The 114,988-nt window shown below is 45.6% G+C and overlaps 2 protein-coding genes and 1 pseudogene across 2 annotated transcripts; 2 read left to right on the top strand and 1 right to left on the bottom strand.

Annotated features, from left to right (window-relative positions):
• Positions 1-2,415: 2,415 nt before the first annotated feature.
• OSBPL7 (oxysterol binding protein like 7) lies at positions 2,416-48,868 on the top strand. Its single transcript, XM_066627947.1, has 24 exons — positions 2,416-2,493; positions 18,351-18,418; positions 21,539-21,756; positions 21,963-22,085; positions 22,637-22,690; positions 22,877-22,990; positions 23,132-23,263; positions 24,637-24,763; positions 25,498-25,601; positions 26,688-26,780; positions 26,972-27,101; positions 28,392-28,540; positions 28,921-29,028; positions 30,919-31,050; positions 33,306-33,399; positions 34,543-34,856; positions 36,657-36,794; positions 37,940-38,003; positions 38,494-38,572; positions 38,679-38,823; positions 39,810-39,954; positions 42,831-42,957; positions 43,471-43,593; positions 45,658-48,868. Exons 3-24 carry the CDS (start codon positions 21,604-21,606, stop codon positions 45,764-45,766), a joined length of 2,757 nt encoding a protein of 918 aa, XP_066484044.1. The 5' UTR covers positions 2,416-2,493; positions 18,351-18,418; positions 21,539-21,603; the 3' UTR covers positions 45,767-48,868.
• Positions 48,869-56,772: 7,904 nt separating this feature from the next.
• On the bottom strand, positions 56,773-109,953 carry TBX21 (T-box transcription factor 21). The gene is made up of 6 exons (XM_066628913.1): positions 109,316-109,953; positions 67,565-67,719; positions 63,045-63,166; positions 62,744-62,902; positions 59,604-59,665; positions 56,773-57,439 (listed from the first exon to the last, which is right to left on the bottom strand). Exons 1-6 carry the CDS (start codon positions 109,951-109,953, stop codon positions 56,773-56,775), a joined length of 1,803 nt encoding a protein of 600 aa, XP_066485010.1.
• LOC136654536 (5S ribosomal RNA) lies at positions 64,850-64,966 on the top strand (annotated as a pseudogene).
• Positions 109,954-114,988: the final 5,035 nt, after the last annotated feature.

Here is a 114,988-nt window from a genome sequence, read left to right as displayed (position 1 = left end):
TACGTAGATCAGTGTTTCTCAGTGGTTGTCCTCTGCTGTAGCACTTCACATAGTCCACCTTTTTGAAGTACCACCAGAAGTAACTGGCAATACACTATTACCAGTTACCAGGGGTGGGAGGCTAGATGCAACGCAAACAAGAGGCTTGGGGTAGACGGGAGCGCTCTTTTGAGCACAGAAAAGCATGGGTTGGAGATTCTTACCACCATTTGTTGTGTGATTCCTGGTCTTGCTGCAGGGTGCAGGTCTCCAGGTCCTGCGAGTTCTGCTGGATACCACCTCAACTACCATTGGTGGTACCTGTACCACTGGTTGAGAAACACTAAACTAGATCTTTAAATGAAGTCTAATAAGCTTCAAAGTAGAAATAACTAGCAGAGAAGAAAGCACTGATGAAGAGATTCAAAGGTGATTTTGTTTTCGTCTTAGTGCAACATGGCTAGAGAGAAAGATCATGACCAACTCCTGCACAGATCACTGACTGGATCATCCTCATTCTCTCTGCTTCAGGATATTTTGGACACTCCTGTAGCTACCACTGAGAAGAGGCGGGTGTAAACAAATTATTTTGTGATCTCAATGCATTCTTTATTCTCAAAGGCTAGCTTTTGAGTACATAGCCATTATTTTCTTGATGCATGAGAGGAATTTTAACACTAAGGGGAATAAAATGTTTCAGCTCAATCCTATGTATGTTCAGTTGTATTATCATGTTCAATAGGGCTCACTTCCAGGGAAGAGTGCATAGGATTGTAGCAGCAAATTCGTGCAATTCATCATTTCCTATTTTGCGGGGTGGGTGGATGGATCAATTCTTATACAGCGTGGTGCTGTATAAGAATTGATGATATTAGGACTGCACATTTATCTTACAAACCATGTCTTTGTACAGTGATTTTCAACCACTATACGATGGCACATTGATGTGCTGCAAATGGTCTGCAGGTGTGCCAACTGGGAGTTTGGGAAAGGGTCATTTATTACTAGGGCCATTGGGAGATGAAAGCCCGCTGCCGCCAGCATGGTGTGCCTTGTCAATTGTCAAAAAACTGATGGTGTGCCTTGACCTTGTCAGTGTGCCAAGAGATGAAAAAGGTTGAAAATAACTGCTAGAGACCATGGCCATTAAGCCCAAACAGTACTTACTGCAACATTAAGAGTGCTGGCCATGAAATATTAAGTCCAATCCTATCCAGCTTTCCAGGGCTGATGCAGCTGTGCCAATGGGGTGTGCACTACATCCTGTGGTGGGGCAGCAGTCATGGAGGCCTCCTCTAGGTAAGGGAATATTTGTTCCCTTAAAACTGCACTGCAGCTACCGCGGTGGTGGAAAGTTGAATAGGATTGGGCCCCAAGTCTTCATAATTGTTTGAGAGTTTTATTTTTGGAATACTAGAGCTGGCTGTGAGATTTGCAACAACCTGGAATCAGGTTGACCAGACATCCTATTTTTCCAGGACATGCCCTCTTTTTTTAGCCTTGTGTCCTGGAAAAGAACTTAAATGTCCTCCTTTTCCCTGTGAGCGGGCCCCCTGCAGGCAGCGCACAGCCTTATTGTAATTAATACATTAGATCTAATAAATTAGATGTAATATAGTGTTTAAATTAGCCACATGAAATCAATATACGAGTGGTTTTAGCTTTTATTTTGTCACGCCCTCCATTTTTCTTGGATGTCCTACATTTGGGGGGTGCCTGATCCCAGGGCCTCCGAGAGGAATTTTATCAGGGGGTACACATTTTCTTTTGGGCCCCTTTGCAAAGAGAGAGGGGTGAAACAGAACGGAGGAGGGTGGTGACAGGCAAGCAGAATAGAGGCAGGGAGGGGCAAAACAGGATAAGGGGAGGGTAGAGACAGCTGGAAAAGTCTTTGGAGCCCAGGTCTACTAACCCATATGGCATCAGTAGTGTCCCCAGCATCCTGTGCAGGCAAAAAGTTTGCGTAGATAGGAAAACATAAGATCCCAGGAAATTTCTGGGGCCCCTCCTTTGGCTCCCTGGCCCCCCTTTGGACCCTGGGCCTGGGTACAAATTACCCCCTTTACCCCCCTGTCCTAGGCCCTGCCTGGTCCTCTGATGGTAATGACATGTGGTCACCCTGCCTGGGATTGACAGGCAACTGACACACAGGTAACATATGCTACCAAAGCTGTGGACCTGCTTTATTCATTCATTTGACTCAGCAGTGGTACTGAAAGCATGGACTCTGGCTCTGGTTGAGAGATATGAAAAGGCAACTTCTGCCTCCCTGGGTGCAGGGGAGTCGCCTGGAGCAGTCCTCCAAGATGCAGGGTGGCAGAGGCGAGTCAGGCATGGCAAGCTCTGCAAGGCTGGATTAAGCACAGAGAGCAGCAGCAGCACAGGCTTTTGATTCAGCTTGGCAGCAGCTTCCTAGTTCCGGTTTGCAGCAGCAGTAACAGCCTTTGCTGCTGCTGGTGCAGGAATTGCAAAGGAGAGAGAGAGAGAGAGAGGAACTATGACAGCTGCGTGTAGGTAGGAGGGGAAGGGATTTTTCCTGTGCATGCTGCTCTCCTTTGCTCTGTGCATTTGGGAGGGCTGCTTCTGTGCATCCCCTCCTAGGAAAGGGGGCTGCTTTGGACTTTGCCCCATGAAATTGACCAGTGGGGAATGTAAGGAGAATCTGGGTTGTTTTCTGTTTTGCAAAAGGGCAGATGTTGCATACTGACAAAAGACATGGATGAGATCCAGGGGGTAGTAAAAGGGACTTCCCCCCTCCCCCCATCAATATTCACAGGTATCTATGGGGAACTCCATGGCAAAGAAACTGATTGGGGAATTGGGCCCCCAATGCAAATAAGTAGATGGGGATCAGGGAGGGTTTTGTTGTTGTTGTTGTTGTTTTTTGGACATGAGCTGTAATAGGCTGATGGGGGAATTCTGGAATGCATACCCCATGGGGTGGAGGGGTGGGGTCCGTTGATTTCTGGCAGAGAGAATGAGAGAAGATATTTGGGGTATTCTAGCCCTTGGCAAGGACAGGTGGGGATGCAATGCTTAGAAGACTGGCAGCAGATATTCCCATGGGGGAAAGTTTGCCTCTGTTCAAACACATGGGTGTGTGTGGGGGGGGGGGGAGAAATGTAAGGGGAATTTTGACTTCTGGGAGAGTTAAAGGAAGTGGTTGGATTGTGAGTTTTGATCTCCACTGTATGTCTGATAAAATGTCCAGAATGGAATTTAGACCTCTGGCCTAGAGAGATGGAGAGTTTTTGAAGGGATTTTGCCTCTTCAGAGATACAGGTGACTTTGAAGTTTGGTCTGGAGATGGCTTGGTTAAGTATGTTGTGCTGTTGCACAGAAACAGAATCTGAGGGTTTGGAGATGATTTACTGAGGGGAGTGATTGGTGGGCTGGTCAGGTGAATTTTTTTTGAAATTGGAACATTTATTGGCATTAAAAACAGGTGCATTTTGCCCCACAGCATGCATAGATCATTTGGCATGTGGAGGCAGGAAGAGGACCCTTGATTCAAAGCAGGGGAAGGAAATGGGGCCCCTTTAAGGAAAACTTGACAGCTTCATAAAGGAGAACTATAGGGGCAAGTAAGAGGCATCATCCAAACAAAACAAATTCCCATTAAAGCAGTGTTTTGGCAAATTTACCCATGGATTACTGAACGGCTGGTTCACCCATGTATTTGTACACCTAATCATAGTGTGGTTGGGAGTAGGTTCTCACATACATGTTCATCACTTGGTGCATGCAACATCTGCTTGCATACAGAATGCAGGTTGCTTGCATGTATGAACAGATCTAATGCCACAGACGGAACTTCCAGATCACTTTCAGCACAATGCTTTTTACTGAAGGCTATTCATGTATTTAGTTACCAATCATCAAATCCACAGAAAAGTAGTATAAAGCAGTGGTTTTCACACTTTTAGCACTGGGACCCACTTTTTAGAATGAGAATCTGTCAGGACCCACTGAAAGTTATGTCATGACTGGAAGTGACATCATCAAGCAGGAAAATGTTTCACAAGGTTGAAAGGGAAAAAGAGTCCAATCTCTCCAGAGTGCATGGAGGTTGCTTAAAACAACAGTAAGAGAGGCCCAGCGGAAGTATATACCACAAAGGAAGAAGGGCTCGACTAAGTCTAGGAGGGTGCCGGCATGGCTAACCAGCCAAGTTAGAGAGGCCATAAAGGGCAAGGAAGCTTCCTTCCGTAAATGGAAGTCTTGCCCTAATGAGGAGAATAAAAAGGAACATAAACTGTGGCAAAAGAAATGTAAGAAGGTGATATGGGAGGCCAAGAGGGACTATGGGGAACACATGGCCAGCAGCATTAAGGTGAATAATAAAAGCTTCTTCAAATATTTTAGAAGCAAGAAACCGGCCAGAGAAGCGGTTGGCCCTCTGGATGGTGAGGGAGGGAAAGGGAGATAAAAGGAGACTTAGAGATGGCAGAGAAATTAAATGAGTTATTTGCATCTGTCTTCAGAAGACCTCGGGCAGATACCGCTGCCCCTCCTGATAACGGCCCCTCCTGACCAAGGAATTAAGTCAGATAGAGGTTAAAAGTGGTTTCAGACCTCATTGATAAGTTAAAGATCAATAAGTCACCGGGCCCTGATGGCATCCACCCAAGAGTTATTAAGGAATTGAAGAATGAAGTTTGACTAAAATATGCAACTTGTCCCTCAAAACATCCATGGTGCCAGAGGATTGGAGGATAGCAAATGTTACACCGATCTTTAAAAAAGGAAGGAAGGGGGACCCGAGAAACTATAGGCCGGTCAGCCTAACATCTATACTGGGTAAGATGGTGGAATGCCTCATCAAAGATAGGATCTCAAAACACATAGACGAACAAGCCTTACTGAGGGAGAATCAGCATGGCTTCTGTAAGGGTAAGTCTTGCCTCATGAACCTTATAGAATTCTTTGAAAAGGTCAACAGGCATGTGGACAACCCATGGACATTATATATCTGGAATTTCAGAAGGCATTTGACACGGTCCCTCACCAAAGGCTGCTGAAAAATCTCCACAGTCAGGGAATTAGAGGGCAGGTCCTCTCCTGGATTGAGACCTGGTTGAAGTCCAAAAAACAGAGAGTGGGTGTCAATGGGCAATTTTCACCATGAAGAGATGTGAAAAGCGGTGTGCCCCAAGGATCTGTCCTGGGACCGGTGCTTTTCAACCTCTTCATAAATGACCTGGAGACAGGGTTGAGCAGTGAGGTGGCTAAGTTTGCAGACAACACCAAACATTTCCAAGTGGTGAAAACCAGAAGTGATTATGAAGAGCTCCAGAAGGATCTCTCCAGACTGGCATAATGGGCAGCAAAATGGCAGATGCGTTTCAATGTAAGTAAGTGTAAAGTCATGCACATTGGGGCAAAAATCAAAACTTCACATATAGGCTGATGGATTCTGAGCTGTCTGTGACAGATCAGGAGAGAGATCTTGGGGTGGTGGTGGACAAGTCGATGAAAGTGTCGACCCAATGTGCGGCGGCAGTAAAGAATGCCAATTCTATGCTGGGGATCATTAGAAAAGGTATTGAGAACAAAACAGCTAATATTATAATGCCGTTGTACAAATCTATGGTAAGGCCACACCTGGAGTATTGCGTCCAGTTCTGGTCGCCACATCTCAAAAAGGACATAGTGGAAATGGAAAAGGTGCAAAAGAGAGTGACTAAGGTGATTACTGGGCTGGGACACCTTCCTTATGAGGAAAGGCTATGAGGCATTTGGGCCTCTTCAGCCTAGAAAAGAGGCGCCTGAGGGGGGACGTGATTGAGACATACAAAATTATGCATGGGAAGGATAAAGTGGATAGAGAGATGCTCTTTAAACTCTCACATAACACCAGAAGCAGGGGACATCCACTGAAATTGAGTGTTGGGAGAGTTAGGACAGACAAAAGAAAATATTTCTTTACTCAGAGTGTGGTTGGTCTGTGGAACTCCTTGCCACAGGATGTGGTGATGTCATCTGGCCTGGATGCCTTTAAAAGGGGATTGGATAATTTTCTGGAGGAAAAATCCATTATGGGTTACAAGCCATGATGCATATGTGCAATCTCCTGATTTTAGAAATGGGCTATGTATCAGAATGCCAGATGCAAGGGAGGGCACCAGGATGCAGGTCTCTTGTTATCTGGTGTGCTCCCTGGGGCATTTGGTGGGCCGCTGTGAGATACAGAAAGCTGGACTAGATGGGCCTATGGCCTGATCCAGTGGGGCTGTTCTTATGTTCTTAATCCTAGGCTGCAATCCTACCCACACTTACCCAGAAGTAAGTCCCATTGACTAACATTGTTAAAAGAATATACATAGTAGCTTGTTAAAAGTACAGGTCTGTAGCATTTCCCCAAATGCACTCATATACCATGGTTGGATCAAGTCTAATATAGTAAAAATAAAATATTGAAATGGATGGGGACCCACCTGAAATTGACTTGCGACCCATCTGTTGGGTCCCGAACCACAATTTGAGAAACACTGGTATAGAGAAATCAAGTGAGGTACATGGATGTGTGAACCAGCCCTTGATGGCCTGAAACTAAATGTGTGAACTGGCTCTGTGGAAAAAGCCTTGTGTTTGAGTTGACATAGTGATATGAAAGTTTGATTTGTGGTGTTGGATTTGTCATCGCCCAGTTGCATATGCAAGTCATCAGTTGATCTTGTAGCTATCAAGTGATGAATGTGTATGCCTGAACTAGCTCTTAGTTCTACCTGCTGCCTGACACAGGTTATTTTATATAATGTATCTCCAGATGGGTGCCGTTTCAACTTTTGGAAGAAGATTCCTTGACTCCCTTGACATTCCATTGCTGAAATGGTTTTTACAGTTCAGTCATTCTTCCTAATATTTATTTTATTTTTTCACATTTTATACAGCCTTTCCACTAAGGAGCTCAGGGTGGTGTACAGTACATAGTTTAATCATAATGATCTTCTTGTTTAAACTTATTATGTATTGTCCTATTACTGGTATCCCTTTCCTCATTCTGAGATCTTTATAAATACTTGCAAACCATCATCACTGCTATAATAACAAATAAAACAACCTTCAAGGACCTGTTTTTCTAGGCTAAGTAAACCTGGTTTTTTCATACAATTTGCTTCTTAGATCCCATCTTTTCCTTGTAACTCTCCTCTGGATCCCTTCCAGTGTTACCAATGTCTATGGCACTCAGAACAAAATGTGCTGTAATTCTTGCCAGTTAGGATAGCAATTCTGTTAACTTTCCAAGACTTGAAAACTGTGCTTCTGGTGATTCAATCTAAAATATCACTGGCCCTGTTTGTGACATAAAATCAGTCCAGAGACTGATGACTTCAGGGCTTCTGGGTCCTTCCTTGCTATCCAGAAGCGAAATGGGGTGTTTTCTGGGATTAAGCCATCTCCGCCCAATGTTGCATATATGCAACAGGGACGAAATGTGTACATCTGTACATCAGGCAGAAATGGGTTCAGTTGGATGTGTGCCTGCAGGTCTGGAACAGGAAACTAAGGGCCCAATCCTATCCAATTTTCCAGCACCGGTGCAGACACAATGCAACCCCAAGGTAAGGGAACACATGTTCCCATACCTTAAGGAGACTCTGTGACTGTTGCCCCACCACAAGATGCAGTGCATGCTCCATTGGCACAGTTTCACTGACACTAGATTGGGCCATAACTTGAGTAACAGCAAAGGCTCTGCAAGCAAAATTAGACCTGTTTTGTTTCTTCCACCACCATTTCTACCACTGATTGTCTCCAGAATCTTCAGAAAGTTACTTATTTATATTTAGCTATGGCAGAGTTAACGTGCAACATAATTGAACTGTCCAGAAAGCAGCCTTTGAGAGAAATGCAAAAGGTTATCCAGAATATCATAATTGCAGTTGTTATTTTTGCTACGCTGCAGATCTCGACATTGGAAAAATAGGGGTGTCACCCCATTATCCTTTAATAACCTCCCATCTCTTTCAGTTCCTCTCTCAGTTTCATATCTGTACCACCTGCTTGCTCAAGCTCTGTAATGCTGTCTTAATTAACTACCTGAATTCCTGAGATGCTGCAGTATTTCAAAATTGTCACAGCCTCTCTCTTTATGTAGAACCAGATCTTTAGTGGAGGACAAATGCACCACTGGCTATGTGCTTTACTAGCAAAAAATGGAACCTCCATAGTCCGAAGCAGGCAAAATATCTGATTATAGTGTAGGGGACAATCAACAGGGTGTGGTGACCGCCATAATTTCTGTGAGTTTCCAGAGACTGAATGAGCCTTTGGGCTGGTCTACCAAAGGAATTTTTAGAATCTGTCTCTCATTATTTGCTTATTTCAGGGATTTACAGCCTGCTTTTAAATTTTAAATACAGTGTCCCAAGCAGCGCACAATAAATATTTAAAAGCCAAAGCACATTTTAAAATACCACAATGAATATCAAATCAAAGCAGCAGTCAAAACACATCAATCAAAAACCAATCAAAACAGCTGGTGTTAAAAGTTCTCACGTGATGAAAATAGCACTCCTGTTCATTGGAAGCTTGGACAAATAAAACAGTTTTAACTTGGCGCTTAAAACATCACATGAAAGGTTTCAGGTGGAGCTCACTGGAGAACATGTTTCATAATCAAGTTGCCACCACCAGAAAGGCCCTTCTCCAAGGACACCTAGAAAAGGCCCTCTGACACAAAGCGACTTTATTTAATATTATTAACGTTAATGTAGCACTTTCTGTGCCAACACTTCATTTGTACAGTCTTCATGTTGTCCTTACATCAGCCCGGTAAGGTGATTAATGTGTTAATGCAATATATTAACATATTGCAGCTAGGGAGCTGAGGCTGAGAGAGAGTGACTTGTCTAAGGCTACCTAGAGAAAATTTATGGCAGGGGTGAAATCACACTTATGACTTCCTGATTCACAATTCAGTCATTGAGCTGTATTTGCAGCAAAAACTCAGGGCTAAGCTGAATTTCCTCTCTGGGTGAAACTGAGGCATTTGCACCCTGTCTTTCTAGAATCAATCGTACTCAAGATGGTTTTTGTTCTTTGTAGCAATGCAAGGCTACTTCCCTCCTTGCTGTGTTCTTTGTAGGATGCAAAGGGTGCAGCCTCTCTGTGGCTTTAGTCCCTGGCCAAGGTGTTTGCTGTCCTTCACACCTGCAGCCCCAGGGCAGATTCAGATGAAAGTAATCAGTCCTTCAAATATCCTGGGCTGAAGTCATGGAAGATTGGGAAGTTTTTAAAAAGCAACATGCCACTTGGCGTGTTGACGCACAACTGTGAGCACCGTTTCAGAACGAAAAGTCACCGTGTAATAAAGCCGAGTCCTATTTTTAACACTGGAGGCAGGTGACTTGATGCAGTGTCGACAGATGGCAGGCAGCTTGGCAGCTTTGAAAGCAGCCATCCTCTGAACAGGGGTTTCACAGCCCAGGTGTTCAGTTCCGTTTTCCAAACAACTTCCTGTTCCGTGCAGGTTCTAAACACGTTAGAGTAGCCGCTCGTAGTCAGAGACCTTCTGCTTTTTTTAAAAAAAAAGTGGCTTTAGTGAAAAAAGAGACAGCACAATTTAGCTGGAGGTTTTCTTGCACAAGTCCCATTTACCTGGGTGGGTGTGCAAAAGAGCCACAACTGCGTTGGGTGCAGTTCCCATTCATTTCACTGGGGCTTGTGGAGTCCTTTCTGCTGGATTGTGCTGTCCATTTGCAGCCTTCATAGGGGTAGAAAATATGGTGGCTACGCCTGGCAAAAATTGAATTTCCTCTCAGTGCATTTGCTGTCATTTCCATCTATTTCCCCCACTGTGAATCCAGCAATCTCTATAAGTAATAAATCTTCTTAATTATTACAAATTTAATCACAAATTTTGTGTGTGTGTAGGGGACTGGGGGGGGGGGGTTGGATGTGGTCCACGATGATACAAATTTTAGCCTTAGTGGTCTGCGGGCTCCTAAAGGGTGAGAACCACTGTGCTAAAGCAAGGCCTTGGGTAGTTCAGTGGAAGTATCCTGAGGAACAATGAGAACAACTTGAGCACTAGACAGTTTCTGGTGGCACGGGGGAATGGTGTGTTAGGCACTTCTGTAAGGCTCCTTCCTTCCTAAGTGGGCCTTATTCCTGTACTGTGTGCCATCAGGGAAGCCATGTTTTCCTCCTGACTTTGTTTCTTACTGTGCAAGCAGCCGTACGCTTTGTGCTGGACGTTCATGTAGCTTTGAGACTGAGCACTAGACCAAGATTTTCTTGTGTCTAAGGCCACATGCCAAATGCTGCCCCTGCTTACCTGGTGAGGTCCCAGCCACTCTTCCTTCCACTATCTGGATTGGGCACGTAACAGGGTGACAGAATGAAAGAGAAAGTGTAAAGGAGATGAGAGTGGTGGACTAGAACACCAGTTTCCTCATTTCCTCTTCCTCTCCATCCCCCTCTTTCATTTCCAACCCAGGGAGTGGAAGGAGAAATGGGAGCAATGAAGGTGGGTGGAAAGATGAAGATGGAGGCCACTTGCCAACTGCTGCCTGAGGGCCCAATCCTATCCAACTTTTCAAGCACTGGTGCAGCCGCAATGCAGCCCCAAGGTAAGGGAACAAATGTTCCCATACCTTGAGGAGGCCTCTGTGACTGCCTCCCCACCACAGGACGCAGTGCACCCCCCACTGGTACGGCTGCACCGGCACTGGAAAAATGGGTAGGATTGGGCTGTGAGGCAGCTGTCTCAGTTGGCCTAATGGATGGCCAGCGCTGCTTGCACCTGCTTTGCATGCAGAAGGTCCTGTGATCAATCCTTGTCATCTCCAAGGAGGGATGGGACAGACCCTTTCCTGAAGGGAGGGGGAATTTGGCACAAGCTGGTCCGACAGGATCCACCCCCTTCTTTTCCCTCCCTGCCCTGTTCCTCCTATCGCCTGCCCCCCCATGCAAGTTTACCTGTGCTATTTATTGCCTGTAGCCAGCTGCAGCAATGAGCCTCTGATACTGCTACTGTTTGTGGTGGTGGTCCCAGAATGGCCACCAGCACTGTGTGCACCGCCATCATACGATAATACAGCAGCATAATACGATTTTCAGCAGCATAAATACCATTTACAACTACTGTTCTGCTGTTGTAAAGCCCAATTAGGATTAGGCTTTTAATCAGTTGTGGGAGACTGATGAATTGAAAGAAAAACACAACAGCACCCTCTATTTAGCCTAAAGATCTGGGATCAATTCTCATTCTGTTCTCAAAAAGGCAGAGTAAAAAATATTCATTCAACATCATATCACTAAACATTTTCGTTCAAAGTATTTTAAAAAATCTGCTACATCAGGTTTGCAAACTATTGCCCGATTGTAGATAGGCAAATTTGAGACCTGCAGTCTGTCTGCACTTACCTGGGAATAAGCTGTATGTAAAACAGAACTTATTTTCTGGTGAAAACATGCACAGGATTCAGTGGTAAAGTTGTAAATGTGGAAATGCAGGAGCTCATCATGACACCCCCATATAGCCACACCTCACATTTACCACCAAAAAAAAAGAAAAAGACCAACTTTAAATTTCTTCATTAGATTTCTGTTTCTGCCACTTTCAATTTCTCCCTCTGCCGCTTATTCCTACTCTGAAAATCTATTAGACTTCATTCAAAGTTCTAGTAACAGTTCATTTCATCCCACACTCCTTGACTGGGTCGCAATAGTTTAAAACAGATGTATGAACACGGAAAACCGAATTGAAAAATATCTCAAGAGAAATATAAATGGTATATTTATATCCCAGTTCTAACTCCCTGCGCAATGATGCAGCAGATCAGATCTGGGAAGGGGTGTGCACCTCCTAAGCGTGATCCACCCTCTGCCCCGCCACTTCCCTGTTCCGACCAACCCCTGCCCCCCCATTCCACCCCCAATGTGGGCGTATCTGCTCTGGCGGGTCTCCGCTGTTCTGCTGGCATGTGCAGGAAGGCTCCAACCTTCCTGCTGGTGCTCTGGTAGTGGGTGCTGCCAGAGTGCTGGCAGAGGAAGAGTGCTGCCCAGCTCCAGCAGAACACACATTCCACCTGCGGTGCAGCCCATTGGGATTGGGCTGTTGGAGCATTAGCCTAGGCATATTTACTCAGAAGTCACTCTCACTTGCTTTCAATAAGTGTTCAATTAGAAGCTACTCCCATGTAAATTTGCATAGGATTGTGGCCTTAATGTGACACGAGCTACATACTGTCTCTGTGGCAGCCCTTGGGTAAGTTGCTGTTCTCGATATTAACACAAGCCCTTAGGCGAATTTCTCAATTTCTCAGTGCTCCGGCTGATGACATCATCACTCCTGCCCAGAAGGTCCCAGAAGGAGACCAGAAGGAGAAGGTCCCAGATGAAATACTGTGATGCTGTTTTAGATGGACTCTCCTGAAAAATTCCCCCCCCCTTTGGAATAAGAGCGCACAGGAGGTAACAGAACACCCTGAACAAATACCAAGTGAATTATCATCTGCCTAATGTGCCAGAAGACTGTTGATTTGCTTTACGTGGTTCTACTTGGATCTACTCCTATTTCAATTTGTAACTTAATGCCATTGGACAAGCAGATACAAAGGCATCTGGCAAACTGGAATTAAGAACTGTTCCCCCTTTGGAGATTTTTGGGTGGGGCCTTAAAACATTTTAATTTACAGCACCGTTGGATGACTGACGTGATTCAAGGGCATTTTAAATTAATTTTAAATTTTTAATGGTTGTTTAATTCTTCGGAGCCATTGAGGCATAAGGGCCCCATCCTTGAAGGGGGGTGGTGATGGAAAGACCCATCTCTCTTCCGAAAAATGTTTGGAAAACATTGCAATTCTGCAACGGTTGTTCTGACCAGAGAATTGGGCAGCTCTGTGGAGCAGAATTAAATGTGGAAAAGTGTTGCCACCAAAGTTGTGAGCATGCACTCTCGACGGGAGTGATCCAGAGTGTGCTTCAGAGTGCTTGATTGTGAGGATCTGTACACTCTTTTGATGGCAGCAATGGTGCTTTTCAGAGCATTCCAGAGGGGCAGTTCTGCCTCACCTGCTGCCCCCACACTGCACATCCCTAATTGGGGGCGGGCACATGTTAACTAACTGTGTAATCACCACCCCTGTAAACCTATAGTTTCATGTGAGGTAGGACTGTTTTGTACCAAGAAAATGGAAACATGCTCTTCCAAGCGAGGCGCTTAACATTTCGTCATGCAAACCCCAAAAATGCAAATCGCCAGGAGATGTTTGCAAACTGGCTTTGTTTGCGTCAACTCTGCTCACTTTGTTCAGATCCGGATTGTGGTAGAAGTTTTTTTTTTTTTTGCTTAGTTTAACAGGTTGCAGTGTGGTATAGCGACAGAAGGAAAATGAAAATGGGTGATAGATAGATACTTCATTTACGATCATCCGACCAGCTAATCACAGACAACAAAACAAAATACACAAAATTAAGACCAACACCTCTTTACACATATATAAATTCATAAAATCAGGGATTTACACTCTCAATTTTCTTTCTTACCAACTGTGCAGCATAACAGAAACGGGCTACCCTGAATGATATATCATACATCAGATAGCAGAAAAGCAAGCTGCTCCTCCACCTGCATCCCCATTTCAGTACCGAAAATCAGGGAAATAAATTTAAATCTCAAGTCATCATAATATGGACATTGCAAAACAATGTGGGCAGTTGCCTCCACCACATTATGAGGGCAGGGGCACAGTCTCTCTGAATAGGGATGCCTTGCATAACGTCCCAATAGAACTGCTGATAAAAGTACATTACACCTGGCTTTAGTAAAAGCAATCCTAAATTTAGGAATAATGATATTATAAAAATATCTGGCAGGAGAAAGTACAAGAGGTTGATCCCCAAGAAAAACGTATGCAGAAAGTCTGGCTCTCGCAGATCTCATTTCAAGGTCCACCAACCTCTGACGCAAAATTTATTTTGCAATTCCCAGGCTGATCATCATCAATAAAGACTCTGGGTAGAGATCGCAGAGTTTAAAATGGCCCAAGCACCTTTTTTCCCAGGTGCCTACAAAAGGATCCAAAAAGATCAAATAGGTAAAGTTATCCTGTCTCGAGAGAATCTTCAAAAAAAAAAGTTAGGCATTTAGCCACATCGACATCTCTATACTTGGGGTACCAGATTCCAGCCTAACCACAGTATTCAGCACACATCGGTGAACATACATCAGTTGATGCAAAAATTTGGTCTGGATCACCTCCAGAGACCTGGTATTTAAATATGGGGCGATCTCAGAACCATAAAGCAATTGAACCCTGGTTTTAGCAGTATGCAGCCTTAAAGCCGCAGGGTGAAATTTGGCGCCTTTAGATGAATAAAAACGGTAAATGACACTAGATGTTTTCTGTGCTGATTGACCGACATAGTTTTTATGGGCCAAATGGCCTCCTTGATAGTGAAAAATCACCCCCAGGTATTTTATTACTTTAACCTGCTCAATGGGTTTCCCATTTAGGAGCCATTGAAAGGCCTAATAACGTCTAGCAAAAACCAGCACCTTTGTTTTATCAGAATTAATAGTTAATTTCTCCTGTGAACTGACCAGGGCTAGATGGCTAAGAGCCCTCCTCATGCCGACCTGTGTTCTTGATAATATGAGCACATCATCGGCATATGCCAGAACAGGGACATGACGATCAGCAAGCTTTGGAGGATGTAGGGCCAGATCATCAAAAGAAGTAATCAATGAATTTATATAAAAATTAAATAAAAGGGGGGCAAGAACACAACCCTGTCTGACCCCTTTATTAACCAAAATTGGATTCGTTAAATGACCATTAGATGAACACCTAATCTTTATGCCAGAATTGCTGTACAAGCTAACCATAAGCAGCAATAATTGACGATCAATGGACGAAGCTGCAAACTTATCCCATGGCCTAGATCTAGGGATTAGGTCAAAAGCAGCCTTGAAATCAACAAAGGCTGCAAAAAGTCTAGAACCCCTAGTGGCCAGATGTTTTTCAACAAGAAATTACAGCACCAAAGTCTGATCAAGGTGTGATCTTCCAGGGCAAAAGACTGCCTGAATATCGGCTATAATGTCTTGAGATTCCATCCAGGCCAATAGCTTATCTCTCAGATGTAAAGCGTAGAGTTTGCTAATAACATTAAGCAGGCTAATAGGCCTGTAATTTGAGGGAATTTCATGACCTCCTTTTTTATAAACGGGAACTATAATCGCCCAGCCCCAATCAGAAGGCATATTAGCTGTTTCATCAATATACGAAAATAGGGCAGCCAAAGTTGGAGCCCACCAATCCTGATGTTCTTTAAGCAAATCACTTCTAATGAAATCTTCCCCTGGAGCTTTTCCACTTTTAACTTTCCTAATAAGAGAGACAACCTCCTCACTGGTTACAGGTTCCCAGGATGGGAGATCTTCAGCTAAGAATTTTGATCTTAAATCTGGACAAGGGGGTTCCTCTGATGCATAAATCCCCTGAAAATGTTCCACCCATTCTGATGCTGTAATATGATTTGAGGCTCCCGAGGGAAACACTTTCAATAGTGGATGCCAGAAAAGAGATGTATTTTTCTGATTAGACACACTAATTAAATCTTCCCAATTTCTCTTTATAAAGAATTCCTTCTTAAATTTAATAATTTCCTTGAATTGTTTTTTTAAGTTTTTTAGGTGCACATAATGAGCCTCCAATTGAGATTCTCTCGCCATAATCAAAGCAGCAGTAACCTGCTTCTTCAGGATCTTACATTCAGAATCGTACCAGTCATAAGATCTACTCAGACTAATATTGTTGCGCGTATAACTACTTAAAAAAGGTCTTAAGGCAGCAACAACATTTTTATAATGTAATAAAGGATCACCCTCCTTAGCTATAATCGCATCCCTGAAGCCCATTAACGGCTCACAACTCAAAAGCCCCTGAATTTTAGCACTAACATGACTGGTCCATTTCGCACATCTTGTCACAGGACCTAAATGGTCAGTAGGGTGATGAATCTCTCTAGACTTAAACTGCCCAACTGTTGAAATTTGAGCAGTAAAGGGAGATGATCACTCTCTGATCTACTAAGTACCCTAAAATCCAACAAAACCGGTAGCAATGACCTGGAAATAGCCACATAGTCTAGAAGTGAGGGTTCATGACTAAGGTGTGTGGTGGGGAGCAGTGGGAAGTGGGAATGTTGCTGTTAGCAGCGAGGAAATATGAGGTAGCCATTGGGGACACAAAATCACTGCAAGGCACAAGCTGTGCACAGAAACAGGTTTTTTGCACACAAGTCTGCTGTGGGAGGACAGGGAAAGCTGCAGTCAGTTGTGGCCGGGGATTCTGACGTGCACAATCAGAATGCCCTGGAGACTTATTATAGGCTGTTGTGGAATAGGTCCAAATCCAAGTGAAATTCTTTGGAACGTTGGCACTTATTAACAGAGTATTGAAACAGATGGAACAAGTATGAGAGCATCAGCATGGAGTGTTGAATGTAAATCTTAAGCGTGAATTAATGTTAAAGCACAGGCCTTTTTCTCTGAATTTTATCTTTTTTATAATTGTTTGATTTACATCTTGCATTTCAGTGTTCTGTTTCTACAGAATTTATAGTAAGCACAAACTCACTCACTGTAATCAGCGCTCCAGAAATTGACATTTTACCCTATGGATTACCCCCTAGGAACTCCTTTTGAACAACTCAGGCACCAAGATGTGAACGGAGCTCAACAGATGTGCAACATTTTGATGCATTCCTGGTTTTTGACTCAGCTACATCCTATATGTTTTATCAAATGTTCATCTTCAACCTTGAGGGCTTGGCACTTAAGTACAAAACCAAACCAAATCAGGACATTTTCAGAAATCTAGTTTCTGGGTGATGCTGCTCATGTCTACTCAGGAGTACATCCTACTCAGAAATACATCCTACTGAGTCTAATGGGACTTTCCCAGTTAAGTATGTATCCACTTGCAGCCTTAGGTCGTTAACTTCTGAACAACGGCAAAAAGCAGCTTCGCCCATGGTTTCTGATGACCTGCTAATTGATGCTTGGGGAGGTGTTCATCATGGATCTCCACACCTTTATACCTAGGCAATGAGAGCCGGAATGGTGTATTGCGGTGTTTCTCACACATTTAGCACTAGGACCCACTTTTTAGAATAAGAATCTGTCAGGACCCACCAGAAGTGATGTCATCACCAGAAGTGACATTATCAAGCAGGAAAATTTTTAACAATTCAAGGCTGCTATCCTACCCACATTAACCCAGGAGTAAGTTCCATTTATGATCATTGTTAAAAGAAAATACAAGAGTAGCTTGTTAAAAGTACAGGTCTGTAACATTTCCCCAAATGCAGTCACATACCATGGGAGCATCAAGTCTAATACATTAAAAATAAAACATTGACATGAATGGGGACCCACTGGAAATTGGCTTGCGACCCACCTAGTGGGTCCCGACCCACAGTTTGAGACGCATTGGTGTATTGGTTCTGGTGTTGGCTTTAAACCTGGAAGATCCAGGTTCAAATGCCTGCTCAGCCATGGAACTTCCTGGGTGACCTTGGGCCAGTCACTCTCCTAGCCTAATGTACCTCACGGGGTTGTTTGGAAGGACAAAAGGTGGGGGAAGGAACCATGTACTTGATCCTGACCTCCTTGGAGGAAGGGCAGTATAAAAATTAGATAAATAAAAAACAAACAGCCTGGCCGATTCAAATTTCTGTGGGATAACCCATAGGGTTAAATGTGCATTTTGGGGTTGCACGTTGGATTGCACATTCCATAAGAAATGTGTCCAAGATATGGTAGGTACCTGTAAGCGGAAAAGCACAACTGGACTAAGAAGAGGAAAGATGACGCTGAGTAGCTGCCAGCACCTCAAAACAGAAATCTAGACCACACTTTTGTCCTCACTGCTTCTTGCTCCAGCCTGAACAAGACCCTAAGGCTGCAGTGTTGTGCATGGTTTCTGGAGAGTCACTCCTCTTGAACTTGGCAGGGCTTACTGTTGCGCCCACTTGCAGTCGACAAGGACAGAGCAGTTGACAAGGCAGGGAGTGAGTTGATAACAAGTTGACTTGTTTGCTAAGGGAGGATAAATGCAGAAGAGGTGTGGTAGTAGAGCAGTTTATCCAAAGCAGCGGAAGCAGCTGCTACAACTGTAGCGACCAAACAAGTGCTAGTGAAGCAGTTGTGACTAGTCAAAGGGCCAGAGACAGAGATGGGGGACAGACCCACTTCAGAGGGTATCCATCAGCTGGAGGAAGGAGAAACCAGTCAGGAGTACGGTGCTGTAATTATTCTCTTTCAAGTTTTTCTTTCCCTTCTTGTCTTGCTCTGCTCCTTTTGGAAAGCCTATGACCTGATCTGTTTGCCTGCTGAATTCTAAAACCAGGAAAAAGAAATCCGGGACAGACTGTCAGATTGAAAGACGCAAATGAGGACGGACTGCAGACTTAGATGGTATTGCTTTGTTCTCTTTGTGCAAAATTGGGGTTTTTCTTAGGAGTGGAGGTGGAGAGTAAAATTTAGAAAGAAGTATGGAGGTGAGGGAAATCTGTCAATTGTCTGTGTGCGTGAGAGAAACACACAAATGCACACTTTTTTTTTTAGAATAGCTGTCAGAATGTTTGGTACCAGCCTTGCATAAACGGAGAATACTCAAATCCTTCTGCATCAGTGTCACATTTCTAGGAATCTGGAGGCCCATTAGTTGTCTAGAGCAGTGATTTTCAACCTTTTTCATCTCGCATCACACTGACGAGGCTCTAAATTTGTCAAGGTACACCATCAGCTTTTTTTATTTTAGGAAAAAAAACATAGCACAACAAACATAACACAGCACAATAAGCGAACACTAAACATACACATACATTTGGGGGTGCAGAATATCATATGTCACTAACTGACATATCATTGCATATCTCCTAATCCAATTTCCTTTCTACTACATCAGGAGTCTCTAAATTTTTTGGCTGAAGGGCTGCATCAAATATCTGGAACAGTGTTGAGGGCCAGAAAAAAAAATTAAATATAAAATTTAAATAAACACATTAGAGATGGAACTTAGATGAATGAATAAATGAATGTCCAGGACTTCTCCAAGAACGAACACAGCCCAAGAAATAAAGCGCACACTTAAATGGACCCCGTTACCCCACCCCACAAGCACAACTCTAGTTGTGTTTGGTCAACTGGGCCAGAGGCTCTCAGAGGCTGGCCGCAGGGCGGATAGAGGCTTGCCGTGGGCCGCATCTGGCCCCCGGGCCGGGTTTTGGAGACCCCTGTGTTGCAGGTTTAGGCAAGGATGCAGATGGACACCAAGGAGATTTCAAGGAAAACAAGCTTTTATTCTCAGCTGGCTGCTGGTCACAGAGGAAAAGCTTCCAAAGTCTGTGACACCTGATTTCTCCGGGGCTTTGGGTTGATATACAGAACAAATCCTCATTGTAAAGGATTGGCTAGACTTCTGATTGGCAAACTGCAAACTGCCAGGCATTGGATACATTCTTGATTGGCAAACAGCATATCACGTGAAGCTTGTCTCTGCCCGCATATCCCACTACTCAGTTTCTGCTCATCACGTTTGGCTAAATATGGCATTTTAAAATATGTGAAATCTTTCTAAGCTGCAAAAAGTCCCATCTCTCCCCTCCCTGCATTGGCTAATCACAGGCTTGCAAAAGTCTCTTTTCTCTTCCAACCACCTGTCTGTTGCAGTTAAGCTAGCAGTTTCCTGTTTTCTTTTTAACTGCAAAAGTTCTGCAAAACAACTTCTGGAGGTCAAAGCTTGGTCAGCAACACTCTTTCCCCTGTAGACACAAAAGGCATTCAAGGGGCATCTTCTAAAATATCTTGCTGACCCAAGCAGCTGAATATAGGGTCTACTTTGGCCAAGCACCTTGATTATGCTCACAGCAAGGCCCAAACAGGGCTCTGAGTGGGTTCAAACACTCAAAATTTTAGGGGTTCCCTCACACCTGTACTACACCATCAGCTTTTTGACAACGAACAAGGCACACCATGCTGCTTGTGGAGGGCACACATCCCCCAATGGCCCTACTAATAAATGACCCCCAAATTTCGGCAGCATACCTGTGGACCATTTGTGGCACACCAATGTGCCGCAGCACACTGGTTGAAAATTGCTGGTCAAAGTTACTGGTCACCTGAGAGCAGGTGCTAGGATGTCATTGAGGAAGGGGGCTATGCCCAAGGCCTAAGAATGGAGTCTGATTGGAGGAGGGAAGGAGCCAATGGCAAAATACTGTCAAACCAAGTAGAAAATATCCTAGGTAATGGCTCCTCAACCTGAGATTTCACTTCCTTCACTGGAGACCCTGGGAAGGATGATGCTTGAAACTTCAGGTCTGAAGGTTTGCCGACTTGCCTGTGAGTTTCTCAATATGATTTTCCCCCCTCTTCTGTTTGCGCTTTGTTTTTTGCCAGGGTGAGTTGGGGTGGGGGTATGGAACATATGGATAAATACTGAAAGTTTGTGTAATGATGAGATGCTTGCGCCTAGAAGGAATCATTGTGAATGGGTAGCACAGGCAGGATCTTAAGGTAAGTAGGCATCTGGACCCCCAATTGCTGAAAACTATCCAGGCCTCTCCAGGCCTCTGGTTCCTCTCCTTTGCTAAGTGGCTAGCAAAAATTGCAGATACATTTGAAACTTTTCCTGCAATGAGGATTAGAGAGCTGCTATTTTTTTTTAAAGCAAAAAGGATGGGGTGGAGGAAAAACTAAGATCCTTTGGAATTTGAAGAGCTCAAACAATTACATCTGTGTACTTGAATAAAGAAATGAATTAAGAGACTCCTTGTGCTATTAAAAATGTCATGAGTGAAACTAATCCTACAACAGAAATATAATCCTGAGATCTAGATGCTTCTTTCCAAAATGAAATACAGAGAGCAGCTGGTTGGAAATGCAGAAGCAAGGGTTTTGACAAGGAAGCAAGGCTTTACAATCCTGCTGTTATTCTGCTTTCCAGTTGGTTTCCCAGCACTGTTCAAAGTGCAGGTTATTGCCTTTAAGCCCTCTCAACAGCATTTGCCCAGGGTACCTGAAGGAGTGCCTTCCCCATGTGAATCTGCTGTCTGCCCAGTCAAGTCTTTCAGTCTTTCTCTTGTGGGTTCTTCCCTCTGTCAAAAGTTCAGCAAGTTACCGGGGCCTGCTCAATAGTGGCGCCTGTCTTATGGAAACCGCTTTCCCCTAAAATTCCACTTGATGCCCCCCTGATTTTTTTTTTTTTGCTGCTATTTTTAAAATTGTTTTGTTTTAATTTGTTGGCAGTTCTGTCTCAGTTGTATTGTTTGAGCTGTTCCTTTTTCTTTCTTATCCAGTTGTTTTTAAAGGTTTATTGTCAATTGCCGTAAGTCATTGCTGAGAGGGGCACGATACAAGTCTTGAAGATAAAGACAAATCTCTTCTTTTAGTCTTCCAAATAATGTGATTGTGCTTCCCAACCTCTGTTTAAACTATTCCTCGATGGACAGCTCTGATTGTCTTGGCTTTTCCTTATATTCTGTGGGTGAGACTGTTAGTTAAGTCTTTTTCCCTGTTTTTCTCTCCTCTCAGGCAGCCCTCTAAATGTGATGCTCTGGAGATGAAGACAAGGTCTTAACCTAAAGGTGTTCTTTCTGATGCTTCCTTGGTATCCAAAGGAGGCCTTGGCAAAAGGGACAGACTCACAAGGGATGGGTAGCCACGAGAAATATCCGTCTTCTCCCAAGAGAGCCCCGCCTCCCTCCCGGTCCAACAGCACAGCATCTTCCAAACACAGCATTGCTCGGCAGGTGTGACATTTTGCCTTCCCGCAGAACCAGTCCACAAACCAATCTGGAATTGGGGGTGGTTGGGTTGCAAGCCAGTGGGTGTAGCTTAAGTCACCTCTGTTTAGACATTAATGGATGGATATACTTTTCATGGATTTTTTGGACCACGGCATTCCTACTACCCCAATTTTTCCCACCACTCATCTTTCTCCCATGTTTCTTTTTAGGGTTCAGAAAGCTGGGAGGTGGTGGATGAGCTGCGGATCCCAGGTGGGGTTATCCAGGAGCCTGAAAGGCAGGAGGGCTACCTGCTAAAAAAGAGAAAATGGCCTTTGAAGGGCTGGCACAAGGTGAGGTGTTTGGGGTGTATGCGAAAGATGCGCCCTTTGCCTCTGTGGCATCTCTCTGGATTAAATTTTAGATTTTCAACTTCTTAGGGCAGGGAGATGTCTTCTCGTTTGCTTCTTGCACCATTAACATATATAGAATGATTGTATGTTAGCTGAGCCATGTCCCCTCTCCTTTTGTTATTGTGATATTATATTATATATGCATTACATTAATCAATCAGTCAACCAGTGAGATGGAATGTGATCCAGTAAATTATGAATCATTATAATTAGCTTGCTGGATCATATCTTTTTCCCATTGCCTACCCCATTTTAGCCTTTTAGCCTCTCATCTTTTTGAATCATGCTATTTTTTCCATGGGTTTCCACATATAATAGTGAGTGGTTCTGAGAGCCAGCTCCATCAGGACTTTTGAGTGAATGACATCAGGCTCTGCTTGCTTGAATAAATTCAGTGTGGCCAATTTATTCCTGGGATTTTTTAACTTTCTCTCTCTCTCTCTCTCTCTCCCCCCCCCCTCTTCTCCCACCACCCCCACTCCTCCTTAAAGCGCTATTTTGTTTTGGAAGATGGTATCTTGAAATATGCCACAACATGCCAAGATGTGAGTATGGGAAGGGGATTTTGGAATACCCTGGTTTCAGTGCAGTAGCATTCTGTGGTACCCTGGAACTGGAGACAACTGAGGGTGAAGTTAAGCACTGGTTAATGGGGCGGGGGAGGTCCTAAAAGGATGGTTAAATATAGTATTCCATTTCCCAGTATTACACCATCTATACATCCCTCTCAGGTCCTCAAAGGGAAGCTGCATGGCTCCATCGATGTCCGTCTGTCTGTCATGTCGGTCAACAAGAAGGCCCAGCGTGTGGACTTGGACACGGAGGAGAACATTTATCACCTCAAGGTAGCGCACCTCACTCATGCCACACATGGATGGGATGGGGACAGAATGTAATCAGGCAGATAACCTAGGAAACCTGGTTTAGGATGTATGTTTTTGTGCTTCTGATGTCATGGTGGTGCCTCTTCACCTCCTCCCTTCTAGATAAAATCCCAGGACCAGTTCAATAACTGGGTGACCAAGTTGTGCTCGCACCGCCAAGCAGAAGTGTTGGATGCATCCCAACGACCATTCCTGACAGGAAGCCGTGGAGGGAGAGCCCCTCACCTTGCGCAGGTGAGCTGAGGAAAAAAGAAGTTTCCTTGTACTAGAAGCTGCCATTCGTTAGTATGCGGAACCCCATGTGTGGGGGTGTCTGTGTTGTTGGAGTTGGTGCAACTCCGTCTGCTGTCCAGAGGGGGCAGGATGCTGTTTAAAAAAGGGGTCAAACTATGGTACAGTGACCCTGACATTTCTATCTGTTCTCTCTGAGATCCTTGTGGGGTGTGGCCCTAACCATTTATCCTTCCCTTCTCCTCTGAGCACCTCCTCTTTGTCCTCTGATACCGACTTGTTAAGATGTCCACACCAGGGCTCTGACGCCCACGCCATCTTGAGCACAAGGCATGCAGGGCAAGGCAGCTCTAGGGCCTTGCTATCCCTAAGTATTAGTTGAACCTCTTATCCTAATCAGATACTGTAAATATATACTCAATGAAACTGTAAGTAAATAACTTCTTTGCAACTTTAACAAGCCATTGCCTCTTTGTCTTTTTATTGATTAGCAGTCAGCCAGGTGAGTAAGGTTCCCTGGGGTGATACCCAAAAGGGGGGGTCTGCTGCTTAAGCTACTCTGCTTTCCCCCATCTCCAAAGAGGAAACTATTTTAATTTCCTCCCACATGTGTGTGGGCAGTTAGGTGACCCTATGGACAGCAGAGCCCCTCCTCCATCCTCTTCACTGAGTTATATGCAGGAAGAATGAGGAGACCTCATTTTTCATAACAAAGCATACTGTATTAAACATGGGCAGAAGTGAGAGCCAGTGTACTGTAGTGGTTAGAGCACTGACTGAACTAGAACTGAGTTCAAATCCCCACGCAATCTTGAAGCTCCCTGGGGGTGAGTTGGGCCAGACCTTCTTTCTCAACCAGATCTGCCCTGCAGGGTTGTTGTGAGGATGTAGTGGCAAGGGAAGAGCCTTGCCTGTTTGCCACCCTGAACATTTTGGAGGAAGGGTGTGATAAAAACATCGTCATCATTGTAACATCCAGCATATATACACATTGCACATATAGTAGTCACCGGATAGGTTGTGCTGGTGTAGTGCATAAGTTCACACTCATTCTAAAGAAATGTAAGTTCCCAACCCCTTATGGAGCATTTTATACATAAGTTCATTTTGGGCATAAACATAAGTTTATGGGACATTTTGTAGATAAAGATAGGATGTTAATGACACCTGTCTGGTTCCGCTCAGTGTGGAGTGATTCTAGAGACCCAAATAGCCTTCACTTCTGGTTTACAATCTTTTGCCCTTGTGCCAGGTTCAACTTTAGGGTGAATTACAGGTGAAAATTCACAGCTATGGTGCGTCCAATTGACTGAACTACCAGAATCCTTTGCTTCTACCTTCCAGTTTTCCTATACCTTCTTGCCTGGTTCTTTCAGGCCTGTGGCTCGTGGCACCGTGCTCTGATGTCGGAAAGTGCTCCTGCCTTGTCTTCTCTGACCAGTTCCCAAGACAAGGTGAATTCTTGGCTGAGTGACAGCAAAGGTTTGGACAGGTGCTCTGCAGGTGAGATTCTTACCACTTGCTGGAAAGGACTTTCCTGGACACTCCACCAGCTCCCTCTCCTCCTTTGCATTTTTCTGGCAAACCTGCTTGTTCCCTTCATGGTGTCTGCATTGTCATATCTGGTTAGCAGGTTCCTTCTAGAATCTAGATTATTCTCCCTCTTCTTTACTCAAGTGACAGGACGATTCTTGCCCTGCTGGTACAGAGGCTTTTCCATAGCTGGGGACTGTCACCAGGCAGGGACTGTCTCCTAATTGGGGGGGGGGGGAACTAATGGCCATTTCCAAGCCAGGTTTGGTCTTCTGAGGTAAAAACAAGAGGACTGGATCCATGGCTTCTCTTTTGGGTCTGCACCTTTCATCCTGTATGACCCTACCTATCTGCAAGGTCTGGTGAGAGGCCTTATTTCTTACCCTCTCCCTTCCAGTATCATTAAGCGTCATTAAGAATGAACAGTTCTTTGTGCAGAAATATAGGCTCCATTGCTTTCAATCTGTGCCTGCAGTACACCCCAATTTTCCTATGCTGCTACACAGCTCCCTTTATACAGATTGCATTTTCTTTCAGAGGCTTGAGGTTCTTTGCCTTCGTCCATGGAAAGTCTCACCTTCTGACTTCTGTTGTCTTCAGTTTGCAGACATCACCCATGCAAACTCTGTTAATTGACTGATTGTTTCCTTGCATTGCAAGATTCCTCTGCCTCTCTTGATAATGCTGGATTTCCTCTTCCCCAGAACTCTCAGAATGCCAGGGAAAGCTCCAAGAGCTCAATCAGATGCTCCAGGGTTTGGAGTCTCTCCACCGTATTCCCTCTGCCCCCCTCATCTCTAATAGTCAGGTAGGTAAGGGCTGGTGGCGGTTGAGGGTGCCATTTCCTCTCTGCAAAGCAGCAGTCGACCTCCCCAGCGCCGTGCCCCGGGGCAAAGGTCCGTGATGGCGCCCCTGTGGGCTGTTGCCGCCCCCTCATGTGAAAATCCACCCCCCCCCACTCACTTGAGACTCACAGAGCCTTGCACAACCAAGGGCTGCGTCAAGGAAGCCTCTATGAGGTTCAACTCTATAAACTCAGAGAGGCTTCCGCAGAGTCCTAGAGGCTCGCGCCTGGACATTTGCCCCTTTGGACTTAATGGCAGGTCTGCAACTTCTGCAAAGATTCCTGATGTATAGGTTACTTCAGCCTCTGTGCCACTGCAGCTGTCTTCGTGGTTGCTCTTACTCTACTCTGGTAATATATTAACCACACAATTGACAGGTCATCTAACATGTCTCCAACACATGTCTCAAATTAAATAATATTTGAGAGTGTACAGTACTAGGGTGGTGTAGTGGTTTGGGAGATGGACTTAGACCTGGATGAACCAGGTTCAAATCCCCCCTCAGCCATGAAGATTCCTGGGTGACCCTGGGCCAGTCACTTTCTCTCAGCCTCACCTACCTCACAGGGTTGTTGTGAGGACAAAAAGGAGGGAAGCAGCTGTGTACACCACCCTGAGCTCTTTGGAGGAAGGGTGGTATGAAAATGTGAAAAATAAATAAATAAATACTCTGCTGGCATGAAGTAAACATTTTGTAGTATGGGTTGAGTATCCTTTATCTGAAATACTTGGGCCAGAAGTATTTCAGATTTTGGATTTTTTTTGGATTTTGGAATATTTGTGTGTGGGCATGCTTGCATGGGGGAAATCTGGGTGTGCACGGAAAAATATATTGTAACTGAAGGAGGCTGGGAGGGCCTCTTTTCCCTTGGGGATACTGAATAAATTGTCTATTGTGTGCCTGCGTTTTGACTGTGACTCATCACATGAGGTCAGGTGTGAAATTTTCCGCCTGTGTATCATAGTGGTGCTCAAAAAGTTATTGGATTTTGGATTTTCAGATTAGGGAAGCTCAACCTGTGGTTAGAGAATCTTGCTTGTTTTTGCAGACGTCAGCAGGCACTGAAAGACCCAGAAAAGGGAAGAGATCCACCCGGATCTGGTGCACTCAGAGTTTTGCAAAGGACGACACAATAGGCAGGGTGAGCTGGTGTGGGACTGCTGCATTGAGTCTGGCATGGGGTGGGATAAGTGTTGGTCATGATAAGTGTTGGGGAGTTTCTGGGGCCGAGGAGGGATGTTTTAAGCAGTGAGACACAGTGGAGGAAGAAGGGATGGAAATGAAGAGTTGCTTGCTTGGGTGTCTAAAATCTCAGTTTTTTGCTCCCAGCAGGTGGGACGCCTGCATGGCTCTGTGCCCAATCTGTCCAGATATTTGGAGTCCTGTCAAAATCAGGCCATCTTCAGCCTTCCTCCAGAATACAGCCAGCTGCAGAGAAGTTTCTGGATCTTGGCTCAGAAAGGTGAGCTGGTGTGAATTGGGTATGATACCTGCAATGTGCAGGGATGGCAGTCTCTTTTATCTATATCAAGTAGGGGGTGGGTGGGAAGATTGAGTTCTGTCTGGGAATTGGGCTGGGCTCTGGCCAGGGTTGATGGGGGGGGGGGAGAGAAAGAGAGAAATGAAAGATGGGTTCAAGAACTGTTCTTTTTTTGAGGATATTCCACCATTTCCAGGGCTGTCTGTACTAAATAAAGTTTTGTTGACAGAGTAACCCAGTTTGTGTACCCAGGAAAGCTGCATTTTACAACCTGCATGGATATGTGCATATTTTGCATAACTTATTCTGCTTCTGGAGAGTAAGGAGACCATGTCAGGAGTAGAAGCCTTGCCTCTGTTAATTAGAAATCCTGCCCTTTCCCTCCCTGCCCCATTACGCCCCTTCTTGAGCTCTTAACCGGCATTGCACACATCCTTTTCACTCTGATCTTCACATCCTTAAGGGATTGAATTCGGAAACTGCAATCAGTGCAGAATGCGGCGGCCCGTGTGGTCACTGGAGCTAGGCGGTTTGACTCTGTCAGCCCGCTTCTCCGGGGGCTACATTGGCTGCCCATTCGTTTCCGGGCCCAGTTCAAAGTGCTGGTTTTGACCTTTAAAGCCCTATACTGCTCTGGGCCAGGGTATCTTAGAGACTGCCTACTTCCACACAATCCGGCTCGTCCTCTTAGGTCATCAGAGAAGGCCTTTTTACAAGTGCCGCCGCCTAAGGAGGTACGTGGGGCGGCGGCAAGAAATAGGGCCTTCTCAGTAGTGGCACCAACATTATGGAACGCCCTTCCCCTTGACTTGAGAATGGCTCCCTCTCTTGAGACTTTTCGGCGAGGCCTGAAGACCTTTTTGTTTAAACAAGCCTTCTGAGTTCACGGCCTTTTTAACATCTTTTAGTATTTTTTACAGGCCTGAGTCCTCTATGATCTGCTGCTTTATGCTCTTTTTATCTGACTTTTTATCTGACTAGTGTTTTTATGGTATCTGTTAATGTGTTTTAATATGTTTTTATCTGTTTGTTAAATTATGTTTTAATCTGTTCTTAACATGTTGTAAGCCACCCTGGGTCCCTTTGGGGAGAAGGGCAGGGTATAAATAAAGTTTATTATCATTTATTATTATTGAATTTGGACTATTTTTCTTTTTTAAAAAAGAGAGAGAGAGAACATTGATTTTCTAAGGATTCTGGTGGCTGTGACTAACACCAGGTTCCATGGAATCATAGAGTATACTTTTGCACGTGTTTCTCTCCTCTTGCCAGTTCACGGGTCCCTCAGCAGTGTGCTGGCTGTGCTGACTGCAGAACGGGACCGTCTCCAGGAACTGCAGCGAACATTGGATCTGCAGCGGTCCACCATGCCCTCAGCAGCAGGTGGTCGTGGGGGAAATGCTGGAAGTCCAAAAGCTGTGGTAAGGGGTCACTGTCTCTGGCAGAGTTGCCTGTTCCTTTGCTGGTTTCAGTGCTTGGCATAAGAATCTTGGATTTTTATTGTCATTCCTTGCCAGGCCCCTTGCAACATGGGAAGTAATGAGACAAGAGTGCCTCTGGACATGAGCGGAATGTTCTACCATTGTAAACGCATTGTGTGTACAAAGAAACCAGCCCACACACAGTGCTGGACTTACCTGCTCTCCTGTCCCAACATGATCAGGGAATGTGTCATCCCGATTCACCTGAACTCTTGACCCTCTCATTTTAGAAATTAGCAATGCCTGGTTTTTGACCTCTCAAACCTTAAGCAACTGCATTCTCCCATGTTTCACAGTTACCTCTTTTCTACCCTCTCCAGGCTTCTCTGCAAGCACTGGACAATCCAGACTGTATACGCCGTTTCCATTCACTCTCCATCTCCTCAGACACCACCCTGGACTCCTTTGCTTCCTTCAACCCTGATGAGGTCAGCCATTCTTACAGGGCAGAGGAGAGAAGTATCTTTGGAGCTGACTCCAAACAACGAAGTAGAAAATATAAGGTCCTGAAACATGGTTAAAATACATTGGAAAAATATTGGTGATCACAAACACAGAACATTCAGGCATAGTGTACAGGTCCGTTTCAGGGGGTTACGCTTAGTGGGTTTAAAGTTCATAAGTCACTAAGACCAAGTCTCACCTTGCACGTGGCCAGCTGTGCCAGTTCAGGCTTCTTCCGCTGATGGCAGCCTCTGGTCATGGATCCTGGGTCCAGGGGTCCTCCGTGGGTGGTCTCCACCGTCATCGCTGGTGTGTCTGGCTTCTGGATGGGTTTGTTTTGGGCATGCATTACAGCAATGGGGCACCAATCAGAGCACAAGGTAACATACAAGGCAATAAGTCATGTTGGGGTGAAGGGGAAGAGAATAAAACCGCTGACTCCACCCAAGGAGCACAGTGGGAGAGCCCCTGAGGAGGTTCATCACCTTGTAGGATGTGGTTCTAAATGTTAGTTTGGATGGTGATTTAATGAGGCTTAGGGCCCAATCCTATCCAACTTTCCAGCACTGATGCAGCAGTGCTAATGGGACGTGCACTGCATCCTGCGGTAGAGGGGGCAGTCACAGAGGTCTCCACAAAGTAAGGAAATGTTTGATCCCTTGCCTTGGGGCTGCATTGTGGCTGCATCGATTCTGAAAAGTTGGATAGGATTGGGGCTTTAGCAGGCAAATTCATGGTGGATAGGTAGGGGTATTTTTATTTTTTGGTGATATTTTTTCCAAAATTTATTGGTTAAAATAGCAAATTGTGGTGCTACTTGTTTTTATTCAAAGGGCACATTTTAATAAATTATAATCACTTTAAAAATGTACTAGGAAGGTGAGAAAGTGTTGGCAGATGCAGCCACAGTATTATTTCTAACTGGAAAAGTAATCTGTTTTAATTTCTGGAAAATATATTGACCGCCAGAATGTGGTATTTGTGTTATTAGAATATTGTAGTGGTATTTGTAGAATGTGTAGAATTTGTAATGTAGAATGTGGTATTTGTGGTATTAGAATATTGTAACATCCAAAAAGAATAGAGATTTCAACCTCGTTGCTTTCATTGCATGAAATCATGCACCAAATTATAGATAACATGATGGTATTATTCGAAAATGCCAAGATTTAAAAAATTTTGGTCAGTAGTGGTGTTGCACCTCCATGTGCGTCATCTGGTGCGGCCCGCACCCCCTAGTGAGGCCACTGAGCTAGACCACTCCACCCTTCTGCTGCCACATCGGCTTCTTATTCAATGTCCTTAGAAAACAAGTGAGAGGCGAATGGGGAAGAGGTGGTGATATGGTGCATATGCACTAATGGGGTCAGGGCACATATGCACTAATGTGCACCAAAATAGGTAGAAGGATATGAGTACTGTACTGCTTTGGGCACCCATTTGTTATTGGCTGAGCCTGGGTAGTATCCCTTCAATTACCAGGTGCTTTGGACAAATAGGCAGGCTGTTGCCATCGTACCCAGCTTCTTGACACCCATCGGATTTGCTGCTGACCAGTGCATTCCTTATAGCAGATACAAGTAAGGCACTCAATGTCTGCCAAGTACTTTGATTCAGGGAATAGGCATTCAGTAGCTGAGATCAACTGAGATCTCAGCTGAGATTGCTGTCATTTTGACAGCACGTGCTGTAATTAAAACCGTTCAGTTCAGGACACGGTCACTCAGTGCACCTCAATGCCGTTTCGAGCCCTAGTTATTTGCAAGGAAAATCACAGGGACTGCTGGGCGTCCCGTTACTAAGCAGTCCGTGTTCTTGCCATAAGGACTGTTGCATCCAGATCTCATGGAAATGTCTTCTTCTCTGCCCAGCAGCCAAGCACGCTGTTGGTGAAGGGTCAGGAGCAACAGCTATCCAGTCGCAGTATCGTGTCTCTCTCGGATTCGCACACAGAATTCTTTGATGCCTGCGAGGTGTTCTTGTCTGCCAGCTCATCAGAGAACGAGGTTAGTGGATGCAGCTGTTCAGGGGCTCCATTGAAGGGAGAGTCTTTAAAGGGCTTCTTTTCCAGTCCTTAAATGCTTCTCCCTCCCTCCCCTCCCCCCGCACTGCCCAATTCAGGATGGTCATATTTAAAGCAAGTGGGTGATATAAAGCCTTTGGGGCAGATCTTGATCTGACAGTAGAAGTATAGCTGGCAGCGGTACCATCTTCACAGCTAGAGATTACAGGCCGTTGTGAGTTTCGGTGAAACAGCCATTGGAACACTGGAAAGCATCCTCTGATTAGTTCTTCATATTTAAATTGTCTGAAATATTCCATGTTCCAGAACCTCAATGTCAGCATAAGGGAAGCGCACGAGCAGGTTGATGTGGAGCAGTAGCACCCCCTGCTGACACATGAAGAAATAACCACCATGCGCTCTCATGCACATTAATATTGCGTGCTTGGCCCCTGGCACAGCGGCTTCCATAGATGTTTGTTGTCCAATGTATATATGTAATCCAGTGATACTGCTAGCATCGGTGATTCATTTTTAAAGTCCTTTCAGGGTTGTTTTTAAAAAGGTACACCCGCCTAAAAGAAAAGGGAATGGCAATGAAGACGGAACTGCTTTAATTCAGGGTTCAATAGCATGATCTTACATTATGGGTTCCAAATTGACAGTATTTTATCTTAGCGATAGAACTTCGTTGTCGTTTCTTTGCATTATTTCTTCATTATTTCTGTTTTTGTCTCTCTCATCCTTTGTGAATTAGCCAGCAGCAAAGCCACTCCCCCCTGCCTAGAAGTTGCTCTTCCCCTTTCCCACACCCTCAATGGCCTGTCCTCCACCCCACATGCCACAACCTCACAAATCTTTTCTCTTGCAGACTCCCTCTTTTTGCTTACCCTTATGACTAGAAGGTGAAAGCTTTGCAAGCTGCACATCCTTCCAATAATAGGTTTACTTGGACCTTTGCTTCTCTACACCCCACTCACCTTTTTCCTTTGGATATCACTCTAGTGCCTGCTTCAAATCAGGAGACACTGGGTCACTATTATCCCACAATTCTTTGGGGCACACAACTCTTCCCAGGAGTCTCTGAAGCAACTAAAAACTCAATCCTTCTAAACTTCCCTGCACTGATACAGTGTCACCAGCAAAGGCTATGCTGCAGCAGGTGGAAAGTGTCCTTGGGGTAAGGCTGTATTTTTCCCCTTGCCCCCAGCTGCTGCTATGGGTCAACCTAGACCCTACCTGCTGGCGCAAATTTAAGCTGATCCATGTTGGCGGATCAGACCCAGGAAGGAGGATAGGATATGGCACACCCTGATCATGCCACCCCGGACCTGATCTGCCCATCGCTGTTCTACGCCCCCCCCCCATCCTCTCTCACCCCTGCACTGCACAGTTCTGGACTTACCTGCTCTCCTATACCAGTGCACTGGGGAAGGCTCTGGCCTTCCCACTGGCACACTGCTGCAATGTGTTTTATGACACGTTAGCAAAAGTTTGTGCTGGCGGAGCGCATGCTCCACTGGTGCAAACCATGAATAGGATTGTGCCATAAAAGTATAGATAGGCTAGTCTTTCTGTGTAAAGGCTTTAGATCTTCACTTCCTTTTTGAACACCTCCAAGATCTCTGTATTGCTGCCCTTGCTGTGCTGTGTTCTCAGAGATCCCTGGGAAATCTATGTATCTCTTTGGTTTTCCACCTCCCTGTTTCTGGCCCCCTGTCTTGTCCAGAAGCAGCCTCTGTTTGCCACAAAGCCTTGGGCTTTCATAACCAGTGATTTTGCTGCATATTTGTGGGAGTGAACTTCAAGGCATCATTTCACCCTGCTCCACTCTCTGTACCAGGTTGGGATACACAGGGTCAAGAGCTCCCCAGAAGCTTCTTTTGTTCTCCTTTAAAGCTTGACTGAAACAGAGAATGGAGGTTGCATTGGCTAAATTTATATAGTGGTGGGAGCCACAGGTAGGATAGGAGCTTGCCCCACTCTGAACCACTTTTTAAGCTTCCCTGGAGACTTTTTGCAGAATGGATTCTCTCTCTTTTTTTTTAATCCTTCCTTTCTGAGTGTTGAAGTCTTCCCCCCCCCCCCCACACCCTGCCCATATTGGAAAGATACAATGGATTTCATATCCTTGCTCAATTCCTAGGCTTCTGTTCTGCCTCTAATTGTCTTCACATCAACAGAGCCCCTTCCTTTCCTAGTCTTTCCTGGCAAGTCACCCCTTCCCCTTGGCCTGTGTAACCTCTGTTGCTCCTCCAGGCCACAGATGATGAATCCTGCATCAGTGAGGTGACCAACAGCCTCTTGGAGGAAGCAGCTGATCTGGTGGGAGGCCCTGGGCGCTGTCCCAAAGGTACTTGATCCAGGATGTGGGCAGGTGTGTGTTTCAAAAGGGAGGATCTGTGAAATGGAGACATTGTGGAGGGAAGGGGACAAGACAAGGAGGCTCTAAAGAGATCAGACTTGGGCTGTAGATGAATCCACCCCTAGGTTTTCCTTGGGCATATGTGGTCCTAATTATAGGGTTAGGAAATTGATTGGCAAGTTTAGTAGTTTTCAGTACAGACATAAGGAATAATTTTTTTCATATAATTAGCCAACTTTTGGACTTCTTGACCAGGAGATGTAGTGATGGCCACTAATTTAAATGGCTTTAAAAAATGACTGGACAGAATCATGGAGGATGGCATCTCTTAATGGCTGTGAGCTACTCAACTCAATGCAGCCTTCACGTTCAGAGGCAGTGTTCAGGTATGTGTTGCTTAACGATGGGGTTACGTTTTCTGAAGTGATTTTGTTGTTATGCAAAAATGTATAAAAACTTACCTCCTCCAGATTGCAACAGGCCCCCACAGGCCTCAGAGAGGCCCACAGAAGTGTCTGGAAGCTACTTCTGGTTTTTTGGAAGTAGACCAGAAGTAGTTTTCCAAAAACCAGAAGTAGCTTCTGGACACTTCTGCTGGTCCAGGCTATTCTGTGGCCCATGGAGGTCCAGTGCAACCCAGAGGAGGCCTCTAGGGCATCCTAAGATCACCACCAACACCAAAGTATAGAGGTTCAACTTTTTCAACTGCTTTACAGTAAACCAGTGATGGACCATTGTATATGTTGGTTGGAATGTTGCTAAGCAACATGCACTCTAAGTTCCAGGTGCTGGTGATGAATGAGGGAAGGGTGCTGTTGCCTTCATGTCCTGTTTGTGAACTTCCTGGAAACATCTGGTTGACCACTGTTGAGGACAGGAGATTGGACTAAATGGGTCTGCAAACTGATCCAGCCGGGCTGAACTTGTGCCATTCAAACACATTTCCTTGCTTTATAGGGGCAGAATTTTCCTGACACATAATTTGGAATGTGCATTTTGTAGTGCAGGAGGTCCATGCCTTGAACAAATGGGTCAGAAGGAATGTCAGAAGCTCTTGGATAGAGGGGTTGGATATGCATCTCCCATCCTCAAAGCCCGGCTTAGGATAGCTGTTTGTATGCCTTCCAACAGGACCAAGCGCTATGCACTTCGTTAGAGACACCACTGAGATGAACCTTGATCTGCCGGTCCCTCTTCCCTTGTACCTTCCCGGCCCAGGACCTGGGATCTCACGACGGAACTGCCTCCCAGCCTCCCATGTCCACACTAGCGATGTCAGCGTATGGAACATTCTTCGCAATAACATTGGCAAAGATCTCTCCAAGGTCTCCATGCCGGTTCAGCTGAACGAGCCCCTCAATACACTGCAACGTCTTTGCGAGGAACTAGAGTACAGTGCCCTCCTGGATGCAGCCAGCCGTAACCCGGACCCCTGTGAAAGACTGGTATCTGTCTCACTACCACTGTGCCGGTGCCCTCGGCTTGCTGCGGGGGTTATGGTGGGCAGGCAAGCAAGGGTGTCTTCCATTTGTATCCTTTGGTTTACCAGTTCCTACTACAAGGAACTGTAGTAGGGGCATTTGGGGCATTTGGTGGGCCGCTGTGAGATACAGGAAGCTGGACTAGATGGGCCTATGGCCTGATCCAGTGGGGCTGTTCTTATGTTCTAAGGAGAAACCATGTTTATCCAGCTCTGCCTGTCTACTCTCATTGCAGGCTCTGGGTGTAGTTTGGGCTCTCCCATCTCAGGCCAGTTTCCCACTCCCCCTAGCCCTCGGCTCAAAGTGGCTGTTTCATTCAGCCATATTGCTGGGCTAGGGATTTAGTCCTGGAACCTGTTTGGAATGCTTGGGCTGCACTCTGAAACATGGAAGTAACAAAAACAGAGAGTGTGTCTGAGCATATGAAGAGTACCTTTCCTCACTTCTGTTAATGATAGCCGCCAGCCCATCTATATCTGGGTTTTTTGATCAGGAGGGCTTAATAGCAAAATCATCCCATCCCATCCCATCCCATCCCATCCCATCCCATCCCATCCCATCCATCCATCCATCCATCCATCCCTCCCTCCCTCCCTCCCCCCTCCCCTCCCCTCCCCTTCCGAACTCAGGGTGGTGTCTATGGTTTCCTCTTGTCCTCACAACAACCCTGTGAGGTAGGCGAGGCTGAGACAGGGTAAGGTCATCCAGGAAGCTTCATGGCTGCTCAGGGATTTGAATCTGGATCTTCTAGGCCTAAGTCCAGCATTTGAACCACTACAGCATCCTAAATTTCATAATGTAGTTTCTTGCACTTCCATATTGGCTGGAGGATTTTTTTTTCTCCTCTTCTATGCAAGTAGGATAGTAAGAGAGGGAAAAAAGTGCCTTTTCCTTCCCCAGTGAGTGACTTAAAGTTTCTGGAATAAGAGGAAAGCCCTTCCAGGCAAGCTTTGTCCCCAGCGCTGTTTGTTTTAGGCACCAACCACTGTTTCCAGATCCCTGCATGAGAGGACCTGAAGTTCTGTTTCCCCCTTCTTTTCTGTTACTCTTTGTCTACAAGAAAAGAGCGTGTACTGCAGGGTAGTGTCTTACCAAAATGTCTTGGGAGAATTAGGATATGAAGCTGCCTCACTGATAATATAAATAACCTCACTGAGAGGGAAACCATGGGCCCATCTAAGCTCAGTGGTGTCTTCACTGAGTGGCAGGGCCTCCCCACCTCTTCAGACTTTTCCACCCCTTCCTGGAGATACCAGGAATTGAACCTGGGACCGTCTGCATCCCAAGCAGGTGCGGTGTCACTGAGTTACAGCCCATCTTCTCTCCTTTACTTTCCAGTGGTGTGGTCCCTCCTCCTCTGGAGGCATAGACTTGGCTGGGAAGTTTAACCAATGGCATAGATAGGGGGTTAGGGGGGGTACATTGTCCTGGGAACCATGCCATGAGGCTGAGGCCGGGGGTGGAGTGTATGGGAGGTGCAAAAAACTTACATGCCTTGGGTGCCAGAGACCCTAACTATGCCACTGATTTTAACCCGGGACTTCTCACACCCAAAGTGAGAATTTTGCCATGAAAATTGAGTGTCCAAAGTGTCTTGAGAGGTAGGGTTTATGGTGTGATTGGCTGTATAAGCATCAAGACAGAGCATAACCTTCCTTTCCTTCCTGGTCCCCCCCCCTTGCACTCCTTTACTGTCTCTGCTGGTTAAAACCCTTAGTTTCCTGGCAGCTAGTCCTAATGTTTTCCTCTGTTTTGTTCTTGCAGCTCTGTGTAGCTGCCTTTGCTGTATCTGCCTATGCCTCCACCTACCACCGGGCCGGCAGCAAGCCATTCAATCCTGTGCTGGGGGAAACATACGAATGCGTGCGACCAGACAAGGGCTTTCGTTTCATTAGTGAGCAGGTACTGAATTGACAGTGTGGGGTGTAGAGCAAGGAAGGCAAGAGCATGGATTACTGCCAGGGATTTGCCGTTGATCTAAGGAAGCACCAGGGCAACTAACAACATTACATAAAAAAACAATTTGTCTGTCAACAAACAAACCCCCCAAAACCCACAAGACAGAAAGGCAATAATAAAAAGGCCATGTTGGTGCAGTAGAACTGTCTGGGCTACCTGTCTGGGCTACCTGTCTGGGCTACCTCTGCTTCCTGTCTGAGATACGTGCCTCTGCTTCCTATCTTGGCCATGAAATCTGTCCCTCTGAACCAGTCAAAGTAAAGCTTAGGCTGCAATCTTATGCACACTTTCCTGGGAGTAACTCCCACTGAAGTAAATGATCCGTACTTCTGAGTAGACATGCCTAGGATTGTGCTGTTACTTCAATTTCATGGAAATCGGTTTCTCACCACTGTGCTCTTTTGCTCATTTTTTAGAAGAGGTGTAAAGATGACACTTTTTTACACCTTGATTGAGCAAGCACATTCCCACATGAGGAGACAAGGATAAGACAGATGGATCTGATATGAAAACTGAATCCTACTTTGTAGGGTTGTGAGGATAAAAGGAAGCGGGACCTATATGTAGACTTTGGGTCTTCTGAGAAACAGTAGCGTGAAATAGTTCTATTTGGCTTGCAAATGCTTGCTCTGTAGATGGTGGGTGTCCATAATCAATAATACATTTATGACCTTATAAATGACCACACCCTGTGTGTGCTAGATGCCAACTTTCTGGTTCTCAGGATAGAGGAGTGATAAAGGTGTGCCGGTGGGAAAAGTCACAGAAGTGACTTTTGGGGTTCTTCCTCCATCTTCTCCCATGGAGGGGACAAAGAGAAATTATTTCTTCCTGGGTACAAAAGAAGTTGTCCCCCAAAGGCTGGCACCTTATTGTCTTTCTGATTTCCTGATTTTAGAAATGGGCTATGTCAGAATGCCAGATGCAAGGGAGGGCACCAGAATGAGGTCTCTTGTTATCTGGTGTGCTCCCAGGGGCATTTGGTGGGCTGCTGTGAGATATAGGAAGTTGGACTAGATGGGCCTATGGCCTGATCCAGTGGGGCTGTTCTTATGTTCTTATGTCTTCCTTTTGCCCCCAATCTGCAGGTGTGCCACCATCCTCCCATCTCCGCCTGCCATGCAGAGTCTGATAACTTCGTTTTCTGGCAAGGTGAGGCCTCAAGGTAAACACAAAGATGTGGATGGCGAGGGGAGGGAAGTGGAAGCATTCTTCGGGCGAAGGTTGCCCGCTTTGTCTCCTGTGTTAGGACCCTTTTAGGGTCTTCCCAGAGGGCAATCCCAGCACTGCTTTTCAATGCCGTGGCTGAACTCGAGTGCAAGAAGAAGTAAGAAAAGAGTGTTTCTGAACATGTATGGAGTGTCTTTTCTTCACTGCCAAAGCAAGCACCTACATATCTGACACTAGGGGCCCAGATTTCTTGGTCAAAAGATGCAGGTTCTAGGGAGTTTTGAGCCACAGTAGCTAGTTCAGTTTTTGCCTTTGAAAGAAATCCACCTTGATGCTTTGAGCATGACTCTTGTCACCCCTTTCCTTTTCACAGTTTACAATACCAAAGCGTGGTTAAACCTGAGCATGGGGCTCGTCTCTCTCTCTCTGGACTTCCTCTCTCACTAATTTTTCCCCCTTCTTTTTTCTTTAGACATGAAGTGGAAAAATAAATTCTGGGGCAAATCCCTAGAGATCATCCCTGTGGGTACTGTGAATGTCCTGCTTCCCAGGTGAGTTGCCAATCCTGGTTAATCCCACCCCTCTGATTCTCATGAATTCCACCTGCTTCTGCAAATCCCGGATCCCCACTGTTGCTTTCCTTCTGTCCCCAAAAAGGTTTGGGGACCACTACGAATGGAACAAGGTGACCTCCTGCATTCACAACATCTTGAGCGGCCAGCGTTGGATAGAACATTATGGCGAGGTGCTGATTCGGAACACGCGGGACAGCACCTATCACTGCAAGATCACCTTCTGCAAAGTAAGCTCTGTCCTCGGGCCACATCTGCTGCACTCTTGCCTCACCTCTTGCTTCTTTTTTTGTCTGCTTGCCCCACCATCCAGTGCCTTAATTCTCCTTCCTTTTATGCCAATAGAGGTCTTACTAATTCTCCCTCCTCTTGCTCTGGTACCCACATTCCCCACCTCTTTTTTTTTAACCCAGCCTCTGGTGTCTGGGGACCACTCACCTCCTTCTCTGTCCTACCTGGTAGCACTTTGACACTGCCCTACAATGGCCAGCCCTAGACCAAATGGAACCTTTGGCAAGGGGTCTTCAGTGCCTCCCTTCCTCTCCATCATTAATTCAACTTCTGAATGCCTTGAGGTATTGTATCTTAATTGCATTTGTAGTCACTCACACCACTTTGATGCAGGGTCTGCGTGTATCACTCATCCCTGCCACGCAAGACAATTCAATTTTTCTACGTGCACCTGTGATTCTGTATGTATTCATGCCTTAAATGAGTAAATAAAGACAATTTGATGTCCTCTGATCTCATACAAGGTTTAAAAAAAAAATTTAAGGAGAGATTACTGAAATGCTGAGCGCATCCCCCCCCCCCCCACAAAGGCCTGCACTCCAGGCAGTTTTCTGGGTTGCCAACTCCCATATCCAGTCAATATTGTGTCCTCCTCCTGCGGTGCCTGGATTTCTTCCAGTCCTCTTCTTGCCCCACCCCTTTGAACCTTCATTATGCACCATTCTCTCTCCCCCACTCTGCGCCTTTTTTCTGCAGATTCTTTACTCTGTGTCTCTTGCCATCTTTTAACCATCTCCAAATGTTTCCCATGCCTTTTCCCCCGGATTCCCAAACTGATTTGCTCCCAGATGTCTCCCTCTTCTACCCCTCCTTCTATCTTTCCCATTTCCTCTGTGCCATATTTTTTCCCCATCCCCCTCCTGCATTTCCATCTGACTGTACGGAGCCATCCTCCCTGCCCTAACCCCCCTCCCCTCTCTGGCAGGCACGGTACTGGGGTTCCGGGGTCAACGAGGTGCAGGGCGCCATTCTCAGCCATAGCGGCAAAGTTATCCACCGGCTCTTCGGGAAGTGGCATGATGGGTTGTATCGTGGCGTGGCCCCCGTCGGCAAGTGCATCTGGAGGCCCAGTAAGAACCAACTGCGCCGAGGAGTGGGCAATGGGAACATCAGGGCTTCCTTTCCTTCTGTAGGGGACTGATGAAGTCTTGCTCCACTAGGGCTGAGGCTCTGCTGATACCCTGCAGATACGTGATCTTTGTAGAAACTTGGAGAACCTTGCCTTCTGGCAAGATGTCTTTTTAAAATTAAAATGAACAATCAAATTTCTAGCTCTCATTGCTGAACCTCAAAAAGTGTGTGTACCTTTTTGCTTCTAAACAAAGTCGGAGATATTATTATTGAGTTGGGTCCCAGTGGCCAAGAGAAGAGGATACTGCATAATACAGTAGCAGCAAATTCATTTGGGACACAATAAAAGTTACCTAATGGTTTCCTGCACAAACCGTGTTGAAATGAATGGGAGTTGTGCAAGAGGCCACCCAGTTAGCCAGAATGGAAGGTGTGATGGCAAAGAAACATGTGAATGCTGAACTTCAGGGGAAACCTGACACCGTTAGGGGAATAGCCTGACTAGAGACTGAGCTCTGACCCATGACATCAGTTGGTGGATATAGGAGGCCAGCCATGGGGCTGCAACAATATTGATGTCTAGAAAGGACAGTCCAAACTGTGCAAGGGGACCAGCTCTTAAAAAATGAGCCTCCACTACAAAAAGGGTGTTTGGGTGTAGGTGTGAGAAGAGCCCTAGAGTGCCTGGTAATGGGTGATAAATGGCCATCCGTTCAGAGGAGGGCCAAGAGAGAGATGGGAGAAACCTCCCACTAGGGACAGCTGAGCTGATGCATCTTGAGAACTGGGGCGTTGTGGTTTTCCTATGTTGGCAGGCTTGGCCCAAGGTTGCTGGGGGTCCTATCCCCCCCTCATGGCTCATTGGACATTATTTCAGCTGTGATCCTGGCCCCTGTGCCATCAGGGGCCAGGACCACAAAATGCTGCCCACCCCCAATGGGTTCATCCGGAGGCCTTCTGAGGGCTGGAGAGGCCGCCCACTGCCTCCTTGGGTCCCAGAAGGCCTTCTGAAGCTTCCAGAAGCCCTAAAAATGTCACTTCTGGTTTTTGATGAAAACCAGAAGTGACTTTTTAGGCCTTCCAGAGGCCTCAGAAGGCCTTCTGGGAGCCAGGGAGGCCACAGGCAGTCTCTCCAGCCCTCAGAAGGCCTTTAGGCTTGTAGGGGGGGGGAAGGCAGTGGCGGGAGGGGGTCATGGTAGCGCCCCCAGGTGGCACCCCTGGGCATTTGCCCCCCTAACCCCCCTCAGGTACACCAGTGCACTATTGTGCCACCCGTGGAGTGTTCAGGTGTTGATTCGGCTGGGTGGGTTAACTGATAGCCCATGGCCCAGGTCCAACCTGAACAAACCTTGACAAACACCCCTGCCTCAAGATCCAGCCTATATACCACTACTTGTCTTATTTCGTTTATTTCTTTAAGAGAAGGTGACCTGCTTACCATTGAAATCAGGGTCCCTCTAGCTTTTGTATGACCCTGTAATAAAGCAGGCTGGTGTCCTTCAAGTTATGTTTTAACTAAATCATTGGATTATGCTTCTCTGTTTCTCTATGTGCAGATGCTTATGAAATAATAATAAAAAAACCCTTTATCTCTCCCACTGGCACTAATGGGAGTGTTCCCCCCTCACAGGAAATAGGATCTGTGGGGGACTCTGAACCAGATCAGGACCATAGTCCTGGCAAGGGTTAAATCCTACCTTCCCCTCCTACAAACCAGATCTGGTTTGGGACGCCACACAGCTCCCACTTCGGAAAGAAACAAAACCAAGGACATAAACTGCAATGATGTGCTTCACATAATGCGTCATTTGGCCCATGAGAGTAACTGAATTTTGCCACCTATATAGTATGTATTTGAGTTTTTGACATAATGGATTCTGCTTCTGCAACTCATTAAGAGGGCCACTTCAGCTTGCCCTCTGCCCACTGGAAATCTTACTAATCCTCCATCTCTGGTTTGTAAGTTTTTACCAGGGATTGCCTACATACTTTGAGGTCAACTTTGCAGCTATGAGAACTAGAAACCTGATTTTAAAAATAAAATAAAATAAAGAGGAAATGCTGAGGATGAAAGAGGCTGAATTTTTGACCAGAACTCTGCATTTTTCACATTGCTGTCCTAGAATCTTCCACACATCTCTGAGTCTTTCTCCTAAAACATTCTTGTTGTTAGCAAAAGTGGTGCCACTGAAAAACTGAGAGGAAGGGGGAGGTAATGAACGGTGTTCAGGGAACTTGTAACCTCTCATTTATGAGGGAGTCCCCCCCCCCTTGTTGCTGTCTAAGAGAATAGCACTACTTTGCTTTAGAGAGGCATTAAAGCCTTTGTTACATCCCATTTCCCACCCTCATCTCAATCATATTTGCATACCTAGTAACCAACACCCAGACCATACAAAGGGCAAAATACTGCTGTGATGTATATGGGTAAACACAGGTGAGCCACATCCAGCATAGGTGTTGCAGAGAAACACAACTGAATGATGGTGCAGAACTTGGGGAACCAGGAATACACTGTGTAAAATTTGGAACCAGTAGAAAACCAAAACAAATTGTGCTCGATCCATTTTAGGTCAGAGAGCCTGCGAAGTATTGACCAAGCAATACAGAAAATGGTACTTATTCCTGCAGGGATCAACCCTTCCTTCCCTTGGCAGGCCTTTGTATCCTCATCAATCATGGTTCCAATCCCCACCTTCATTTCATATCTATTTGCATGTCTAGCAACCAACAACATCCCACAAGCTTCTGGGATGAGTTTGAGGGATGTGCATAGGATTGCCCCGTCCCTTTCTTCCAGTGTTTAGGATAGTAGAGTGAATGGGATATAGTGTGGGTGTTCATTGATCTGATATGTCTGTCTGTGTCCCTCCAGACCTCATGCCCCGGGACTATGAGAAGAACTATGGATTCACTCAGTTTGCTTTGGAGCTGAACGAGTTAACCCCAGAGCTCAAGCGCCTCCTGCCATCCACGGACACACGGCTGAGACCTGACCAACGGTGAGGGCAGGGAAGCCATTTTATTTTTAATCTAATATCTTTGTATACCGCCTTTAAAAAATAAAACTCTTCCCAAGGCAGTGCATGAGAAAACAACAATTTTACAAAGAATAAGGGCAAAATTTTAAAAGCACAGATAAAACGGCAAGCAGTGTCTTAAGTAAGCCAGGAGAATGAGTCCATTTAGGTTCAGGAGGAAGAAAAACCTTTTTAAGAGCCAGCTTAAAACTCATTGAAGTAGGGGCCTGACATCTCTCCCCAGAGTGAGAAAGATCTTATTCTGTTTATTATATTCAGCTTTGTTTTGGTCAATAGATTCTCAATCCAGCTTGCAAGCCAACAATTACAGCATGCACATTGTGTCAATAAACAGAGATATCAGAATAACCAAGCATGTCAAGACAGCCCTTTTCCTGGATATCCCTCTGGCTACTGTCAGAGCACCGTGAGATGCAATGTGAATGGAAAATGATCTCACTGACTTGGGTGCCTGCTGTCCTTTTATTTTCCTAGGTACTTAGAAGAGGGGAACGTACAGGCTGCGGAGTCCCAGAAACGGCGGATCGAACAGTTGCAACGTGACCGGCGTCGGGTGATGGAGGATAACAACATCCTTCATCAGGCACGATTCTTTAGGTACATTTTTCCCTGCCTGCTCCTTCTGTGCCCTTTGGGAGTCTTGGCAGGCAATGCATGTCACAGCTTCTACTGATTTAGGGTCCAATCCTATCCAACTATCCAGCGCCGATGCAGCCATGCCAACAAGGTGTGTTGTTGGCAGTGATGGGGCAGTAACAGTGATGGGGCAGTAACAAAGGCCTCCTCAAGGTCAGGGAACATTTGTTCCCTTACCTCGGGCTGCATTGCAGCTGCATTGGTGCGCAATGTTGGTTAGGATTGGGCCGTTAGAGACCAAGACTGAAGGACTTGGTAATGCGGATGGGCCTAGGAAGTTACTGGAGGGGGGGAAGGTGGAGAGGTAGCCATGGGAGTCTGTTACCGCAGGAATGGTAAAGTTTTGTGGCTTTAGACCTTAAAGACGAACAAATTTTGGGCCCAATCCTATCTAGTTTTTCAGTGCTGATGCAGCCATGCCAATGGGGTGTGGCGCTGTATCCTGCAAGGCCTCCTCAAGGTAAAGCGATGCTTGTTCTCTTACTTCTGGGCTGCATTGCAGCTGCATAGGTGCTGGAAAGTTGGATAGAATTGGGCCTTTATTGTGGCAGAAACTTTTGGGGGTCAGATGCTTGATGTGTTCTCTTCATGCGGCCGAGAGAGCGTGCATGGGTGGGAGGGGGGAGGATGGAGCCAAATGGCAATGAAATGCAAGAGGCAGAGTAAGTCTGAGACATCTCCAAGCAAAACTCAAATGCGAGATAAGAACTGTGACCTGTCACAAGAGCTGTAACAGGGTGATATATATTAAGATAGGAAGAAAAATTGTGTTATCATCCCTAGTGGAGTGGGGAGGAGAGCTCCTTGGTTTTGATTAAGGCCCGAATGGTTGGCGTCACATTTGCAGTTGAGTAGGGAGGTTATTTAAAGAGGTAGACTTTTGGTATGGAGAGATTTGCATGAGGTTCGCTTTAGGAAGAAAATGACCCAGACAGGCAGGATAAGGTGATATTTGAAGCTTCTACAGTTTGGGAAGAGACAAACTGAAGGCAGACTGTGTGTATTCTACCGTGGACAGTGTTAACCCTGAGTTTGTGTTCTGGACACAAAAGTTCAGCATCCTGAAAAACCTCAGCTTTGTTCTTTATTTTTTTTTTAAGGGTTCTCATGGCTGTCAGCTTTAAAATGTATTTATTTATCCAGCTAACTAGACATTTGTGTCTTGCCTTTCCACCTCCTAAGAAACCCTCAAGGCAGCTTACCTTTGATTGAATAAACAGGACACAGTTGCTTTCTTTAGCCTTCCTTCTCCCCACAGAGGTGGTTGGTGGATCCCCATGAGGGGAGAGAGGCACAGTTCAGCTCCTAAAGGCATAGAAGGCAGAAACATATGAGATCTTAGAAGCCGGTGGGATTGCAAAGTAGGGCTTTCTGTTGCCAGGCAGTGGGGGCTTCAGTGCATCTCATCTTGCTATTTTGCACGATTTGTAGAAACTGAATAGATTTTGGAAGGCACAATGTAAAAATGCTTGATTTGGATCCTCTAGACCAGGGGTGCCCAAACCCCGGCCCTGGGGCCACATGTGGCCCTCGAGGCCTCTCAATGTGGCCCTCAGGGAGCCCCCAGTTTCCAATGAGCCTCTGGCTCTCTGGAGATTTATTGGAGCCCTCACTGGCCTGATGCAACTGCTTTCAGCGTGAGCTGTTTGCAAGACCTTCAATCACTCATATAAGTTCATCTTTAATATATTCATTTATGTAAGCTTATGTAAATTTATTCAAATTTTAAATGTAAATTAATTCCCCCCCCGGCCCCCAACACAGTGTCAGAGAGATAATGTGGCCCTCCTGCCAAAAACTTTGGACACCTCTGCTCTAGACCAGGGGCATAAGACCCCTTTGCTTTTGTTAGCATGCAGATTTAATGTATTGATTTTTAAGCAGAAGCAATACACTCTGTAGGCTGTAACCGATTGATGTTCCAGCTTCCCAATCCTGGGCAGTGAATTGTGTTTGACTTGCATGAATTTTTCCCTTTCCAAGTTGTTCCTTTTGGCTGTTAATGGAATCTCTTCTTCCTGGCAGGCGGCAAGTGGATGCCAATGGCAAGGAATCCTGGCTAAGCAACAGCACGTACTGGAAGCTGAGAATGGAGCCTGGCTTCAGCCATATGGACAGTGCGGTCTTGTGGTAGCCACGAGCATCTGCAGGAGTGACTGTGCCTTCCTGCCATCCCTCCATTGTGGGGGAGTAGACAATAAGGGTCCCCTGATGGATAAGCACAAGGTGATCAAGGCATGCAATCCTGGAATACCAGCACTGCAAGGAGGGGGAGAAATGAGTTTTTTTAACGCCATGCACTTCCAAAGCAACCCTCCCATGCGTGCACCTGAGATAACACACCTGGTCCACCTCCCTATTCTCGCACTGCTGCCTGCTGGCTAGGCAGCCCTCGGTGGAGCCCTGGACTGTTGCGGGTGCCAAGGGGAAGCACTTTAGCATTGCCTGGATCAAAATGGACTGAGGCAGAAGCGAGGTGACGAGTGGCATTGAAGGCCCCCCTCAATTGACTCACAAGTGGGAGAAACTCTGATCGCAATGCCTGCCTTTTGCTCCAGCCATAGCAGCAAATCAGGAAAGAACAACAGGGCAACAGAGTGAGCTGTTTGCACACAGGAGCCTGGATATGGGAAAAGCTGGGTCCTTCTGTGGTGGCTGCTGGCTTCTCTCCCCCCCCCTCTTTTTTTGCTTCACATTCCTTTCAGGGGAGTTAAACTCTCTCAAGCAGCTCTGAGATTGTTATAGGGCAAGGCCTGGCCCAGGTTAGGGATTCTCCCTCTAGGAGCAGATTGTTTGTGGAGGTGTGGCTGGTAGCTCTTGGAGCGATACCCTCTTTTTTTCTCTCTTGAGGTGACTGTAGCAATTGGATGAAGGTTCTTGGCCTCAGGGATGCCGAAGTGTTGGTGCCCGCGTGGTACCTCAGGCCCAGCCAAACCAGGACCTTTTCTCTAGCAGAGCGCCTTAAGGAAGCACTCCTGGAGCTGCCCCATTGTAGGGGCCAAGAGCATGGAACTGGGCCAAGGCGCATATGTTTATCTGTTCTGTCTGTTTGTATCTCCTTTTTGTTCTTTGGGAGCATATGTGTAGGCCCCTCTCATTTTGTCCAGCATTGAAGCAATAATTCAAACAACAAAGGAACCAACTACTAGTGTTTCCCACAGTCCAGTGCAGGAAAGTGGGGTCAGCCATGACAGCAATTTATACCTCAGCATCACACTAGGGTGTCTCAGTGTTTGAGTGAGAAGGCTTGGACAGGAATGGCAAGTCCAGGGATGATACCTGATGCCACCCCAGGACTGTCAGGACTGCCACAGTATGCCAAAAACAAAAGCCCCTTTTGTCGCACGGTTTTTACAAACCAGGAAATGCAGGACTTCCGGTTTTATTTAAAGGGACGACGCAAATGAAGGAGCTCCATGTTAGTGGTTCCTTTACATACAACCCCAAATCCCGCACATTCTTATTTGGAAAAACTGTACGATGGAGCATGGTAAGGAAGTGGATAATGTGCTTCCTGCTTGTTTTTAGTGAGCAGGAAGTGGACCAATGCAGTTCATGTTTGCAGCAGGCTGAAGGGAGGCGGCAGCAAGCTTGGAGTGAATTCCCCAAATCCACCACTCTCTCACCACTTGACACACCACCCCTCCGCCACTTGACGCAAGCCTCATCAGCCTGCTTTATGGCTGGGCCAGCACTGGCCTTGGGTGTCTTTCTGGGAGAAGAACAAAATAGCAGAATGAGTAGTTGGTAAAGTTCTTGAGGGAGGGGAAGAGAAAGTCTTTCTATATCTGTTCCCTGAAGGCCTGTCATATAAGGGTTTTTTTTTCCTCATCTATGGCGAGAAGATTGCAGAATAGTGTGAGGCTTGGGTCCTGTTTCTGAGGTGGGGGAAAGGGAGGAGGAAAGGAAGTGAGTTCTGGCTGAGTTTGCAACAGGCATGCACAATGTGTGACTCACCAGGCTGAATCCAGCCCACCAAGCCATATATTGCTGCCTGCCAAGTCCCTGGCAGTGCCCATTCTTTATGCAGTTTCAAGCAGGCAGCCAAACTGGAGATTTATTCAGCCCTACAGTGGGCTATCATACGTGGATAGCATTTGGCTTGGTGAGCTACAAGGTCTGCAGACCTAGCCTACAATCTATTTTCACAGTTTGGTGCTCAATTTGTGGATTTTTGTGTTCTGTTTTGTTAGTTGGTAGGTTGCTTCATTCCACCCCCCGCCCCCCATCATTACAGGCAGGAAGTGACTGGAAAATCTCTGTGTCTTTGCGGTCTTGCAAAATTCAGGCACAAGAATCATGCTGAGCTTTCAGGTCCATTTTTTGAGTCCCTGATTCTTGGCGCACTTGTCTGATTTTTCCCAAAATTATTAAAGTGTCCATCTACTGCCGTTTCCCAGCTGCTGCTTTGCAAAATCAGGGGGAAGTGAAAGGCTGATGCAGCCCTTGTCTTCCTGGATTCCAGCTATGGAACCAGGGCAGTCTAGTGGTTGCACCACATTTTTTTAAAAACCATTCTGGCTTGGGGGATCTTTTTTTGAGAGGTCACTGGGAAGGAGGTGAGGCTGAGGCAGGCCTTTTCACTGCCTGGATTCCAAGGTAACAAAAGATTACCACTGTGCCACTCAACTATCCCATTCACCTTTCATTGGGCAAGCATGTTTCTCAGCTATTCTTGTTTACTGAGCCTGCCTAATGTTTTATGTGGGGTTGGTTGGGGTGGGCAGCGCATAATTAACAATCTCTAGTAAAACACTCTAGTTTCCTTTCTTGCCGAGGGGCAGGATGATGGGACATTTCTTCACAGGCCAGTATTGGTAGGTCTCCAGTCTGATTTGGGGCTCAGGGGAAGAGGAGGCCGGAAATGTGTTTCTTTCTGTGAGGTTTCCACACTGTGCAAGGGATTGAGGCACCCCTTTGGCTCATGGAACTGAGTTGTGATCCCTGTTTTATGGGCTACTTGTGGAAAGGGGTGTGGTCATAGCTATGTGGGTGGGTGGGAAAGTTCCGCTTCCTCCTGTTTTGCCCCCTTCTGAAGATTCTAGGCCTACCCACTCCAGTAAGTCTCCTGTCTGTCTCTCCATCCTTCTCCATATGCTGGGTGTCTTTAGTGTTTTGTCTGTCCGTCCCTTGAAGCAGGTCAGCCTGCGCTTGTCCTCGTCACCCGGCTGGTCCGGTGCCGAGTTGCTGCTCCCTCTATTGTGTCCACGTCGATTGGCCTCTGTTCTGTCCTCGTGTTGTGGCTTGGAACATTCCACGGCGTGTCCAATAAAAATATTTCAGGACATTTCAATGAGGTGGTAGCCTTTTTTCTGTTCATCCTCTCAACCGGCGCTCTCAGCGTTCAGTTGCATGTATCCAGTACAAGCCACAATTCAATAATGACAACAACAACAGTACATATACCACCATCAGTGTACAGCAGTGGTTCCCAGACTGTAACCGTTGCTCCCCAGCAAGCTGCGGAAACCAGCCAGAGGAGTCGCAGAATCCTCACAAAAAGCCTGCCACTCTATATAATGCACACAATAGTAGCCCTGCTACCAATGGCCCAGTAGGTCAAGGAAGCCAACAAAAAAAAAGTTTGGGAACCACTACTATAAAGTATATGGCATTTTACACAGAATGAAAGACAGATCCCTGCCCCAAGGAGCTTTCAATCTATATAGCTGTAAGAGAAGCAGCAGAGGCAGGAAAGAGAATTGGAGATGGGGTAAGTAGGAGACTAATATGTTATTGTTTAGTTATATATTCCTAAACTTAAGTTGTGGAAGTCAGGAAAGACATCTAAGGCCTTGGGCCAAAAGCTTCATAGAAAAGATGGCTTTAAGGAAGGATTTGAAGGAAGTAAGGAAGGAGATACAGTATTGTTCAGATGCTCTGGGAATGCTTCAGGAGCATTCAAAAGCAATCAACAGGCATCACCTCAGTCTTATGTAGGGCACCTGTGGTAAGGTAGGTTAATTGCATTATGCCCATGGGGATGGAGGCTGAGGCTTGCCTAAAGCAATATCTTGAATTCATGGCTGTGGAAAGATTTAAGGCAAGGGGTTTCTGGCCCCCTGTGCCTTACAACCTGCATGGGGATTGACACTATCAAAGCTCAGTTTGGCAGTGGAGTGCTGTTCTGCTAGATTCCAAGGCCAAGCTCTGCCTGGAGAATTATGCCCACATTTAGCTAATTAGCACCCCTTTTTCACCCAAGAAGGACCCTGGTTCTGCCCTGCAGTCCTATTGAACCCCACCTCCAGGGTAGCTCACCTGTTCAACCTGCAGAGGTCCTCACTCCTGCCAGCAGCCTTTGGCCACTACAGCAGACTCTTGGTCCTCAGCAGGTCTTGGGCACAGCACCCACACACCAAACTGTGTCTCCAGCAGTCTGTTCCAGCAGTCCATTAGTCACAAAGTCAGTCAGAGTATCCAGGGCAAAGTCCAAAGTCAATAAGCCGTCACAGTCTGAGGTCAGATTCCAAAGTCACTAAGCCCAGTCAGCCTCCTCTCCAACCTGCACTCCTTCTACAACCCACCAACCCTTCCTGCCTCAGGTGCTCCTTATATCCCTGAGGGCCCTTTTGCCTTCAAGTGGCTGCAGCTGTGCAGCACACTCTGCTGGATGCCCAAGCCTTACCCTTAAAGGAGCCACTGCTGACACCACATCTACTTTCTCGCCAGATCTTCTGCAATTCCAATACAAGTGCATCAACTCCACTTCCTGGAATCTTTGCAGGGTAAAAGGTTGCAAGGGGAAGCTGTGTTTTTCCCTTGCAGGACTTCAGATTGGCCATAGCTTATCATTTGGTGATCTCCCCATTATATTTAGAGTTTCTAAATATTGAGAACCATTGCACCATTGGTTCACCATTGCACCAATATTGAGAATATTGCACCATTGAGTTTCTGCACAGAAGAGCTAAACACTTGGGATCCTGGAATGAATCCACTGGGGTAGCAGCAGGCTTTGGTTTGAGCGTGAGCCTCAGCAAGGATAAATGAGCTAGGAAAGACACTACCACCCAAACAGTTGAAGCAAGACTGTTGGAAAATCCTGTGGAACCGCCTGGGACTAATAGCATGCTTGTTACAACCCTGCAAGGTAGGTCAGTATTATAATCTCCATATTGCAGTCTGGGAGTGAAGCTGAGTGAGTTCCAGCTTCACCCCCAGTTTACCAGATTGCTGAAGTCATCCAATGAGTTCCATGGTAGAGACAGGATATGAACCAGGGGCTTCTCAATTCAGCTTCCAAGTTCAGCCTCTTAATCGCTATGCTAGGTCTCTAACAAGGAGGTGATTTTCTTGATATACTCTCATCCTTATAGGCCAAAAAGGATGAGACCACATCCATACTTTGGGGCTGGTGGAAGCCCAAAGAAACCTCTCTTAGAAAGTTCCGTCTCCTCTTTGCAGCTGGCAGCAAGGAGAGAAGCAAAGCCAAATAGCATCTTTGGAACAACTGTATATAGTGACAATACCTTTGACAGAACACATGACCCTTCTTCCCAGTGTTTCTGTCAACCTCTGGTTGACAGTCTCAAGCCGCAAGACAATTTATCTGTTCTCACAGATTTCCACTTTGCAGGCAGTCAGAGAGGAAATATGCACATTTTCAACTTACAAAATCCATAGCATGTGTGAAATGTTCTTTCAGGTTCGAGTCTAGCCTCCACTCTGATAGGCTAGTTTTCTATGTGTAGGATCTGGGGTGCAGTGGGGTTCCTATTGAGCCCCCCCCCTCCAGTCTCAAGTGGTAGAGCCCAGATACAGGTATAGCACCTTCAAGAGCAGTAGGCCCCTGTGGAAGTACTGACTGCTGAAAGTGGGGTGGGGTAAAGCAAATGGTTGGCACAACATACCTTGTCTCACTGGCTGAAAAAATTCAATAGAAGTGAATAGGTGATTTTTTTTGGGCTGTCTTGTGAAAGGCACAGAAACGCTGCATTAAACAATGTCAGCTATGTATAAATTCTGCCTACTGAGTCAGATGGTTGGTTCATCTAACTCAGTGTTTCTCAAATGGTGTCAAGCCCATTTCAGGTGCCATTGTGTAGCACCTAGTTCAGCTGCCATTAAACCTATTTTTGCCCAGCTCACAGGTGTACACATTTGATCCCTGTTGCGTACATGCAAAGTTGGGCAAAAATGGTTTAAAAATACAGGGTACAGAGCTGCTGGGCAGGGCAGCTCCGGATGGGAGAGAGGTGTGGTGCTTTGCCCTGAATAGAGAAGGGATGTTGGAAGGGGGGGGGGGGCTGTGTGGTTGGAGAAGGATCCAAGTCTGTGTTCTGCTTTGACTTCCAAGCTGAAATGTTTGAATTCTGGTTGGCAACCTTCAGTCTCAAAAGACTATGGTATAAGCCTACAGCACCCGGTATTCCCAGGCAGTCTCCCATCCAAGTACTAACCAGGCCTGACCCTGCTTAGCTTCCGAGATCAGACAAGATCAGGGATCTGCAGGGTAACTGAGCTATGCAAAACAACAGCATGAGTGTACTGTGTAATCGGACCTTTGGCTATTTGCGGCTTAGGTTTGAAGCCTAATTTGATGATGTCCCTTCCAGCCATGACGTCATTTCCAGGTTAATGACATCACTTCCGGTAGGTCCTGACAGATTGGCATTCTACAAAGCGGGTCCCTGTACTAAAAGGTTGAGAACCACTGATCTAGCTTATTCAGCACTGACTGGCAGTGTCTCTCCAGCATTTCAGACAGATATGTTTCCCAGCTGGAAATTTCAGGGAGGGAGCCTGGGTCTTTCTTCATGCAAAGCAAGGACTCTGCCACCATGATACAGTCCCTCCTCTGTCCCTCCAAGTATGTAAGGCCTTGGCAGACCACTGGATACCGATTGCCCTCCATCTGCTTGAGTAGCCCCCCCTGTAAGTCATGTAGGACCAGGGTCAAAACTGAGATCCTTCCAAATCCAAGAAACACACGGCCCATAACCAAAGGGCTACACAGTGAAACACACACAGACACCCACAGCTTTACAGTTTATTTAAAGAAATTCTTAAGCCAAAACAAACCCCCACAGAGAAACCTGTACATTGCTTTCAATAAATATTTGCATGGTGTGATTTTTGTTCAACCTGAAAAATAACAATACAAACAAAGAAAAAAAGAGGATTCCCCCCCCCCAAAAAACCACAAAGACCATTGTGTCTTTACATCTACTTTTTTTTGTTCTGTTTTTTAAGAGTGTAAACAATTAGAGAGAGCTTCACAAACTCCCACCAGCACCTCCCCCAACCCCCCAAAAGAGGCTCAGAAGGAATTGCCAAGCCACGAAGAGCGCTTAGTAGGGGACCGTGACCCCCCCCTTTTGATTGTCTAGCATCATAAATTCACTTCAATGAGTCACCATCAAGTCTTTTCAGGATCAGAGCTTTTAAAATATCACTGAGGCTGGGGGGGGGGCCTAAAGGAAGTGGTTGAAGGATTAAAAACACATCCTGTATCCTCTTGCCATTCCATAAGAGAATTTATTTTGAGGGGAGACCCTTCATAGCTACCTGCTTTGGGATGGGCACACTGTGATGTGCTTGCTCCATTTGAAGTAGCACAAGACCATGTTCTGGCAGATTGCCCCTCTCTCCTCCCCCCCCCAAAGAAAAAGGTTGAGAATGTGTACCATTGTACAGGTGGCTAAAGTGTGACTAGTGCTGCAGTCCTTGCCACAAAAGGTTTTTTCCCATGGGTGATTCCTCCCATTGTGCATGTATTAAGAAGTTGCTTTCCCGCTTCTCTGCAATCTCTTGGTTCACTTTTGCACACCTGCTGGGGCAGATCTGCCCAGCTGTGTCTGCATAGCTTGCAATTGCTAGGTTGGGGCACTGAACTTTTGACTAGCATTCTAGCCTGCTGATCGGCATGCAGAAAGCAAAGGAGATGGAGCAAGTCTTTGTACAGTAATGTGGCACCAAGAGCCCATTTTATTCAGTTTAATGGCCAAGGAGCTGCTGCATCAGCATCACTCAGTTCAGAAGCCACAGTGGTGTGGTTTCTGTCCCAGAAGGAAAGAGAAGCATCACAAGGACAATCCTTCCTAAGCCATAGGTTTTTGGAGATGCCTCCCACCTGCCCTTGGAGATATTATTGAGTGGGAAGGAGCCCACTGCCAGCAGCTCCCACATATCCCCAAAGGCAATTCTGGAAGAGGGCTACGCAGTGGCGTATCTAGGGTGTGGCAGATGGAGACATCTATCCTGGGTGCCACTTGAAAGGGGCGCACCAGGTGCTGAATTACCCATATTCTCCCAATGGTGCGTTTCTGCACCAATGGTGCAATTTTGCACCAGCTTCAGGGAATCTCCGAAAAGAGGTAAATGCCTGCAGAAAGAATTGAAGGTGTTTTTGTAGACCTGAAACAGAGGTGTTGCATATGTGCAACACTGGTAGGAAAAGGAATCATTTTTTGGCAGTACTATCCAGGGTGCTGACATATAGATCCTTATCTAAATCCAAGTCAGATGCTGATATCACCCAAGAAAGTATTAAAAAAAACACACACACATGGATTTACTGAGCACACAAATTCACTTGGTGGGCCAAGGCTGGCTTCCCACCCAATGATCTCCCCCTCTCTGTGTAGTCTGCTGAATAAATTCACTTTGTGGGATGAATAGGGCTGGCTTCCCAACCCATGATCTCCTCTGTCTGGACAGGGGCACAATTTCAGTGCTTGCCAAGGACAACATTTTCTTTAGCTATGCCACTGGGGCCATGCTTGGGACAAGGTTTTGAACTTGATTGTGTAGCAGAAATGGTAGGACACAGGTATAAGTATGCATACCTGGCATGTTTACACAACTCATTATGCTGCAGTAAGAACCTCCAGCCCTTATTTTCACCTCTGGTTTGTCTACATATTCAAGGGGTGATTCAGCAGCTGAATGGGTAAGAAGACAGACAACCCTGCCTAGTACGGTCACAGCTCTTGTGTCATTGCCGTCACAACACAGCAGATAGATGGTGGTGATCTCTGGCACTTGCTTGAAAAAACAGCAACCCATTTCAGGAAGAAATAAGGAAATGCAGCCATCATCCCTTAGTGTTTCCTGTTTAAGCACACAACAGTTGTTACATAAGAACAGCCCTGCTGGATCAAACCAAGAGCCTATCTAGTCCAGCTTCATGAATCTCACAGTTGCTCACCAGCTGCCTCAGGGAGCACACAAAACAAGGTTCCTGCATCCTGTTGCCACTCGCATGCAGAGATAGGCTATCTCTTAAACCCAAAGGTTGCATATAGTCCTCATGGCTTGTAACATATGATGGACTTGTGCTCCATAAATCTGTCCAAGCCCACTTTAAAGATATCTAGGCCAAGTGCTGTCACAACATCTTGTGGTAAGTAGTTCCACAGATTAATTACTCACTGGGTAAAGAAATATTCTGTTTCTCCCCCCCCCCCCCAACAATCCAAATTATGATTGCTGTTCGATTTAAGTGGGGGGAACAACGTAGTCCTGATCCAGTTCTAACTGTGCATAAACAAGATGGTAAAGTGTGACTAGTTAGCAAGGAAGGGCCTGGGGGGATGCAGGTGCAAATGCGCATTCCACTAAGGGCCATGCAAAGCAGCTAGGCTGCAACCTTCATCCAATCCACATCTCATTTATGCCACGTATCAAGTTTATGTTACAGCAAATACAAGCTTTGTTGTTGTTGTTTTGGGGAGGCTGAAATTGCCACAGGGAGGGCTTCAAAATTTTGCTCTGGCTGCATTTCTGACCCCGATCATGGTCTGTCTGCCTGTCCCCGTGTACTATGAAAAGTAGTGAAAGCTTTCATTGGCTACCATACCCCTGGCCAGGAAGCCCTGCTTCTTAATTCTCAATGTGCTGGCCATGCTTGCTTAGTGCAATTTGGCTTGTGCTCACAGGCACTCTGAACTTGTCATATATTGTCAGTGGCAGCTTCCCCCCCCTACTGTAAATAGTGGGTGGGGGCACAAACGAGATTGGAAGTGCAGCGAGTGGGGGGAGTTCTAAAGCTCCCCCCCCCCACTGTTTGCCCATTTTTGCATGCCCTTTGTATGCTATTCAACAACAACAAGAGGGGTGGGTGGGAAGCCAGACCAACTTACACGCTGTCAGAACATGTCATTGGCTGTAAATTTGACAAGCTGACACCTCACATTACTGCCTTTACAGTCATCAAGAAAATGTAAGGTTCATTATTACTTCTTTTTTAAAGCTTTTCCTCCAAGTTGAATTTCAAAGGCAAAACCAGAAAGTCTTCAAAAATTACGGTGAATAACACAGGCCTGCAAAATTGAGGGTCAAAAAAATTTTTTTGTACAAATTTATGGTGGTTTTATATGAATCTAGGGTGCTGATTCAAACAATGGCATCCATTTTGCCCGACTGCGTCTAGTTTCAGAGGTACGGCAGCGCCTCATTAGAGAATGGTTCAAGCCACTTTCTTGGGAGGAAGCCATGGTGTAGGTTTCCACATGAGGAAGCTGCTTGACCCATTCACTAACAAGGCTATGCTGTATCTCCAAAACTGGACATGCCATTTTTGGAATCAGCACCCCAAATATACCAAGGAATCGGTCTAATTTTTAAGAGAGCAAAATGTGTGTGTTGACCTGCGGAATCTCGTTTGAATTTGGGCTACGTTTTAGAACAGTAAGGAACGGCATTGTGATTCTCCCTTCAAGTGCAGCCTCAACAGCAGAGCCCAAAGGCAGAGACCTGGGGATGGAAGCAGAGCTGTGTACGTACCAAGGCCAATGGCGCGGTTGTGTCTATGGTATACGTTTCGAGTTAAGTGCGCACACACGCTCGAGGTGCATGCTTGTTTCTCGTGGCACACAGGAGCCAATGCACAGACATAAAAAGAGAATTCCAGAGCCCAGAATGACACATGTCCTTCAGTGTGGGCTTGCATATGTATATTCAGTGTGACTTCACATTTCACACAAGAAGACTAGCACCTAGAAGTTGCTGGATGGGGATGGGTCTGACTAGAGAGGACTTGTTGCTAAGCCCAAGAGATGCTTTTGGCAGTGCCATGAAAGAGAGAACTCCCCAAAACAAGTAGGCATCCCTTATTGCTGGGTACCCTGATATGACTGGGAGGGAATTAAATGCCTAGGACTGCCCTCTCCTTTCCCCTCATGTCTCTGTCTTTTGTCAGTTTCCATAGAACCCAAAATAGCCACTGTCACCTCCTTCTTTGTCAAAGAGGTCGCCGTTGCGGATGGGTGGTGAGCTTTCGGCGCTGGAGACATAAGGAGACACCCGGCGACGTTTGCACTCGGCTTCGTACAACCCCGAGTCCGAGGAATCCGCAGATTTCACTGAGCCCGGCTCAGCCCAGCCCTCACTGTCCTTCCCTTTCTCATCACCCACTGGCACCGCCTGCAAGTCTCTCATGGGCCGGAACCAGCTCAAGCCTCCCGGGGTGGGCTTGGGATGGTGATACTGAGCTGGAGAACTCCAAGTGGCGGGGGGACCGAAAGGGTGCTCCTGGTAGTAGGGCAACGGGGGATGTGGAGAAGCCTGCAGAGCAAAGGGCTTCACCCCGTAGGGCATAAATTTGTTCCCTCTATAGTCGCCCTCGTAGGTGCCGTATTCCAGGGGGGCTGTTGGCGGCTGCTGCGAGGCAAAATACCAGTGGTGGGTATCCTTGGGCTGCAGGGGGAGTGGGGCCCGCTCCCTGTTGTAGAAACGGCTCTGGGGTAGCGCGTACTGATCGTGCAAGAAGGGCTGGAAACGGCTGCCTGTCAAGAGCTGCTGGCAGCTGGCTGCACTGGGCGGAGACGGGGTTGTGCGGTCTCCCTCTGTTGCTGTGTACATCCTGGAGGGGCAGCAGGAAGGAGAGAAAGAGAGAGGATGTGAAACGGGATGAGCCAAACAGGACTACAGCTCAGGAGATCATAGATAAGGGGACCTATCCCAGGAATATGTGAAGTAATAAGAGAAACTTTGATGTGCAGATTCTTTCCTTCAAGGCATGGCCATCATTGGGAAGAAGGCCAAGAGCTGTGGCATCCAGGCAGACTTGAGTTCCGGCAGATCTCAAGTTAGAAATTAAATGTTTCATGCACCTTGGAAATGGGACAACCTGCTTGGGGGGGGGGGGAACATTTAAGTCAACGCTTAGCTGTTAGGGTTAAGCCCTGGGACTTGAAAAGGAACAGAGTGTGCCTCTGAACATACACAGACTGCATTTGCTGCCCCACCACATTGTCACAATCAGATTAAAAGCCTCCAGAGTGGATGGCTTCCAACTCAGTGGTTGTAGTTTCCAGCCTCTTTCAATTTTTCTGAGAGCAAGCTTTCTTGGCATTCAGGAGAGAGAGGTACTAGAGGGCAACGCTGGATCAGCATCCTCAGACTTGGAAAGTGCTTCCCCTGATTTCAAATGTGTGAGGTTAATTATAATTAGTCATAGCAACAAAAAGTTCTCTGCACATACTCAGTCTCATGTAGCTTGCCATTTCATCACCTCAAAATATGAGCTGTAGCGGTCAAAACAGGTAAAGCCCTATTTCAAAATTAAATGCCGCTGGGTGCTTGGGTGTAGAAGGCATCGATGGAATCCCGTTGCGGCCTTCGAACTTCTGAATACACGCAGCTTATCCTTCAACTAAATGGTGCCTTTCAAACCACAGCAGCTCCAATAAATACTTGTTTCTAAACAAAGAGGTACTGGGATTCACACTTATTGACAAGTTGTTTTTCCTGATCTGGATGCCCATTCTCCCAGTTCCAAATGTTTGTTGAAGTGTGTCAGGGGCTGGGGGAGAAAAGGCATGATACACACCCTAACAAAATTAATGTTACATGTGTTAACATCCTTTTCACATATTACATGGCAGCAAACCTGTGTGCATACTTGACAAGTGCTGATGCTAATCTTGGTTGTCTGGTAAGTGAACCTGTATATGTTTCCAAATATGTATCTGTCATATTCACACATTATATTTTTAGGTTTACAGCTACCAAACAGTAGATCCGTTGCCAGTAGATCTGTTTCTCAGTCTGGACAAACTAAACCATGGTTTGTACTAACTATAGCTTAAAGCGCGATCCTATCCTGTGCTGGAATAGGCAAGCCAGGAGGCTTGCGTTGTATCCAGTGCAGGATAGAGCCTCCATTTTGGGCGACCAGCCTCACACAGAGGCTCTGGATCCGGTGGAGCAAAGTCTCAGGGAGATTACCGTATTTATCGGCGTATAACACGCACAGGCGTATAACACGCATCTTCATTTTAAGAGGGAAATTTCAGGAAAAAAATAAGGGTAGCTGCATTCTGTACAACGCCAATCATAAGTAGTGAGGCATTTCCCAAACGTCAGTATTTCTTTGCCCCCACCCCACCTCACCTCCATCTCTTCCCCCACCCCACCTCACCTCACCTCAATCCCTCCCCCTCCCCTCCCCAAAGAAAGGGTCTCCACTTACCATATTCATCAGCTGCCAGCGGCTGTGATAATATGCGGCGGGCGCAGCGCTGACATCACGTCACGACGCTGCGCCGCCGCTAGGCACTATTGGGAACGGGATCCCTTAAAGAGGATTCCGTTCCCTGGACATCGGCGTATAACACGCATACATCATTTGCCCCCTATTTTCAGGGGGAAAAAGTGCGTGTTATACGCCGATAAATACGGTACCTCTTACCACACACAGGTTAGCATTCCAGCTAACAAATTTCTTCTACAAATCGGGTAAGAGTGCTTGCAAAGTTTTTAAAAAAATGTTTCAAAACCCTTTTGTGACACACCAGAACTCGGCTCCCAACCCACTGATGGGTCCTGACCCACGGTTTGGGAAACGCTTAGTGTTTTGCAGGGGTAGAGGAATGCAAGCTTTCAAGTTTCAGAATTCTGAAGAGAGTTAGGAAGTTGAAGTATGGAAACTGACACACTCCTCCCACCTTTGGACCAATGTGGCAGCCACTAGTTACTAAACTATCTATCAGATCAGATGGCATTCAAGTGGAACAGGCACTTACGAATCAAAGTTGTCTCGGAAGCCTTTGGCAAAGGGATTGTGGTCTATCTTCAGCTGGGTGATCTGGGGGGAAACAAAGAAAGGAAAATGACAAAGTACTGATTTGTAAGGCTCACCCTCCACACACACACAAGATACATACATCATAGCACCCTATGCACTGCCTTATCTTTATGCCTTGCCCAGTGGTTTCCAAACTTACCAGGGTCACAGTGCCCCCACAGCCTCCCTGGTCAGCTGGGCACCGCCATCTTGGACTGCACGAAACGTTGTGTGATCCAAGATGATAGTGCCCAAATCTCATGAGATCTCTTGCAATCCAAGATGGTGGTACCCGGGAAAGCTGGCAGGAGGGGCCCTGAGGCACCAGAGTGCCCAGTTTTGGAACCACTGCAAAGCTTTCATATACTCATCACCACTTCAAAATGCCATCATGGGATTAGAAAATATATTCAGACCAATCCAGTCAACATCAACAAGTTTGGGTGCATAGATTTGTTGTACTGGTTGCACAACACTCACAAGCATCTACTGGTTAGTACCTGTGTGTCACTAGCAACAAGTAATACAGCTTCCCTTTCTCCATGCTTGTGCAATTTTCTAATTTTTTAATGATTTGCTCCAAGTTCAGGGCCAACACTAAATGCAACTTTTCCCATTGTCTGGAAGGCTTTATTATTTCATGACTGATCAGATATATTCCACTCACTCATACAATTGGTTCATTTAAATGTTTTGCTAGGTGTGTGGGAAGGATTCACAAAAAAGTTTAAACATCATGGTAATGTATGAACATGATATTTAATAGACCAGTGGTTCTCACACATTTAGCACCGGGACCCACTTTGTAGAATGAGAATCTGTCAGGACCCACTGGAAGTGACGTCACGACCAGGGGTGACATCATCAAGCAGGAACATTTTTAACAATCCTAGGCTGCAATCCTACCCAGACTTACCCAGGAGTAAGTCCCATTGACTGTTCTTGTTGAAAGAACATACATAGTAGCTTGTTAAAAGTACAGGTCTGTAACATTTCTCCAAATGCAGTCACATACCATGGTAGCGTCAAGTCTAATATATTAAAAATAAAATACTGAAATGAGTGGGGACCCACCTGAAATTGGCTCGCGACCCACTTAGTGGGTCCTGACACACAGTTTGAGAAACACTGTCATAGAGAATAGTGCAGTGGGAGGCCAGTTAACAATAATGAACAATAAACTCAGTGGGAGATTGTGGCTACAATCTAATTAAAACAACAAAAATGTTGCCGATAATTGACTGTATTTGTACATCTCTGTTTTCTGGGTTGTTGAGCCACCTTAACTGATTTTTTTTCCTGGATAATTCAATGATTAGGAGTTGTTGAAAACATTTTATTTTACTCATTTTTCACATTTTTATACCACCTTTCCTCCAAGGAGCTCAGGGTGGTGTCCATACTTCCTTCCTTTTGTCCTCACAACAGTTGTGAGGCTGAGGCTGTGAGATAGGTGAAGCTGAGAGAGAGTGACTGGCTCAAGGTCACCCAGGAAGCTTCATGGCTAAGCAGGATTTGAACTTAGCTCTTCCAGGTCTAACTCTAGAACCACCGCACCATCTGGTTCTGATATGATAATCATGATAATTATGCGATAAGCATGATAAACGTGATACAGTAATCATATTTCACACAGGTTGCAGTGCAGTCTTCAGTAAGCACCTTCTTTTAATGTCAGATGAGTAGGTAAGTACACCTGGAGACTTATATATAGACTGTCCTTGTTAAAAGAATATACATAGTAGCTTGTTAAAAGTACAGGTCTGTAACATTTCCCCAATGCAGTCACATACCATGGTAGCATCAAGTCTAACATATTAAAAATAAAAGACTAAATGAATGGGGACCCACCTGAAATTGGCTTGCGACCCACAGTTTGAGAAACACTGCTAAAGATGGTTTACTGTTTATTAATATTTTTTATTAATAAAAAAATAAAAAAAATTCTGTATTTTACTAATATTATGCATTTTTTCTCTTTGTTGTTTTATGTTTCTATGGACACAATCCAGGGGCACCCTTGGGCCAGCACAAGTCCCTTGTGCCAGCCCAGGATGGCCGCAAACTAAACATGCCTTACGGCATGTTTGCGCATCCTCAGGAGTCGGCAAAGCTGGTGTGCAGAGCCATGCCAGCCTGCGGAGGCTGATAAAAGCCAACGGAGGCACTGAGCCTTGCATCAGCCCAGCTTGCCTGGATAGGATATCCTTCCAGCGCAGGATAGGATTGTACCCTATGTTATTTATTTGTTTATTTCCAATAAAGAGAGAAAAATAAATGCTGGGGTGAAGAGGGACAGTCGCTCTGCTTCTCCTCACTAAATAGAAGAGGATACTCCTGTAGAAGGCACTTCTGTGCCCAGTAAGCAGGGGTATGTAGACTTGGTCTTCCAGGAAGATTTGAGCTCCAATACCTTTCTATTAATAAACCAAGCACTGCGATTAATTATGACTGTTTAAAAGAGGAATTCGGCCCTCCACATCACACCCCTTGCCAAGTATGCTCTGCCTCTTAATTCCAGGTGTACTGGGCTACAAACACTTAGCAGACAAGGAAATGCACTCTTACCTATCTTGCTCACAGGCACTCTCAACTTCTAAAATAATTTCCCAGGCAGACTCTTGGCAATGACAATAGGTTGGAATGGGGGGTCTGAGATTACTGATTCCACAGTTAGAGCACAGCCAGTGGCATAGCATGGGCAGGGCAAGAGATACATTGTCCTGGGTACCATGCTTAGGAATGGTGACAAGACCTCCCAGACGCAACCGGAAGTGCCTTACAGTCACATCCAGGTTTTTGGAGGCACAGGGAGGCCTCAGAAGGCCTCCTGGAAGCCATAGAAAGACACTTCTGGTTTTCTGTGAAAACTACAGGTGCATTTCTTATGGGCCAGGGGGGAGTGTTAAAAATTTTTTTGGTCCAGGTGTCAGATGCCCTAAGCTATGCCACTGAGCGCAGCTCTATTCCCAGTCCCAATACAGATCAATGGTAGCCTGGTTCCCAGAAACTGATCACCTTCCCACCCTTCTATAAACCAAAACGTAACTGTTGTGATCTTAAGATACGACATGTCTGCCTTCCCCTCTGCAAACTCACATCTGCGTTCTGGTATGCTGTAACGGCGATGAACTGAGTCTCAGGAAAGGTGAAGGTCTGGGTGCAAAGGGAGGGGTGTACCTCATCCACTTCACCCTCCTTGGCCTCGGTGACATGTAGCCGTGGCTGATACTTGTGCAGGGACTGTAGCACGATCATCTGTTAGACAAAACACGACAGGATTCACTCACATGCGATTCAACTGTTGTGCATCCTCTGTGATGCTGCCATTGCCCTGGTTTTGCAGCACAAAACTTGGCCCAACCAAATTACTTACACCAATCCTGAGAGCTGTCATTACCTGTGTGACATTGTTGGACGCGCCTTTGTTATTGGTGAGCTTCAGCTTCCCAAAGGAGATCTCCTGTCGCATCCAGTGGGCTCCAGTGTTGGGAGAATCTGGATGCATGTATGTCCGATTCCCTGTCAGAAAGATGGCATTTCTGATTAGCATCTCTCAGATTTCCTGCCTAAGTCCAGATCAAAGTGCAAGGGCAGAGCATGTGTGTGCATGCCTAGTGCCAGACCACAGAATCATAGGGCACATCTATACTACATACATTTAAATTGGCACGAAACAACATTAACCTGACTTCCTATACAAGTCACTGGTAGGCATTGGTAGACTGTGAAGCTACTAAGAATTCTCTGTTCGATCTACTCACAGAACTACAGTTCCCAGGGTCCTTGGTTAAAAGTCATGACAGCTAAGTAGGGCTAAAACAGATTTTAAAAACTGCAGTGTAATCATAGTTATGGATTTGCAAGAGAGTCAGTGGATGATATCATCCAAAGGTCCTATCCTCAAATAACCTGCATTATATCTTGGAAATATCATTCCACAAGGGGAAGGATGGGGTAAGACTCACAGGAAGCTTTCTGTTGGATGTATTCAAGATTAAACTGAAATTTTTATGCAGAGTCTAGAGCAGGGGTGCCCAAACCCCAGCCCTGGGGCCACTTGCGGCCCTCAAGGAATTCTAATCCAGTCCTCAGGGAGCTCCCAATCTCCAATGAGCCTTTGGCCCTCCAGAGACTTTCTGGAGCCCGCGCTGGCCTGATGCAACTGCTCTCAGTGTGACAGCCAACTGTTCAACCTCTTGCGTGAGCTGTGGGATGAGGGTTCCCTCCACTGCTTGCTGTTTCACATCTGTGATGCAGAAGTGGCAGCAAAGGAAAGGCTGGCCTTGCTTTGTGCAAGGCCTTTTATAGGCCTTGAGCTATTGCAAAACCTTCATTCATTCATATAAGTCCCATCTCTAATATATTCATTTATGTACATTTATTCAAATTTGAAATGTAATTTAATTCTTTTTTTCCTGGCCCCCAACACAGTGTCAGAGAGATGATGTGGCCCTCCTGCCAAAAAGTTTGGACACCTCTGGCCTAGAGAATGAACAAACCCCTTAAATACTAATCAACAATTATTCTTCTTGCTATCCCCCTTTGCTTAAATAGGTAATTTGTATATTGAAGAGGATACTGTGAAAAGAACAGGAAGAGTATTATCCAACTGTAAATCTTTTTCCTTCCTTTTTCTTTTTGACGGACTGGGGAGTCCGTCGGAGTATGGCAAGTATGCCTTGGAGTATGGCAAGTATGCCTACTTGCGAGTAAACGCACAATATGGCTCACTTTCACTTTCCATAGGGCTCCATGCATTTTTTCCTTCCGGTTTTTTGGCCATAACTTTTGAACGAAAGGAGTGATTTCAATTCTGGTTTTTGCATTGCATTCCGCTGGCCATTTCGCATCCATCGGTGTATGGCATGATGTGGTAGCTCCTAACCCCACAATGTTAGCGCATCCTCCCCCCAGGGTACGTCACCCCCCCGGCGTGTCACCTGGTGCAGCCCACACCCCCCTAGCGATGCCAGTGCCCCATGCGCTCAGGTATTTTGAGGTGTTTCAAAGACTTTAATACTACATATCGAATTGATTTTTCATCAGATTATAGTAACATAAATAGCTTTATCATTCTTTCATTGTAAATACCCATCATTTGCACAGCCTGTATTTATTTATTTGCCTTGATTTGCAATGTTAGTGATGAGAGATAAAGGAAGAAAAGGATTAAAATGAAAGACTGTCTCCCCCCACCCCCCTGGCAGCAACTGTTACCCTGCACATGCCCAATCTCGTCTGATCTCGGAAGCTAAGCAGGGTCAGGCTTGGTTAGTACTTGGATGGGAGACTGCCTGGGAATACCAGGTGCTGTAGGCTTATACCACAGTCTTTCGAGACTGAAGGTTGCCAACCAACCACCCCTCCCCCAATCCAGGTCAGCACAATCTTTCTATCTCATACACTGATGACAAAGTCCCCATCTGGAGTCCACCGAGCCTTTCCTTCCTTCCTTCCTTCCTGTGTACCTTGTGCCAGATGAACTAAGTCTATTACTGTGAATGTGAGACTTTTCTGAGAAACCCTGCAGAGGTCTAGCAACTCCATCTACACTTAAGGAGCCACACAAGCAGAGGTGTAACACACTGCCCGAGCACGCGGGGAAGTGACATCATGACATTACATGACATCATGTCATGTGACATCACTTCTGGGTTCTCCCGGGAGGAGGGGAACTTGCTGCAGTAGCTTCGCACCCCCTTTCCTTCTTCTGTGGAGGTTCCCCTCATGGAAGAAGCCTCCACAAGATAAGGAAAGGGGGCCCAAAGCAGCCGGCACCTCATCCATGAGGAGCCTGAGGCAGTCATGCGCCCCTTGGCATAGCACCCCACGCAGATGCCTCTCGGGCTCTGCCTGAGTTATGCCTCTGCATGCCAGTATCAGCAATCTATACAGTCAAGTCGAATACTCTGGACTGTTTTTGTAACTGCACCCCTGATCTGCTGGAAGCCACAGTACCACCCCATGGCACATACATCAGAATGGAGCCAGCAGTTCCCTGACTGTTATTAAAAAAGGCCTCAAGTAAATTCCAGGTCTGAGTCTAGGAATATGTGTATTTTTCAGAATTCTTTATTGTTATGACCAGCATAAAATATCCATACAATCCGACAAGGAATATGTGAAGTATTAACACAAGTACATCTGAACATGTACAGAGTGTTTCCTCTTATCTTGGGAGCAGTGGCGTCCCCAGGATTTGTGTCACCTGATGCAGGACAGCAAGTCACCCCCCATTATGAACCTCCTCCCATGCAGTGGGCAGTGCAATGCGCCAGGCAGTGAGCATGTTGATGCAGCATTGCCCCGTCCCACCAGTTTTCGGTTATTACTTTTGCTAGAACAGAGATATTTCAACGTGGTTTATTTCACTGTATTCTGCATGAAATTCTGCTTGAGACTAAGCTCCTCTCGGAAAATACTGTAATGCAAATCCCATTTCAAACTGAAGGAGATTTGCTAGAAGAAGAAATAATCGAAAAGGCTAGCACCAAGGTGTTGTTCACTGTACCACGCTGTTCAGATGGTAAGACAGTGACATTTCTTACCTGAGCCACTAGAGGGAGCCATAGCTCCTGAGAATAGGATAACATTTGGAAGGGTAAAGGTGAGGGGACGAATGGACTGTGGAAAAGGTCTTTTCCTTTCCAAATCTTTTCAATAAAATTTTGAGAAACTTGAAAAAAAAGGAGATAAACTAGTGTGGTGATCTTATTAATAAGTTTTATGTAGATGTTGTACACTGCCCTGAGTACAATGGAAGGCTATAACCTACATAAATAAAGCCAAATGAATTGATGGAAATAATTGAAGGGCTGCAATAATAACACAGGCCAACACACATTTTGCTTCCTTAAACGTTACACCAATTCCTGGTATATTTGGGGGGCCGATTCCAAAAATGGCATCCGTTTTGCCCTGTCACATCTAGTTTAGGAAGCTTCATGAGGAAGCTGCTTGAACCATTCACTAATGAGGCTATACTATATTTCTAAAACTGGACGTGATAGGGCAAAACGGATGCCGTTTTTGGAATCGGCGCCCCAAATTCATATCCAATCACCATAAAGTTTGGGAAAAACTTTTCTGACCCTCAATTTTGTAGGCCTGCAAGAGGGATCTGAAGGCCTTAGGAATAGACCTCAACAAGTGGGAAACCCTGGCCTCTGAGCAGCCCGCTTGGAGGCAGGCTGTGCAGCATGGCCTTTCCCAGTTTGAAGAGACACTTGGCCAACAGTCTGAGGCAAAGAAGCAAAGAAGGAAGGCCCATAGCCAGGGAGACAGACCAGGGACAGACTGCACTTGCTCCCAGTGTGGAAGGGATTGTCACTCCCAAATCAGCCTTTTCAGCCACACTAGACGCTGTGCCAGAACCACCTTTCAGAGCGCGATACCATAGTCTTTCGAGACTGAAGGTTGCCAATACACATAGTGCTGAATCCAAAAATGGCATCAATTTTGAACAGTTAACTCTGGTTTGGGGGGCATGGCATAGCCACTTTATATGCCAATTCAAGCAGCTTCCTTGTGAGAAAGCCATGGTGTCAGCTTCCTGACAAGGAAGTTGCTTGAATCAGTATATAAGGTGGCTATGCTGTAACCCCAAAACTAGAGCCAATCAGGCAAAACCAATGCCATTTTTGGATTCAGCTCTCCAAAAATATCCTAATTTTGTTCAAACATCCTTGGCAACTAAAAAAAAGTGTGGTTTGGGGTTTTTTTTGTTTGTAGGCCTATGTAATCATATAGCTTGAAAATTTTGTATTTGCTTTTTATATTAATTGTGATGCAAACAGCAGCTCAGCCAACATATATCTGCAAGCCACATGTATGTCAAAGAGCTGCATGTGGTTCATGAGCTGCAGTTTGGCCACCCCTGGTCTATAGGAAGAGGGAAGAACGAAGTCCTGATCATACCTGGCATATTTCCCTCTGCTTTGCCGCACTGAACCCATTTCCCGCCTTGGTACCGCCAGTGATGCTGATCCACTAAGACAATGTCCGCGTAGATGCTGTAGTGAGCCACAGGGTCCAGCCCAGAGATATTGAAACTCAGAAACGGGAACATCCTCCTGGTTGGTGGGGCAAATCGAGGGATGGGAGAGAAGAGAAACACAAAGAAGGTCATCGCATAGCCAGTTTACTCCAGAGCTAACATATTCTCCACTCAGAACTCCTGTAAAAATTCCTGTATTCAGAACTCAGGTTTGTGTCAAAGAAACACCAGGACACAGCAGCTTGGTCACCACACGTTGGCTTGGCACATCCAAGCAGAGCAGCAGCAAAGACAAATTACAGCGAGGGATTGGAAAATGAGGACCCATTTCATATATCATGGTTTGAACAAGAAGCTGGCATTCCTAGATGTGGCACCGCAAAAAGGAAACCAGCTTCTATACAGGGTTATGTTTCATTCATTCACAGCCCAATCCTGAGCTGCCCGGGGCACACAGTTGCAGCGGCGCCGAGAACAGCTGCTGCCACATCCTTCGCACCTCAGCCTGCCACAGTGGCACTTCGGGACAAGGGAACTTTTGTCCCCTTCTCCCGGGTTAGGGAAGCAGCCCTGCAATGGGCCAACCAAAATGTAAAGGCGGTAAAGTAAAGGTGTTCATGTAGGGCACTGAGCCCTACATAAATGGACAGGATCCAGTGGAGCTGAGCTCCACCAGACCCGCCTCCTGCCTCCCCGCTCCCTCCCCCTGGCACGCCTTCCATTCACCCCCTCTCTGCCCTCTCCATACCTCCCCACTCCCTGGAACGCCTCCTCCAAACACCCCTCCCCGCCCCCACTTACCGTGCGGCAGCTCAGCTGCCCATGAGACCGCCCAGCAGCAGAGAATGAGCACCTGCCCGGTGCTAGACCGCAACCAGCCAGCACTGGGCTAGCGCGGGCGCTGGCCTGGTGGTAAGCCTCGCAGATGTGCCTTACGGCACGTTTCCGACAGTGCGCTCTGGCAGAAAGCCGGAGTGCTGAGCTCAGGATTGGGCTCTCAGTCTGCAATTCTATCTGCATTTTTCTGGGAATAAGCGTCACTGAACACAATGGGACTTACTTTTAAATAGGCAGGCATGGGATTGCACTGTTAGTGCTTCAGTAGCGGTGGGGATTTACACATCTCCACAGCCACTGCAACTAGTTCACACGCTATTTTTCTTTCAACACTCCATGCATTTGAAAACTCTCTTTTTAAAAGCCATTTCAGATACTAGCCATCACACCAGCATGCAGCCTTTACATAAATTGAAACTAAACTTTTGGTGCTATGCTAAAAAGAGCAGAATTTTTGAAATCTTCACACCAAAATTAAGAAATGTCAAAATATTCAGATAAACTCCAAATTTTGTTACACAGTAGATGATGATGATGATGATGATGATGATGATGATGATGATGATGATGTCCTTACCTTCCAATTTGTTCACATGAGTTCTAGAACTGTGACCGAGAGAATAAGAACACAACACTCTCTTGCCATTGACCAATTTATAAAGTTTCCACTGGATTCCCTTCCCAGTTACTTTTTTTTTAAAATTGGGGCCTCATTCTCCCTCCAAAGAGCTCTGGAGGGGCAAACATGAAGGTTATCTCATTTTATTTCCTGGACCAGCTTGTCAGGCAACAGGCTGTCCATTCAAGGGACAACATCATGGAAGGGGGGTTGAATCTAGGCCTCCCTAAGCCAAGCTTGATGCTTTTACCACTATACCACACTGCTTGCAATTTTTCTAAAACTACGGTTTTTGTATTCAAAGCTGCCATATAGGGAAGGAACCAGGTTCTGATTATACACAATATTGCAAATCAGCTGGGTCTTTCCCTCTTGCAGTGCACTATCTTCACCAAAGAGAAGAGAAAGAGGATTAATTCCCAAGCTTTCTATCCCAAGGCATCCCATGAGGCCGTGCGGCACACACTCCAATTAGTTTCATCAATCACTGCTTCCAACTCTAATAGTTTCATTCATGATCTACTTTCCAGTGGTCAATATTTTTCCAGGCCATTCCCCCACTACTCACTGCATGCCCTCCCTCCATTCTAACAGGACAGCTCCAACAGAATGACATCTGCCGCATCTTTTTCTTGAGAGCCGCTACTGGGAACGGATAGCAACAGGTGTGAAAACAGCTCTGTTTCTTTCTTACCCACAGTGACCTTACAAAATGCTCCATCTCACCGCTTCCCTCTGGCTCCCCCCTCCCCCAGACCTCTCCTGCCACATTTCCGGTTCAGAAATAGATACCACTGCTATTTTCAGAGAAAGCGAGAAGGGGAGAAAGAAATTGAGAAAGAGTAGGATGGATGGGCAAAAAAGTGGATGGCTTGAATTAGCTTATTCCCAGGGCTCACCAAAGACATTTTGGTGCCTGAGCTGGAAAAGTGAAATTAGTGTCTCCCTCTGCTTCCACTCCAATAGACACATAAGATCATCAGACAAGCCCTGATGGATCAGAACAAAGACCCATCTAGTCCGGCTTCCTGTATCTCACAGTCACTCATCAGATGGCTCTGGGAGTGCATAGGACAACAAGATACCTGCATCCTGTTGCCATTCCCTTGCATCTAGCCTTCTGAGGTAGCCTACTTCTAAAACCAAGAGGTTGCACTTGAATTAATACAGGGCACAAGGCTTGGGCAGGACAAACGAACAGAAGTGCTTCCATGTGCAGCTCCTTTCAATGCAATGGGACTCAGGCAGGAAAACTTCCCCATAAATCAGCATTTCTCAGCATTTGTCCCCCGCTGTACCACTTTGCATGGCCCACCTATTTGCAGTACCACTAGAAGTAACTGGCAATGATGTCATCACCAGTTTCTTCCAGACTGGGAGGCCAGGCGCGATGCAACAAACACTGGTATGAGTCTCAGGGTGGATGGGAAGGCTTTTTTGAGCTCATGAAAAGTGCATGTTGTAGCTCTGCCTGCCAAGTTGAGCCCCCTACCATTATTTGTCACACTGCATTGCTGGTCTCAATGCCAGGTGGCAGGGGTCTGGGGGGTTCCCACATACAACCAGACACCACCTCAAGTACCGCCAGTGGTACAAGTTGAGAAATGCTGCCACAGATGATGCCTGGCACAAGAGGGGCTTGTTTGTCCCCCGCCTTTCTATCCTTGCCTGTACCCAGATCTGCCCCCGAATCAGTTGGCCTCATGCTTAATATTTTCTTATTATATTTTATCCTAGGTCTCTTCGATTGTGGAACTTGTGTGGCAGCATACAGGAATATCTCAGGCAGTCACTAATCCAGGTCCTGACCAGACTTGGTCCTGCTTAGGGCCAAACTAGAAGTGCATCAAACCCAGCGTTAAAAGATGGGCTTTATACGGAACCAAAAGTGATCCTTTTACCTCTAAGCATTTGCCCGATGGGGGACAATTCGACCTGAGAGTGGGGTGTGCAGCCAAAGGAGAGTTTACATTCCCCCCATGACATTTTCATGCAGCTGTTCCCCCCTTCACTGCACACCATCCCTGCAGGTGGTGCCGCATCGGGGACAAGAAACTGCACCAAGCGACACATGGGGACTGATTCCTAACCACATGTTGCAAACTTGCAAGTCTCTGTGAAAGTCGGTCAAAACTGAATCTCTCAAATATCAAACTTCACTTTTGGAAATTCAAATGAGGAGTATTTCAGAGGATAAAAAACACAACCACATTTCTAAGTCTTGTTGATGAACTGTCAATTTACCAAATTCAATATTTTTGCGCCTTTTTTGACTGGAAAAAAAAAATTCCACCTATATCCAACTGCATCCTGAGTGGGAAACATTGCAGGGATCTGGGGTGGGAAAGCTGCAGGAGAAAAAATAACATAAATGTAAATTTTTTCAAGTCAGGAGGACTTCTGCCGCTTCTGAATTTTTCAGGATGGGGGTGAAGCACAGGAAAGCTTTCCCCCTTCTAGCATATGCTAAATCAAAATGTATTAATTGTTCCTGTTTGTTACATTTTTATCCCACCCTTTCTCCAAGAAGATCAGGGTGATGTGCATGGTACAAATTCCCCTGTGTCCTCACCCAAAAAAAACACACACACAAGAGTTTATCCTCACAACAACCCTGTGAGGTAGACTGAGAGACTATGTAACTTGCCCAAATGACTGAGTGGCAATTTTTAACCCAGGCCTCCCTGGTCCTTGTCTGCCACTCCAAGCACTATGCCGCAGGTATAGAATGTGCAAGACACATTAAAGATTTATGTTGCTGTTGTTCAGTTGTTAAGTCATGTCCGACTCTTCGTGACCCCATGGACCACAGCACTCCAGGCCCCCCTGTCTTCCACTAACTTCCAGAGTTTGTCCAAACTCATGTTCATTGCCTCCGTGACACTATCTAACCATCTCATCCTCTACCGTTCCCTTCTCCTTTTGCCCTCAATTTTTCCCAGCATCAGTGTCCCAAAGGATCTCCTCTATGGAGAACTTGTGCAAGGAAAGCGCCCTACAGGTAGACCACAGCTGCGATACAAGGACATCTGCAAGAGGGATCTGAAGGCCTTAGGAGTAGACCTCAACAAGTGGGAAACCCTGGCCTCTGAGCGGCCCGCTTGGAGGCAGGCTGTGCAGCATGGCCTTTCCCAGTTTGAAGAGACACTTGGCCAACAGTCTGAGGCAAAGAGGCAAAGAAGGAAGGCCCATAGCCAGGGAGACAGACCAGAGACAGACTGCACTTGCTCCCAGTGTGGAAGGGATTGTCACTCCCGAATTGGCCTTTTCCAGACACTAGACTAGATGCTGTTCCAGAACCACCATTCAGAGCGCGATACCATAGTCTTCCGAGGCTGAAGGTTGCCAACATAAACAGGGTCTTTTCTAAAGAGTCCTCCCTTCTTATGAGATGACCAAAGTATTTAAGCTTCAGCATCTGTCCTTCCAATGAACAGTCAGGGTAGATTTATAACATGACTTAAATATAAAACAATTACTGTAGACATTTTCCGTAATATTTATAGTCATCCCATATGAAGGCACTGGGGCCTGCATGGCATGTATGAATAACTCTTAAAGCCAAACCCAAAAACCTTACTCTCGCCTCCAGAAAAGGCCTCAAAAACCAGAACGAAATAGGTTAGATCATTTCAAGCATCCTCTCATATGGATTAGTGACTGGCGGACAAGTTAATTTTTTCCCTAATAGCCCCCTCTCCGCCCACCCAAGTATACAAATAGAATTTGCCATTTTACTGGTTATCTGAGTGGAATTTTCCACCTACCAAGTGAAGGCAAAAGTGTAGGACCCTCCTGGAACCAAAGATGGAAGAAGAAGATCTGATTCATCCCATATTTAGTAAGCACCTAGCACCCTCCTAAACAGGGCTGGTTCCAGGATTGGGCAAACTGCCCTCCATGGGCTCTGTCCCACCTGCTTGGATCTGAGAAAGTTGCTCTGCCGCCACCACGTGAAAGCTGTGAACAGGGAGGTGGTCTCAGGCATCAGCAGTGGGGTCTTCTGAGGGACCTGGCAGCTGCCAAGCAATGCCCACTCCTGACACTAGTCCAGCTTCAAAAATACCAAATTACTATAATGGCAGCGAAGAAACCCCATGGAAATCCCCTGGTCCAGTTCAGTGCTTTGGTATCAAGCCAAAAGCTCAGAATAAGTTCCCTGGAAAAGGTGGCATGAAGTGATACTGACTGCCCACACTGACTGCCCGTGTCTGCTGAGCAGACAAGAAAGACGCCATTGCTTCAGGATGCTGACTTGTGTATACATAGATTGTGGGAAGCAGATGAAGATGAGAGAAGGAGCAGCCCAAATCCTCCTGGTGTCTGAGGGGGTGTGCCAAATGCTGTCCCCCCCCCCATGACCCGGTGGTATACCAGCCTTTGCTCCTCATACTTCATGGATGGTAAATCAATTAATATCATTCTACTTAAATGCTTCTGCTTCCTTGTTTTAAAGAGCTCTAATTGATGGATTAAGACCAGCCCAGCCCCAGACGCTTAACTCCCCCCCCCAAAAAAAATGGTTGCACTGTACAATTAGGCCTGAAGAAGAGTATGGTGTTACTCAAAAGCTTGTGATAACTTCCAGCATTGGAAACATGATTCAAATAAGGGTATCATCTCATTTCAGGTTTTTCCCCGGGAGGCCACCATAGCTTAACAACGGTGTTTTCACAAGAGATCCTAGGAATGCCTTGTAGCTTGGGACATGCCAGTTTTGCCTGCGGTTTAAAGTTTCCCAACATTTGCCCCCCGCTGTACCACTTCACACAGTCCACCTAGTGTAAGTGCCACTAGAAGCAACTGGCGATTATGTCATCACCAGTTACTTCCAGATTGGGAGGCCAGACACAGTTGCACTGGTAAGAGGCTCAGGGCACAAAGGAGGGCTGTTTCAAGTGTGCGAAAAACACAGGCTGGAGCTCCACCTGGCAAGCCAAGCTTCCTACCACACTGTTTGTCACACTGCATTGCTGGCCTCACTGCCAGGCGGTGGAGTCTGGGGGTTCCATGAATACCACTGGACACCGCCTCAAATACCACTGGTGGTACAAATACCACTGATTGAGAAACGCTGGTTTAAAGAGATACAAAAAATGAAAGAAAACATTTCTAACTATTCAATGTATAAGCAATTGTAGCTAATTTATCCAATTTAGGCTTAGGGCCAAGTAATCTGACGGACCATTTTCTTCCAAATGAGTCTACCCATGTTCACTTTGCAGGGTGGTGGTGGTTGGTGGTTCCTCTTGCATAGCCTGCCACCTTCTGAGGTGTGGCACATGTCCTGATTTCTTCCTTGTGGAACTAACTTCCCTCTTGACTGGCCCCCTCCCTCTCATTGATCTGCAGGAGGCTAAAAAAAAATAAATCTTTTTGAGTTGGCCTTCTCTGATTCTATTTACTATAGGCAGACCTTAGTATCCGTGGGTTTGGTACTTGTGGATTTGAATATCCGCAGGTTCCAAACCTGTGGGGTGGGCCAACTGTAGCCTTTCAAATCTGACTGGAACACAATTCCAGGCAGGTCCAAAGGGCCTTCTTAGGGTCAGGGAGGCCTCTGTGAACCTCAGAAGGCCTTGTAAGGCCACCAGAAAGTCAAAAAGCACAACTTTCTGGAGCACAGCCTTCTGGAGGCCTTCAGAGGGCAGGGCAGGGCCTCCAGAAGACCGAAAAGCACAACTTCTGGTTTTTGGCCAAATACTGAAAGTAATGCTTTTTGGCCATCAAAAGGCCCTCCGGACCTGACCAGAGCACAGCTCCAGCTCTGCGGATTTGAACATCCACGGATTGTAACATTCGTGGATTTTGGTATCTGCAGGGGTTCAGGGAACAGAACCCCTGTGGATTGCGAGGGCCACCCTATATGCTGGTTTTCTGTGTTTGCTTATTATTTGGCTTTGATTATTTTTATTTACATGATTTTGGGTGCAATCCTATCCAGCGCATCCTATCCTTTCCAGCACAGGTTTGGATTGGGTTGTTAAAGATACACAGGTACTGCTTAACTTCGGTGCTAATTTCTAAAATGAGAAAACCTAATTGTGCCTGGAAGCCTTATCCTCTACCCTAGTAATCTTTCCCCCTAATCCAGATATGCAGATAGACCTAATTTGAGGCAGGGCTCAGGCTAGGCTGGAAACCTTGTTTTCAGTGCCACAGCTTATACCTTGTTGGTATGTAAAGAGTGTGGCCCTCAACATGTGCAGACTGGAAAGTTTGTTTAGGAGATTAGCCATTTGCCTTTACGGCCCTGCAAATAAAACTGCTACCAAGGCTGCAAGCACCACACTGATTAAACCAATTAAAGTTTTAATTTCATATTGAAATTCCCCTTGCACTGATTATTTGGGGGGGGGGGATGGATGACTAACTGAACAAAAACACTGGGATACTATCATTTGCAGAAGCCCACCTTAAATGATGGCCTCACAGAAGCACCAGCTGTCATTCCTTGTGCTTAATTTGAGGAGAAAAAAATTGAAAATTTTTATTTACTCTTGATTCAGATCCAAAAGTATAGGAAAGTTTGGAAATAGTTATTGCAAATTAAAGCACCTGTCTTAAACCTGCAAGTAAAAGAGTACCTTATCTGAGATCCCATGTAGCCTGCAGTTTAGTGCGTTGGATTAGCGCTGGAAAGAGCTGGGTTCAAATTCTTCTCTCAGCCATGACCTTGAACCAGTCTCTGCCCTCATAATGTAATGAAGAGGGCAGAAGGAGATTCAACCAACGGGAGGGAGAGAGAAGAATCAAGTACCCTGCCTTGACTTCCTTAATGCAGCGGTTCCCAAACTTTTTAGTACCAGGACCCACTTTTTAACATGACACTCTGTTGGGACCCACCCAGGTTTACCAGCTTTTAAAAAAGGAGATCCAGAAAGAAATAATATTTTATTTATATATAAGTAATAATAACCAGAAAAAAGACACTCAGACATTTATCTCCCTGCGTTTACACATGCTTGCAAACTGCAGGAGCTGAGCTTTTTGCAGGGTAACTAGCAGCTCCAGTATCTGATTTTTGAATAGCCTCAGGGCTAAAGGCAATTAGTTATCTGATCTTTCCATCACCCATTGGCGACCCATTAAAAATCAGGGCACAACCCACCAGTGGGTCCCAACGCACAGTTTGGGAACCACTGCCTTAGAGGAAGGGTAGTATAAAAACATAATAATTAAACTGAGTTGCTATAAAATGAATATTTATAGAACTAGACTGGTTCTCAGCAATGGTTGGTTGGTTGGCAACCTTCAGTCTCGAAAGACTATGGTATAAGCCTACAGCACCCGGTATTCCCAGGCAGTCTCCCATCCAAGTACTAACCAGGCCTGACCCTGCTTAGCTTCCAAGATCAGGGATGTGCAGGGTAACAGTTGCTGCCATTATTGGTCTACAGTAATAGGTCTGGCAACAGTGCCATAATAATGTACATTGATAAAGGTGTGATTAATATAAATGGCTATTTAAAAAACTTCATAAATGGATACTTACGCAAATTCAGCAAGGCAGACGCAGCCTGTGCAACCAAAAGGACGGTGCAGTCGGTTTAAAAACAAAAAAATACCCTTTAGTTGATTCTCCTTTCATTTTTACTTTCATCAAAAAGTTTTCATTTTTAAAATTTGCAATATGTCTACATATTTTTACTAGGCACATTCACACAGAAATAAGTGACACTGAACTTGGTGGGTCCTGCTCCCCCAAAGTGTGCATAAGATTATACGCTTAGGGCCACATCCTATTCATTTTTCCAGCACTGGTGCAGCCATGACATCAGGGCATGCACTGCATCCTGCAGGAGGAGGGCTGGCACAGAGGCCTCCTCCAGGTATGGGAATATTTGTTCCCTTTCCTCAGGGATTCATTGTGGCTGCACCGGCACTGGAAAGTTGGATAGGATTGGGCCCTTAAAGGAAGTAATGTTTTAAAAGACATCCAGCACCCAGAGCTGCACACAGGAGGATCCTAACTGGAAGAGGTCCAAATATGAATCCTTTCAAGGGTGGTTGGTCACGACTGCTTTGGCAGTGCTTATCTCGCATGCCAAGGGTGCAGGAGGGCCAGAATCCAGATTCTTTTGCTCCTTCCTGCCACCACTGGGTTATTTGTTCTGTTTGGAATACACATAGGGATATTCACACATGCAGCAACAGGCATGCAGAATGGGCTTTATGGTTGGCAACCTTCAGTCTTGAAAGACTATGGTATAAGCCTACAGCACCCAGTATTCCCAGGCAGTCTCCCATCCAAGTACTAACCAGGCCTGACCCTGCTTAGCTTCCATGGGCTTACAAGTCAGCGAATCAGGACTCCAAACAATGTATTCTAAAAGGAAAATCATGCACTGAAATGAAAGCCAGGATGGTGTAGTGGTTTAGGAGTTTGATTTGGACCTGGCAGATCCAGGTTCAAATCCCCACTCAGCCATGAAGGTTCCTGGGTGACCCTTGGGACAGTTTCTCTCAGTCTCATCTACCCCACAGGGTTGTTGTGAGGACAACAGAAGAGGAAGAAACCATGTACATCACCTTGAGCTCCTTGGAGTAAGGGTGGTATAAAAATGTGTAAACAAACAAAAAACTTCTTATTGTAATGCTTGACTAGTAAGAATTAAGTTCCGACAAGTTAATTGCGACTTTATTCACGGATCTCCTGCTGGGGATCCATGCAGGACCCACCAAGTTCAGTGGCACTTATATGGATATCATCTAGTTGGCCGTGTGCATAGGATCAACACTGTGGGTTCGTTTGACCGGATATTTTTGCAAATCAGTTCTCCATCCAACCCCTCCCCCCAAGTCTTTTCCAAAATTTCTTAGCAAAATGCAGAAAAGCACTGAGTCTTTGCCTCATAGCAAAGTTAGAAACTGAACTCAGCATAGACACACACAACAATAACATCCGGGAAGAGATCATTGCCTTTGTTCCCTTCTTGCTTTCAAATGTATAAGACAAGACATTCCCCCAGTCTAATTTAGCCTCACAAGAACTTGGTACAAGTGATTTGGCTTGGAAGAAGCAAGGGACTTGTTCAATCCAGACCACTCAAGCAAGACTGACGTGATAGCTGAGATTGGAACCAGCCTGTCCTGGCAACCCAAATTTCATATTACCCTTCTCCCTCTTCCCAGTTCTTAATTTATTAAAGATGGAGATCTTTATCAGGTTTCTGAGAATACTACTCCCTTGAGCCTTGAGTGTTCCTTTTTTCAACAGAAACACTAAATGTGAGTATAAGTTTTAAAAGCAAATCAATCAGCAAAAGAAAATGTGTCATTTCGTTTCCTCGAAAGAGACAACACCAGGTCTACTTGTCCAAAACTTTTACAAAATAAACCAATTTTGTTTCATTCAGCAGTGTGAGTTCACAGGTTGCCCTGAACTCATTTCACCCAACAAATTCTGTGCAACATGAAGCTTGTTTGTCCATATACCAACAGAAGTTTGCCTACTACCAATGGATCAACTGCCCAATTTTTAGTCTATTTTGCGGTCACTATATACCATGACAATGTAGGAACAATTGATTCTGCATTCACAGCTCACACTAGAAACCACAGCAATGGATTCTGAGGTTCCATATTTGAAATGGCAAGGGATCAGACATTTAAACCAAACTAATTCCATAGAACCAAATTAAACTTTTCTCTTCCACTTCCTTTCCAGTTGATACAAAAAGCCTCTGCTTCCTCTCTTCCACTGCAGTCACACACACCCCTGCCGGGAATATCTCTATAGAGAGAGAAGCAATCTATCCCCCAGTGGCCTGATCCCCAGGAAAGGCTTGGTCAATATTTTAATCCCATTAGATGATAACATTTAAATCCCAAGAGGAAACAGCCCATCCACAGGAGCATTCTGGATCCTGCTGGGATGGAAAGCAGGAGAGGTGGTGGCTGCTTCACCCCTCATTAAAACATGTCTTGCATCTGTTCCTGGTCTCTCACGCACTCCCTTTTCCACCTCAAAAGACATAAAAAGGTAGCAGAAAGTTATCCAGTCCATTAAGGTTTACATTTGAAAGAGTGTCTGCTGTAACTGAGAAAAGCATCTCTGAGCATGTGCAGAGCACATCCTCATTAAGAAACTGGAACATATAGTATCTGGATATATAAGATCAGGAAAGGGGGCTTCTATATTCAGTGGATGCAATGAGAAGGCCTGTTTGAGTCCCGGGACCGATCTGTTTTAAAATTAAGCAAATAGCAGATGTGAAGGATCTCTCATCTCCTGCTCTTCCTGTGGTGTTTGCAAAGGGCTCATTTTGTGTGGGTACCTGCTGAATTTTTAAAGCGAGAGGTACTGGGGTTCAGCCGATAGGCAGACATTTTGTGGGAGAAGGGGAGCTAAGAATATATCGCAGAAGGAGCCGTCAGAAATCGCGTGACACAGCAAAAATGTTCCGATATTTCTCTATGAAAGTTAAGAGATCGATTTTAACAAAACAAAATTAAATTTGAATTTAATTCAAGCACTTGAATTTAATTCAGGTCAAGTCAATTGGACAAGTACTGTCCAATCATCTCTATACCTTAGTACTCATTGGCCAGAACACTCGGCCAGAATAATTGGCCTTATTATTATTATTATTATTATTATTATTATTATTATTATTATTATTATTATACTGCTTTTCAATAGGAGTACTTCATAAAGTGGATATTGACTGGGCGATTCTGAGCCAATCGCATTCTGTCCACCTAACCTACTTCACAGGGTTGCTGTGAGGATAAAATGGGGAAGAGCTACGTATGGTACCCAGAGCTCTCTCCAAGGAGCTCTGGGTATCATAGGGTATCCTGGGTACCAAGAATAAATAGTGTGAGCCACAGCTTCCCTGAATTGTGATGATGACAGCCAAGAGAAGGTACTGGGGACGGGAGAGGTTCTGCAGAGTCCACCCAGTGTTCCTTTGTGGAAGGAGAATGTGGCACGAGCAGGCCCACACATGTATCTGAGCACATTAATGGCTGGCTAGAAAGTTGTTTCCATTCAGACTCTCTCTCTCTCTCTCTCTCTCTCCTCTCTGGCACTCCTGAGAAATACTAGAAAATATCTGGATTGGTCTTCAGAAGTCTGAAGTGCTGTATTATCAAATAACCATCAACACAAATTCTAACTATGAAGGAAATAATGGGGAAGTGCAAGTCTGCCCCCCCTTTAGCACGGTGTCCTGATTTATCCTTAGGGATGGATTGCTGGAGAGGGAGGAATTAACACAGGGTCAAGAATCGAGTATTCTCTCTCTGCCGAGTCATATTTTCCATTCAAACTCTCACGGGGTCAGAGTGCTCCTGCTCAGCCAGCCTTCCAACAGCAGGGATGTTTTACTGTGCAGGCTGCAGTTTTTTGCAGGTGCAGAAAATTAGAGGAATTAATGTCCACATATATCCTTTTTATTTGGCTCAGAAGGGAAAGGATGCTTAATAAAAGTTTTTGGCACAGAAGTCTTGGCCTCTCCTCCCAAAAGAGCAGAACATCTTAAGACAAATTAATAGATCATAATAGATGGACAAGCAGAAAGAATTAAGAACTTGGTATGTTGGTTAAAGAATTAGATTGGTGGAGCAAACAGTGAGATTCAGGTGAGCTGGTTGATGCACAACTACAAATTCATTAGGCAAACAGCTCTAATTTCACTCCCCCCCCCCCCCACAAGCAGATATTGACCATAGTTTTTTGTACAGTAAGCATGGCTGAAATAACACATATGATATACTCTGAATGCTGAGATGTGCTCCACAAGCAGCCACAGTCAGCCATGCACAAAGAACATCCAGTTCAGACTAGGTAACTAATGTGTTGGGCATGGGGTTGCCTTTGAAAAGCATTCAGGAACTTCAACTGGTGCAGAACAGGGCAGCCAGATGGTCATGTGGCACTGGCAGTGTTCAAAATCTTGATTGGCTCTCTGTTTCTTAATTTAAGTCAAATAAATTTTTCAAGTCTTAAATGGAACATCTAAATGACCACATCCTGCCACATGAACCTGCCCCAAAACAGATCTTCTCCAGAAGATCTCTTTATACCCCCCAAACTCCTCTTTAGAAGTTATCAGGCATAAGGTCTTTTTTGTGGTGGCACCCAAACTTTCATTGTTATCCTTTAAGCGACATGCAAAGCCCAACCTGTCCTCTTATGCTATAGTCCTTAAGCTATAAACCAATGAAGCTGCCTTATCACAGTCGGAGCATCTAGCTCAACATTGTCTTCAGTGATTGGCAGTAACTCTCTAGGGCTTCAGACATGGGTCTTTCCCAGCCCTACCTGGAGATGCCAAGAATTGAAACTGGAATCTATTGTATGCAAAATAGGGGCTCTACTACAGAGCTACACTCTCGTACCCAAGGGAGGATGGCAACTGAGATCTTTGCCTTAGTTTTAACTGCTAATTTTGTCCTACTGCCATTTGGTTGTGTGTTTTTTTTTTAAGTGCTGTGTTTTATGATGTTTTTGCAATCTGCTTTGAGGGGTTTAAGCTAAAAAAAATTAAAAAACAGACCAGAAATTGCCAAATTGTCCCAAATCTCTAAATTACCAGGTTGGTAGAGGATAAAAATGCCTTTTTTATGTGTTGAAAATGTGAATTTTGAACACACCTATGTACGGGAGGCAGAGTCCTCTCCCATGTGTGTTTATATTTTGAAAGAAAGAAAGAAAGAAAGAAAGAAAGAAAGAAAGAAAGAAAGAAAGAAAGAAAGAAAGAAAGAAAGAAAGAAAGAGGCCTGTGAAATTATGGGTCAGAAAGTTGTTTGTTTTTTTTAATTTATGGTGGTTTTATATGAATTTGGGGTTCTGATTCAAAAAATGGCATCAGTTTTGCCCTATCATGTTTAGTTTTCCCAAAGGATCTCCTCTATGGAGAACTCGTGCAAGGAAAGCACCCTACAGGTAGACCACAGCTGCGATACAAGGACATCTGCAAGAGGAATCTGAAGGCCTTAGAAGTGGACCTCAACAGGTGGGAAACCCTGGCTTCTGAGCGGCCCGCTTGGAGGCAGGCTGTGCAACATGGCCTTTCCCAGTTTGAAGAGACACTTGGCCAACAGTCTGAGGCAAAGAGGCAAAGAAGGAAGGCCCATAGCCAGGGAGACAGACCAGGGACAGACTGCACTTGCTCCCGGTGTGGAAGGGATTGTCACTTCCGAATCGGCCTTTTCAGCCACACTAGATGCTGTTCCAGAATCACCATTCAGAGCGCGATACCATAGTCTTTTGAGACTGAAGGTTGCTAACGTGTGTGTTTAGTTTTGGAGATTCAGCATAGCTTCATTAGTCACAAGGAAGCTACTTGAACCATTCGCTAACAGACCTATGCCATATCTTTGAAAATAGATGTAATAGCGATGCCATTTTTTGAATCAGCACCCCAAATATACCCAGGAATAGGTTTCAGTGGTATAGCTATGCCATCTGGTACCCAGGGGCACATACCCACGCCCCCTCAAGGAACTTCCAAGTTTTAGAGAAAAATCAGACATGCTCCAGCAGGCCTTCTGAGGCTTGGGAAAGCCACACCCAGACTCCCCGGGCCTCAGAAAGGTACACTCCTAGGCATGGCACCCAGGGCAATTGACCCCCCCAGCCCCCTTAGCTATGCCATTGATAGGTCTAACTTTTAAGACAACAAAATGTGTGTTGGCCTGTGTAATTTCATATTGGATATTTCTCAACCCCCCCCCCCTTTTAGACTTTGAGATTTCTGTTTCCTTCCCTGGGTATGCATTAGGATAGCTCCAACAAAAGTGTCCACCTCAGATATATGAATAATCACTGAACAAACAAATTGGCAGGAGGCCTTTGAAAGGAGCCATTTCAGTTTGGTCAGCTTGGAGGGCCCTCCAAGGGGCTGCTTCAGACAGGAAGTATATAGATATATTAAAAAGCAGAAGGTTGCCAACAAACAAACGGAAATGCTGTCTGCTCAAGTTTCCAAAGCATTACTCCCAGCTATTGGGTATGTTATTCAATGTAATCATAGTCTAGAAAGCACAGGCGAGAAGGTGGGAAAATGTAGTGCAATGCCCCCCATCTAGAGTGGAATTTGCCAGGTATTGGTCCCAGCTCAAGGCAGAAGCAGACACAATGTGGCAAATTAATGCATGGACATCCTATTTTATTTTTCTTTGACTAAACCAAAGCTATCCTGCCTTCCACTCCAATTTGAACTGGACTTGAGATTTCAAAAGAGGGGGTTTAACCCTTTTTCCTTATGTTATTTCCCCAACTTAACCCCATCCCCAGCTGCTATTAGCTATGGAGGGAGAGAAAGTCATGTCCAATGTGTCTGTCTCCCCCCTCCCCCATGACTAAACATAGCTGGGGAAGGGTTAAGTAGCAAAAGTGGCAATGAAAAAGAGGTAACCCTTCTTTCCACAGCCATAGGTGGTGTGTGTGTGTGTGGGGGGGGGGGGAATAGCCAAACACCTCCCCAAACAAAAAAGTTGTTCCCCCCATTGCTGAATCATAAACTGGAAATTAAAATAAAGTTACAATTCTATAGTGCCTGCTCGGTAGTTCTCCAGCAAAAATCATTGGGACATCAGAGAAAATGTGTTTAGGGCAGGAGAATTCAGTTGTAAATTGTACTGATTTTCACTTTCAGAAAACTAACATGTGGGACAAAGCTTGCTCCCCCCCCCCAAAGTGCACTTTGCCACTTTTGTGCCCCCTCAAGATTTTATTTTTCTTGTGCCTCCACTGCCCCAAGCATAATAGCCCTAATCCAAATTGTCCCTCTAGCTGTTTTTAATCAAAGAAAAAGAGGTCAAGCATTCTGATGCTAAATCTCCCCACCATGTTATGTCTAGTTTAGCCTCCAGGAACTCACAGAACAAAAATGACTGAATAAAATTGAGGAGGCTACCACAATAGGTGTGTCAACAACATATTAGATCCTAATTTTAAAAACTCAGGAAAAATGATACAGGTGGAAGAAATATGAACTCCAGTTGTGGGATTTGTCCCTGGCTTAGTAACTAGACAAGAAACCCTAAAACTGGGTTCTGGGAGCTAATATTTATTACCTAAACATGGTTTAATATACATTAGGACAGCAATCCCATGAACGTTTTACATGGAAATAAATCAACTACTAAAACCTTTGGGGACTCCACTTTGAGGCAAAATGTCATGGGATCAGACTGTCTAAGATGACGGCTGGGCCAAACTGCAGTACTGGTGGCAGCAGTAGTACCCAATTGTGCCATCAGGACTCAGTTGAGACTTTTGCCCTGAGACAAGAAACTTAGCACTGGAATGAACCTGGCACTCATGCGATTCCTCCTCCTTCTCTCACTCCTTCTACATTATCAGTTACAATTGGTTACATCTATTTTAGTGTCATGCGCCAACCATCATTTGTTGTTATCAGTGGCATAACTAGGGTTTGTGTCACCTGGTGTGAAAGACCAGTGCATCACCCCATGATAAACTCCTCCCATGCAGCGGGTGAGGAGCGCCCTGGGGCAGTTGGTATGCTGATGCACAATTGCTCCATCCCCCTGGTTTTTTGGCTATAACCTTTGATAGAATAGAGATATTTAAACACAGTTTGTTTCATTACATTCCACATGAAATTACACATCAAATGATATATAACATGATGGTATTATTCAAAAATATCAATATTTTAAAATTTTTGGCAAGTAGTGATGTCATTCCCTTGTGCTCGTCACCCAGTGCGGCCTGCACCCCCCTAGCAATGCCACTGGCCTTTACATCCAAACAATGGTTTGATTTCATCCTCCAAACCAGGACTGTGAACTGCAGTTTGAATTAGCTTCATTTTTCTATCTTGCTCTTCCTCTAAGGAGTGTACAGGGTTCTTTCCACTCAATTTAAATTTTACGACAACCCTGTGAAGTAGGTTGGGCTGAGAAAGAGTGACCGTCCAGAGTCACCCAGTGAGCTTCACTGTATTTGAACCAGACTCTCCCCTTGTCTAATCTAACATTCTAACCACTAAAGCATACGCAGCCCGACTAACGTCTGATTTTACCACCTGATTATTTGGTAGGCAGACAAATACCGTGAGCAGCGTCCACTGAATAGTGCTGAGTTTGTCATAGCATCAGGCTACATGAAAACACTTTCTGTAGGGTTTTGATAGGTGGTGGCTCATTCACCTGTGCAAGTGATAGAGGTGCAGCAAGTGCAGCACTCAGGGCTTTTGACCCCCTGCCCCCAGCCCAGGTCCACCACTGGTTCTCACAAGGCTGCACTTCATACTGCAGGTGGGAAGGGTCACATGATTCCAAGGTACCAGCATGTCCTACAAACAACAAAGCAAGAACCTTTTTCTCCAACACCTCGTTTTCTACATGGAGGGACTACAAGAAGGGTGTTAATTCATGCCAAGGCCGACCCAAGACATCTTGATGCTCTCCCTTACCCAACGATGGGCCAGCCTCTGCTCCTCCCACTTGCCAATGTCTAGTCAGTACACTCCTCCCTTTCCTCTTCCTCTCTGTCCCCCTCTTCCTTTTCTAACCCAGGGAGCGGAAGGAGAAGAAGCAGTAGTGGAGCCGGACAGAAATAAGTGATCCCTACCAAACTGCTGCCTGAGGCAACTGCTTCAGCTGTCCCTTGTGGATGGGACAGCCCTGAGTTTTGTTTTTAATTTACTGCTGTCAGAAAAACGACATAAACTATGATCTCCATCCCCAACTGGTTAAAAGGACCTTTCTGAAGTGCTTAAGCCTGAATTCTGTCCTGCTTCCTGTATTAAGGGGCCGACTCATTATCATCTCCATTTCCTGTCCCACCCCACAACTCTCTGATATAATGCATGATGCAATGCAATGCAATGAGGTGGGGAGGGGGGTGGTTCAGCCTCCACAGACTGACTCTTCAGAAGGAGGGCTGAAAACCATCCCCTCCCCATCAGCACACCATGGCAAAACAACTAAAAAGAACAAAACACGCTGTGTGGTGGGCTGCTTATTTCCTGAGCCAACTTGTTGCTAGGGGAACATGACACACACCACAATAACCACGCTCAGAAGATGGAGGGGTGGGAGGGAGGCAGCACAAGGCCCTTTCTCAACCCCTTCAACCTTCGATCCCATCCTCCACTCTGTTGTAAATACAGAACTTTGCGCAGGTATTGGAACAACCGGTCACTTCTATTGTTCCACACACTCTCTGGGTCTTCAGCTTCACAGAGCAATGCCCTGAGAGGCATTCCCGTGGTGGCCATCTTACCCATGGGGGGAAATGTGCCACTGAAATGCTTGGTCTTGTCTCAGGACATTCAGAAAATCCTTGGCTAAACTGGGACTTGAATCCACAACTCCCAAACTCAGCTCAGAGGTCTCTAGACTACACTGGTACACCAGAAGAAGCTGATTTACTGTTAAGTTAGCATCTAATAATACACCTCCTGTCATATTTCCCCACCCTATTTTCATACACTAGCCAGGACAAACTTATTCATTTCTCAACTCTGCTATACAAGTTTTATCTGTTCAGCAGGACTTTCCTTGGTATCCGTTTTCTTTTTTGCATGATAATTCAATGCAACTACATTCGATGCACGAAGACTGCAAGCTGAAGTTCCACTTACTCAGCCCTGAAAACCACAATACTTTGTGGCTGGGGGAAAAATTTGTTTATTAAATAGTATTGACTTCTTGCTTCAGCTCCCACATTCCAAGGGCTTGTAGCAGCCAACCTATTACCGCCCAATAAAAGTTGATTTGAATTAACATGACTTATTGCCATTTCCAGAAGACGTAGAGACTCAGGCTTGGGCAAGTCCCCAGATGAAGATAATTCCAGCATTGACCGATAAGTGTCTAGCACACTGTTCTGTGGTTTCTCATAATATTTTGGGACACCAACGATGACCTTAATAGAGGTGTTACTTCCTTTAGTCGGGCTCCTCTGGCCTGGGGGTCAGATCCAGGGTTTGGGGAACTCCATGAGCAAAGCTTACTGTTCCACCTCTGCACTGCATTCTTTCCCAGTAGATCTGGGCACTAGGACGCTCTGCGTAGTCATGTCTGCCTCTACGTCCTGTTGCTCAGCCTCCTGGGGTGCCAGGCAACAGATGCAACTGCCCAGAGCATCCTGGTGCCCAACTCTACTGGGAAAGAATGCGGCACAGAGGCAGAACGGTAAGCTCTGGTCCAAATGGGGATGGGATTTTTGGTACATAGCAGTCGTGAGTTTGGTGCCCACTGCTTTAGGACATTAATTGCTAATATGCTTGCTGTTACCCTGCACGTGCCTGATCTTGTCTGATCTTGGAAGCTAAGCAGGGTCAGGCCTGGTTAGTACTTGGATGGGAGACCGCCTGGGAATACTGGGTGCTGTAGGCTTATACCATAGTGTTTTGAGACTGAAGGATGCCAACCATTTGCGGTGCAAAGTGAGTTTCATACTGATCTACATACTATCCTTGAAACATCCAACTCCTTCAGCATCACACTACCTATTGAATATTTTAATGGCATAACTCCTGTCCCCAAATCTTTTAAAATAGCCAGGGCACCAGGGCAGAGTGGCTGTCTACACACACACACCTCCACAAGCTTTAGGTCTACTATCCCTTAGGAACACCTATATTGCTGGCCACATCGCTCAATCTATAGTGTCCCAGTCCTGCTAGGGGGACCACACAAATGGACAACAAGTAGAGATGTGAAGGTCCCTAGCTGGATAGGGAACTGAACGTGCAAAAATGGGCTGCACCTAGGTTTCTCTGATTCATCTGCCAGGATAGTGTACATGGCATCTTTTCAAAACATTCTGCGCATCAGCTGTCTGGTAGGAGAGTAGGCCATCAGAGTCAGTCCCCACTGCTCTCCCCTTCCTGCCAAACAACTGGTGGAATTCCAGTTATTCGGAAAGAGCTCCATATGCCCATTGCAGCTGCTCAACTCATGTTCTCTTCAATTGGCATTTCTATGGCTAACCCAATCAAATGGGGTGATGTACTAACTATGCAACCTCAAAGCACAAATCCCTTTGATACAAGAAAGAAAGAAAAAGAAAAATAGCTATTGATCCTTTGTTGATAATACAGCTATAAACTGCGAGGTGTGCAAACGAACCACAGCAAATGCCCTTTAAATACATTTTTTGTGTGTTACTTTAACTTTGAATGCATCCAAGGGCCAAATTTGACAAGATGACAGAGATCCATGACTGGATCACCCATCTCCTTCAGATTGATGTAAACAGCAATCACGGGGGAATAGGGGGATATGAACTGGGATTGCAGCAGTGAGGGAGTGGAGTTTACATCACCCCTTTCCATTTTCTTACACATTTTCTCTCCTCAAATCTGCAACAGCTTTTCTTAAAGACATTTTAAGAGATAGTAGTTGTGGTCACAGATCTTTGACATCCTGTAGAGTCTGGCCCAAAGGCCAGGTCTCTGGGCACAGCTGAGTCTAGGTAAAACACACCTGGGAGTACGTCTACCTGTTTGAGCTAAACAGGACCGTGTCAGTATAGAGATTGACTCTCAACGCTGTCTTTTGTTTTTGAGTTTATACCACAAAACCTCAAATGTTTGGTAGAACTGAAGGCACAAACCTCACTGCAACAGATAAAATCATTTCTTTAACCCCCCCAGCTGCTTAGCTCCATTACATGTTTTTTTTTACACACTCTCTCTCTCTCTCTCTCTCTCTCTCTCTCTCTCTCTCTCAGAGGGGGGATTAGTCTCACTGGGGCAAGTCTTGTCTGCTCCCCCCTCCATTCAGAAATGAGGAAAGGAAACTTGCTGCTTCCATTTTTGATGTATAACAAACTGGGTTTGTTCCAACCATAATTTGTGACCAAGCCTGGATATCAAACTGAAATCTGAAACCACACAGACACATTCTTTCAATAGCACCCAGAGAACTTCAGACACAAGGCCTGCTGGTCATATCTCTTGTTTTAAATCCCCAGTCCAGTAATCAGAGATGCTAGTGGACCTAACCTTTGTTGCTCCAACTCATCAGAACAAACAGAAGGTTAAATGCACAACGGTGCATACACAATGCTTAAAAAACAACCACAAAGAAATAACAAAAAACTGTTCACCCGTTTGTTTGGTGGTTTCCACATGAAGATATGAACAGAGGTCATAAATGTATTCTTCTTTCGATCGTGGACTGCTCAGTTAATACTGCCTCCCAGCTTCAAACTTGTCCCTGAGCAAAAATGTGTCATAGCTCAGAAATGGGATTGTGCATTCTAAGCAATGGCGAGGCTTCCAGGATTCCCTGGGAGTTAGTAGGGAATCCCAGAGGCATGATCCCTTCATCCTGTTCCTCTACTGAAGCCAAGCCTAAATGTAACCAACTGAACGCCTATCTATCTCCTGCTTACCCTTTTCTCAGTCTTCTTCCCTCCCTCTGATGCTTTGCCTGGGTCATACTTAGCACTGCAAGTTCCTCAAGGCAAGAACTCTTTTCTTGCTATTCTGTCAAGTAACATGCAAACTGAAGGCACAATATAAATACTAACAAAAACAATCCTGTGCCCATGTACTAATAATCCAGAATTATTCCTGTGCCCATGTACTAGCACAGTGATTTTCAACCTTTTTCATCTCGCGGCACACTGGCAAGGCACTAAAATGGTCAAGGCACACTATCAGCTTTTTGACAATTGACAAGGCACACTGTGCTGTCAATGGGGGCTCACATCCCCCAATGGTCCTATTGATAAATGACCCCTGCCAAATTCCTGAAGCACACCTGGGGACCATTCGCAGCACACCAGTGTGCCATGGCACAGTAGTTGAAAATGGCTGTACTAGCAGAGTAAAGCAGAGTCAATGCTGAGCAAACTCCTGCCTGCTCCAAAGGACAAGTTGTCGTGGACATTGCCCATAAGGCAACTTAATTTGTCAAGGCGCATTTCAGCCCCTCTCTGATCATGTTCATGTACTCCACTTCCTATTCTATGAATCACGGAGTAGGACAATGATATTTATATTTGCTGCTTTAATTTTCAGTCCCTATAAATTCTGATAGAGAAAATTTGGAGAATGCAACCTGGACACACTGGGACAGTTGAATCCAGGAGTACTTCCAGGCTGTGTATGTGCTCTTTTAGAGGCATGGGATCTCTTCTAATGTAGGTTGAATGCCTCCATTCAGCTCACTCGAATTTCTGCTGTGTTTTTGGAATTCAGTTTATTTGCCCTCATCCATGCCAAAACTGCCTTCAAGTACTGGTTCAGGGTTCAGCAACATATGTGAGCTCTCCTTCGTACCGAGACCCAGAATTACAGCAGCAGTAATGACCCATTGCTCAGTAGCATAGCTAGAGGGGGTGCAAAGCACTAAGTTTGGCAGGAAGCCTCACAGCGGTGTGCAAACAGCTTCTCCCCTTCCCCTTCGGAGTCACTCTGGGCAGGAGGGCAGGCATTTGCCTCCATTTTGCTCCCCCTGCCCGGAATGGCGCTGAAAGTGAGGGGCCCCTTGCATGCCATGGTGATGGTTGGCAACCTTCAGTCTCGAAAGACTATGGTATAAGCCTACAGCACCCGGTATTTCCAGGCGGTCTCCCTTCCACGTACTAACCAGGCCTGACCCTGCTTAGCTTCTAAGATCAGACAAGATTGGGCATGTGCAGGGTAACAGTTGAGGCTCCCTGCAAAACCTAGTGCATTGCATCCCCACTCGCTACACCACTGCTGTCACTCATCCACAGTCCAGTTCCTGTTCTCCATGGCTGAGTGGTAGGGGGACAGCTTGTACTATATGTGCTTCCCAAAGCATGGGAGGTGTACACCGTTGGACAGTTCTCACAGGGAATTTGCCCCAAGGCTTCTTGAAAAATGGGAACTGCTGCTAGGCCCACATGATCAACTGATCCTCCTTTCAGCCAAAATCCTCTTCAGATAGAAAACTAGCTCATCAGGGAGAACTCTAGTCTAGCCTTATCCCCAACATGCTATTTTCTACCGGCAGACTGTGTGTATGTGGAGGAGGATACAGTTATATGAACCCAATGCACACTCTGAAGTGGTACAGCCCACCTCGGGTTTACCACCAGAACTAGGCTCAAGCTGTTTTAAAAACTCAGTAACATCTCTATTCTTCACCATTTAATCCAAACCTCAAAAACGATGTGTCATAATTTCTAAAAACTGTTCAGCGTTAGACATCTGCTGCAGTGGAAAGGAGTTTCATAGCCATGAAGTAGGCTCATGAAAACACCCTTTGCTGCAGAGTTGATTGGCTATCATGGCCCTCTATGGTCCCTAGACCTCCCCCACCCTCCTTTCTGGGACTTACTTGAATCAAAGTGCAGCCTGGAAATCTATTTGAAATGCCATGGCTTGCCTGTAGAACATGTGAAATAATGAGAATACTCCTGAGCATGTACAAAGTGCATTCCCTTTGCCTGTGAGTAACCATGACTTGTTCCCACATAAGTGGGATAGGGGTAAAGGCAGGACTTCTACATCAGAGGGTGCAACTTCTGTGCTGGAGGAAGCCCAAGGAAGTCTTTCCTGTTAAAACAACCAACTTCTTCCTTCTCTGAAAAGCCCTGACAATGGGCTGAAGTCGATTGTTGTTCTGGGTTAGGAAAAGGCACACAGAGAAGCCCCGATCCCCTCGCCTTCTCCTCCTGAGATGTGGATATTTTTTTGTCCACACTGAAACGAGGTTGGGTAAAGAACATGTGTGCTGACAGTTTCCTTGAAGGCACAAAGAGCAGGCACTGTGTGCCAACAGCCCCCTTGAGAAAGGAAGGTTCAGTGGAGAAAAATTAACAGATATAAACACTCCCTGTGGGTGTGAGAAAGATGCAGCCAAGATCTGTACCGAAGAGACATAATTTGAGGCTCGAGGAAGTGGCAGGCGGGGGGTGGTGGTAGGGAGGGAGGGAGACATTTCTGGGAGGGTGATATGGCAGCAGGCTCTTGCCGGGCAACTTGTTCCATGTTCCCGGGGCCACCTTGTAAACATATCACAAGCCAGAGGGCTACAGCAGATTTGCATATTTGGCATTACATTTTTGTTTGCATGAACAGGGTGGGATATGTTTGGACTTCCTCTGCAGTGGCATCAGCCTCCTGTTGAGTGGACAGGCCTGTGTTGATCCCAGCAACAAGCTGGTTTGGCTTTCCGACAACCCTAGGAACTGAGTTTTTGCCCAGACTTTACTGCATAGCTTTAGCTTTTTGCAACCAGGAAATATTAAAAAAAAACAAAAAACCTCCCCCAAAACATCAGAATAAAGTATGCAAATTGAATTTTTCCACCACAGTGTGGTGATGACCACTAGCCTGTACTTTTTTTTTCTTTGTAATGAATTACATAAAATAACTAGGAGATGTGGTTTCCCAACAAATAGGTACTGAGAGACTTAATGCTGAGCCTCCATATTCAGAGGCAGTAAACCACCAAACATTGCTCGGTGAGATACAGGAGGCCCTACAACTTTACTCATTTCACTACCTGGTGAAAATATTTTCATTCAAGAATGACTTCAGAAGCATGTCTGAAGCTGTATGGGTTCACTGGACTTTAAGGGTGCAATTCTAACCAACTATCCAGCACCACTGTCTGTGTGAAGTTTGCACATGCTTCTCATGTCTGCATGGGTTTTCTCAGCCCAGGAAAGCTCACATTTATTTCAGTATTAGAAGTGTTTTGGGTCTTTGTTTAGAAGTTTGGTGATGCTTTTATGACCAGAAATATACTGTACAAACCTGTTTACGTATATAAATTAGCCAATGGTAAAATTGGTTTCATTAAAGTCATTTCGCTTGAAGTTGCAGTTTCCAAGAACCGATCAACAACTTTTAAGTGAGCACTTGCGCTTTTTCAAACTTTCCACCTTGATTCAGCAGCCAAGGAATCCCAGCAAAAGATTCCGAGTCATATTCTGTGGACCACATTCTGTTCTTGTGGGCCACTGGCCTGCAGGAACTGAAAGTGAGTCCCAGAACACACCCAACGTGTGATTATGCATTTCAGAGAAAGACCAGGAGTGGGTGGAAAGTCGTTTTTAGGATAGGTTGACTGCTGTTACTGATTTTCCAAATTAAGAAACCATCCAACAACCCTTGGGGGATTCTCAAGGTTCCCCAGAATGCAGGTTGAAAATTACTGTCCAATGTCGAAATATGATCACCATTCATAGCTTAGTTTCTCAATAACTAAGGCTGCAATTCTAACCACACTTTCCTTAGAGTAAGCCCCATTGAACAAAATAGGACTTACTGCTGTGTAAACCTGGTTAGAATTGTGCCCTGAATCTTTAGCCTTTTGAAGCTGAAAACTGAGGATTTAGGGACTAAACTTCCACTACCCTAGCAATTGTTAATTATCCTATAAGAGGCCAATTTCCACCTGCTCAAATCATGCAGTTGTAGTTACTTTCTTGGTAAATGTACCCTTTTGTCCTCCCTTTACAGTACTCTAACCCAGTGCTTCCCAATCTTTTAAGCACCATGACTCACTTTGTCAGCAGTGGCGACCTGGGTAGTGCTCCAGAATGCTTTGTGATGGCTGGCTAACACCACAGAATGCTTTTTGGTGCCACAGCCAGCACTGGCCTACAGCTTTTTCATGACCTACCAAAAATAGGCTCATGACCCACAGGTGGGTCACAACCCACAGTAAGGAAACCAGTGCTCTAACCTGCTGTGAGCATTGGTCAGGAGTGTTAATCCTCTACCCTGTTTCCCAGTCTCAATCAAATTCCCCTGTGGCCACGTTGCTTTGGGGGAAAAAAAAGAGGTTTCTTGGTGCCACTGTTGAGAGGTGCATCTATATACCACACATCATAGTTCAATGTATGACCGCCCAGCCACTGAGAAACAAAAGAATAATTTGTTTTAAGGCAACATATCAAGCACTAAAAACATAGGAACAATCCCTGTTCCACCTTGTCAGAACTGAAACCCTCAGAGGAAATTCAGCCCATGCATTTAGGTTTGGAGGCAGACAGAATGGAATCCCCCCCCCCCCCAAAAGAGAGTTTGAAACTGTGCAAGCAAAATGCTTTATTTCAGACCTATTAGTGGGCATTTTTATTATCGCTGTGTTGGAATTAAAATTCTCTGTGTTGGTATCTCTTTTCTCTCCTTTTTCTGATGGTGATGGTATGACACTGAACCGCCCAGAGCACAAGGCGGAGGGGTTGGAGTTTCTTTTCTCTGATTGCAAACCCTTGAAGGGTGTGCAGGAAATGAAGCGACTTTAATGCATTTAGACTTTCAACACATTAGGAGAGGGTTGGTTACAGCATCAAAGTGACACTCTATGTCTGGGGCTTGAGAGAAAGGAGAGCAAGAGAGGAGAGAGAGCACCCTATAAACAGTGGAGAAAAACAAAAAAAGAAAGAAATAGAAAATGTGAAAGCACCTGTATTTGGCCAATAAGAGCTGCTAATTCTATCCAAACCCTCCATTCATAAATGATGCATGTTACACTCAAAAATAAGTTCTACCCAGTACAAAAAGTAAGACAGTATCTTGATACATGGCCAGCCTAAGACGTCCCCACACCTGAGGTGGTATGACAAATGCTCTCCTCCCTTTGCGTGGCATTTTGTCATGCCAAATGCCACTACCTATGCTTGGCAGTGCACCACCCATAAGCTCTACTACTACTAAGCATAGGTAGTGGCATTCCTGGAATCAAAAAGGAAGAGGGGAACACAGTAGAACAGGAGTAGTGGAGGAGAAAAAGCAGTAAGGTAGGCTGTCAAGGTCTTTCTAGCCTGCTGCTCTCTTCTCCTCCACACCTCCTCTTCTCTTCTGCTCTCACCTTCCTCTTTGAATCTAGGAAGTGGAAGGAGGAAGATGGCAGAGGCAGACAGTGGGTGTTTCCTGCCGATCCATTGCCTGAAGCTGGTTTTTTGGCTATAAGCAGAGGCAGAAGTCTCCTCCCCCATGACTCAACTAAAAAATGAATCCTAACAGGTGGAATTTCCAAGTCGCCCAGAGTGTTTTCAGAATTCAAAAAGACTTGAGACTTAAATCTTTTTGATACACGTGGTGATAGTCCTGTTGTTGCAAGTCAGGGCCCATCAAGCGTGGAAAAAAACAGGGCTACTGTCGGGGTGTGAGTGTGTGTCAGAGTTCTCTTAAAACACACAGACTTCTCTTAAAAAGTCCCATTTGCACCAGTCACTCAATGGGGCTGCCTCCTCCCAAGTAACAACGAAGCTCACAGCACCCATGCAGCTGGAAAGCGTGATTGCTACAAACCTCCCCCCCTTGGGCTCCTCCTCCTGCCCTGGTCTGAATGATGGCCCCACGAGATTTTTCACGCTGCAAAAAAAAACAAAAAAAAACTAAGCAAGCACACTCAGACAGATTCTAATCTGCATGAATGGGGACCGAGTGCTGAGTCAGTGACCTCAGACTCAAGTCAATTCCTGAGTCATTGGCGCAGCTGACTTGAGTGTACATGAGTCAGTGAAAAATGCTGATTTTCACCTGACTTGAGTTCCCATCTCTGGCTATAACTTTTTATAGAATAGAGATATTTCAACACAGTTTATTTCATTGCATTCTGTATGAAATTATGCATCATTTATATACAGCATTATGGTAATTCAAAAATACAAAGATTTTAAAAATTTTGGTGAGTAGTGGAGTCACCGCCCTCCGTGTGCATCACCCACTGTGGACTGCCCCCCTTTAGCCACTGCTTATTGAAAATCCCCATCATCCTTGCCAACCTGCAAAGAGGTAATGAAAGCAATAGCCCCCCGTGTCATCTGTCCTCAGTTTCTAGTACAGAGAAGTACGCTGCCTCTGAACATGGAGGCTTTACTCAGTTATTATGGATACAGAGAAATCTAGCCTCTATGAATGCCCAGTCCTATCCAATTTTCCAGTTCCAGTGCAACCATGCCAATGGGGCGTGTGCTGCATCCTGCAGTGGGGTGGGGAGCAGTCAAGGAGGCCTCCTCAAAGTAAGGGAACATTTGTTCCCTTACCTCTGGGCTGCACTGCAGCTGCACCAGTGCTGGAAAGTTGGATTGGGCCCTAAATCCATCTAATCCTTTTTAAAGCCTCGCTATTGATGTACCTCTTGTCACTCCGAATGAAGCGAGAAGAGAAATGGAAAAAAAACACACACGCAGAAAGTGAAGAAAAAGGAAGAGTCAGAACGAGAAACAAAGATAAAGCAAATGAGCAGAAAAAAACAAAACAGGCTATAAATAAAAAAATAACAGAAAGAAATTAAACAGAAAGTGAAAGAGAATTAATACTGTGCAACCTCAAATGTGGTTGGCTGGCACCAATGACAGAGACTTTTTGGTGGCTCTGCAGTTGTGGAGTTCTCTTCCTGCAAAAAGAATCACTAAGCCCCATCTCTTCCTATTCTCAGACAGGCTCTAAAAACTCTTCTATTCCATAAAGCATTTTATGTTTAATTTTATTTTTGCTGGTTCTTACAAAAGAAACTTAATTAGGTCAGGTTTTCTCAGATTTGTTTTAATTAGTAATTTTGTCAATTGTTTTTGGTTTTGTGTTTTTAAAAATTGGTGATTGTACATTCCATTTCATATTTATTTCTGACAGCTTCTGTGAAGAAAATTATTTTTTTTTTAAGGTGAGACGTATATGTGCAAAGAAGTATGAGCCAAGAATTTGGGTAGGACTAAAGAACAGTGGTAGAGCACCTGCTATGGAAACAGAATGGCCCAGGTTCAATCCCAGGCATCTCCAGGTAGAACACAGAAAAATTTCTGTGTGATGACTTGGAAAGCTGCGGCCTGAGGGGCAGTCATGCACCCCAGGTGCCCCATAGGCTCTGTCCTAGTTATGCCTTTGTGCCACCTGAAGCACCAGGGGATTTTAGGCTGGCCCTACTCACTCCACAATAACACATTCAGGAGGTGGTTGGCCGCACTGGTTCCTCACCTGCCCGTGTGGGACAGATGACACAATCAGCGGCTGCCACACACCCATGGCTGGCTTCCTTCCCCCTCATCACACTTGGGATGTCCCAGGAAAAGAGAGTCCTGGTTTTGGCAGGAACAGCCCTTATACCTCCAGTTCAGCATCAGTCAGTCACACTGAAACCACGGGGAAACAAAAAAAACAGCTGGGCCAGCATCGTGGGTGCAGCACACCAGCAGAGTAGCAAAGGTGTGTTTGGAAGTGTTTTTTCTCCCAAATGAGAGACTAACAATGCCACAGCCATGGAAGAGAGTGATGGGGATGATTCCCTTGCAAGGTTGAATCCAGGGGTTCAGGGATGGCTCCACAGGTGGGCTAACCATTCTATGAAGCAGTGAGCACCTCCTGCTGCTGCAAGTCAGGGCCCATAGGGATGCTTACCAAGCAAATGTGGGGGACCAGGAGTAGCAAGACTTGATTATCTTCATCTCCACCTAGTGCTGTTTTATAATTCCTGGATGACCTGGAGGGGACCTACCTAGTGTTGTCACTAGGGAGAGATGGCTGACAGCTGCTAGCTGGGTGGGACCAGTTATGCAACTAGGATAGGGAGAGTGGGGCATGTGCTCCAGGGGCAAAAAACAAAACAGGGTTGCAAAAATGTTAAAGAGTGGCTTGGTTGTCTGAGACCCATACCTTGAGGATGCCTCTGTGACTACCTCCCCACCAATGGATACAGTCTACACCCCATTGGAACAGCTACACCTGCACTGGAAAATTGCATCGGACTGAGCCCTAAATGTAATTAAAGCACCTAATACCCAGGGATGTGCTTGAGTTACTGAGCCCGAGTCACAAGCTGAGTCCCAAATCAGTGACCCCGTGACTCAACTCAACAAGCAAATCAGAGCATGGAGCTGTCGCGACTCAACCTGTGAGAAATTTAGAGTCTTTTGAGTGGAGTCACGAGTTATTTCGAAAAATGAGATTCATGCAGCAAAAAAAACAAAAAACAAAACCTGAGCCTTCTTCTCCCCTCAACTCCCCCAGCCGCCCCTCGCTGGAACCATCCTACCCTGCTGCTGCTGTCCTTCTGGATGCCAGCTTCCAGATCGCCCAAGAGATCTTTCGGCATGATGTGGAAGTGGTAGAAAAAAAATGTAAGCAAGAACACATAGCACACACAGACACAGGGATTCAAGATAGGGACTCGAGTCCTGTTCGTTTGAGTCACTGGCCACAAGTTGTGAGTTGAGTTGGATTCACTCAAGTCATCCAAAAGCATGTATTGGGCGACTCAGACCGAGTGCCCATCCCTGCTAATACATTTTAAGAATCGTTAAAAGGGAGCACATTAAGTGAGCACAGCAATGATGATCATGTATTTTCATAAACAGAGAGAGAGAGAGAGAGAGAGAGAGAGAGAGAGAGAGCGCGAGAGTGAGAGTTTAAGATTAATGTGGGAGTGAGCCATACAGGTTGGGAGGTGGGGGAAATGGTTTTATTTTTATTTTTAGTGGCTTTCAGGGTTTTCCAGAGTTAGCAGAAAGCAGTGTGATGTGTTTTTATTCAAAATCACATTATAATTACAGTTGCTTTAAAAGTGTACTAAATAGGTGATATAAGTGGTATAGTGTCAGCAGATGGAGCCACAGTCATTACCCATGCACTCCCATTAAATAATAAATAAAATCTAAATAAAAACAGAGTTATTTTTTCCCAGATTTTGGGTTCTTCCTTTGTTTTACAAAAACAAGCAGTGCAGAAAGCAGTGTTATGTGTTTTTGTTATCCCTGTTTTCTCCCACCTCTACCTATAGATCACACATTACCCATTCTACAAAGAAAAATAAAAGAGGAAAATATATTTGTTTCTATGTTTTTTTCCTTTTAATAATAGTTTTAAAAACAACTTAAACTAAAACCAGTTATCCCTTGTGGTTAATTTTAAGGCAATTAGTGATTTCACTAATTATATCTTCCCTGCTGTACTTCCAAGGGCCTCATCTTGACCACCTCGAAACTGCTAGCTATGGGACTTCCGATTCCAGTACTGCAAACACATAGATTTGGGAACATTACTGATCCTAAATGTTCAAGAGCTTCAGGACAGAAGGAGACAGAATAATTGCAAGACAAGATTTGGTCTTGAATGGGATATTTGATTTTCCCCCTCACTTTATTAATGTATCAGCTTGCCCTTAGATTCATATCTAAATATTAGTGCCTACTAATTATGGGGGTACAGTTAACCCTCTCCACATCTTTTTACGGTCTGTTCCACGTATCCCCCCACCCCATTTCTGTCCAGGTTACTGTACTTGATTTGCCATTCTGCAATGAGGAAAGATAAGGCCATCTAAGGAAGGGGTCGGCAACCTGCGGCTCTAGAGCCGCATGTAGCTCTTTCAGCTGTCTGCTGCAGCTCCTCCCAGTGAAAGTGGCAAAGGGGGTGACAGGAGGCACCTGTGTTGGGAGGGCAGGCTGCTTCCCTCCACCCCCTGAGCTCACTGCCCTCCTCTCCCTTCACCCCCACCTGCCCCGCATTGGTTTCCCTTTTCAATTTTGCCCGCTCTGCAGGCTTAAACTCCGTTTTTCCCTTCCCCAACTCTCCAGCAGCCATTGCGAGCCCTTGCAGCCCGCCTTTCCCTGAGCAGGTCCCCACTCAGTGCAAGGAGAGGCTTTTCCTCCACAGCAGAGGAGACATCCTGTGTGTCTACTCAGTAGCAAGCCTCATTACAGATGAAGCTTACTCCCACCTCTGGAGTCTGTGTCCTTTTTTCCTTCCAGCAGGGTGCCTCTGGAAGGTGGGGGGAGTTCTTTAGTATCCATGTAAGATAAGCAGATGTCATAACCGCCATATTGGAATCCTGGAAGATCTGCTGAGGAGGTAGATGTGGTGTCAGCAGTGGCCCCTTTAAGGGTAAGGCCCCTGGGCATCCAGCAGAGTGTGCTGCACAGCTGCAGCCACTTGAAAGCAATAGGGCCCTCAGGGATATAAGGAGCACCTGAGGCAGGAAGGGGTGCAGGTTGGAGAGGAGACTGACTGGGCTTATTGACTTTGACTTGGATACTCTGACTGATTTACTTTGGAATCCGACCTTGGACTGTGACTTGGCTTATTGACTTTGGACTTTGCCCTGGATACTCTGACTGACTTTGTGACTAATGGACTGCTGGAGACACTGGAGTTTGAAGTGTGGCTGCTGTGCCCAAGACCTGCTGATGACCCAGGGTCTGCTGTAGTGGTGGGAGGCTGCTGGTAGGAGAGAGGACCTTTGCAGGTTGAACAGGCAAGCTACCCTGGGGGTGGGGTCCAGCAGGAGTGCAGGGCAGAACCAGGGTCATTTGTTGGGGGGAAGAAGGGGAGCTAATTTGCTTAAAGTGGGCATAATTCTCCAGGCAGAGAATGGCCTTGGAATCAGGCAAAACACCATAGAGGTCCAGGCGTCTGAAAACACAGGATAAGAATGTATGACAAAACTAACTAAAAGCTACAAGAGGGGGCTACATTATAAAAATGGGACCTATAAGAGCATAAAGGTAAAAAAAAAAACTATACATGCAGTGTTATCTTCATTTTAGATGTCAAAAGGGTTTTGTGGCTCCTGAGGTTTTTTTCCCTCTGGAAAACGGGTCCAAATGGCTCTTTGAGTGTTTAAGGTTGCCGACCCCTGATCTAAGGAAAGATGAGGAAAGATAAGGCCATATAAGGCGAATGGGCAAAATGGAACCAATTCATTCTTAAATCTGAGAAGGAATGAGACATGATGTCATGGAAGCGACTGAGTGAATGGAAATAACTCAGCAAAACTTACAGTGTCTAGTGATGGAATCCTCACCACTGTACCAGTGAGTTTCATTTTTTCCAGTTTCCTTGTCCCCCCAATATTATTGGCTTGAGGAAACCATAAATCAGAAACGAGAAAGTTTCAGAACTGTTATTACTGTTCCCCCGCCCCGTAATTTTAATCATTTTGTGAAACCGTTTCATGAATTTTTTTTTCAATTTTGTACATTTTTCTATATTGCAGTGGGTAAAGCTACTCATTCTAGGGCTGCCACTTGATTAAATAAATCTTAATTGAGTGTATGAGTTTTAATTGATTAAACAATTAATCAATTTGCTTAAATTTGCATATATTTGCAAATGAATAAAACAATCGTTTCATTTTTGCATTATATGTGCACATAATATAGCAAGCTCCATCTCAGATGAGGTAGTTACTCTGGTGGGACAAAGAAGGGAGACTACCTCTTATAAAATGACACCTGCAACCTGCAGTTTTTCAACTACCAGTAGTTAAAAGAATTAAAATATACTGGTTGATTAATTTTAAAAAAAATTTAAATTGATTACATGTTGCAGAACTAATAATTATTACTACGAAGAATACACAGAGTCAGTAGTTAATTCCATAAAAGTTTCAATGTTGGGACTGAGACTTATCAGGAAAGTCACTCAGACTGCCCTTGATGACTGCCTTCAAATGTAAAGACCAGCTTGCATACTTTATAGTAAGAGCAGTCTATAGATGCTTGGAGGCCTTTTTCTTTCTTACGTATTTTACATGTTCCAAGGCTTTGCATTTGCATGTAAAACTCATATCAAGCTTTTTCTTATGTGCGATTTGAACCAAGTTCACCAAAGCTTAATAGATTCCAACCAGAAATCTGTTTCCAAACCCATAATTCTTAACCAGCTACTCTTAACCAGAAATCTTCAACTTTTTTCATCTCATGGAATGTGACAAGGTGCTAAAATTGTCAAGACACATCATTAATTTTTTGACAAGGCACACCATGCTGCTGGTGGGGTGCTCACATCCCCCAAATAAATGACCCTTCTTCAAACTCCCGCAGCACACCTACGGACTTTTGTGGCACACCATTGTACTATGGCACTACAATGTACCATGGAAAATAGTTGCACTACGCTGTCACATACTATCATAAGAGTGAGTATGTGCAAAGTTCTTTTTCTTTCACCAAAAGAAGTTAGTCTATTTAAAAAAAACAGCAACCAGAGATCAAATGACTTTACATCAAAAACTTGTTTGAGATTGTCATTATAACCTGCCTTGGGGTATATGTTTCAGAGAAAGGCACATTTAAACAAATGTAAACAAAGTAAAAAATATTGAATAATAAAAAATAATTATTTTCATTATTTGAAGACTATGTTTATTATTTAAAGGCCATTACATCTACCGGCAAGCCTGAAAGCGACCAAATTTGTGCTCTGATAAAGTCCAGAATAGGCCTGGACTTTATTCATTATTGGATACATCTGTAGAGCGTTTTCAGGAGGGGGTACCTTAGTTCTGTTCCCATGCACTCTTGGGGTCTGAGATTACAGCCTTCTATTCCAATATTACTATCACACAAGGAACATCAGATCACCTAAAGACCCAGAAGGATTCTGGGACTAGGGTAGCTGAGCTCTCTCATCTACTGCTTCCCAGGCACTACTATGGTAAAATTCATATGAAGAAACAGTTCAGGAGCCAGAGTACATTCTCTTTTTTAGATGCTTCTCCTCCCTCCATACTGTATTGGCAACCTTCAGTCTCGAAAGACTATGGTATCGCGCTCTGAAAGGTGGTTCTGGCACCGCGTCTAGTGTGGCTGAAAAGGCCAATCCGGGAGTGACAATCCCTTCCACACCGGGAGCAAGTGCAGTCTGTCCCTGGTCTGTCTCCCTGGCTATGGGCCTTCCTTCTTTGCCTCTTAGCCTCAGACTGTTGGCAAAGTGTCTCTTCAAACTGGGAAAGGCCATGCTGCACAGCCTGCCTCCAAGCGGGCCGCTCAGAGGCCAGGGTTTCCCACTTGTTGAGGTCCATCCCTAAGGCCTTCAGATCCCTCTTGCAGATGTCCTTGTATCGCAGCTGTGGTCTACCTGTAGGGCGCTTTCCTTGCACGAGTTCTCCATAGAGGAGATCCTTTGGGATCCGGCCATCATCCATTCTCACGACATGACCAAGCCAACGCAGGCGTCTCTGTTTCAGCAGTGAATACATGCTAGGGATTCCAGCACGACACTCTCTAATTCCATTATTCCTCTCACCACCCCCTGCCACCTGAAGTTGTATTTGCATATCTCTGTCCTATTACCTTCGCATCTCCTCTCCCCCTCCCCCTGCACTTGTCTCTGTTGAAACTCAGGCCTAGATCTATGGGCCAAGCTAGACCTGGTGGAGGATCTCTAATGGGTTGAGGGGTGGAGTTAGATTGGGCTATTGTACATCAAGGGAGTCTTAATCCTTTCCCTTTGTGCCATTTCCCTGTGCTATTTCCCTGGTTGAAAAAGCTGCTATTAGCTACAGGTCAGGTGGGCAGAGAAGGACACATACTCTATAGCTAGAGGTGGAAGAACATGAAAACACATACAAACACATTTTAAAAATCCGTTTTATTTGTTTTTATTTATTATTTAAGAGGAAACCCATGGGTAATGACTGCGGCTGCACCTGCTGACACTATACCACCTATATCACCTACCCAGTACACTTTTAAAGTAATTGTAATTTATAATGTAAGTTTTGAATAAAAATGCATAACATCGCTTTCTGCACCTCTAACTTTTGGAAAACACTGAAATCCGTGAAAAAACAAAACTGTTTTTCTCCCACCTCTAACTCGAGGTCCTTGTGCTTTTTGCCCCTTCTGCGGCTAACAGCAGTTTCAGGTTGGGAACTATTTCAACTGGGGAAATGACTACAGGAGGGAAGGTTTAAGACCCCTTTCCAGCATTGCAGTCCTGATACAAATCCTTCCCCTCACTGTAGCTGCTGTTAAACAAATCTAGCCAGGCCCACCTTGCCAATCCTGTGTCTGGGGTATTCTACAGCACCAGCTGACATGATAGAGTGCTCAGTACAGAAAAATTCCTACACACACACATACACACACACACACACACACACACTATCATATTAGGTAGAAGGCTAGACTAGAACACTTTACTCCAGGGGCAGGAGGTTTGGTCTAGAGGGTAGAGCCTCTGTTAGCCCGAAGACACCTGAAGGGCTGAGAATGGCGAGACCTTGAAGCAGCTGACAAGCCCAGCTGAGTGATTCCACCTGCTCTTGGTGTGAACAAGAAGCGTCTTGGCTGCCCTTCATGTGAGAGATGGATCTACTTGTCTGCCTGTGTGGGAGAACTGGAGGCCAGAAGTGAGACCAAACCAGGAAGATCCATTCTGAAATGTTGTTGGTTCTTGAAAGAGAGAACCTCTATGATTGTAAAAATCCCCTTGAGGGATTTAGAAATGCCTGCCTATGTAAACCGCCTTGAATAAAGTCCGAGGAGTAATCTGATGACCAGAAAGGTGGTATCTAAATACCGAGTTATTATTATTATTACTCTTGACATGCTCATTTTCTATACACAGAGTCCCATCCCCCTATGAAGGAGAATTTGGTTATGTGAGCTGTCACCTAAGGACTGAAATGGCATGACCCAGATACAGGTTTACTCTCAGTGAGAATTAGGAATTAAATTGTAAACTCCTCAGGACAGAGACCAGTCTTTGTTCCCTATATGTTACTTCACAAAAGCAGGACAAACACAGGTGTCACAATGACAAAAAGCAGCTTACCTTTTGTACTGTGGGGGTACAAAATACACAGGTGCCCTTCTCATCAAGGATGCACATGCGTCCATTTTGATGCACGCCCCTTTGAAATTCTTAATGACAATCACTCAAAAGCAGTGCATGTTTTAAAAAGGACAAACATTGACTTTTAACTGCGCATTTCCTTCAGCTGTGGCGGGAGGCATGTCCCTTTTGCACCACGGCAGTAGTATACAATGTGAGGGGATAGTCAGCCCCCACTCGAAATAGAGCAGAACTTGGCCCATGTTATGGTTTTGTTCGGCTGAAGTAAGTGAACATGACTAGAGAGGAATAGTAGTTTTGCAGGGAATGTAAAGGCCTGGTATTCATGAGGCTGAAAGAGGCGGAAAGGATTTCAGTGTCTGCTGCAGCCCGTGTGGCTGTGACCCATATCATCTACTGCCCGGGGACCTTGTCTGCCTGTCTATGAACCTTGGCATGTGTTCAATTGCTTTCTCCTAATCTACTCTCTCTTTATGGTTGACACAGAACTCAGCAAGCAGGGACAGCACAGAGGAAACAGTGAGAGGAAAAGCCCTTCGATTCTCTCTCCCCTCCACCCCATTGCACCTTCAAGCTGTAATTTTGGCAGGGGGCAACTCTCCCTTAAGGAATGGAGGTGAGCTTCTCCCTTTCCACACATTGCAGAGCTGGTGTCTGGGGATTTCAGCGAGGCTAATCATGCCTCATCACCTTACCAGTATCCACAGGAACTTGAGCAGAAATGAAAGAGGAGTTGGGGGGGTGGGGGTGGTAGAAGTGAGGAAAAAAAGAAAGAAAAGGAAGTACTGGCTAATAAAGAAGATTGGCTGATCTGACAGTGAGCAGCCTGGAGGCAACAGGAGGAAAGATGAGAGGTTGGTAGAGACTGCGCGTATGCATTTAATGCTTAATTTCTCAAAAAAGAGACACAACATACATTGATCAGGAAAGTTCTTTCCCAATCGTGATCCAATGTATCGGGACAGTTGAAAGTTGATCAGGGGTGGGAAGGAAATGCCCTCCTCACCTGATCAAAGGCACTTCATACTTCATACTTCAGATTAAGGCCTGACACTGAAACAGATGCAAGCCAAATTAAGCACACTCACAGATTGACATGGAAAAAGTGTGGATAAAATGATCACAAACTAATTTTCTTCAAAATGTGTATACTCCATTGTTCTTGGTCAAAAAAAAAAAACAGACCAAGATTAAATTGTTATCACTTTTCTGCCCCCATTTCAAAGCGCCAAAGGATGTGTTCACAAACGCTATTCAATTTATTTTTCACATTTCCTTGCTGTGCGATGCATTATAAAATGCCTGGTAGGCCCCACATTTGAGACTTAGAATCTCTCTCTTGTACTGGCACAATTCACAGGTGTCCACAGAGAGGATCTTTTGTGACAAGTGAGAAAATGCAGAGAGTTCTAAATTAGGATTTCCCCTCAACAGGAAGTCCTAAACACAGTTTAGGGACCTAGATTCTTGAAGACCACCTTCTCGTGTACATGCCTCCCTGTATACTCTGGTCGCTGTATTGAGTACCTGGCTTATCTGATATTCCACAGGCATCGATTAAGGGCAAGGTCTTTTCGGTGGTGGTGCCGTTTCTGTGGAATTGCCTCCTTGTTGAGGTCAAATAGGCCTCGACATTGTGTGCCTTTTGGCATCAGGCTAAAACATGGCCTTTAAAGCAAGCTGTTACTGGTACCTGATTTCAGGGTGCTGTCACTATAGTAATACCTTGTGGCATTTATAGATATTGTTCCTTATTTATCTATTTGCCTTTCCAGAAAAAGCTCAAGGCAGCATTCAAAGAATAGAAAGAACAAGTGATTAATTAAAATGACTAAAATGTTACAGATTACAGCAGCAAAAAGCAGTCAGCAATCAAATCCTCATCTGAACTTTGCTAACCAGTGAAATACAGTCAGTAAGGGGTAAAAACATGTTCCTAGAGTGAGGGAGTTCCACAGTCTAGGGCCCACTACCACAATGACCCTGGCCCTAGATACTGCCAGTTGCACTTCCAATAATGGCAAGACCTAGGGGCTGTAATGATCAGGCATGTTCATAGAGTGAAATGCCTTATTCTGGTTTTTCTGCATTTAAATGATGGTAAGCTGCTTAGGATCTATTTAGAGAAAAGCAGAGTAAAAGCTTTTAAACATCGATAGATAGACTTTGTCAATGTGAAGACTCTGGGCCAATTCTGATTGCTCACATACTAATTGCCCTTTGCCATCCCACCCATATTTCCTTGAAATGGTCACAAGTTGCTTGGAGGAAAGGCAGGATGCAAAAGTAACAACTTCAAAGGAAAGTCAAATAAAAGTCATTTCACAAACCACGTCCCACTGAGGGAAGAAGAGGCCCGCGGACTAAATCTGACCCAGACAGCCCAGTCAAATTGTAATCAGAGTTTCACTTGTGAAAAGAAAGAAAAGTGCTTCAAGGTACAAGAAACTGACACGTGCTACATGTATTTTGAAAGTACCCCCTCTCTTTAGCATTGTGTATGTCATACACATGCAGGTCATTGTATTTCGAATATTATGTTCAGTTGTGGGTGCTTTCGAACTGGGAAGCCCCTCTCGCTATAAGAAACCTAGTGTATTATATGAGGCCAGACGCTCACACGGGCATCACTTGGAGCAGTAAAATACACTTCAACAATGTCCCTGCTGCTTAGCTGAGGTCCTTGAAGACACAGAAGCTGATCATCTCATGCCTTTGGTGTTTCCACAAGACACGAAGAACATCTTCTGTTTGGATCAAGCATTTTGCAGATGTCTGAATAACTGTCTCAAGTTTTAAAAAAAAAAAATGTTTGTCTAAGTTGATTTATTTACACGTAATCAGTTAATTTTCTGTTTAACCAAGACCACATTTTTTTTAAAAAGTGCCTTTTTGAGATTTTGAAGCTAGTGGTAACTTGCATCAAAGAAAGGGAAGTTGCCACTTGTTAAAAGAACAAGAACTTGTTAGATATTCTATTCTGTTCTATTCTCTCTTACGATAGCCCCAAACCAAGAAAGAATGCCCTTTATTCTTAGCCTCACTGATCCGCTTCCACCTATTAATCAGATTCAGCTCAAACATTTTGTAAACTGGTGTGAAAGGAGGGATGACAAGTCTCGAACTGGGACCTAACTGGTTAGAATCAAGCTCTAGTTGATTAATCTACTAATTAAACTGATCAAAACTTGCAAACCTACGCAACAGGAAAGAAAGTGGAAGAAAGACTTTTACACATCCACAAAGTGGATGAAGCTTTTACACTTGATTTACAGATATGGGGGGGGGGAGTAAAATCCACTGTTAAAAACAGCTTACACTATGAAAGGTGAAGGGCTTTGGATGTGACAATACTCATCAGAGGTCCAAATTCTTATCCTACTGGAACCTGATCCTTTCTGGTCTCCAAGGTACAATATCAGGTTAAAAAAAAAAAAGCTACAATATTCCATCAAGAGTTTCATGCTGTCATGCTTTGATAATTCCTGGGGGGACCCCCCCCCAAGTACAAACAGAGTTCTAACCCGAACCTGAAAAAGGCTCTGTTGGAGATGCCCAGCCTTTTTTTTTTTTCCCCAGCTCTGCTTTCTGAAGCAAGACAACAGGCCCTAAAGTTACAAGGACAAAGGCCACAATCCTATCCACGCTTATCTGGCAGTAAGCCTCGTTGACTATAATGGGGCTTACTTCTGAGTAGACATGCATAGGTTGGGGTTCAAAGCCTGCTTTTTGACTTCCTAACCTGCACAACCCGAAGCTTCACTTGGGCTGCAATCCTAGCCACACTTACCTGGGAGTAAGCCCCACTGACTATAATGGCACTTACGTCTGAGTAGACATGGCTAGGATTGGGCTCTTGGAGCCCCAGAGACAGCAGCCCCGGGCACCTGGTTGCCAGACTGCACCTGGGCTCTGGGAATCCGTGGAACTCTTGCCCACGTGCAGAGCGCATCGGTCTCTCTCTCCCCGGCTCAGCACAGGTCCTCAGGCACTCGAAAGGGTGGGAGCAGGGCGTTCGAGCTGGAAGCCTGGCAGAGGACTGGCGACTGGAGGAACGGGTGAGTGAGCCCATCGCCAGCATCTCTGCGCGAGACCTTTCGCCTTGTCCTTCTCCAGGGCGCTCTCACTGGTGCGCCTTTGGCTCCTTAACCAAAGGGTCCGCATCCTCCAGAAGCCCAGTTGATCCTGGAGGGGCTCTCCAAGTTGACCCTGGCCAGGATCACCTGGCTCTTCACTGGGGGGTGTTGGACTGATCGCACACATGGGCACCATGTGCCCTGCCGACACTCTCCCCCCCCCCAGGGGGATATTTTCTTTATTTCCCAGCCAAAATTGCAGGAGCCTCTTCCCAGAGGGCTGCACTCCAGACACGTAGAGCCCAATCCTATGCACGTCTACTCAAAAGCAAGTCCCATTATAGTCCATAGTCCCATTATAGCCTATGGGGCTTACTCGCAGGAAAGTGTGGCTAGGATGGCAGCCTCAGAGCCCAACCCTATGCCTGTCTACTTGGAAATAAGTCCCATTATAATCAATGGGGTTTACTCCCGGGTACAAGTGGATAGGATTGCAGCCTCAAGCTGTTCCTATACCCCCCCCATATCCTTCTCGCCTTTGCCATTCTTAACTGGGGTGGGTGGGTCCTGCTGCCCCAGAGCTCTAACTCACCAGACCCACACATTCTCGCCCTATCTCCTCACCAACCCCATTTGACCCCCTTTTCTTTCCCTCCCCCCCCATCACCACCACCAAGAGCCCTCACTCACCTGCCCTGTTTGGTGATGATCATCTCCGTCTGGTGCTTGTGGAACTTGGCCCAGAGAGGGTAGTTGTTGAGGACCACCTGGACCTTCCCGGAGACTTGGTAGCCCGGCACTGGATAGAGAGCCCCCCGCGGGAACATGTGCTGGACCGCCGCCGAGTAGCAGCCTTCTCCGCCGGCCGTGCTGGGGTACAAGTCCCCGGTGCTTGGGTAGAGCTCGCCTGCGGGCACTGAGTAGCTCGGGTTCCCTGGGGGGCCAGCCGAAGAAGGCGCGGGCACGGGAGGGGGAGGGGGCGGCTGGGGTCTGTAAGAGGAGCAGTTGCTCATGGCTGGCCCCAAAAACCTCCCCGATGGGGCCGCGCTGCTGCTCACCCCAAACCCCCCCTGGACCATCTGTCCGCCGTAGGTCAGACCCAAGTTGCAACTCCCTTCTTGCATGTGGGGCTCGGGGTAGTAGAACCGCTCCTGATGGTGATGGAGACCCATTTTCAACTCAGTGGGGTCTTTGGTCGCCGTCGTGTCCCCGCCCTGGAGGTCCGGAGGCTCCTTGGCAAAACTTTGGCTCTCTGCCCCGTTCAGCATTGTGAGGGCAGCGGCGGTCGGATTGGCGGCTCCTCCGGCGATTGAATCCAAAGCGCCCATTGAAAGAAATGCTGGGGAGGGAGGCGTCCGGAGCTCACACCGGGTGGGTGGTAGGGTGGGGGTGGTGAGCGGGAGGAAGTTGGCAGCACAGCAAAGGAGGGGGTGGAAAAACGTGGGGAGGGGCGAATCCAAAGTCCAGAGGGTCGTCTGAAGCCTTCAGCGGCTCATCAGGACTGGAAAGGGGGGGCACCACCCGGGCGCACCTTCCCCTGGCCCAAACCAGCCTGGTCAGTTTCAACAAGCGACCCTGGTCAGTTTCCGCACTGTTTGCTCAGCCATCCCCTGCCTGCTGAAAAACGTGGATGGAAGTTTTGGTGGTTGTTGATGTTGGTATTGAAAGATCCGGAAGTGACAGCTGAAGGAGAAAGATCACAGCAGTTAAGGCCGGCTTCAGTCCCTTTTTCCCCTCCCCAAAGGATCTCAAGGCTTTCCTCCCCTTACACACTATGATCTCCTCCGCTACTCCTCCAGCCCATCCTCATCGCCTCTGAAAAACTCTCCTATTAAAAGAACAACCTTCCATCTCTCGTGTCGGCTTCTCTTCCATTGGTGCAAGAGTTTACAAGACACACCCCTTTGCTGTTTTTCCACCCGCCCCCCTTCAAAGATACAAGCCTCTCTTCCATTTGAATGAATTCACACAGGGCTCTTCCAAATCAGGGCCCATGAGAAGGGGATGGAGGGGAGTGCATCATACCTGGGTCCCCAGGGCTCAAAGGAGGGGCCCGGGAAATTTCCTGGGATCTCACAAAATGTTTGCATTTGACTGCAGTGGATCTCAAACTTTTAGCACCAGGACCCACTTTTTAGAATGAGAATCTGCCAGGACCCACCGGAAGTGATGTCATGGCCGGATGTGGCATCATCAAGCAGGACTATTTTTAACAATCCTAGGCTGTAATCTTAGCCACAATTACCCAGGAGTAAGTCCCATTTACGATCATTGTTTAACGCATGTACACAGTAGCTTCTTAAAAGTGCAGATCTGTAACACTTCCCCAAATGCGGTCACATGCCATGGCAGCATCAAGTCTAATATATTAAAAATAAAATAATGAAATGAATGGGGACCCACCTGAAATTGGCCCACGACCCTCCTAGTGTGTCCCAACCCACCGTTTGAGAAACATCGATTTACAGTGTTGTTTGAAGACTGGCACTCACATTTGGTGCAAGCCAACACATTTTTACAGATTGTAATTTGTGGAAATGATGATTGTGTGGGAGAGAAGGGACCCAAAAGAAACATTGTTGTCGTCGTCCCCCACCCCGATAAAATTCCTCTCAGAAACCCTGTCCTAAACCCCCATATTCCTATTTCAGTTAAGGAAGCTTTTGGTTCTTTGGAAAAACTAACATTTTCCTTGGCTTTATCTGCTCTGCTACTGCTGTGAATTTTAAAACTTTTTGTGAATTTTGTGTACAGTATTTATACTGCTTTAATTGTATGTGATGTTATCTTTTGTAAGCCACCTTGGGAATTTTAAATGAAAAGTGAAATAGTAATTTGCCGGGTGTATGTGTGTGTGTCCACCAAACTTACACTGAAATACAATAATTGGTTAGTGTTTAAGGTGCCCTAAGAACCTTTGTCATTCAAATGTACAAATTTTGTTATGCCTCCCAAAGGGGGGAAGGACCACAAAGATGCCTGACTATATGATTCTGTGTTAGTCTAAAGCTGACATCCTATATGTGCTTACTTGAGAGTATGACCTACTTGAGAGTGGGATTTACTTCTGAATAAATTTGTATCCAATTGTGCTGAAAATGAGTGTCAGCCCACAAAAGGGTAACTACACAGTTTCTAAATATTCAAAGTGGCCCAGAGCTGTTTTTGCTATAACAGAGGCCTAGTACTGAAAGATACTGTCTTATATACCACTTCCAATTGTGTGGGGGTCTTATATGACAGAATACTTTCTGTTTAATAAAAAATAAAAAACTCCTGCTAGCATGTCAGGGAGATAGCTAGGTTAGAACACACTTCCTGACAAGCTAGTTTTCTGTGTGCAGCATTTTATTTCCCCTATGGAGGAGCATTCAATCAAGCCCCACCTGCAACCTGAAGTGGTATAGCCCAGACTCAGCCTTGCCACCTGAGAACTAGGATACCTGCAGTCTTTCATCCAAGCCTGCGTATCTGTTGGCTTCACCAATATAACGGCATCAAACACTCCCATGCCATTCAGTGGAACTGACTCTTAATGCACACGTATTTTGGTTTTATTCCACTTGTTGCTGTTAGGTGACCTAGAAATACCTGTCCTCTGGGCTGGCCTAAGACCCCCTGGCACTTGAAACAGCATGTTAAATGCTGCCCCCCCCCCCATTGACATGCCAAGCCTCTGCTCCTCCAGTTCCTTGGATTGGAGTTCTCTATTCTACCACTCTCCTACACACTTCTTCAGCTCCATACTCCTCTTCCTCTTCCAATCTAGGAACTGGAAGAAGAAGAAGGAGGATGACCAGTAGAACTGAGTGGATGGTCAGAGGGTGGGGTCAGAGGGTCCCTCAGAGGGTCAGACAGATAAATAAATGGAGCTCTGTACAAAACCTGATCTCTCCTGTGAACATCAATAGATGTTCTATATGTGCAACAGGAACTTAACGTCAAGGCTGAGAAGAATTCTTAGATTCTTTCTTTTGCCCTTCCTACACAGATTTGCCGTCGAACCATTTAATCCTCACTAAACTGTGACAACCCAGGTGTGCCACCATCAATCATCCACCATCAGTACCATATCCAGTAATAAGTACAATCAAAACTGTAGTTGAGAGCTTGGGGGGCGGAGGGAGGACAGGAAAAAAACTCCCATCTTGTCCCATATACTTTACACTGTTGTTTAAGAAAGTCAGATCAAAAGCATGCCCTTCTCAAATCAGATTTCATAAGAGCCACCTGGGTTTGAAATGTTGAGCTTAAAACTCCTTGACAAGGCCCTCTTAAACAGAGTTTGCCATGGTATTTTAAGGATAGTGGGGGGTTTTTTTTCCTATTAAAAAAATGAACCCACCATAGGGGGGAGGATATACAGTATCTGTCCCTCTCTCTGAAACGCCATGCAGGCAGGAAGTAGAGCTGAAGCAATTACTGGCAGTGGGTAGACAGGAGCAGAGACATAGTCAAGCATATTCGGCGAACTTGAATTTGCCTGTGATTTTCCTTCATGTCTCTGAATCCTTTCCAAGATTCCCAGTCATGGAAGCTAGATTGAAAGGGGGGGGGGAGAGAGAGAGAGAGAGGTGTTGAATTCACAAGCTGATACTTAGTCAACATCACTGAGGTTCCAATCCTATTCAACTTTCCAGTGCCAGTGGAGCCACAACTTAGCCCCCAAATAACAACCCAATCCTGAGCTTCTCTCTCTGCCAATCCCACCCCTGTCCCTCCCTGGTTCCTCCCCCCTCCCCACCCTCCCTCCACCCTGTAATACCTCCCCTCACCCTGACTGACCTCAGCCTGGAGCTGTCCCCTTGCTCTGAGCAGCGTGCGCCAGGCCTCTGGGCTCCCTTGCTCCGGGCCGCTGAGCTGGTGCCAGTGCTGACCCGGTGCTGACGGTTGCAGGTGTGCCTTATGGCATGCTTGCAGTAGTCAGCACCGGTGAAGCTTCGGCACTGAGAGCTCTGGATTGGGCTCAAAGGGAGTAAACCTTCCCTTAACTTGAGGAGACCTCCATGACTGCATTCCCACCACAGGATTCAGTACATGCCCTGCTGGCACAGCTGCATCAGTGCTGGAAAGTTGGAAGGGATTGGGCCCTGACACATTTTGGATTAAGCCAGCCTCCCCATCAAAGTACAAAAGACAAAATTAGGTTCTTTTTCTTTCCCCCATTCAATCTGTTGAATTTCGGAAATTGACATTTGTACCCTCTTTTTGCTAATTCAAGCCAGGGAATCAAAGACCTTCATTTTTTGGTTTGGTTCTGGTTCAACAGTGACTTTATTTATTTTGATTTAAGCCAATAAAGATGTAGTAATTTGGAGCCCAATCCTGAGCTCCACCACTTGGCGGTCACACGGACCACCGAGCAGCGGAGAGGAAAGTGGGGCATTGGGGGAGGTGGGGAGGAGGTGTTCCAGGGAGGGGGAGGCAGGTGGAGGGCAGGGAAGAGGGCCTTAGGTGCACAGGATGTGGTGGCAGCCGTTTTTGGTGCTGCCACAACTGCACGCCCCGGGAGCTCAGGATTGGGCTTTTGTTCAGCACACTACTGGATCCTATTCAGTTTGGGTTCACAGAGTAGAGCAAGTTAGTGGGTCTAATTTTTCAAAACTGTCAGCCATCATCCATGCATATTATTGCATATACATAAAATAAAAATAACTAGAACTTAATAATAAATGGGTAACACATTTTTAATTTGACCTATTACAAAGTAATGCAAATTAAACTGGATTACACTCTCAGCTTTCAAAAGAGCAAGACACTGTGTTGCCTGCTGCTTGCTAGATCTTTAAAAGTACAGAGTATAGAAACTAAGACCAAATCTACAGTGTACACATTTTCCATGACATTAGTTCTAGGCAGTTACGATTCATGATGGCCAAAGGCTGGCCTCCTGATGGCATAAGGCAACCTGAGATGATAGATTGATGGGGGTGTGCACACCTATGTCCCCGTCTCCAACATTCCTTCTTCCACTCCCTAGATATAAAAAAAGGGAAAGGAAGGGAAGAAAAAGTGTGGAGGAGACAAAAGTGGTGGGCTAGAGTGTTGGCATTCTAGTCCCAGACTCGTAGGCAGAGCCTCACCTAACCCAACAAGTAAAAAACAAAACAAACAAACAAATAAAGGACTTAACAAAATTTTTTAAAAGTACCTTTTGCCTTTCCCAAGCTACTCCTTTCTGCTCCAGCTCCTGCTCCTGCTCCTGCTCAGTCTGTTTAAAGTAACACACATACAAACATGGGGGGGGGGGGGAACAAGGAGAGCTGTCAATCAGTATGACAGCTAGCAAGGGAAAAAACAGGCAAGGATGCCTGTGCAATTAAAGCCACCAGGGAGAGCTACCTCTGTTTGCCCAATAATAAT

Source organism: Tiliqua scincoides, chromosome 5 (assembly GCF_035046505.1).
Source record: "Tiliqua scincoides isolate rTilSci1 chromosome 5, rTilSci1.hap2, whole genome shotgun sequence".
Lineage (NCBI taxonomy): Eukaryota > Metazoa > Chordata > Lepidosauria > Squamata > Scincidae > Tiliqua > Tiliqua scincoides.
Note: the sequence above shows the minus strand (reverse complement) of the source record. Positions and strands in the feature narration are given on the sequence as shown.

What these genes read in the sequence shown, in the direction of transcription:
- OSBPL7 (XM_066627947.1), top strand. Translation starts at nt 21,604, where the DNA reads ATGCTTCCTTGGTATCCAAAGGAGGCCTTGGCAAAAGGGACAGACTCA. An exon ending in AACACAGCATTGCTCGGCAG is followed by an intron (nt 21,757 to 21,962) that starts GTGTGACATTTT and finishes GTTTCTTTTTAG; the next exon opens with GGTTCAGAAAGCTGGGAGGT. An exon ending in TTTGGACAGGTGCTCTGCAG is followed by an intron (nt 24,764 to 25,497) that starts GTGAGATTCTTA and finishes CCTCTTCCCCAG; the next exon opens with AACTCTCAGAATGCCAGGGA.
- TBX21 (XM_066628913.1), bottom strand. Translation starts at nt 109,953, where the DNA reads ATGGGCGCTTTGGATTCAATCGCCGGAGGAGCCGCCAATCCGACCGCC. An exon ending in ATCATCACCAAACAGGGCAG is followed by an intron (nt 67,720 to 109,315) that starts GTGAGTGAGGGC and finishes CCCACCAACCAG; the next exon opens with GAGGATGTTCCCGTTTCTGA. An exon ending in AGCAGAGGGAAATATGCCAG is followed by an intron (nt 63,167 to 67,564) that starts GTATGATCAGGA and finishes TCTTTCTGACAG; the next exon opens with GGAATCGGACATACATGCAT.